Source organism: Plecotus auritus, assembly GCF_963455305.1.
Source record: "Plecotus auritus genome assembly, chromosome: 6".
NCBI classification, from domain to species: domain Eukaryota; kingdom Metazoa; phylum Chordata; class Mammalia; order Chiroptera; family Vespertilionidae; genus Plecotus; species Plecotus auritus.
In genome coordinates this window covers 21422386-21554755 of record NC_137773.1, presented here as the reverse complement: position 1 = coordinate 21554755, position 132370 = coordinate 21422386, and the positions used below count along the sequence as shown (strand labels likewise).

At 51.0% G+C, this 132370-nt stretch overlaps 3 protein-coding genes across 13 annotated transcripts; 1 reads left to right on the top strand and 2 right to left on the bottom strand.

The window, feature by feature from the left end:
• The first annotated feature begins 10725 nt into the window (after window positions 1-10725).
• Window positions 10726-18733, top strand: GPX3 (glutathione peroxidase 3). Its single transcript, XM_080671781.1, has 5 exons — window positions 10726-11003; window positions 15435-15588; window positions 16650-16767; window positions 17215-17314; window positions 17699-18733. The coding sequence occupies exons 1-5, from the start codon at window positions 10920-10922 to the stop codon at window positions 17918-17920; spliced, it is 678 nt and encodes a 225-aa protein (XP_080527907.1). The 5' UTR covers window positions 10726-10919; the 3' UTR covers window positions 17921-18733.
• A 472-nt stretch (window positions 18734-19205) lies between these two features.
• Window positions 19206-63051, bottom strand: TNIP1 (TNFAIP3 interacting protein 1). Of its 9 annotated transcripts, none has more exons than XM_080671772.1 (18): window positions 62890-63048; window positions 47932-48103; window positions 46646-46798; window positions 45308-45393; window positions 43593-43676; window positions 41341-41532; window positions 37614-37708; window positions 35704-35824; window positions 31598-31687; window positions 29707-29772; window positions 29436-29567; window positions 26918-27046; window positions 24825-24956; window positions 23438-23563; window positions 22868-22933; window positions 21905-22096; window positions 20585-20675; window positions 19206-20028 (listed from the first exon to the last, which is right to left on the bottom strand). In XM_080671772.1, the coding sequence occupies exons 2-18, from the start codon at window positions 48065-48067 to the stop codon at window positions 19994-19996; spliced, it is 1926 nt and encodes a 641-aa protein (XP_080527898.1). In that variant the 5' UTR covers window positions 48068-48103; window positions 62890-63048; the 3' UTR covers window positions 19206-19993. The 9 variants fall into 9 exon arrangements, with proteins under 9 accessions (XP_080527898.1, XP_080527899.1, XP_080527901.1 ...); XM_080671773.1 differs by having other exon boundaries at window positions 23480-23563; window positions 62890-63044; XM_080671775.1 differs by having other exon boundaries at window positions 46727-46798; window positions 62890-63032.
• A 17062-nt stretch (window positions 63052-80113) lies between these two features.
• Window positions 80114-130870, bottom strand: ANXA6 (annexin A6). 3 transcript variants are annotated; one of them, XM_080676869.1, is made up of 26 exons: window positions 130740-130870; window positions 117884-117927; window positions 112477-112567; window positions 111450-111544; window positions 110780-110893; window positions 109880-109970; window positions 108887-108966; window positions 107498-107554; window positions 106564-106657; window positions 106051-106146; window positions 104876-104934; window positions 103789-103911; window positions 102685-102743; window positions 101033-101111; window positions 99326-99407; window positions 98474-98568; window positions 97523-97636; window positions 93979-94069; window positions 93158-93237; window positions 92548-92601; window positions 87035-87052; window positions 86231-86327; window positions 85493-85588; window positions 84592-84650; window positions 82901-83023; window positions 80114-81782 (listed from the first exon to the last, which is right to left on the bottom strand). In XM_080676869.1, the coding sequence occupies exons 2-26, from the start codon at window positions 117899-117901 to the stop codon at window positions 81723-81725; spliced, it is 2025 nt and encodes a 674-aa protein (XP_080532995.1). In that variant the 5' UTR covers window positions 117902-117927; window positions 130740-130870; the 3' UTR covers window positions 80114-81722. The 3 variants fall into 3 exon arrangements, 2 of the variants coding, with proteins under 2 accessions (XP_080532995.1, XP_080532996.1); XM_080676870.1 differs by lacking the exon at window positions 87035-87052; XR_013961019.1 differs by lacking the exon at window positions 87035-87052 and having other exon boundaries at window positions 80124-81782; window positions 92514-92601.
• Window positions 130871-132370: the final 1500 nt, after the last annotated feature.

Here is a 132370-nt window from a genome sequence, read left to right as displayed (position 1 = left end):
TGGGGATATGCAGAGCACGGAGGGGTTTGAGGGGCAGTGGATGGCAGCATGCTGAGGGTTCTAGAATGCACTCACTCCACAGCTAAGATACTTGGGGCATCATTGAAATCGTTAGTGATAACCATGGAAGGGGGAAGGAATATATCCCAAGCACTGCACCAGATGTATTTACATGCATTACCTCAGTCCACACAAAACCCCTTTTACAGACGAGGCAAGAATCCTTGCCCAGGGTGAAACAACTCGAAAGAGGCAGAGCTGAGATTCAGATCCGGGGTTTTCGGATGCCAGAGCCAGAGTGCTCAGGTGACACACTTTTAGTGCTGCCCAGTGCCTCACTTGGGGCTTGAGGCCACACCCAGAAAAATAAGGACCTTTCCTTTTTGTCCAACTGACTGGCCAAGCAGATAATACCAATGGATGAGCCTGGGCTCCAGGTGATCTTCCCAGCCCTGTTCACCCTGACCCGCGAGCCACGGTGGGAGACCAGCCCGTGTGGGGTCCTCTCCTTCCGGGGCCCTGCCTTGATGCAATCTGCCCCCACTGTCAGGGGAGAAGCGGTGGCTAATTTTTGCCAGAGGCAGGGCAGGAGGGCTTAGAGCCTGGGGTGGATGAAGCTTATGGGCCTGACTTGCCCAAACTTCAGCCAGGGCCTTGACCGACTTGGACGGAAGATCAGGAACAAATGGAAAGCGAGGGGGAGATGAAGAAAGGGGGTAACCTGGAAAAGAAACTTCTTCCTCTCAAAAAAAAGTCAAGTTGCCATGAATTTTACTGTAGTGTTATTTTACTGTAGTGTGAGAAACATATGATTTACGTTATTAGCATACAGGCTGCCTTCCCACATGTGCGGAAACCCATCTGTTATTTTCACTGCAATATGCTCAGTGCCCAGCCCAGGACCTGACTATGGTCAGTGCCCAATAAACATATGAAAATACGGATGGAGAGAATGAAAGCTGGGTCAGAAAACCTGCATGAGCTCCATGGCTCACAATGACCCTTGGGCAAGTCACTCTCTGACTCCATAAGCCTCAGTATCTGTAACATAGATGCCATGGTAGTTCCTAATCCACGGGCTTTAAAATCATAGAGTTCAGGGTGGGTGACAGTGGCTTAAACGCTGAGTGTCAAGCTGACAATGGTATTCCTCCAGAGCACAACAGATGGCTGGGTGCAGCAATGCATTCAAAGAGCCTTGCCAAACCAGGGCAGGGCAAGGCCAGAGTGTGGCTCTAGGAATGGCAATTAAACATGAGAAAGACTGCAAAACCGCTTGGAGAAGTACCACCCAGGAGGGTACAATAAAGCAGGCCTGGGAAAGAGATTCTTTCTCCCCAAGTGGCCTTCAGCCTTGCCCGTTCAGGGGATCGGTTAACACCATCTGGGGCACAGATAGACTTAAATCTGAAGGGCTTATAGGTCATCTAGTCCACGTACCTCCCCCACCTTCTCCAGGTAAGAAGACAATAGCCTTGTGAGGGGGTTTCAGGGCTGAGTGACAAGGACCAGGTAGTCTAGTCTCAGCTCAATACTGTTCCCACTGTACCACGTCAAGAGGGAGGGAATGCAAGGGTGGGTTTTCAGAGAAACAGGTTAGGGCAGGGAAATAATGCTTCCACAAAGCAATTTAAAATGGGCTTACAAAGGGCTTAAAAAGAGGAGGAATCAGGGGGAGGGAAAGGTTGAAAATAATCTTACACCTGTGTGGATTGTGTTTCATGTGCGATAGCTTGTTAAATGTGTGGTTTTAAGGTGGAATGTTACTGATGGGGCATCAGAAAGGCCCTTTGCATCACCCAGCTCTGCCATGTACAAGCCCTGTGACCTTGGGCAAATCCTCTCTCAAATTTGAAAATTATCATTTGAAGTGTGAGGATAATAGTGCCTACCCTACAGAGCTGGTCCTCAGGGACCCATTGGGTAATGGATGGGAGGTTGCTAATAAAACATAACAGAGCCAGAACTAGATCCCAAATGTCCTGTTACACTAGGTGGGAAAAGCTAGAGCTGCAGGCAGGGCAGACAGCTTTGGGAACGTCTGTCAGTGGAGTCCTAGGACCACATTTTGTTTTGAGTAGCAAGGAACTAGGTCATCTCTAAGGACCCTTCTGGCCTGATAGTCTCCATGAGGTTGAGAGATCAAAGCCTGAGAAGTAGGACAAGAACTGATTCTGATCCTACCCTAAAAGAACATTGGAGTTCAGCATGAGGGCCAGGCTTTTATTTCCCATGGGCCACAGACCCCTTAAGAAGAAGGAACTTTATGTCCAGAGCTCAGGCAGGCTTTCCGGGTCAGCTTATCCGGATCCTCCTCACTGGCTCATTTCTTAGCCTAACCTGCACTTCACTGCCTGAAGGCAAGAGACAAAACTTTCCAAGCCACACCCCTCCCCTATGGAGGGTGGGAGGCAGAGGCTTGTCCCTAAATAAAGGCAAAGGACAAACCAGGAATAAGACACACCCTCAAATCTATGTGCCCCACTTCTTTTTCCCATTCATTCATTCATTCTTAAAAACACACACACAGCCCTAACTGGTTTGGCTCAGTGGATGGAGCATCGGCCTGCGGACTGAAGGGTCCCAGGTTCGATTCTGGTCAAGGGCATGTACCTTGGTTGCGGGCACATCCCCAGTAGGGGGTGTGCAGGAGGCAGCTGATCGATGTTTCTCTCTCATCAATGTTTCTAACTCTCTATCCCTCTCCTTTCCACTCTGTAAAAAATCAATAAAATATAAAAAAAAAAAACAAACAGAAAACAAAACAAAAACAAAACACACACACACACACACACACACACACACACACACACAAAACTATGTATTGAGTACTTTATGTGCCTGGTACTCTGCTAGGGGCTGGAGTTACAACAGAGAATAAAATAGACATGGTCTTAGACCTTATGTTGCTTACATTTCCATTGGGAGGAGAATGGGATAGACCATAAATAGGTAGATAAATGGATGCGATTATTTAAAATTGTGAAAAGTAATAAAAAAAATAACAAAACAAACAATGACAAAACAAAGTGATGGGGTTTTCTTCTGCCCACTGTCCTCACAATAAAGTACAAGGCCATCAAAGACCATTGCCATCTGTCCTGTTTAGTGCTCCAACCTTCTCATTTTTACCTTCAGCCTTTGATCGTGTGGTTCCTTCTACCCTACTCTTTCCCTTTTTCCCTACCACTTCCATGTCTCACCCAGCTGACGCCTTTTACTCCTTCCCAGCTTCCTGGATACTTCCACCGGAGGCCAGCCCTGCTATCACTGATCTGGGTCAGTTGTCTGTCTGTGCTGTCCTTTCCCCACAAGAGCATCCATCTCCCTGTGCAGCCAGTTGACTGTCATCAACTCACCAGGCTGTGAGCCCCTTGAGGCCAGGAATCATGTCTTGTTTGCTCTGAATGATCGAATCCTCAGCAGTTGGCATAGTGCCTTAATAAACCTGTTGAATTAATTAACACTTAGTAAGCTTAGGAACTCAGTAATATGAGGAAAAGTATTGACAAGATATGGTTTTGGAGACAAAGAATGAATTGGAAGGGAAAAAAACACACAATTCTTCAGTCCTTGTTGGAGTTCAGAGTCCAGCATCTTCCGGCCCCCACCCTCTATCAGAGCCTCCTTACCACCTTATTGAGTAGGCAGGGCAGAAATTATTGACCCCATGTAACAGCTGGGGAAGGTCACCCCTCAGATGGGAGATATCATCGGGCCTAACTTCTTCATCTTACAGGGCAGGTGGATGGGGTGGTAATATGTAGACTCTGAAATAAGTGTCTTCACTCACTTAAAATCAAATAACTATTCGAGGGTGATAATAACCACAAAGGATTTATCCATAGTCCACCCTCACCCTGTAACCCAACCCCGACTGGGCAGACACTCTAGGGCACCACTACATTTGTCCTCAGGAACTCCTCCCCTGGGGTCAGTTCATGAGAAACTATAATTATAGACTGACCAGCATGGACAAAACCTCAGAATTCTAATTTCCTCATTTCAGAATTGGAGGGAGTCCAAGGCTCAGAGAGAAGGGACGAGGCTAAGGCACATCCTGAGACAGGATCAGGACTCCAGATTTTCAGTCCAAAACTTTTTCACGTGTACCTCCCTTGACATGAACCTTCTGAGTTGAGGAAAGGGTAAGAATGATGTGGACCTGACTTGGCCATTTGTTAGCTGTGGTCCTGTTGGGAGAAGAGAGGCAGGAGGGGTGATAAGCTACTGACTCTAGAGTTTATTGGTTCCCTCTAGACCTCATTGTTGTTGTTTTAGGTTTTTAATATATATATATATTTTTATTGACTTGAGAGAGAGAAGATGGGAGAGGGAGAGAGAGAGAAACATCGATGTGAGAAAGGAACATCGACCAGCTGCCTCCTGCATGACTCCTACTGGAAATCAAGCCTACAACCCAAGCATATGCCCTATCTGTGCATAGGACAATGCTCAATTATAACTGAGCCACACTGGCCAGGGCTAGCCCTCACTGGTTTTGTGCATTGTTAGTTAACCCATAGAAGTAGAATGTGGGTTGTTCCCTGTTTGGTGACTGTTTATGAAGGTTGTTATTACTACTCCAGCACTGTTATCGGCCAGCTAACAATAACCTAGAGAGGATGGAGTGTGGGTGGAGTGAGGCTAGCAGAGGCATAGGTAGGGCTCCCTACTAAGAAATGGGGGAAAGGGTACATGTTTTGGGTTCCAGCAACATATAAGGACATCAAGAGAAGGGAAGCGACATTTTGACTGCAAGCTTGGAACTGTATCCAGCCTGGGTCTGACTTGTAGACACCTATTTCCTGTGGGACCTTGGACAAATCACTCAGCTTCTGTGAGCCTCAGCCGCTCAGATGAATGAGATAGTTTCTAGGGACTTTTCCCCTTTTTATAACTCTCCCTCCAACAATGCAGACTTTGGAGGGGGTGGGAGTCATTGAGTCCGTTTCAGCATGTGCCAAGGCCTACATTTGCCAGGCCAAGTCCTGTTGAAACTAAACCAGGAGACTGAGGAAAAGCGTTATCAAAGCAGGCCTGACACTGCTATCCTTAGAAAGATCTGCTTGCACAGCTCGTCCTTGGGTGGCATTCAGGAACTTTGATTTCAGGAGATTTCTATTGTCCCCGGAACTGATAATTGTGACACAACTGTTTGTACAAGCAATGTGGTTTGTGCTGAACTCCTGATTTCCTCCTGGGAGTCTGGAATTACATGCGCGACAGGGGATGCCTGCGTGGCTAGCCCCCAGTAGAAGCCCTGGGTATTGAGTCTCTAATGAGATTTCCTGGGACAACACTTTACACATGTCACCGTTTGTTGTAAGAGGAATTAAGCTCGTCTTGTGTAACTCAGCTGGGAGAGGACTCTCGGAAGCTTGTGCCTGGTTCCATCCAGACTTTGTCCCCTGCACCTTTTCCCTTTGCTGATTTTGCTTTGTATCCTTTCGCTGTGATCACATGCTGAGTTCTGTGAGTCCTCCTATGGTCACTGAACCTGGAGGTGGGCTTGAGGGACCTCAGACAGGAGATAAGCCTGGATTTCACAGAGGCATAATCCTACACCAATCTTTTATGAATAGGGTGTCCCAAAGACCATATACACACTTTAACAGCTCATAGCTCAAATTTGAAAACAAAATGTATTTTAATAAACACTGCCTTTAAAGTTATTCCAAAAAAATAGATACAGAGGCAAAGAAGTATTGAACAGACTGTCAAACTACAGCGGGAAGGCAGGGGAGGTTGCAGTGGAGGGGGGGGCGGGCTGTAAGAGATCAACCGAAGGACTTATACGCATGCATATAAGCATAACCAATGGATACAAGACACTTGGGGGGGCAGGTAAAGGCATGTACTGGGGGGTAGGGGAGGCCAGGGGGAGGCCAATGGGGGGAAAAAAAAGGAGACATATGTACTATTATTTGTAATACTTCAAACAATAAAAAAAAAATTGGGGGATAAAGTTATTCCAAGTGTGTGCCTGCTTTTTGGGACACCCTATGTAGCTTAAACCAGCACCGTCCAGTAGAAATGTAAGATCAGTTGCATATTTAATTTTAAATTTTCTAGTAGTCACATTTTAAAATTTAAAAGAAACAAGTAAATTAATTTCAAAAAAAATATTTTCTTTAACCCAATATATAAAATGTTAACATTTCAACATGTAATGATATAAAGATTTATTGAGATATATTTATGTTCCTTTTTTCATACTAAGTCTTCAAAATCCAGTGTGTATTTTACAGTGATAGCACATCTCAATGTAGACATTCCAAGTGCTCATTAGCCACACCCCTCTAGTGGCTGCTATGTTGATGGCACAGGCCTAGAGATTAATGACAAGGGCTCTGGAGACAGGGCATCCGGGTCAGGATCCTGGTTTTGCCACCTACCAACTGCATGACCTTAAGCAAATGTATTTAACTTCTCTATGTATTTCTTTCCTCATCTGTAAAATTGGGATAATAATGTTAACTACTTCATGAGGTTGCACAGACTTTTCAAAAGGTGAACAAATCTAAGGCAGCACCTGGTTCATATAGGATGTTGGGTGAATGCTGGCCATTACTCTTATTATACAAAAGCTTGGCTCTTGGCATCATCCTGTCCAGCTCTTCATTCCATAGATGAGGAAACGGACTGAGAGTTTGGAGGGCACTGGTTTCAAAAGCGAAGGCTCTAGCCACCTCTCCTCCTGACAGACTCCCTCTCTCCTGGCTGGCTCTGAGACAGGATCTGCCACTAATTCAGAAAAGCAGCATCTGGCCCTACCTGGGTTCTGCAATCCTGTTTGGACGGTCAAACAGGGCCACTATTTGAAGTTGGCACTGAAGAGATGGGGGCTGGGCCTCCTGGCTGCTGCCTCCATCCGGACCCATTAGTTGGGCTGGCTGACCCCATCACTGAGTTCAGTGCTTACTCAGCAATGGCAGGGCTGGCTTCCACTGTTGGCTTTTACAGCCTATTGTTTATTAACTCGTGTTCTATCTTCCTCGAAGACACAGAGCATCAGCACTGCTTTTTTAATCCTCACCCAAGGATATGTGTAAAGAGAGGAGAAAAGAGGGAGATAAATAGGGAGAGAGAGAGAAGGGGGAGAGACGGGGGGGGGGGGCGGGGCGGGGAGAGACAGAGAGGGAGAGAGAGATCCATATGTGAGAGAGAAACACCAATCAGTTGCCTTCTGTATGCACCCTGACAGGGGATTGAACCCACAACTTTTTGGTGCAGAGGATGACACTCCAACCGACTTAACCACTGGGCCAGGTCTATCAGCACTGTTTTTTAAAACTCGTTCTAAGTCATCTGCAGTCCCAATTCACCAGCAAGCAAAGATTCTGGGTAGGTAGTGATCTCCCTGTATATGTCTCAAAAAAAAAAAAAAAAAAAAAGAGGGTGAAGAGGTACTAGGTGCCCACATGTTGATGTAGCAGAGCACTTCCTCAGGTTGAAAGCAAAACTGCCTTATCTGTTTCCACCCTTCCTTTCCCGATATTCAATGCAAATCATCTATCCCCCTTTGACAAGCTCTGTCAGCACAACTCCCATGGCTCGAGTCTTGCTAGCAGCTGGAATCAGACCAGTTTTAAGGGCTCAAACTTGTTAGCAAGCGCTGAGCTAAAGATCTGCTTATTCTTTATGCCAAATAGTGTTTTATGTACTTAATAGATTTTTATTGAGCATCTACTATGTATTAACCCCTGTGCAAAGTGCTGGGAATAAAGCTTTTGCGGACCTTATGATTCAGTGCAGAAGACAGACAAACAAGAAATGATGATGAAGTACCACAAAGGGTTGATGTAGCAAGTGTCCAATGTTCTAGAAACTGTAAGGGGTACTGGACAAAACTCTTTTCTTAAGAAATAACATCGAAGTTGAAACGAAAAACGGTAGGAGAGAAGCAGTTAAAGAGAGACATGGAGTGCTCCAGGCAGAGGAACAGCATAGACAAAACATGGGGTGAGAGAGAACGGCGTGTGGGAAGAATCGACTAAAGTCCAGCACAACTGGGCTAGAGAGAACAGGAGTGTGGCAAAGATGAGGAGGTGGCTGGACTTGGAGGATATTGAAGCGCTACGGAATTTGGACTTTAACCTGAGGGTAAGAGCAAACAGCCTGGAGAATAACATCTTTCAAAACATGGGGTTTCTGGGAACAAGTCACCAAAGTGTGCTTCAAAAGCTGGTAGTTGAAGACTGAAAGTACTGTTTTCCTTTTCATCTTCACGCTCGTTGTACTAAGGCTCAGACCTCCACTGAAGGTATTCTGTAGCCTGAAGGCCTCCTCAGTGCCCGGCCATGCTCCCCGACCTCTCACCCCACTGCCCATGAAATCAGGACTCCTGAGTCTGGTGCAGCACAGGCCTTCCTTAAGCCCTTGGAACTGCAGGGCCTCTGAAGCCCTCTCATTCCCCCAAAAGAAAAGGAACAGCAGGGCTGGGACTAGGGTGAGGCAAGTCAGGCACAGAGGGTGCAGAATCTAGAGAGGTGCTCACTCTCAGGTGCCAGCTCTGCACTTCCATGACCCTAGGTGCTCAACCTGCCCCATCCTAGGTGCTCAACCTGCCCCATCCTAGGTGCTCAACCTGCCCCATCCTCGGTGCTCAACCTGCCCCATCCTAGGTGCTCAACCTGCCCCATCCTAGGTGCTCAACCTGCCCCATCCTAGGTGCTCAACCTGCCCCATCCTAGGTGCTCAATCTGCCCCATCCTAGGTGCTCAATCTGTCCCTTCCTAGGTGCTCAATCTGCCCCATCCTAGGTGCTCAACCTGCCCCTTCCTAGGTGCTCAACCTGCCCCATCCTAGGTGCCACTAGCCCCATCCTAGGTGCCACTAGCCCCATCCTAGGTGCCACTAGCCCCATCCTAGGTGCTCAACCTGCCCCATCCTAGGTGCCACTAGCCCCATCCTAGGTGCTCAACCTGCCCCATCCTAGGTGCCACTAACCCCATCCTAGGTGCCACTTGCATCATCATACTCCTCATTCTATTGGCTCACACTTTGAGGGCAGGGATTATAACTTTAAGAAAACTCTTTGACATCTCTCATGGTGTTGACATGATGCTAGACATACATTTTGAGGATCACTAGATGCCTACTGATGCTAATGAACAATGAATTTCTGACAAACTGATATGTGTACAGGTGTTTGTATGTTTGGGTGTATGCTATATGACCGACAAAAGACAACAGAACAAAGTGAAGAGAGCTTGAGATTGGAGCCTAGAACACTGGATTCTGGTCCCCTCTCCACCACCTATGTGCTATGGGAACTTGGGTAAATGGTTCCCCATCTCCAGGCTTCAATGAAATGAGGTGGTTTAATAAATCACATTTATTGAGCACATACTCTGTTTCAACCACTGTTCTCGGTGCTTTAACGCATTTCAAGACTTGCTGGCATTCAAGGTTCCCTTCGTTTCAACAGGCAGTGGTTGGAGATAAGGACGGCTTCACAGAGAATGTGGGACTTGAGACAGACCTTCCAAGTTCCCACGGGAACATAATATCTTAAATCATAGTAAAAACATGGTATCCAAGGTACTTCTCCATCAGAATACGGAGAATCACCTGCCTCAGAATCACCTTTGGAACCTGTCTGGTGTAGATTCTCAGCTTCTGCCCCTGAGATTCTAATGCAGTGATTTGGAAGTGGGGCCTGGGGTTCTGTAGTACAAGCTTCCCAGGTAGGCAGACAGGTTTGCAAAGCACTGATCTCAACGCATTCCCCTATCTGTGGACAGAATCATACCTAGACAGCCCAGACCTAGAGCTGCCTGACCTGAGCATCAGTATCTCCAAGCAGAAAAATGAATTCATTGATTGAGTAATGCAGCAAATATTAAGCACCTGTTGTGTTCTAGGCCCTGTGCCAGGTATTGATTATGGTCTCTACTCTGGAGGGACTCCTGATCTGTCACTTTAGAAGCAAGCCATCTAGCCAGAACCAGCAGGGCCTTAGATAGAGATCATCAACCAATCCCATTACACAGATGGGAAAACCGAGGCCCTGAGCGGAAGAGCAAGTTGTTCAAGACTACACAGGGAGCAAATGAATTTCCTGCTCTCAAAGCAGCTGAGGTATCCCAATGTTCCACCCAGGACAACCACAGTTTGCTTCTAAACATTAAACCTATACAGAATAAATGTTCCCTGCAGTCTAATTCCAGATCTTGTTGACATTTTAAATCCTCAACAACCGAATGAACAGGGAGGAAAGAGGGGAGGCCATGGGGTATTTTAAAGCCTAGGAGTAAGAAATGCTCTAGCCAAAACCGGTTTGGCTCAGTGGATAGAGCGTCGGCCTGCGGACTGGAGGGTCCTGGGTTCGATTCCGGTCAAGGGCATGTACCTTGGTTGCGGGCACATCCCCAGTGGGAGGTGTGCAGGAGGCAGCTGATCGATGTTTCTCTCTCATCGATGTTTCTAGCTCTCTATCCCTCTCCCTTCCTCTCTGTAAAAAAATCAATAAAATATATTTAAAAAAAAAAAAAAAAAAGAAATGCTCTAGACTAGGATTGAGCCTTCCCAACATTGAGCCTTCCATCAGTTCTTCCCGGCTATCTAAAGCCCTTTCCCTGGCTGTGCTGGCGGCATGGTGTCTGCCTCCTCCCGCACTTTAGAGCCAAAAGAAGGGGGGCGCCTCTCAGGGTCACAAGGACCTGGCTCCCACCTCTCGGTCCAGACTTGCTTATGTCACTGTCGCCCCGAGCCTGGGGAGGGGGAGAAGCGGGGAAATCGTGCCCGCCCCCGAAATGCCAGCCGGCCTGCGATTGGCTGCAAGGACTCGGGGCCGGTCGCGGATTGGTCATCGCTGAGGGCTTGAAAGGTGGCTGAGTGCACTGGCCACCTCAGACGGAAGGTGGCCCGGGATCAGCGTCTCAGGCCAGTCCGAGACGCACCCTCCGCGCGCCATGGCTCGGCTGCTCCGGGCATCCTGCCTTTTCTCCCTGCTCCTGGCCGGCCTCGTGCCGAGCCGGGGGCAGGAGAAGTCCAAGGTGAGTGAGCCTCCGGGGTGGGGGCCGGGGAACGCGCATAGCCCCCAGGTGTCCATCTCGCAGTGGCGAGGCACCCCTCTTCCCCGGGCTCCCCTCCAGAAGGGCGACACCTAGGGGAGAGGGACGCCTTTAACTCCGGTTGCTTCTCTCTTCTGCCTCGGGACCCCTACATCCAGACCCTCCGTCTCCTCTCCTCGCAGTTCTATCTGTTGAAAGCCTGGGTGCCCCGGGTGCGCAGTGAATAGGGGAGGAAAGTCCCTCTCCCCAAGTTCGCGAGTTCTCCGCCATGGCTACCTGGGGTCGCCTTGCTACATCCATGCCACCTCTGGCTCCTAGCTGCTCCCCTCCAGACAGGCCTGAAGGGGGTGCGCTCACAGAAAAGGCCTAGAGACTTGGCAACTGGTTGGCCGTGGAGGTTCCCAGGGAGACTGACAGGCCAGGAGGAAGGGGGGAGAATTGCAGCTGGGCAGTCCCGTTATGAAGAATTGCCTTGGGGCTCCTCTAGTCCAAGAATAAACGCAGGTAGAGATGCACGTGGATTTGGGCATTGGTAGAAGAGGCAGAGATCTGTGATAGAAGGAGCTCTGGACTGGCAGGGCACAACTCCCAGGTCCCTGACTAGGTCCCCACTCCTTAGGACCTGCTCCTCCATCTGCAGGAGGTGAGTGTGGGGTGAGGTGGGGTGGGGTGGGGTGGGAGGCAGCGGCAAAATGAAGCTGATGATTTCAGAAGGGATGATGCTTAGAGAAGCTGCAAAATCCACACGCTGTTCTCAGGAGGGTTTCCTGCTGTGGGGCAGCCTCCACTCCCCCCCCCCCCCCCCCCCGGCCACCCCACCACTGCCCATATTGGCCTGAGCACACCTGGTAGTTGGAGCAGGCTGGGCACTGCCAGCTCAGTGGGGGAGGCCGAAGTCTCCTGGGCCCCAGTGTATCCCCAGCAGGCCGTGTGACCTTTCGCTACAGTGGGGTTGCTGAGGCCAGGACGACCTAGCATGCCTATCTCCTTGGATTGCATGTGCCAAGGTGGGCCCTGGAGATTTCTCCTCTTCCCAGGGTAGGGAGGCAGAAGCCAGGAATAGAGAGAGATTCCCGTCTCCAACCTCCCAACACACACATACACCAGGCTTGTGCAAGCTCAAGAGAAGCTTTGAGCCTCTGTGTTCTTAAAATCTTCTGGGTCTTTATTCTAAGATCTTACGAGTCTATGATTCCGTTTCCAAAATTCTATCCACTGCTCAGGAAGCCCATTCCAAGCACAGGGTTCCTTCATCATAGCTGTGTGTTCTCCGTAGAACTCTGGGGAGGAATAGATGGACTTAGAGAGAACAGGATGGATATGGCCAAGAAAAGTCTTAGGGAGGTATGATCATATCAGATGCTACCAGCTAGGACTTGCTGGCTAATAACAGTTTGGGCATGGCCATCTTTCTTCCCTGGTCAGCAGATAGTTGCGATGTCATCACCCTGGTTCTAGGGCTCAAACTGTTTACATTACCCTCACCCCAGGGCCAAGAGGTCAGGCAGGGGCATGTGGAGAATGGGCTGGACCAAAGGTGACTGCCCCAGAGAGATGTTTCTCCTCCCACTCAAAGGGAGGGGCTAGAGAACAAAGGGAATGCTCCTTTCCTTGCTGTGTCCCCTCTCCAGTCCAGCTCAGGGCTGCTCAAAGGACTGTGTAGAAGCTGTAGAGAGTAACAGCTGCTGACGTGCACAGGATCCTAGTAACCGCTGGTTTCTAGGTGACTAAATCAGGCAGAGAGAATCATGGAACCACAGACAGATGGAGCTGAAGGGCCCTTATGACAGCCCTGAATCTGACCCCATCTCACAATAAGGAGCAGGAAGAGCAGTAGTTACAGAGTCAGAGGCACGGCCAGGCCCAGAGCTCAGGTCTCCTGCCCCCAGTCCAGTTCTCCCTTCACAGCATCCCATTGATGGGAGTGGTAAGATAGGAAAGGAGAAAGACGCAAGTGCAGCCAGCTGAGTCCCTATGCACCTCCCCCTCTCAAGCCATCAGAACTCTCCTGTCTTGTCCAACTGGGAGGACTGAGGCATGCTCACTGCCCTGCCCTCCATCTTCTCTGGCCTCCCCTGTTTAAGGTGAGGGCTCTGGGATTCCATAGGCCCAGAGGGGGTAAGGAGGCTTATGTAAGCACTGGCTGTAGTGCCCAGTGGTGAGTGCAAGCCATGGCTTCCCCGACCCTGGCCACGCTGAGCCGCATTGGTCTGAGCCCTGAGCACTGACCTCACTGGTCCCAGTAGAAAGTGAGGAAGCTCTGTCACTGGTCCTTCCTCCTGGAGACACCCTGCCAGTGCATCACCTTCACAGTGGCTGGGGAACATCAAAGGCCTCTTCACAATAATGTGGGAACAGCAGGGCCCTCTACCCTGGCTGCAGGCAGAATAATCACTACCCCTGGATGTGGGGGTTTCTTCCCAAGAGAGGCTTTTAAGACTTTTTGACCTGCCATCAGATTCTCACAGCCATTTGGGGACGCTCAGAGAGTGAGCCAGCAAAGACTGAAACCTGATGAGAGGAGGTTCCCCTCGCCCCACCCCCACCCTGAAACTGTGCCCGGAAGTGGATCCTCCTGTTGTTTACAGGCTTTCATTATTTGGACAACCTTTTGGCTTTTGTTCTCTCCATTCCCCAGAGTTTGTCTTTGGATCAGGGCAGAGTGGAGGGGGTGGAGAGGCGTGCTGGGAGGCCTTGCCTCCTGGCTGCTTGACCTCGTGCACCCTGGGGTGTGACTGCTGTGCCCTCAGTTGTTTGTATTTTGAGGTGGAACTGACCCCAGATGGGGCCATGAAGGCCCAGCGGCTGGAGAAATATTGAGCTTAGGTCTAAGGCCTGCCTTCAGCACCCACCAAGTCATGGGCATGGAATATTAGACTCATGTAAAGCAGGGAATTTGCACCGAAGCCAAGAGAGCTTGCGGCTGCCAGGGAATGGCGGGACCCAGCCTCACCTGCTCAGCAGACCTGTGGCCTCTTCAAGACAGAGGTGGCTTTCCTTCAGCCTCCTGGAGCCACGCCCTGCCAGCGCAGAGGGCTCCCTTCACACCCACTTGGGCCCAGGTACCTCACCTCAACAGCAAGTCTTCCAGGACTGATGGGAAGAGAAGGTGTGGACTTTCTTCTCTAACTCCATTCACCTGTGTCTGTCTGCCCGGGTCTGTAATGCTACTTTGCTTGTCTTTCCACTTCCCATTGGTAGTCAGGGCCAGAAAGCACCGTAGAGATGACCCGATACAATAGTGGCAAGCTCTTTTCTTTCCCACCACGACCAGAGCACCTGCTGGTTGTGTTATTGGTGCCATGACATTCTTTCAAGAACAGACCCAGATTTTTGTAATCTGGGCCAGAGCTGAGGGAGGGGCAGTGAAGTGAATGCAACCTCGTGCTTGTTAGCAGCATTCCCACTGACAGCATGCTGTCCAGCCATCGTGATTGAGAAGAGCTGATCCAGTTCAAGATTCTCATAAACGAGGAAGCTGAGGTCCAGAGAAGAGAAAGGGCCAGTCCAGGACCACACAGCGAATTAGGGGCAGAGCTAGACGTGGAATCCAGGTCCCCCGACTTGCAGTCCATTGCACCCTGTTCCTACTTGTCCTGGAGGTTGACTGTGGAGCAGAGGTTGGGCAGAGAGGAAGGCACAAGGCTCGTCGTCACAACGGCTCACTCATAGGGACATCTGATATATGCGAGGTGCTGCTCGTTACCCTTCATCCTCACGCGGCCTTTCCCCATGCCTGGCTCCTCCTCCTGGGTCCCTATTCTACAACCACAGCCTCAGCTGTCCAGTCCCCCAGGTCTGGAACCTCTGAATCACCTCTCTCCAGCCTGCCCCTTCCTTCTTCCTGCTCAGTTCTGCCTTTACAATGGTTTATCAGGGGTGGGCAAACTTTTTGACTCGAGGGCCACAATGGGTTCTTAAACTGGACCAGAGGGCCAGAACAAAAGCATGGATGGAGTGTTTGTGTGAACTAATATAAATTCAAAGTAAAGGAGCAGAGGGGAGAGCAAGAGAACCGGATAGAACAGCCGGATCCGGCCCGCGGGCCGTAGTTTGCCCAAGGCTGGTTCAGCCTCATCATCACTTGCCTGGATTCTTGCAACAGCCGCCCACCCAGTCTCCATTAGCCCATCCAGTAACGAAACCATAGTGTCCCTCAGGGCTGGTAAATCTTTATGAATCCACGTGTGCTGTGCAATACTGATGACAGTAAGTCACCTCCCGGTTTCCATGGCACTCACCAGCATACTAAGTGCTTCCACAATCATTTCCTTGTGCAAGGAAGTAGGAGGCCTCGGTGCTAGTCTAGTTCCAAAGCCTGGAGTGGTCTTGGGGTCTTTCATGGTCTTGAAAGTGGAGATGCCCAAGTTCCCTTCTAGCTCTAACCACTGCCTGACGCTGGTCTCGTTCCAGACGGACTGCCATGCTGGTGTGAGCGGCACCATCTTCGAGTATGGAGCCCTCACCCTCAACGGGGAGGAGTACATCCCCTTCAAGCAGTATGCTGGCAAATACGTCCTCTTTGTCAACGTGGCCAGCTACTGAGGCCTGACGGGCCAGTACATTGGTAAGAGCCCTCTGCTTTATTCGGGGCCGTTTCTGCCAGTTGGGAATATTTCGAACGGGGAGGGGGACAATGATCATGAGATTCCAAACCGTGCATCCCAGTTCTCTGTGCCATGGTCTTGTGAAGATGATTATCTAAATCTGAGATCTGCTTGCCTTGGACATGTTCTAGAAGACTCCTTGCAATCCTTCATCCCTCAGCACAACTGCCCTAAAAGCAGAGGGATGGAGGAGGTTGCGTTTGTGCCTAAAGTGTCCTTTCCCTGGACAGAGGAATGGTAGCGTTGTCTTGCTGAGATACTTCTCCTGGCCCCTATCTGGAAGGCCGGCAGTGACTCAAGGCGTTTCACCCACATTCTGGGAACTCTAGTGTCCCCACACATTTCCTTTAGCCAGGCAACCAGGCAGGCACAGGACTGACAGCGCCGGCAGGAAAATGCTCTGGGGCTGAGCACAGTTGGCTGCGAGGGGCTGGGAGGAAGCAGGGCAGTCTGAATGTACTGCCTGGCAATTATGGGAAATTCCTGCAAGTGCAGTGATGGCGGCTGGGCTGCAAAGTGGGCAGGGATGCTCTGTTTAGAATGCTTCTGTCAGGCCTCGGAATAGAGCCATGCGTTTGTGCAGGAGTAGGGTTGGGCATGGCCTAGTACAGGCCACGGGCAGAGGGATCTGGGCCAGGACCTCCCTTGGATCCCTGCTTCCCAGAGTATAGGAGGGTTGTGAGGGCCCCACTTCACCCCAGGGAAGTCCTCTGCCTTCCCCCAGGGATGGCTAGTTCTTGTTCCAGGAGACTCAGTCCTGAAGGAACTTGGCAGTGGGCCCGTGACTGAATACTGATTTGAGGAAGGGTGTTACTTGCTTTTCCCCAAAACCTGCAACCCATCCAGCTGCGTCAGGGGGGTGGGACTTGATGCCCAGCACTGACACATTCGCAGAGCGATCCTGGGCAAGCCCCGCTGTCAGGCCTCCGTGATTTGAGCTGCACCACGGCAAGCAAGTGGTGGTGTGATGAGGCAGGGCTCCTCACCAGGCTACCCGGCCTCTGCTCTCTCCCTGGCCCAGAACTGAATGCACTACAGGAAGAGCTGCAACCATTTGGTCTGGTCATTCTGGGCTTCCCCTGCAACCAATTTGGAAAACAGGAGCCAGGAGAGAACTCGGAGATCCTACCCACCCTCAAGTGAGTGCTCACTCAGCGTCCAGAAAGCTCCTCCCGCACAGCCAGCTGCGCCCCAGCCCGGGCGCCAGGCATCTCTTGCACTGGCTCCCACTCATGATGCACATTTATCAGCCCTCAAGTTCCTCTCCCTCTCCAGGAACCCCACTTAATGGAATGAGGGGAAGAAGGGATAGGGGAGGAACGGACAGGGAGGACTAGTTGTGAGTGCATGACGGGTGGGAGGGTGCATGTGGGGGGCAGGGGTTACTGAGAAGGTACTGAAATGGAAAGAGAAGACTGCAGACCCACATTATGCCTTTGCCCAGTCAATATTCATTGGCTCCCACTGCCCACTAGGGAATAAAACCCAGATTCCCAGCACCCCCTGCCCTGTCCCTCCCTCCCTCTCATTTCTGAGCCGTGTGCCTATTCATCACCTTGGGACCCACCTAAGAACATTTCTCATAGGCATGTGCGACCGGGTGGGGGCTTCGTCCCCAATTTCCAACTCTTTGAGAAAGGAGATGTGAATGGGGAGAAAGAGCAGAAGGTCTACACGTTCCTGAAGGTGAGTGCGCAGCCACCTTTGCGGAGCGGCTCTGCCCGGCAATGCTGGCTCTGGGCGCGGCTGCTCGGCTCCAGCCCCTACAGAGAAAGGCCGTGCTGCCCTGCCCTGCCCTGCCCTGCTCTGGGGGAATTTCTGGGCATCCAACTATCATTCCACTAGAAGGCTTTGCACACCCTAGATCTCATCAGCCCATTTTACAATAAGGCCCAGGCAGGGCCCCAGAAGGTACACGTTAAGGGTCTCACGATCTACTAGAGCCAACCATGATTCTGAGATCCAGTCTCCCAAACTGGTGCTCCTTCCTCAGCGACAGGCTGTTCTCGTGCCTCCCACCCCCAGGAGGTGGGCCCTGAGCAGGGTTAACATTATTCATCCCTGTTCCAGAACTCCTGCCCTCCCACCTCGGAGCTCCTGGGCTCGCCTAACCGCCTCTTCTGGGAACCCATGAAGGTCCATGACATCCGCTGGAACTTTGAGAAGTTCCTGGTGGGGCCAGACGGTAAACCCATCATGCGCTGGTACCACCGGACCCCGGTCAGCAACGTCAAGATGGACATCCTGGCCTACATGAGGGAGCAGGCAGCCCTGGGTGTCAGGGGGAAGTAACAGGCCTGCCCCACCCTACGTCCACCACACAGGGCCCGGGAGGGACTCTGTTCAGGAAGGAATCCATATCTCCAGCTACACCACTCCTACCAGACCCTTCCTACTATACAAGGCCCCAGTGTGCAAATATGTGTCTGTACTGCTGTGCACATGGGTGTTTGCAGGTGTGAGATCATGTGTGAATGCACATGAGTGTGCAGCCACATGTGTCTACCTGGACGAATACCCAGGAATGTGTACCAGTATGTGTCCACGGCTGTGTGCTGTGGAGAATGCTAGAAAATAACACCCTTTCTCTCCAGTTCTCTGCCCCAGTGATAACAATTCACTTTGAGCCAAGCCCAAAGAAGAAACCAGCTCTAGACACAATTATTCTGCTCTCCCTGGACCTCAGCTTTGGGGCCAGCATCTCCCCCTGCCTCCAAGTACCACCACGGCAGTGCCCAGAAGTTTCTGGGTCTACCACACTGTCCATCCTCCCTCCTCTCCTCTGTACGGTCTCTCTCCTTCCTGAAGGGCCCTCCCAAGCCCCTCACCCCACCCCATAGTGCTCCCTGAGCAGCCAAGGCAGACGTGAGAGTAAGGGCCACATTCCCCGTGTCAGGAGTGGCGTCTCTATGAAGGAGGGGCCCGAAGCCCTAGTGGGCGGACCTCCCCTGAGCCTGTCTGAAGGGCCAGCCTTTGTGCATTCAGGCTGAGACCCCCAGGCAGGGATGCCACCCCTGCTACTTCGGAGGATGTGCTCTCATCCCTCACCCTGGCCCATTGGCATAGACTCACCCCAATCTGCCCAGTAAAGGCCTTTCTGCAGCAGCTGAGCCTACTGTGGTGCTTCCTCTATGGGGCCGCTCCAGCGGACAAGGCGGGGGGCTGGGGGGGGGGGGGGTGGAGATATGAGAGAGAAGACATGGAGTGCTTTGGGCCCTTGCTTTTTGCTTTCTACCTAGGCCCATTCTGCTTCTCTCACTCAGCATTTGGAGTTTATGAACATCTATTCTCATTCCCTCCCATGATTCTCCAAGGGCTGAGGTGAGGTGTTCTATTTGATGAGTGAGGGAAATGAGGCTCACAGAAGCCCAGGCCTTGCCCAAGGTCTCCCAATGAGCGGTGCGGGACTGGAATGTAGACCAGGTCACCCGACTCCCAGCCCAGGCTCCTTCCACTGCTCCTGGATGCCCCGCTGTCACGGAGGCTCTGAGCAGGACCCCAGGGACATCAGCCAAGAGTAACAGTGACGCTCTCGGGAGACCGGGGTCGGGCGGTGGGGGGACACAGAGGACAGGGACCAGGAAAGCAGCATTCTGATTGACGGGGATGGAACATCAGCCGCGACATAAAAACACCAGTTACAGAAACTTCCACTTGGATTTATGTCCAAGATTCGTGCAAAGGGCTGCCCAGGGACGGACAGCCACCCCAGTCCGGGCCTCCAGCACTGCAGGCCTCCAGTGGCGGGGCCAAGGGCCTGGCGGCTTCAGGCTTGGGCCCTCAGCAGCATGGCCTTCACCCCGGCTGCAGTGGCGCTAACAAGGCTGCCTTGGGCGGAGGTGGAGGGCCCCGCAGCAGAACATCCCTCGTTCTCTTTGGCTCCCAGAGGCAAACGTACTCTTCCCGCAGCTCCCCACAGAGGGGAAGGGCTGGGCGTGGTCTAGGTCCTGCTACTACAGAGCTTGAAGCAAAATTAAACACACACATGAATTGAACGTGGTCCCCAGAGAAGCTGGAACCACTTCTGGGGGAGTTTTGAAAGAAAGGGGTCTCAGCTGCACCCCACTGTGACTGACATCCCCCGGCAGATTCCACAAGGATGGCAGGTCCTCTCCACACGGTGGCAGGACAGTGAGTTTTTTCCAGTCGTGCCAAAGGAAGGGCGCAGACGGAAGCCTTCTGGGTAGAGCCTCCCCAATCTGCAAACAGTTCAGGTTGGGGCCAGGCCACAGGCGGGTGGCCCCTCTCAGCTTCCTGTCTGGCTCAGACTCTGGCCACACAGAGCACGTGGCCTCTAGTTTTTCAGAAATCTGAGGTCAGCTGGCTCTGCAGGACGAAGGTGGAGCCAAGTGAAGTAATCTGGTCTCACTGAGGCCCCTTGCGGTCATTTTTTGCAGAGTCTAAATAAACAAAAATATTGAGGACTTAAAGATGAGGTGGTACAGTAGGTTTCAAAGTCCTGTGGAAACCAATACAGTAACAGTGAAAGCAACAGCTCGAGTTATTCAGTGTTACCGAGCGCCAGGCTCTGGGCAAAGTACCTTAGGTACATTCATCTTTCAATACATGCAGTTCAGTCCTATGAAGCAGGCAAATGGCTATCCCTTTATGGAGGAGGGAGCTGGGGCCCAAAGAGGTTTTAAAAACCTGCCCAAAGTCCCAGTTCTAGGAAGTGTTGGAGCCTAGTCAGTCTCGCTCGATCCCAGAAGTGGGGCAGTTCCAGAAGAGGGGACAGCCCTGCCCATGTGGCCGCCTCTGGGGAACATGAGAAAATGACTGAGCAGCCCAATCCCTCCTCCCAACCACTAGCTCCTCCAACCTCACTCCCTCCAAGCTGCCTACAGCCTTGGCTCGCACACCTTCGTGAAGAGGCCCACTACCTCCCGGCAGAGCCCCCCTGTTTCTGCACAGCTGAGACCCTCCCCAAGCCCCTCTGTACGAGGGGATCACGCTTACCTGGTTCTGCAGGCCTAGCTGCAGGCGAGTCCATCACTTGGGAGGTCTGATTGCGCATCCCTCCATAGGGTGGCCGCCAGGTGTATTCTGGCTGCAACAGAACTGGAGCTTAGTAATCAACAACCACACTTGACAATTACAATAGCAGCACTAAACAGTACTAAACACATAGTAATCAAGTATACAGTTCTCCCTCAGTATACTCAGGGGATTGGTTCCAGGATCACCCCCTATCCCAGGGATACCAAAATCCAAGGATACTCAAGTCACTTGTATGAAATGTTGTTGTATTCGTATATAACCTACACACATCCTCCCATATACTTTAAATCATCTCTGGATTACAGTACATAATATAACATGAATGTCAGGTAAATAGTTGTTATACTGTATTGTTAAGGGAATAATGATTTTAAAGAAGGTCTTGTTCAGTACAATCAACCATTGTCAGCCTAACTACATGGTACATGTCAGCAACAATGTAACATTTTTTCCGGATATTTTCAATCCACGATTGATTGAACCCATGGATGTGGAACAGGTGGATATGGAGAGTCGACTGTAATGGAATTCTTACAACAATCCAGGTTGCCATCCCCATTTTACAGATAGGGAAACTGAGGCTCAGAGGGGTTAAGTAACTTTCTAGAAAAGTGGCCAAACGTTTATTAGAACCCAGATCTCTATAACCCCAGAGTCAACCTCTTAAGCCCCACGTTACACTCCAGTAAAGAATGGTCACAGGGAGAGAGAATGGTCATAGGGAGAAAAGCTGAAAGAGAGGCCGGATAGGAGGCTGCTGTCCCTGTCCAGGTGAGAGTGGGGCTGCCTGAGGGGGCTGTGGCAGAGGGACTGGAGAGGATGGGACAGGTGACAGCAGCTCTTTGGAGAAACAATGATAAGCAAGGAAAAGAGAAGAAAGCAGAGAGAGAGAGAAGGAAACTGAAAAAAAGAGAAGGAGAAAAAGGGGAGGGTGAGAATGCATGGTGAGGATCTGTGGTGCCTGACCACATGTGGAAGTTAGAAGACAAAGTCAAACCCACACTCTGATACCCTGGCCTGGTTGGCTGGAGGGAGTCCTCCTTGCTACCCAGCCCTCTTTCTCAGCCTTTTCTGTCTTACATCAGTGGCTCTGGGCTGGAGTCCTGCCCCTGGGATAGCAGGCCAGAGCCGGGCCCTGGACATCCGCCCGCACAGCACAGTGCTGTTAGGAAGGAGCCAAGAGTGGAGTTTTTGACACCCCCACTTGACTTTGCCCTCTGGAAAGTGTCTGGGGTGGCCCTGTGTGGGTCCTGGGGTGAAGGAGGGACACAGACTCACCATATGATAGAGGCGCGAGTTGGGGAGTGGGGGTGGGTGCTCCATAGCCATGGGGGGTGGGGGGTAGCGGATCTGGGACCAATCCTCATAGCCGTGATGTGGCATCATAGCTGGCATGGGTGGATAGGCATAGGGGTAGGCCCCGCAGAGGTGCTCCGGGTGGGGCTCCACGTGGTAGCGCTCTGCCGAGGCCTGCAAGAAAGGCTGATGTCTGGCTCTGGCCTGTGAGAGGCTGCAGGGCCATCCCCAGTGACACCATCTCATCTCTCATCCTCTAGAACAGTGGTTCTCAACCTTCCTAATGCCGCGACCCTTTAATACAGTTCCTCATGTTGTGGTGACCCCCAACCATAAAATTATTTTCATTGCTACTTCATAACTGTAATTTTGCTACTGTTAATGAATCGTAATGTAAATATCTGTGTTTTCCGATGGTCTTAGGCTCTACAGCAGCAGTTCTCAACCTGTGGGTCGCCTGGCCCAGCCCTGGGGAAGGGCCCTGTGAGGCAGAGAACAGGCCGGTGACCCACAGGTTGAAAACCGCTAGTAGGGTCGCCTAAGATCATCGGAAAACACAGATATTTACATTACGATTCATAACAGTAGCAAAATTCCAGTTATGAAGTAGCAACGAAAATAATTTTATGGTTGGGGGTCACCACAACATGAGGAACTGTATTAAAGGGTCACGGCATTAGGAAGGTTGAGAACCACTGCTCTAGAATGTTAGTTCTCTGAAAGCTAGGACATGGGCACAGAAGGCTGGCACATGGCATGGAATAGCAACAATGATGACAGCTAATGTGACCTGAGTACTTACTCCGTCCCAAGTACTGTTCTAAATGCTTTACTGCATTACTCATTAGTTAGTTGGGCACCTGAGCAAACAATGCCTCTCCCATCAGACTGTAGCTCTCTGAAGGTCAGTGAAGTAAATGCTGCTTCCTCCTTGAGCCCCCTCACCTTTGCTTTCCTCTTCTGCTGTTTGAGGGCTTCTTTCGCCTTCTCTTCATCTTTGAATGCTTTTAGCTGAGAGAAGAAAGGAGGGAGAGAAGACTGTTGGCCCAGGTGCTTCGTGGCCAAGCCTGGACCTGGGCTTAAGCAGCCCCAGGGTTGATGGGCTGATGCAGCGTGGACTGTCCTGACTGGCCCAGCCCTGGGGAAGGGCCCTGTGAGGCAGAGCACAGCCCAGGCCGGTGGCTACAGGTAAGGCCTGCTCACTGTGGGAGGTCTGAACACCAGTCAGGAGGCTTCCATATTAACATTTTTAAGGTGCATTCTGTGAGACAATGGGGGGCTCTGGGCCAATCCCTGAATTTGCTCTTTAAAGGCATCAAAACTGACTATGGAAAGTCAGAGCTAGAGGTTAGGGGTGGGGTGGGCATGTCTCCCTGAAATCCACAGAAACTTATAGCAGAGCTGGAAGGAGAAGCAGTGAGTGTCCTGACATCCAGGCTCACAATCCATGCAATCCATGCCCCCGTCCCCACGAGGGCAGGCCAACGGCCCCTTCCTCGGGCCAGCTCTTCTCACCTGGGCGTTTGACAGGGTGACCTGGGCCTGCAGTTTCTCTACCTGCTTCTTCAGCTCTTCCTTCTCCTCATTCATGCGCTCCCGATCACTGCGCTCTCTCTGGAAGTCCTCCTCAAAGATCTTCACCTGCAGGGGTGAAGAGGGGAGAGAGGGAAGGGGTGAGGGAGGAGGTGCAGCTCTGAGTGGAGGCTCAGACCTGCTGAGGCCCAGAACCCTGGGCTGGCTGATGAGAGTCATCAGAGCTGGTGTCACCCCATCTCGACAGCCCCCATGGAGTGGGAATAGGCACACCTCCAGTGCCACCTCCATCTTCAAACAAAGTAGTTCTGGATCCCCCTAGTTTATTTATTTATTACATCTTAGATACATTGTATTTTAAATATGTTTTTATTGATTTTTAGAGAGAGAGGAAGAAGGATAGAGAACTAGAAACATCAATGAATGAGAAACATCATCTATCAGCTGCCTCTTGCATGCCCCTACTGGAGACTGAGCTCACAACCCGAGCATGTGCCCTGACCAGGAATCCAACCAGTGACCTCTTGCTTCATGGTTGACGCTCAACCACTGAGCCAGGTGTGGATCCCCCTATTTTATATTCTGGGCTTCAACACAGGGTCTCATTTAAACAAGGTATGTATGACTTTTTAAAAAAGGTTGACAGCCATCAGCCAGTCCAATCCTATCATTCTGCTTTGGCCCCGGAGGTGGAGGCTATGGGACCAGTGTGGATGGAAGACCTTCCGAGAGTAGAAGGCTTACAGAGCTCTCCCACGGCTTCCGGGAGCCTGGCAGGGAGGAGGCTGGGACCTGCATGGCATCACATGGAAACACATGAAACAGCGTGACCTTTCCAACCTCCTTTCAAGTCTCCTGTGTCCCTTGAGGAGAAAGTCTCAGTTTTATGCTAGTGTGTCTTTAACGCCTTTCTACTATGTGTTAGTTTCCCTTAAGTGAAGGGAATGAGGACTCAAGTTCAGAGTCTTCATCAGACAAGAGTATCCGGCTCAAGTTTAATAACACTGTTTTGCTTGCTTACGGTTACCTTTTTATTTATGGAAAAATAACAAACAGGTTTTTCTATTTATAGTAGTGATATAAAGCTCCTTTTTAATTACTTTATTGAAAGAAATTTATTTAAAATTTATTCTTAAAATACTAGGTAGATAATGGCACAGTTGGGGTAAGGATGGCTAAATCACAGAGCAATGACTAGTTAGGGATACAATGCTGGAAAGGATAAACCTATAACCAGGCCGGGATCCTGGCCAAAGGCAGAAAGTGGACGACCAATTACTGCTTCCATGTGATGCCAAGCCCATTCGGGGTGCTCAGGATGCTCCAGCTCCCACTACCACCTCCTACCTGGCCTCCCCGCAAGGCTCACCTGCTGTTTCAGCAATTCGTTCTGCGTGACCAGCTCCTGTTTTCTGAGGAGGCCCCCAGCTCCTTCTGAGTTCCCAAATGCTGTTGGTGGAGACGATGGGGAGGCCTGGATGCTCAGTGCTTCCTCTAGGGCCTGAGACCAGCAAGAGAGAAGATGGGTCCATCAGCAGAATCCCTGAAAGTCAGGTTCCACTGACAGGGTCATCCTTAGGGACGCCCTTCCTGACAATAATGATAATAACCACCACCACCAATACTATTTAATAAATGCTACCCTATTCATTAATACTATGCACACATCATTTCACTGAATCCTCTCCACAGTCCCAGGAAGAAAAGACTATCATCCCCATTTTACAGATGTGAAAACTGAGGTCCGAGACCTGAAGTGATTTGTCCAAAGCCACACAGCAAGTGGTAAAGTGGGGACTCAAATCCAGTGTGTGCTATTAACCAGCAGCCTAAACTTCATGAAGAAGGGAGAATTTCCCTTTTTCTGAGCAGGTGTGGCTCAAGCCCAGCACCCAGACCTAGAAAGAATATTAAGTCCTTCAGGAGAATCTTCAGTCTGGCCTGTCCTGAGATCCGTCAGCTTCTACAACCCATTCCCACTAAGCCAACCCTTCCATCCTCAACTCTCCGGGAGTTAGATTAGACTGGATTTTAATTTCAACTTGCTCACCTCTTAAAAGGTTTCTAGTAACTGGTTTTCTCCTTCAAACCTGTTAACTTGTTAGGTGAGAACTTTGGAACACCTCTCACGACTGGCCACCCTCATCCCCACCTCAACTTCAGCCCCTTGGACAGCAGGGCCTCTGCCCGCCATGTGGCAGCATTGCCCAAGGTGCCTTCCTGGATGGCACGGAGGTCAAGGAAACCTCCCCCAACTTGGACTGGGTCCACCACTTGGTCTGCTTGACTCCCCCAGAAACAAAGCTGAGTCAAGAGTCGACTCAGGATGCTGCAAGGGGAGGCTATGGCTCCCTTTCATTCTCCTACTCCCTCTGCCCCATTTTTTAGGTGCGAAGATGGAGGTCCAGAGGCAGGGAGGGCCTGGCATTCATCATCCACACCTGAGTCTCTGTCCCCAGCTATGCGAAGGAAACCTGGGGGGCATGATCCTACCTGGGCCATCCCTATGACCAGCATCATGTACAGTATTCTGCCTGGATTTTAACCCCAAGTCCCCCAGGTCGGGACACATCCTTCTTTTCTCTGAGATCAGGTCCCAAGGACCCAGACTCATCATAATCAATGCTTTTCAAATACCAAAGCCAACAGAAGGGAAAGGCCAGCCCATAGACTCAGCAACTCCATAAGGACACCTGGCGATAGAAGCTACGCTAACCCTGGAGCCTCTTCAACAGGAGTCCAGACCAGCTCCCGTTGGCAGTGCATCCCTCTAACCATGCACTGGAAGGTGGGCAGGGCCAGAATGAGTCCAGCGAGGGTTCGGATGGCAACGTGGAGGCCCAGAGAGGATAGAGACCTGGCCCGGCCACTGACACTCGCCTGACTCAGAGGAGAGGGTTTCTGCTTTCCCTAGCCCACCCCGGGCGCCCTGTCTCCCTGGGTCCCACTTCACAAGGGTGGGAACCCCCAGGGCCTGTGCTCACTCACTCCCGTCAGCGAGTATTCCCTGGGCATGTGCTTTGTGCCAGGCACTGGGGGTGTATGTCCCTGTGAAGACACACACCTCCCACCACTGCATGAGAAGACAGAATGTTAAATAAGTAATCGCAAGAAAATTCGAGAAGGGGCAGGAAAGTTGCTGGGGCTCTAGGTGCATAGAACAGGGCGACCTGAAGGAGATTTGTGGAAGGCCTCGCTGCACCTGAACAATGAGCAGGGTGGCATGAGTGAAGAAACAGCACGTCCAAGGGCACGGAGGGGAGCAAGCACAGGCTCGTCCCAGGGCTGGCCACTCTGTGTGCGGGGAGGAAAGGCAGAGGCGGGGACCTCGGGCGGCACCCAGGCCCTCAGCACCAGTGCCTTGACCCAGACTTGCCCCTCCTGAGCTGAGGGTTGGGCACTGGTGGGAGTTGGGCTTAGGGAAGCTCTGCTTGCTCGAAGGACCAGGACCAAGGTGCCCACCTTGTTGAGCCGCTGGATCTCCTTTTCCTGGTAATCCCGCTGCCGGGTCAGTGGGCTCAGCTGATCGTGCAGACACTTGACCTTCTGGCGCAGCTCCTTGGCCTCTGCTGACAGCTGCTCCTTGTCGGTCTGCAGGGAGCACAGGGTGGGTAAGCTGGAGCCTCTGCAGGAGACTGGGACTCCCTGCACTGCTGCCCCGCCTCTCCAGCACGCCTCCTCTCTTGCTCTCACTCCGCAGCCCTCACTGTGCTCACACAGGGCACCCAGGGTCAGAGCAGTAATGCCCAAAGGTCCTGACCTCAAAGAAGAGGCACTTTGGTTGAGTGAAAGGTGCTGGGTTCTGACACCAGCTCCTCCACCAGCTGAGACCTGGGGCACTGTCACAACCCTCTCTGGTCTAAGTTTACCGATCTACCATAGGTAAGGAGTTTCTTTTGTTTTTCTGTTAACCCTCATCTGAGGATATTTTTATTTCCATTGATTTTTAGAGACAGTGGAAAGGGAGGGAGGGGGAGAGAGAGAGCGAGAGCGAGGCGCGAGAGAGAGAGAGAGAGAGAGAGAGAGAGAGAGAAACATTGATGTGAGAAATTGGTTGCCTCCTGCATGTGCCCTGACTGAGAGCGAGAATCAAACCTGCAACCCAGGTACTCACCCTTGACCAGAAATCGAACCCAAGACCCTACGGTGCACAGGCTGATGCTCTAACCACTGAGTCACACTGGCCAGGGCAAGGAGTTCTTAGCATGAGTCACACATGGACCTCAGGAGGTCTGTGAGTCCCAAAACAGTGTAAAATTTTGTGCAATTTTCTAGGGAGAAAAGCCATAGTTTCTGCCAGATTTGCACAAGGTTCTTCTGTGACACAGAAAGTGAGAAACCACTAAGAATCTCAAAAAGACCTTTCTGCTTTTTAGTCTCTGAACCTAGAGGAGAGAAAACACTCAAAGAAATAAAAGTAGCATGAGGCAGAAAGTGTTCCTACACAGAGAAACAGTCCGTCCTGTAAGGTTAAAAGAGAGCGTGCAATAGCTGAGAAGAAATCAGGGAAGGCTTCCAGGTGGAAGCACTGCTCCCACACCCACTATGGAATGATCAGGGCTCCTTCACTGCAGGGCCACAGCTAGATTGGCCCTTAGAGAGCATCAAGTCCTCGCCCCTTTATATGATGGGAAATGACTGTGCAGAGAGGGGAGATGGTTTCTCCCAGGCTACACAGTGACACCTGGGGTTAGAGCCCGGGTATCTTAATTCCAGTGCTCTTTCTCACCTTGCAAGTCACAGAAAGTGTTTTAAATAGGGACAGGCAGCCAGAGATTGCCGAGGGCAGCCTCAGTCAGAACTGGTGGGAGCTGGTCTGGACTCCTGTTGAAGAGGCTCCAGGATTAGCACGGCTTCTATCGCCATGGGTCCTTATCTACAGGGCTGTGCTTTGTCTTGGAACATCCCACCTTCCCCCGCTGAGAGGGAGGTGCTGTCAGATCCAGGGACTTATCCACCTACGGATGTGAGCCAGGGGAAGGGACCAAAGAGCTAGGGGGTCACAGGCTGACAGTCACAAGATGTGACTGCACTCAAGAGAAAAGATAGACAGTGTCCTCCCTAATACTCATCTTCAAGGGCAGGGGTGGTCACGGAGGCAGGTGACAGCTCAGACAAGGCCCCTGGGTGTCCTATGCTGATGAGAGGGAACTCTGAAATGCAAGCTGTGTTGAAAATGTCTGTTTTGAAGCTAAACAATAATAGCCTGGGCCGTTCCCATGAAAGGGAAGGCATCACGACATAATAAAATCTCCCAGAAGTCTGCGGGGCAGACGGCCTTTCCTCTTTCAGCTGTAACAGGACCCCGAGGGCCTTGGCTGGGATCAGTCACACGGATGACAGATCAGATGCTGCTTCTTCAGGGGGCAGATTCCTGGCCCCCTGACTGAATCTGGTTCCTCTTCCTGCCCCCTCCCCGATCCCTGTCACTTGTCCTGTGTAGTACTTAACACACTTCAGCTTATCTGCTTCTGTAATCAGTTGTTTAGCGTCTCTTCCCCCTCAAAGCTGGGACTGGACTGTTCAGCACTGAGTCTCTCTGCCCAGCACAGTGCCAAGTGTATGGTCTGTCAAATAATGACTAGATGAATGAATAGAGAAACTTTGTCTCCAACCAAGAGCCATCACAACTCAAACACTCAACAGCACCCACCCCCATTGAGTGCCCCAGAGCCAGCCTGCTTCTCTCTCTTTTCTATTCTGTGCTTCCCTAGCTCATAGATGCTAACTGAACAAAAGGTTCTGTTAGAAAATAGGAAAATATAAAAAGCAATGGCTAATCCCGTCTTCTCAATGTTTAGATGGGAAACTGGGGCAAGGGGAAGGAAAGGGCTTTTGCCTATGGCCACAGTCCTCTGCACCAGAGCAGGAGCCGGAATCCCCAGGTCTCCTGACTCCTGCCCTGGCTTGTTTACTCCACTGGGGAGGGAGGAGCAGGCCTCCCGGAGCCAAACCCACAGGGCCCAGCAGTCACACTTGCCTCCTCCATTTCAATCTTGGACTTGGCCAGGAGAAGCTTGCGGTCAAAGTCACGCTGCTTCTGCTCCCGCTCAGCTTCCAGGTCAGTTACCTGCTTCTGCAGGTCCGCCAGCTTCTGGCGCAGCTCAGTGATCTGGGTTCAGAGGCAGAGGGAGGGGGTGCGTGAACGGGACCGCCCAAGGGACAAGAGTGCTGAGCAGGACGGCGGGGGATGCGCTGACAACAGCCGAGAACCTGGGCTCAGCCTGGACTTCCCGTAACTCCCACACTACCTTCTGCTCGTACTGCTGCTTCATGGACCGGAAATGCTGGTCCCACTGTTTGTTCACTTCAAGCAGCTGTGGGGAGAGAGTGGGGTTAGCAGGGGATAAGCAGAACACCACAGACAGCCAACTCCATGCACACCAGCTTCCCCAGGAGCGCACAGTGTGTGCGAACGCTGGCTACAGACACTGCCTCAACCTCTCGCTTCTCAATAAATCTCAGTGCTCCTCAAAGGGAGTCCCTCTATCAACCACCACATTTTATCCTTGCCAGGACAGCGAGACTAACACCAAGATACAAAAACAGTGCATCAGTTCGGTGTAGAATTATGAAACACACACCCATTTAGAGGGCAGTTTGGGACTACGTATAAAAACTCTAAATTCTTGTTCTCTCTAACCAAGTAATTCTACTCTAAAAATAGTAACCAAAAGAAGCATAAAAGTATATGTATATCATGATCATTTCAATGTTTGTATTACAAAACAATCTAGAGGCCAGCCTAGGCATAGAAGATGGGTGACAGAAATTACAGGGTAATCAGAAGTGAAGCGCCATGCAGTTCTTCATAAAACCTAATATGCTGCCTCAGTTCTAAGGTGACACTACTTATTTGCCATACTCTCGATATAACAATTCCTCTGGGACCAAAAACAATCCTACATCACAAATAAAATGATGGGAAAGGGTATCCCAATTTCAGAAACATAAAATAAAAAGTACTCAGAATGAAAGAAATATATATATTAAATATATACATACATATTAAAGGAATATATATACATATATACATATGTACATATCTATGGACATCCTTCAAGTTATAGGTAATTTTAAAGGAAAAAATAAATTTGTAATGCAATATTTACAATTTTTTCTGCTATTTTAAAAACCAGATTATACATTAGTGAGTACATAGATGAAAACAAGGAATATGTAATGAATTGTTACTAACCATTAATTGTTACTCTAGGAGGTGAGATTCTCAATCTTTTTATAATGAACTTTATATTACTTTACTAATCAGAAAAAATACCTTAGGGCTACACAAGCAGAAAACTAAAATTAATATGTACATAGGCAAAGGACTAATGGAGGCTGCCTTCCCAATGTGCTGGGGCCAGGGAAGCAGAAAGGCCCAGCACCAGGAGAAGGAGGGAGCTCCGCAGAGAGGAGGGGCTCAGAGAACAAAGGGGACTGGGCTCCACCTGGGGGAGGAGATGAAGGGGGAATAGACATGAGACAAGGAAATAGCCTCGATCTGGGGATTCTCAGCTGGTTAGAAGCAGTGCCACAAGGCGTAGGATCTCCCTCTATGACAGTCCCTCCCTAAACCAGTCGCAAGATGACCAATGAACCCCAGGCTCCCCATTCCTGAGGCTGAAACTCACCCACCTTATCACAACCTCTTTCCACCATTTAGGGTTTAGTCTTCCTAAATTACCCCTCCCCTGCTAACAATTTTAGGCTGTGCCCCAAATGCTACCTCCTCAGAGTGACCCTTGTGCGCAAGGGGATTGACCAAGAGACAAGATTCCAGGACAGCCCTGGCTGGGTGGCTCAGTTAGTTGGAGTGTCAACTCATACACCAAAAAGTTGCTGGTTCGATTCCTGGTCAGGGCACATGCCTCGGTTGCAGGTTTGATCCCCAGCTGGGGCACGTACAGGAGGCAAACCGTCCAATGTTTCTCTCTCACATTGATGTTTCTCTCTCTCCCTTCCTCTCTCTCTCAAAATCAATGAAAACATATCCTCAGGTGAAGATTTTAAAAAGTCCAGCAAGTCTATGGGCAGATGGTTCAGTGGTCACCATGGCAACTCACCACGGTGACCTAGGACTAGCCAGAGCCAGGGGACAAGGAAGGGCCTTTGTCCTGTGGGTCCCAGGAGGCCACCTACTTCTGTGCGCTGCTGCTCCAGCATCTTCACCTTCTTCTCAGCTGCACCCAAGGCTCCCGCCTCTGGGATCTTACTTGCTGTTGCACTAGCCTGGGGAGAAACAGAGAGGGGCCTTTAGCAAAGCCTCAAATAACAATACTCTCACCGATTTAAGGGTCCTCACCTAGCCGTGTGTCCCCACCTCTCTACCCTCCCATCCACCAGGACACTGCTACACATCCCAGCCATGACTAAACCCCCTCGGCAGTGGTCAGCAAACTCATTAGTCAACAGAGCCAAATATCAACAGTACAACGATTGAAATTTCTTTTGAGAGCCAAAATTTTTAAACTTAAACTTCTTCTAATGCCACTTCTTCAAAATAGACTCGCTCAGGCCGTGGTATTTTGTGGAAGAGCCACACTCAAGGGGCCAAAGAGCTGCATGTGGCTCGCGAGCCGCAGTTTGCTGACCACGGCCCCTCGGGAAGTCCACTGAGATCATTATTGCCCCTCCCTGACCCACAGGGGCTCCTAGGCCCTCCTCCCCTGTCCTCCTCCTACATCCATGTCTTTCCCTGCTCAAGCTTTATCTCTAAGGCACTGCCAGCTGCTCTCCCCCTCCTCCCTCCCCACATCAACCCCAAATCCTCTGGCCTGGAAGTAAGAGTTATATATTTTTAATGTTTTATAAAATAATTATTTTAAAATGTTTTTAGAAAGATACAAAAATAAAGATGTATATGTCATTAGTACACATACACATACTTCCTAGCTCTGTTCTCTGAGAGAGCCTACAGCAGTGACACTCCAGTAGCAATGAGCACACCTAAGGCCCAGATCTTGGTTCCTAAATACCATTCTCTAACAAAAAGGAACAGGACTCCTTGGACAAGGGATTAATTCTAGAGCTGGGGCAGGGAAAGGGTTTGGAGCACCTCATGGTGTCAGAAAGTAAAGAAGTGCCAAAAAAATAATACCAATAATACTACTACTAATAATAATAATCCTATCTAATAAAAGAGTAATATGCAAATTGACCATCACTCCAACACACAAGATGGCTGCCCCCATGTGGACACAAGATGGCCACCACAAGATGGCCAGCAGAGGAGGACAGTTGGGAGGGACCAGGCCTGCAAGGGAGGGCAGTTGTGGGCAATCAGGCCAGCAGGGAAGGGCAGTTGGGTGGGACCAGGCCTTCAGGGGAAGGCAGTTAGGGGTGACCAGGCCGGCAGGGGAGGGCAGTTAGGGGCAATCGGGCCAGCAGGGGAGTGGTTAGGGGTGATCAGGCTGGCAGGCAGAAGCGGTTAGGGGCAATCAGGAAGGCAGGCAGGCGAGCAGTTGGGAGCCAGCAGTCCTGGATTGTGAGAGGGATGTCCGACTGCCCGTTTAGGCCCAATCCTATTGGGATCAGGCCTAAATGGGCAGTCGGACATCCCTTGAGGGGTCCCAGATTGGAGAGGGTGCAGGCTGGGCTGAGGGACACCCCCCCCTGCCCCTGTGCACGAATTTCGTGCACCGGGCCTCTAGTAATAATAATAATAATGGCCTGTCAAATGGGCATAGGAAACAACTTGAAAGAGCTTCCCATAGCCAAGCTGGAACAATGTGAACCAGAAAATAAATTGTGATAACATTGGATTATAGTCCGAAGAATAAAATGAATATCCTTGAGTCCATAGTGGTAGGAAAATATAGCTGAATAATTAAATAAATGGGGAGGAGGAACAACTCTTGCTTACATAAGAATTCCAATTAGTGACCGTGGAAAGAAGGAGGGACGTGCAAAACTGTCATTATAATACTACGGCTATCCTAATCACTGCAGTGAGAGTCAGCAATGGATACCGAAGCTAGCAAAAGCGTAAGGAGAAACAGGGCATTTGCACGGCCTAGAGGTTCTCCTAGAAATAAGTGTTTAATAATTACAGAGAGAAAATTCGTTGCTTTATGTAGAGAAAGCTGACAGACACCCACTTTGCCACATGATCAAGGTTGACAGCAATAAGACACCTGACATGACGCAGTAAAGGAGGGTGGGACGTCATTCCTGTGATGTTCTTGCCCAAATCCATAACCCCAATCCAAGCATAGGCAAACATCCAATAAACCCAAATAGAGGGACATTCTACAAAAAAATGGCTAGTATAACCCCAAAGTGTCAAGATTATGAAAGACAAGACAAGGAACCCTGGGACCTGTCACAGATTGGAGGAGACTAAAGAGTCGTGACAACTAAATACAATGTGGGATCTGGAATCGATCACGGCACAGGAGGAGAACATGAATGAGAAACTGGTGGAATCTGAAGTCTGCAGTTTAGTTAACAGTACTGTGCCCAGTGCGTTTTCTAGTTTTGATCATTGAACCATCATTTTGTAGGACTTTAAGGCCTGGGGTGAGCCCTGAGAGCAAAACTTGGGAGGCTCAAGTGCCCCCTGCAGGCTAAAGTCTGTAAGCACACCATAGAACCGGGAGTAAAGGGAGCAAGCTGGGGGAGCCCTCCAGGGACCACCACTTCCTCTGAGAAAGATGAGATGGGCCTGACCCTAGAAGCCTGCTGCCTCCTGGAGGGAAGCTGTGCTTAGCATTACTGGGGAAGGAGGAAATGGGGGTGACAGGCTCCCAGAGGGTACATTCTAAACCTCCACACAGAAGAGAGGAGTCAGACTACCTGGCTGCTGGCACCCAATCTACCATTAAAAGCAACAGCTAATGTGCACTGCTGACCACGTGCCAAGCACTGCACCTACTCTACAGGCACATCTCCGAACCCTCCAACTACCCTCTGAGAGAGGTGTGAATATCTCCATTATGCAAGGAGGAAACTGAGGCCAGAGAGCGTATGTAACTTGTCCAAGGTGGCAGCAGCATTCAACCCACATGGGACTCCAGGGCACTGGCTTCACGGCTGTCCATAAGCCCACAGAGCCTTCCCCTGGGCAGGGTGGTAAGACCATCTGGCCTTCTGGGGAGTTGATATTAAAGAGCTTTGGAAAAGTGAAAAGGCCTGCCCACAGAACCCCAAGAACCCAGAGATCAGGAGAGTCCCCAAGTCACTTCCACAAGAGGACAAACAAGGCAGACCCTGACAGGAGGGGCAAATGGAAGCAGAGATGGCCACTTCCCAGTGTGGTTCCCGGCCCCCACCTCGTGTCTGCCTGACAGCGAGTGGTGCAGGAAGCTTGGTTAGTGATGCCACATGACCTCTGCAAGGTCATGCTTTCCAGCCTCCAGGCAAGGCTGGGCAATGGAGTAATAGTCCTGGCTCTGCCTACCTTACAAGGGGAAAAGAGATCTGAACAGGATGATGGATTGGATGTTCAAGTCTTGGGTAAACTCTATAGTAAGAAGTAATTAAGTTACTAGGACAATTACATAGGTGTGGGGCTTATTAAAGACAATTGAGTCCTGCTGTGCAGCCATTAAACCCCATTAAAGGGGAAAACGTGTTAGTAAGAAACTGGGACTCAGCCCTGCAGCCAGGGGAAAGGCACTGACAGGGCAAGGAGCCAGTTCCTGCCTGGGGACTGGATGTGAGCCAGGGATACAGCAGCGGTGGTGGGAAGGGGGCAAGTGGCCGGCCCGGTGGCACTACCTAGCCACGTCCCCCTCTCTCCATGTCAGAGGCTCCCGGGGGCAATCACAGGAGCTTAGCAAAGACCCCTGAGAAGCCTGCAGGGGACTAACACCCTGATTCTGCCAGGAATGTCCGAGATGTCATGCTCGGGAGCCACCCTGTAAATAGTGGGATGTGTTCAGGGAATGTGCTCACACTGAGCCAAGGACTCGACCACCGTCTTAGAGCAATGGAACGGGAGCTATTCAGCCTGGAGAAGAGAGGGCTGGGGGGGGCCACAGAGCCACGGTCCTGGCTGGCAGCCTGTGTGTGTGTTGCAAGGAATGGATGCTCCATCTGGCTGAAGGCAGAATAAGCATTGAGCGGAAGAAGCTCCAGTGAGGTGGACTGTCAGGCCAAGCTAAGGAAAAGCCATCTAATCACTAGAACCTTCGAACAATGGAACTGGCTGAGCAGAAGGCAGTGAGCTCACTGCCACTGGAGGTGGCAACGGAGGCTGGCAGCGGCAGGCAGGGATGCTGTGGAAGGAGTTTCTGACCACATACCTGCAGCTGTCCAGCTACCCCCTTCTTGCCTGCGCCTTCTGTCTTGGGTGAGCCTGGCCGCCCGCAGACACCGTCTTTGCCGCTGGTCATCAACAACTTCTTGAGCTCCATGTTTTCCTCCCTGGATCAGAGGCAAACACAGAAGTCACGTTGCTGGCTCATCTAAGTGGCAGCTGAGACCTGGGGTGTAAGGCAAGACCCTGAAACCTTTCATCTGGTGCCACCAAAGGGCATCCTTAAACTCCTGTGGCAATCTATGGGCTTCCCTAGGAGTCGCGAGTCATCACTGCAGGGTGTCCCCAACTGGGATGCCTGCAGACATGGGATCCTCAGGATGCAGCCAAACCTGCATGCATTAAATAACCCTGGATCACACTCCAGTGATCCTTCCCAATTATCTTTCAGCTTCCGGTGTGGAGCAGGGGAAAAGTCTCAGCCTGATGTCTTGAGCACCTTTTCTGTACTTGCCAGTCTCCCTTGTTAAAAGGGAGATAGCTGCCCAGTTGGTGTGGCTCAGTGGTTGAGCCTCAACCTATGAACCAGGAGGTCACGGTTTGATTCCCTGTCAGGGCACATGCCTGAGTTGTGAGCTCAATTCCCAGTAGGGGGCGTGCAGGAGGCAGCCAATTGATTCTCTCTCATCATTGATGTTTTTTATCTCTCTCTCTCTGAAATCAATAAAAATGATTTATTTAGAGAGAGAGAAAGAGAAAGAGAGAGAGAGAGGAAGAGAGAGAGAGCAGGCTTCAGGCTCAGAGCCTTCAGTGGGCAATGGTACTTTGCCAGAATCAAGAACATCCTCCGATTTTCACTACATTTATTGTTGGAATTACCTTTTACTTCTTAGAGGTAATGCTGTCTTCCATTTACTTTAGCGAAAGCTTTCTTTATAGTATTTTTTAAAGTCAAAACATGATTCAAATTAAAGTAAATTCTTAAGTAAATAACAAGATAGGTGATACAGGACATAATAAAAGTAGTGTGACTGAAATATGGGAAATATTTATGTTCTGTTTGCCCGCTGGATTTCCACGTAATAATAGAAAAACAGAGAAGTGGCTTTCCCAAGGTCACACAGCTTTGTACACCTGCTCTCTAGTCAGGAGTCTTTCCTGCAGCCTGGGTTTTTTAGTCCATGGATGGTCATTAGAGCTATAAAACTCCAACTGCTTGGAAGTAAATAAATATATGCAGATTCAAAGTGGCACGGTGGTTCAGTCATTACTATTACTCTATCTGGACCTCACATGCCTCTCTCTGGGCCTCAGTCTCCCTCTGCACAATGAGGTACAGGTTTAGCCCCTGTGACCTCACAGGGCCCTTCAAGTTCTGACAGTCAAGATCAATGTTTCTCAAGTGTGATCCTGGGCCAGCCGACATCATAATCCCAGCGGCCCTTTGGAACATGCAGGTGCCGAGGTCCTGCCTCAGACCCACGGTCTCAAAATCTTGGTAGAGGAGGGGGGTGTGGGAGTGTAAACTGGGGGCCCTGCCTGACCCTCAGTGATCCTGGTGCATAATTAAGTCCATGACCCACTAGCCCTGATGAGGGAGCCCCAGCTGTTCTCAGGAATACAGAGCAGAACAGAATGATGACCAGCAGGGGGCAGCACAGTCCTGAGCCCTCCTACAACCAGCCAGCAGCTGTTAGCAGGCTAAGCTTAGGCTTAAGTTGCCAAGGAAGAAGTGTAATTTGTACAGACCTTCTTCTGAAGTTCCCAAGGCACTTCATAAATACCCGCCAAGGTACCCAAGAACAAGAGCCAAAGACATCCAAAGCAGGGCTCTGGGCACAGGCCTCAGAGCTCCATAGGCCTCTGAGCCCTCAGCCCAGAAATCAGTGCCATGCACCCGCCCCCTCCTCCTGGCCATCCGACTCCTCATCCCTGCTCTGAGGAGCCTGGACTTACCGCAGCCTCTCAGCAGCCTGATCCCGTTGTTCCAGGCCCTTGTCCAGTTTGGCCTTCAGGGTCTCATTCTCCTTCCGAAGCTGCTCACACAGGGTCTGAAGGGCAGAGGGGTAGATGAGGGCAAGGGAAGGGGAGGGGTGCATTCCTAATCCACGCTGATGTTGGAGGACAGGACAGGGGCTACCAGGTCCTACACATTAGCCCCTTGGCATGGCCTGACTCAACCCCTCCCAGGACAGCTGAGAGCCAAGCCGCTAGGCCCACCCAAGCTCCTTTAAGCATCCTCATAAAGCCAGCCATGAGGATGCCCAAATAAGAATCAGCCAAGGCAGAGAGCTCCATCTCCCCTCCTTCACTGCAGTTCCCCCATCCTAGAACACTCTTCCCCACAGGCCTTCCCGATTTTTACTCCTGCTTCAAGTTAGCCTAAGCATCACCTCCTCAGAGAAGTCCTCCCTGATTTCTACATCTCAGTGAGTTAGGTCACCTCCATATCCTTGCTCACAGCCCCTAGCCCCCTGTTCTCGGTACTTGTGACAATGAGAGCTGAAGAGCCATTTTTGTCCTTATTTTCTTAATATCCAACTCTAACCCACCCTCTCTAGTCTGTGAGCAATCTAAAGCCTGGGACTCCTCCCCATTCTCTTGTCCACTACCAGATCCCAGCCCAGCTCAGGATCTGGCACAGGCTGATACTTAACTCTGTTGAAGGAACATACGACTGAATGACTGAATGGCCAAACGAATGAACGAACAAGTGAAGATCTGAGACCTAGAGCCCTACAAGCTTAGTTGATTTGGGGAAGCGGACGAGGCTTCCAGGGTAGTCAACTGGCACGTCAGAAGACAGGGTGTCTGGCCAACTCCTCGGGTGTGGCTCAGGCTTCCTTCGCCTCTGAGCCACAGTTCCCTCCCCTACACAATGTGGGCAACTGCACCTTCTCTGCCTCCTTCATAGGGTCCCTCAGAGGACAAATAAGACAGAGAGAGAGAGAGGGCAAGCACCTTGTGAACTGTCAGCCACCTGATAATACCTGACGACTTGTGTTCCAACAGAGCTGCGAGGTGAGGGCATATAAGATGGACAACCAGACTCAGGGCATTACAGATGGGAAAGGGAGGGAGGTGCAGAACAGCAATGGTGCTGTGCCGTGTCGTACTAAGTACTCAATCTTTAACTAATACTGAGTGAGCACCTAACTGCGCCAGGTGCGTGGCTGGGTGCTCTTCCACTCACTGCATCATCGGAGCCTCACAGTGTTCTCAAAGCGACATAATTCATGTCTATTTTTAAAGTAGGTTAAGGCAGGTGAAATCATTTGCATGAGGCTGCACAGCTGGTAAGAACCACCAGGGGGATTGAACTCCACCTGGCCCTAATCAGGTCTCTCCCCAAACTTCCCCCCTCCCCGCTTGCTGTGGTCATGTGACTATTTCTGGCCAAGGAAAGGTGAGTGGAAGTGATAAGGGTTCGTCCTGGGCTGGCCCATGCACAGTCTCTGGTCTCTCTTCCTGTGGCTGTGGCTGTGGCTGCCTCATAATCCAAAGGGCACAAGATGAAGGGGCTGATAAGGAACTGTGGAGCAGAAACAAGTCCGTGCCACAGGGAATGAGGGAAAACTTTTGTTATCCTGAGGGATTTCAGAGTTGTTGGTTTCCCAGGAGAGACTTGGGAAGGCATCAAAGCGTGGAACTGGGGGTGGTCAGACATGAGAGGTCCAAGGCAGAGAGAACAGAAAACTACTGTGATTGGTTCCAATGCCTAGCAGAAGCCTTGCGTCATAGCTGGCCTTGAAAATGTGATCGAGTAAACCAAGAAACAAATCAACAAATGAATGAAGAGGAACCGGATTAATTTGCCTCTACCCACAGGCGGGGCAAATACCCAGAATGCCACAGCCCTGGGTGGGGCCTCCAGGGAACAGAACGTCCTGTCCTGCTCCTGGACACTAAGGGAAGGCCGGACAGGGTGTGCTGTCCACCTTTCTAGGCTACAGAGCTGTTCCCTCCAAGCTTCTGGGAAAATGCCCTGCGCACAAAGCAGCTGGCGGAGAGAAGTCGTCACAAAGGTCACAGTCCACTGAAGGGGCTAACAGAGCTCACCTGTGAGTTCCTTCGTTCACTCACTCATTCATTCATTTGCTCACTAAATGTGCAGTAAGCACCTATTAAGTGCCAGGCACTGGGATACAATGATGAATATGACAGACACAGCACCTGCCCCTCCTATGAGGCTTATATTCCAGCAGGAAAAACAAGGAAAAAAAGCCACAAAGCAAATAAACCACCTAATGCAATAAAACTATTACAAACTATGTTAAGAGCTAAGAAGGAAATAAACAAGGGCCTGGTATAAAAAATAACAGAGGTTGACAGGACCCCCTTTGATGAGGCCCAGTATCACTCCACATTGCAAAACCAAAAAGTTGATTCTGAAAATTATGTCACCCGTGCGATGCACTGGGTTCGCCTCCCCGGAGCTCAGCTTTGACACCTCTAAGCCTTGCTGACATCTGAGAATCTCCCTCAGCCTGGCTCTCGGGCTCCAATCACTCCTCCAGTCTTGCCTCCCTTGTGCCCTCACTGGAGCTGGATTGGGAGTCCTGCACTCTCCTTGGGGTCCTCTGCTCCCCACATCTCTCCTCACACTGTCTCCAGCCGGGATGCCCTTCTGCTCTTGTCAACCTAGGTCCTTCTTGAGGTCACACATGATAGACTTCTCCCCCATTAACTGGGCATGTGAATGTTTGCTGCCACGAATGAGACCACTGACTGGAGGGGGGTCCGGGAGGGAGGCAGGGGACTTATAGTTATAGCCCTGTCATTGAGGGGACAGGTGCTCAGGTCCTGAGCAGGTTCCCTATGAGCCTCAGTTTTGCCATCTGTGAATCCTTCCCTACTCCCAAGCCCTCAAGGCTAAGACCCCCGGCCCATATAGAAGTCTGGTCATCATCAAATCCTAACAGTGACCACTTTTTGAGCACTTACATGTTCTAGACTGGACTTCATTTAATACTCACAGCAATCCCATGAGGCAGGCACTCCCAGCACCATGCGATAGGGACAGTGAAGGACAGAGAGGATAAGTGACTTGTCCAAGGTCATTCAGCAATAGAGTCCCTACTGGAACCAAGGACCATAGGGCTTCAAGGCCTGGGCTAACCTAGGCAGTCAATCTGGCTTCGTTCCCACGGCACAGGGAGGGTTATGAACGGAAGCCTCCTCTACTGGGGAGATAAGCTGGGATGGTGGTGGAGAGCATGGGCTTTGGAATATGACAGGCTGAGGTTCAAATCCCAAGTGCATCATCTACCAGCTGCAATCTTAGGCAAAAATAAATAAATAAATAAATAACCTCTTGAGGGCTGTGTCCCCAACTGTGAAGTGGCGATAATGATGGTCCTCTCGCCTTGGTCCCCTCCCTTTCCCCACCTGTCTGTCTGTGAAGAACAAGGCAGGGCTCTTCCCAGCCTGCCACATCCACAGCCCCCAACCATGAAATCTGCATTGCCCATCCCATATTTCCCAATTTCCTTCCTCTTCCTCACCCCTTCCCACAACTTCCTTACCCTGCTCACCACCTCAAACAAGAAGCCCAAAGTCAGCCCCCAATGGCAACGTCATTCTCAGAAGTCCCCAGAGTACCCTGGATTCCCAAGAAGAGCCAGAGGAGGAGGGAGGGGAAGCACACCTGCCCATCCCATTTGACCTCCCCCGCCGGCCTCACCTGCAGGATGGAGGTGCGCTGCTCATTCTTGTGCACCTTGGAGGCCAGCCGGTTGAACTCGAGGGCCATGCGGCCCAGGTGGGTGAAGAGCTGGCTGTGGTCCGGCTCCTCGGCGCACACGCTCAGGGTGGTCTCCAGGCGCTGCAGGTGCAGCATGAGGTTGCTGTCCTCGTGGGGCAGGGGACCCAGCTCCTGGCGAGGAGAAGGGGACCAGGGCCATTCTTTACCAGGGTCTGAGTAGGCGCTGCCAACATTCTCCTTCTGCTTCCCCATTCCTCATGACTCAGTTTCCCCCTCTGATCCCAGCTCAGCCCAGGGAAATTCTCCAGTTACGCAGGTTCCCTGTCTGGGGCTGACTCACAGGGCAGGACCGGGACTCCCAGGCCAGTGGCTGGCTTACCAACAGTGGAGCCACTTTTCTCCCACGCTCTGGGCCTCCCCAAGTGCCTGGGGGTGGATCGCTCATCTGCTGGGCTTCAGAATCCTCATCTACCAAGTGTGCACACACCCCTTCCCTCCCTCCTCGCTCACAGGGTGCTCAGGAGGGTGAACTGCCACGTGAAGGCAGCAAGCCCGGGAAAGGGGTCTCACTCCATGCACAGTACTGCTTCTTTGGCTTCGGGAGTCTTGCTAAGGGAGCCACGCAGAGACCAGAGCTGCCTGACTTTTATGTCGATTGTGTGTTTTCTGGGGAACAGCTGCAGCATTCATCAGCTTCTCAGAGGACCCAAGACTCAAAACAGGTTAAGAATCTTAACTCTAGATATTTCAAAGAATCCAATCCAGTAGAGTACATAAGAAAGGAAGCATACCGTGGCAAGAGAGCCCAATGTCAATAATCAATCAATCTTTCTCTCTCCATCTCTCCTGTGTCTAGAACAGCCGTGGGCAAACTACAGCCCGCGGGCCGGATCCGGCCCGTTCGGCTGTTCTATCCGGCCTGCAGAGCCGAAAGAGTGGAGGGTTCTCTTGCTCTCCCCTCCGCTCCTTTACTTTGAATTTATATTAGTTCACACAAACACTCCATCCATGCTTTTGTTCCGGCCCTCCGGTCCAGTTTAAGAACTCTTTGTGGCCCTCGAGTCAAAAAGTTTGCCCACCCCTGGTCTAGAACATTCCTTCCAAAGACAGTGCCTTAGTTATGCCAACACTGTGCCCGAGGATCCAGAGTGGCCCCTTACAGCTAACTGCTACCCTGCCAGGCATTGGAAACCCCACCTTCCCCTGGCTGAGCTCCCACACCTCTTATGGCTCCACTCCCAGTGTCCCCTTTGCTCATCCTTCCTGGCCTTGCCCACATTTCCACTTCTAGCAGGCCTCCCCTAAACATGGATGTTGCAGGACAGTAGAGCTATGGGGAGCCTCAGGGTTCAGGCTGGGAAACTAAGCTACAGGGAACAGGAACTTGCCCAAAGCCGCCCAGTGGCTCAGTGGCAGCGCCAGGACTGGAACTGAGGCTTCCTGATGCTCAGTAAATGCCTGTGCAATACTGTTAGCACTTTATTCTAACAGGAGATAACGTGGCTTCTTGGATTCTGCATTCATCCCCCACTGTCTCTCTTCACAAAGGATTCGAGGTGGCAAAAGCTGCTCTATTTAAGGTCCATGAATTGCTTCATCCACTGATCTCCCCAACTAGCCTACAAGCGCCCAGAGGGCAGGGAGGCCATCTTGTCTTGACTCAGCACAGACTAGGCACATGGTGGGGCTAAGGAGGAACTTATTAATGAGATAATGTGACTGGTCCAAGGTCACAGGGAAAATACTTTCGGAGCAGGGGGTTCTTGCTGCCTCCGCCAGCTTCTCAGAGCCCTCAGAGACAGAGCAGGGTAAGGGCACAGAAGTTCCCAGGAGACAAAACTCAGAACCTTTCTAACACCCAGCCTGCACGAAAGGGAAAACTATCTGCCTAAGCTGCTCTGGGTCTCCCTGACCCTTTCTACTCCACCCGGGTAGGAGCCCACTGGCCCAGAGGCTGAATCATAGTGTGTGGAGGTGCCCGGCATTCATGGAGACCAGCAGGGCTGGTGATATGCCCAGGCTTTCACAATGATCAGGCGCCTATGTGACCCAAGTAGGGGAAGTCACCAGCAAGGGATTTGCATGTTTGAGAAGCATCCTCTCCTCCGGCCCCCCATGGGTCCCCAATTGACTCCAGGGTGCCCAAGGGACCCTGTGCCTCTGACCCAGGGCCAGGTGACTGAAACAGAGAGGAGACATGGGATGTGCCCAGGGACCTGCCATCCACTCACCATCACGTTTCTGGTTTGGCCGCCGCTCTCTGGTGGAGAATTCTGCTCCTCGGTGGGAACCACTTCAAATTCAGAGGAAGTGCCCTGTGCAGAAAGGGAGTTACAGGCTGCCTGAGAATAAAAAACCCTCAACCCACAGCTGACAGCAGCAGGGAGGGACAGAGAATGGAAGGACAAAAATCTCTTCTCACATCCAGTTCATCCCGGCAGCCCCTCCATGCAGAGCTGAGATGAACCGGGATGAACCGGGCGGTTACACATCAGCTCATGTGCGACCATGAAGCAGGATCCCAACAAGTCTGTCCACAACCCACTCACTGTGAGGTCTGAGCTCACAGGCCCTCTGTGACCAGTTTCCTCATCCATAAAACAGGAATATTGGGCTAGCTGACCTTGAACCACCAGAACTTTAGGGTCTTTTCTTTTTTAAACTTGTACTTTTAAAATCCCTCACACCAGAGACTTAAAATGTTTTCATGAACTCCATTATGGTGAGAGCGTTATATCCCCTTTGGTCAGATGAGGAAACTGAAGGTACTTTGTTAGCTAATACAAAACGGAGGGGCTGAACCCAAGGCCTACAAAACCAATGTTCCTACTACGGCCTTGGAGCTGTCTCCCAGGTCCCGGTGTCCCCTAACTGTTCAACTGGAGAACAGACAGCAGTCAGTGTGGCCACACGGAGGTGGTCCTGTGCCAGCCTTACCAAACCAGCCCCAGAAAACCTGATTCTCTCTCTCTCTTCATCCCTCCCTCCCTTCCACTCTCTGTCTAAAAAAAAAAAAAGAAAAGAAAAATCAATGCGAAAAATATCCTTGGGTGAGGATTAACAACAAAAAAGACTCCCAGTTAAGAGTAGTGAAATCTGAGTCTGAACTTTGGTGCTTTATGAATGGGGTCAGGAATCTGTTACGTAATGTGAAAATTAAAATTTCAAAGACATTTCTATTAAAAAAAAAAATAGACTCACAGCCTTTTTCTCATCTCTCAGCCACTCCAAGTGGGATGTACTGGTTGTGCAACCAACAGATAGGCCAATGGTTCCCTGAACTAGCAACTGGCTCTGGGATTGCTATTACACCTGGTATACAACATCGACTGCAGCCTTCCCCCGGAAAGGGCAGATGGGTGGGAATGGACGGGAGGATCTCCACTCGCAGCTTCTGATCTCTGCTCTGAGCCCCATGGCCACCAGAAGCCAGCTCTGAATCTTGGCCCTGTCCTAAAAAACCTCATGTTCCCCTCTCTGTTTCCCCTGCTGTCTGCATGACCTTAGAAAATGCTTTTCTCACTTCGGACCTGATCTTCAGGATAAAGATGCTAAACGATACGATCACTTGAGTCTCTTCCAGTCCTAGGACACCAAGCAAAACGTCTCGAGGCGACTTCTCAGGCCCTCTGAGAATGAGCTCTATGTCACATCCACCCACTTTCCTAGCACTCTGCAGTCAATAGATACATGCTTTACATTATGCGACTTAGTATAAGGGAGGAACTCCTTGTGCATAGCAGGGTCTTCCTGGTTTTAATTGTGAGTTTCATTTAAAGATGGGGAAACCAAGACCCTGAGAGATTGAGATCAGCCTGCCCAACATCACCCAATGAGTCAGAACCTAGGCTTCTAGACGCCAACCCTCTCTCTTCATGTCCTTGTATCTGCCCAAGGGACCTCGAAGTCCAGGCAGCTTTCAGCCAGGACTCCAAACGCAACTTACACTGGATGGAGGTTTTTGGACTGGCTCTGGCTTGTCACTGGGGGGTGCAGGGTCTGCAGGGGGTGCTGGGACATTTGCATCCTTTCCTGGAGAATGGAGAAAACATAGATGAGCAGTAGGGAAAGGGGAAAGCCCAGATACTGCCCCCTCCAGGACAGTCCTGGCCAGAAGATGTCCCGAGTTCCCTCCATGAGTCTGGGAAAATGTGTTGTGGTCCCACCAGGCCCAGGGATCGGCACTGGGATGACGGGGACAGAACTTGGGCAGAGAGACCATTTTCCCTGGACTTGCTGGCCACTGCTTTTTGCTACCCTGGACCTGCCTCAGTAATGACAGGATGACAATTAACAAGTAACAAAGCATTTATTATCTCAGCCAATTCTCATGGCAGCTCCAAATTCCCATTTTAAAGGTAAGGAAACTGAGGCATGGAAAAGTCACGGAGCCAGTGACTGAAAAACCAGGACTCATACTTGGCTCCCCACCCCCCAATATTCTGGGGCTCCAGCATAGGGAGTCCCTTGAGGGTAGCTGCACATCTCAAACTGGGGATGGACCCGGCACCAATCTGGGACTCAGCAAACACTGCTGAAAGGACAAGTGGAGACTGGAAATACCCACTGATGGAGCACAGTGGACTCTGAGGTCATCACTTTCCTCCATGTGTCCATTCAACCAATGTAACCATCAGCCAAATGGAAGGCTGGCATGCTGGGCTGAGCTGGCGCTGTAGGTGGGGCTGCAGCAGGAGGCCTCTGAGCCCCACAGGTGGAGACCTTTCCCCCTGGACCCAGAGACATTCCAGAGGAATGCATGGTGACCACATGCAGGACTTTAACCTTTAGTCGCAGTCAGCACTTTCCAGCAATAGGTAACGTATGTAACCTTACATCTGAAATACACTGCAGCTGGCTAATAGGCAAGGCCAGGTTCTCCATGGGCCTCAGCTTCCCCAGCTTTAAAGTGGAAGGAGAGGGGCCAGACCAGAGAGCTACTGACTCATGTACCAACGTTGAGTGACCTGAAGTAGATGCCTGGCACGCTCGGCCTGGTACATAGTAGCTGCTCATTATTATTTGCTGAATAATATGCTGATCTGTATCTGATAAAGATCTCGAGGCCAAATCTCGGGTACAGTAGATTGCTGTGATCCGTAACTGATGTCTGCCAGGGCCTCGGGAGTGTGGAGTCCCATCCAAAACATGACCAGAAGGATGGCCTGTGGCCCAAGGGTAAGTGAAGGAGATGTGGACTTCTAAACAGGAAGGGGTCCACTGTTGAGGGTTTTGGGAGCTGAGAGTACAAGGAAAGGCAGAGGACAACCCGGTGCCCTTGGACCTGTGAGCTCAGGCAGGTGGTCGAAGGAAGTCAAAGTGGGAGACGGTGGTGAGAGCAGCTGCCTGTCCTTGACCAGCTCACCGTCCTGGACCAGCGCTTCTGCCTTCTGCCGCAGCCTGGATGCTTCCATCTGGGACTCTTCCAAAAGCTCCCCTGGAAAGAGTGGGGAAAGGAGGAGCAAAAGGAATTACTCAGCATTGTACGCGGGCTCTCCCCACCCTGTGCCCCTAAGCCTGCTTCGGCCTGGCTTTGGATGCTCCAGGCCCCGAACTTTACTGCTACCATTGCCTTGTGGGTTGAGTGGGACGAACATCATTCCAGCCCACAACCAGAAACAGGCCCTAAGGAAGAGGGCCCTGCAATCAGGGAAGAAGGAGAGGAATCTAGGACAAACTCCTGGCCCCATCCCGCCACAGTTGGCCGGGACTCCACAGAAAGCCAGGGCTCTCTTAAAGCTACCATCATGGCACCCAGGGGCCACCCACGGCCTGCATCCACAGTCAGGGGCAGTCTTAAGGGACGAGCCCTTTTATAATGCCAACCACCCTCTGGGCCTCAGCTTTCCTTCTCCCACAAATGGAGAAGGGGCAACTCTACTCCTCGTTCCCCAATTTGCCATTCCAAGCAGCAGTCTGTGAAGCAAGGAGAAAGCATTTGGAAAATTGGGGAACTGAGTTCGCCCCCAAAGACCAGGGAAGGTGGCAGTAAGGCAAAGGAACGGTTGTAGGAGTGTGGAGGAAAGAGAGACCCCTCTGCGGGGAAATCACTGGATGTCATGGAGGAGGAGGTGGCATCGAGCTGGGTGCTGATGGGTGGGGATGACAGTCATGCGAGGCAAGTGGAGCTCCTTGGCAGTGAGGACAGCTTGAGCAAAAGCCAGGAAAGGGAAATCAAGGGACCTACTCCCGCCCGCTTCAAGCCAAGCTTGGCTTCCTGCTCCAACACCTGGGGACCGTGCCCTGGTTGCCCAGATGATGCCAGCTCCCCCTTCGCTGGTGTTCTGGAAAACAAGGCCACTCTGTTCCACATCCAGAAAATGGGCCTTCTAGCTCCCTCTCCCTAGCCCCACACCTTTTTCTCAGCCCCTCAAGGTATTGAGTCCTGTCACCGTGGTTCTTGGGTGCTGGGGATTCAGGGCTATGGAAGTGCATAAAGACACAGCTGTGGGGCAGGAGCCAGTGCAGGGCCGGGAAGGGCAGAGGGATGACATGGGTGGAGGCATACGCCAGCTGGTACTGCAGGCTACAGGGAGACGGCTCGCAGGGAGAGTGCAACGTCTGCTTTACCTAACATCTTTATCCCTTGCATTTTTTCCTTTAGTCGGGAATTCTCCTCCACTAGGCGCTCAAAAGCTGTGGACGCCTCTCCCGGAGGGACGCTGCCCCCAGGGTCGTAGATCCGGTACGGTCCTCTCCCTTCCATGAGGGTGGCTCAGCCCCTGCTGGGGTGCCCGCCTGGCTGTAAGGACAACAGCAGGAAATCAGGGGGCTGGCCATGCCACTGAGATGCTCCAGAAGGCAGTCCCCATAACCCAGAAGAGAACACAGCACTTCAGACTGGTCTGGCCACAGCATAACAGAGCAAGACAGTCACCTCCTTTGATCTGGACGCTCTGCCTCTATTAATGCAACCTAAGAATGGCATCAGTTTCTTTCAGCGGCCTCCCTGCACTCACTGCTGGTTCCTCTGCAACAGCAATCAACTATGAAGTACAATGTGGATGAAGTATAAGAAAGCACTAGACTTGGAGTAAAAATACTTGAGTTCATGTCCTATTGGTGGGGTCCAGAAGGCCAGGGCCCCTGCATCGCAACATCCCTAGAACCCAGCACAGTATCCTATATAATAAAAGACTAATATGCAAATGGACCAAATGGCGGAACAACCGAACAACCGGTCGCTATGACATGCGCTGACCACGAGGGGGTGCGCGCGCGGAACATGGTGGGCATGGGCCATGTGGGATGGTGGAGCAGGTGAGCGGGGACGCCAGACCAAGGTGGGGCACCAGGTCACAGTCATCGGGGCGAGCCTCTGGTAATTAGTGAAAATTCTTTGCTCTCGTGTGCCATGGTCCCGCCCAGTGCTTGCACCCGCTGCCAGTGTCTGGCGCCTGCCCGATCACTTGGCGCCATCAATGGGTGCGAGCAGTGGGTGCCTTCCCTGATCACCCCTCAGGACTTCTCCACCTCCCCCTGCTCCTAAGGGGCAATCAGGGCAACAGCCGCTGCTCATACTCGCTGCTGGCGCCAGCCCCAATCACTCCACGCTGTCAGTGGGTGCAAGTGGGGCCGGTGCCATCAGCCCGTGGGAGCAGCGGTGGCAGGAGCAGGGCTGCCGGCACACAGGGGACTGGGGGCCACAGTGGGAGGGGCCGGGCTGGGGCTCAGCGGGTGGGACGAGACCTGCCCCTGTGCCCACCGCAGACTTGCGGCCTACAGTTCCTTTCAAGGTGCACAAATTCGTGCACTGGGCCCTTAGTTAGCTATAAAATGAGTGCCCAATAAACACTAAGTAAATAAGTGGTCTAACCATTAACTCACTATGAAATCATGGGCAGTCCCTTTCTCTCCCTGCAGAGGGGAAATGAAAGTTGTCCACTAAATTAGGACTTTATAGTGAAATGCTTATGCCCTAACAGATAAGCCAGTCAATCCAATCCCAAGTTCCATTTATATGTATGTCATCTTTTTTAAAAAGAAAGAAGAAAAACCCCGACTAATATTTAATATACTAGTTGACACTGTCACTCTCCTCCTTTAGTCTCATATCATGTATGGTCTGTCCCTTCCAGTTCTAATGAACAGATGAATTTCCCACCAAATCACTAACTACTTGCTCAACAAGTGTTTCACATTAATCTGTTCAATTTCATCTGCTTTCTTTCATTTGAAACCTCTCTGTGAAGTGATTTCAGAATCCTAGTTCTGTGACTTAGTAGAGAAACTTCATTCTTGCATTTGTTCATTCATTCAGCAATTATTTATTGAGCACCTAGTCCTTGCCAGGTACTAGTTTGGGAAATAATCAGCTAACAAAACAGACAAAAATCCCTTATGCAGCTTACATTCTAGTGGCGGATGTGATAGATAGACAGATAGACAGACAGATGATGGACAGACAGATACATAGACAGACAGACACAGTTTTAGGAGTGATGAAAATATCTACGGACAAAATTTAAACAGGAAGCACGAGGCAGGGACTTTAATTGTACATGGAACTGTCAGGAAAAGCCTCACAGAGAAGGAGTTATTTTAGCAAACACCTGGAGGAGGAGAGGGAACTAGCTATACAGACAGATATCTGGGGGGAGAATATTCCAGGCAGACAGAACAGTGGGTGCAAAGGCTCTGAGGCTGAAAAACTGATCCAGCCTCCAGCCCTACAAAGAGCTTCCCAACACAAAAGAGTTCCAAAGGCCTCCACTGGGACCTCAGAAGGACTTGGGGCCCTGAAACCTCCGTCCCAAGATCACCATCCCCACAGTGATCCCCGAAAGAAGAGTGAAAAAGGACTAATAATAACAGCCACCATCCATGAATCATCTATATGCCAAGCATTAAGCGCTTCAGGTGCACTCTCAGGTAAGCTGCAAATGACCCTAAGATGCATACTAAATTATCCTCATATTATAAGGGAGGCTCAGTGAGCCAGGATTACATGACCAGCAGGTGAAAGGGGAGATGAAAATCCAGCTCTGCCTAAGAAAGCCCTGTTACCCCCTGCTACACTTGAGCAACTCCCCAAAGGCTCTGGCCAGAGGAGTTCAAGCCAGACTGTAGGGTAACATGGGGCTCTTAGGTACCCTCTGGGCAGTGTCCCCCCGCATTGAAGCACAAGAAGTAACAAGGATTTTGGCCAGAGGGTCCACATTGCCATAGGTCATAACGAAAAATAAAGTTCTGGTGAGCAGAACCCCTCCCCCAAAGCCTGACAAATAGAGAAGGCGAATACACACTTCTCACAGGCACCCACGCCCTGCTGGGCCCCACAGAGGCAAAGGACAGCAGCCTGCCCACCCCACACAAAAGTCATTACTCAGCTTGGGGGGCGAAGGGGAGGCTTGTTTTCAAGTTGAAAGGTCAATACTACACAGAGAACAAGAAAGCCCTGAAATGTTCACTGAATTAAGAGACAGTGTGAGTAAAGCACTAACGCAATGACTGGCACAGAGCAAGGTACTCAAAAATGTTGGTAGATGTGTGAGGGAGGGAGGGGGGGACTTCCTTGATGCTCCCCTTTCTCTTCATGTGCTGCTGCTCCAGCAAAACGTACTGACCAGTGTGGAATGTATCTGAGTGCCATAAGCATTTGCGCGTTTGACGGAGAACTTCCTGTTTTTACAGGTCTGGCACTCGGAAGGTGAGCCATGACTGATAGCTGCATGAAGTTCACCAAGGGGGAGGCTGAGAGCTGGAAGGGACTTGTAGCCACCTTTGGTGATATGGGGCGGCAGGAGTCCTGGTTCCTGCTCACCACTCCGCACCCACCCAGAATGGAACTGACAGATGACATTACGTGATAATTTGGGTATGCTTTTTGCTTCACATCTGACTTGCCCAATAGTTTAGAAGCTCCAGGAGAGCCAGGGCCAAGTCCATCTTGTCCACCAGGGTATCTTCAGAGTGGTCCAGAAGAAAGCCTCAATAAATCTCTAATCAGAGCAGAAAGAGATAGGATGGGAGGAGCCCCTGCCCCTGCCTCCTGAGAGGCCACGTGCAAACATCCAAGAGCCTGACCGTGATCCACTGACCAGAAGCACTCTGAGCAACCACACACTTGTAGAACCAGGGCTGGCACAGCCGTGCTCCGTCAGAGATGCCCAGATGTAAGGCCAGGTGGCACACCAGGATGCAGGATAGAGGAACTGAAAGCCCATTTCCACATCCTGCAAACCACACAATGCTCAGGCTCTTCCTCAGCACTGGGGGTTGACAGGGAAGGGGGTTCAGGGGAAGCAAAAGAAGGGGTAGGCAGCGCCATTCTCCCCAACTCCAGCTTCAGCAGGGAGAACAGGCAGAGGGTGGATGAAGAAAGATGAAAGGGCCTACTGTGAGAAACCCTCTCTGGAGGTCAGAGGAGCCACCCAAGGGAGGGCCTGGACTTCTGGAGGAAAGACAGACAAAGAGGAAAATGGGGAATTTCCACGTCCTGCTGACCTCACGCCCAGATGGTCGTCAGCAATTCCAGGATCCTGCTGGACAGACAGGAACTCTCCTCCTGGCCAGGGTGGTTTTTATACCCTTTCCTGGAGAGAGGATCATTCCCAGGATGACGGAGCTGCACAGGAATCTCCAAGGGCAATGAGGCCAGGCTGAGGCCGAGACCATTCCCAGGCATCCAGGGACTTTCTGGATGAGGGGCGGCTTTACACTCTCCTGCCCGCCAGGCTGACAGCATGTGGGGTCACAGATCCCACCCCTCGCCTGGGGCAGTGCGGGAGCTCAGCGCCTAGGGTCCAGGGCTCTCCACTCTCCCTTGTGATATGAAGGCCACCAGTCAGGGCCAGAGCATGAAGACCAAAGTCACCGAAAGTCAGGACTGGGCTGGAACCAGAAGGTCTCTGCTCTCTCCAGCCTGCCCATTGTTCCCCCTCCCCCTTACCCCCTCCTTCATTACTGCTCCTGCACTGGGATCCACTGCAAAGGAGAGGCCCCACCCTATGTTCTTGCAGGGTCTGGCCCTGACCCCATATCCACCTGGGCCTTGTTCCGGCAGCTACAGATCAGCAGAGGGACACCAACCCGCTTTCCAAAAACAAAAACAGCCGGTGGTGAAGAGGCAGCCAGCTGGGATCTTCTTCCAAAACAAAACCTCAGCTGGGGCAGGGGATGGAGTGGGGAAGGATGGGGTGGGGGTGTTCCCACCCCCTGCCCCAAGGGGCCCAGGGGTGCCCACTGGAACCTGAGAGACCCAGTTTAGGGGCAGAAAGGGGCCTAGACAGATAGGCCAGGCAGGGACCACAGAGTGAAGATGTAAGTGATGCTATTGAAACAGAAGGAGCCACCAGCCAAAAAAAAAAAGAGGAGGTGGCAGGGTGACAGGCAGCAGCTAAGGAAGTGTGAGGGGGTGGGAGCATGGGTCCAAATCGCAGCCTCCACCCAAGAAGAAGAGATTCGGATTTAAATTTACATTCCAGCTTCTGCCCTGAAGTGCTTCAATCCATCTGAGATTGCCATGTGCTATCACCAGGAGGAGGGTTCCCGGGGGGGGGGCTCCCCAAACGATGGAAATTTGCATACCAGTAACATTTGCAAAATACCTAGTAGCTTCTCAAGCACTGTTTTCCCATCTGATTGCCACACAGTCTTGGGAGGAAGGCAGGGCTGATGCTTGACAGATGAGGAAACTGAGGCCCACTTGGGAATTTAATCAGCCTGATCTATTGCTGCTGAGGACTGGCTGCATCCTGGGGCCAGCTATACCCTACAGCGAGGGGGAGGAGGAGGAGAGGTCCTGAAGCTCTCCCTGTCCCCGTGGGAAAAGTTCAGGCAGATCTCAGGTATTCTGAGGTGGAAGGTCACAGTGGCCAACAGTCAACTACCAAGCAGCGGCAGGGGCTCCCAGGGATGCTGGTGGGTGGAGGTGACAGAGAGGTGAAGCAGAGGGGTCTCCAGGGAGGAAGGCACAGGACAGAAAGCCAGAGGGTCCTAGCATCTACTCAGCTACTACTGGCCATGGGCAAACCTGCCCACTCTCGGCACCTTAGTTTCCATTAGGCAGGGACACTGGCACAATACCATAGCCAGTGAAGATATAGGTAGAAGCAGCCATGGAGCACGGTACCACACTCATGCAAGACTGCGAATCATCTGAGCCTCATTCTCCTCAACTGTAAATGGAAATATCCTTCAATTCCCCCCAGGGATGAGAGGAACTGAGGAGTCCTGAAAGCATCTTGCCAAGTAAAGCAAAAATCTGTCCCTGCCCATTTCACGGTCAGGGAAACTGTGGTCCCAGGCCCATCCATCAAAGAGCTGGCTGTGCCCTCTTGATGACTGTCAGCAAAGACACAGCACCTACTTTCGATGGTGTGTACTCAGGGAGCCCACCCTGGCATCCTCGCCAGTGAGGAGCCAAGGACTTAATAAGTCTTTGCAACCAATTCAACAATCAAGAGGCTGCAGGCATCGGGTGCCATATGAGGAGCCAGGGCTCAGAAATCATGGGATGTAGTCAAGGGACACCAGGGCAAACATCTTCCCCTCACTGGGTGGGCCTCAGTTTGCAACAACAGCAATAACATCGTGGGGGGACTAGACAATCTTTAAGGCCCCTTCTAACTCTAACAGTCCAGAACTTGCAATTTATTATCACCCCTTTCTATAACCTTATGACCTTGAGAAGGCTACTCTTTGCAGCCCCAATTCCTCCTAACACCCAAGTGGATTTCCCTGACCCATGAGCCCTCCCACAAGTGCTATGGGGCGGGCGGGTGGGGGGGGGGGGCGGGGGCGGGTGGTGGTGGTGGTGGTGCTGTCACCTCCCCAAGAGCAGTCAGAAGCTCCCAGATAATGTCTGCAGCCCTTCACAAGGTCTTATCCTCCTGCTATGTCCTTCTTCCTTCCCTTCCCTCCTGTCCCCTCCTCTGACTCACCCACAGAGGGAACCTCCACTCAGCCTGCAAGACCTAGGCTCCACACCACCAGCCTGGAGTCAGGGGGGTAGATCAGGGCCATCAGCCAGCTGGAATCACTGTGAAAGAAGACTAAGGAGCACCTACCTAAAGCTGGGAGAGGGCCTGACAGTTGTGAAGTGCTCCCATATGCCAGGCCATTGGCTGTGCCATGATGCACATTGGCTCACTTTTCTCTCCCACGCAGAGATAAAAATTATTATCCCTGTTTCCAGCAAGGAAACCAATCCTCTCAGCTAGATAGCATTATCCCTATTGTTCAGATCAGAAAGCAGACTCAGATTGGTTAAGTAACTTGCCTAAGGACACACAGCTGGTTAGTGGCAGAACAAAGAATCCAGTCTCGATCTGTCAGGCTCCAATACCCGTGCCCTTCCCACTGGCCTGCACTGCCTGAGAGGCAAGTGACTAAACCTCAGGGGGAGGAAACCAGTCCTGCTGTTGGCTATCTGGAACATGGCCCCAGGTTCCCAGCGCTGCCTCTGTGTGGCTATAACCTTGTATGCAATCAGATCCCAGGCTGCCCTCAATCACCAGCAGTCACCAGGGCTTAGGACTTGGGCTGGAAGCTCAGGGGAAATTCAGTCCTGTGCTTGTCCAGTCCCTCGGGGAGTGGGCCGAGGGCCTGCAGTTGATCACCTTTAGTGACCCAGATTTCCTTCCCAAAGAGCCTCCCATCAGCAGCCAGCACTGGCTGCAGTTGGCTACTCCCAGTTCTGCTTCCACCAGCCCTTGCTCTGCCTCTGGGGTCCCTGGAATAAGGAACAAGATGCCTGCCTCTCTTCTCCATTTCAGCCCTGAAGAGAACTGGACCCTGATGCTTTCTCTTGAAGCTGATCAGCCCCTGTGCCCTCCATTGTTTCTCACAGGGACAGGCTTCCAGACCCCTCCCCACCCACTTCCCTCAACCCTCTACCTCCTGTACGCTACTTGTAGCTGGTCCTGAAACGGAACACAACGCTCCAGGTGTGGTTTGCCTGACCAAACAGATAAACTTTCACCTCCCCCCTTTTATATATTATGTTTCTACTGATCTCACCTAATAAATATTTGTTTTCCTTACAGCTGGGTCACCCACAGTAAATCATGCCCTTTCTCAATGAGGTCAACATTGAGATTGCTGTGTGCCTGACTCTGAGAACAAAGTTCTCTTGTAGAGGAGTATGCTTGAGGAGGTTTCAATTATCTAAAGGCCCAGAGGTAACTGACTGAGTAATCCCCTACCTAAGAATCTAGAAATCTTCGCATCCCTGTACACAGGGTGCTGGACAAAGATGTGCACTGTCATATGCTTTGTAATAGCAAAACTGTCCTGAATGTCCATCAAGGGGGGACTGGTTTAATTAACTACAGTGAACTTATTCAATGGAATACTACACAGCCATAAAAAGAATGGGGCAGACTGCTTTGCAATGACACAGAAAGGTGCCTATAAGATACTGTTAAGGAAAAAAGCAAAGTACAGATTTATATGTAAACAGGATTTAAAAAAACACACTGCATAACTATGTGTGTATGTGTGTGTGTATAAAATCTCAAATGTGTATAGGAAAAGTTCTTGAAAGATACACACCAAACTGCTACCAGTAGACAGCTTTAGAGGAGAATTGGGATAGAATCAAAAGAAGCTCTTATTATTACCTCCAGTTTTTTTTAGCTCTTTTAAAGGGAAATCTAGTTCTGTTCTTTTAAAAAAAAAAAAAATTCATTTTAAAATACAGAAGGGACAGGGCAGGGGAGAGGAAGAAGAGAGAAGACAACTTTACTTTTTACTTTATACCTTTGTATTGGTTGAGTTTGAGGGGTATTTTTTTCTCCAACGAGCACATGCTCTTTTGTAACTTCTTTTTCCCATTGATTTTTTAGAGGCAGTGGAAGGAAGGGAGGGAGGGAGCGAGAGGAAGGGAGGGAAGAAAGAGAGTAAGAGAGAGAACCATCGATGCGAGAGAACACATGGATTGGTTGCCTCCTGCATGCACCACAACCAGCGCCGGGGATGGAACCTGCAACCCAGGTATGTGCCCTTGCCAGGGAATCGAACCAAGACCCTTTGGTGCGTAGGCCAATGCTCTAACCATTGAGCAACACTGGCGAGGGCTACAGGGAGATTTTAAAATAATTTTTTTTTTTTAATTTAAGTATCTTGACAAGGTTGGGACACTAGGGAAAGCCTATTGTTCTGGCACCAAAGAAGGCTGGAGGGCTGTGGGAGGGTTGAGAGCCTCCTGACCATGCATTTGCTTCATGCAGACAGACAAGGCTATACGGAAGTGATCATAAATCAGGAAGTTAAGTCCAGGAGCAAGGTTTCTAGTCAAGGAATTCGGTAGATGGAGAGTTGGCACTACAGAGGAGAGTTTCAGCCTGGAACCTGCCAGAAAGGATCTGGCTTCAGGAAGGTCAGGGCTGGCCTTGAGGTGGCAACGGTGGGAAGAGAAGCTCCAGGCTTTGGATACCATCCTCAGCTGGGTACAGGTGCCAAGCTCCCTGCCCACTGCCCATGGGCCCTCACACTGCGCCTGACACCTGCTTTGCTGGAGGAAGCTGGGTTGAGACAGGTGCAGAGCTTGGCTCAAGGCCACACAGTTCCCAAGGGACAAAGCGGAACCATCACCAGTCCCCACCCTGTGCTCCCCACAGCCAACAGCCCCCTAAGGAGGGCTAAGAAGGCAGCACAAGCAACCCCAGCTCACTTTCCTTCTCCCCCATGCACACCTCCTCTCAGCTTCTGGGATCCACAGTGCGCACATTCCATGACTAGAAGCCCAGTTCCCTCTCAGCAGCTGGGAACTCACCCAACCCAGAAGGACCTCAACTATCAGCTATAGGGACAAAGGGCACTAGGCCCAACTGTGGGATAAAAGGGATGAGGAACTCAACTGTCCTCCTGTCTCCTAGTCCCCAATATACCCAGAGGTGGTTTCTCCAACTCTGTAATTCCCCTTTCTAAGAGAAAAGATGACAACTTTTGAGAATTCCTTTATAACAAATATGATGGAAGAGGGTTGAATGGGTTCAAATCCTAGCTCTGCTCTCTTACCAGGTGACAATGAGTGACCTCACTTTCCTTGTTTCTCCCTATGGAAATGCTGAGAGGACCAACTAGAAACCATATAGCTCTGTGTAGATTTTAAAGTGCTAGCCCCATGGTCAGCAAACTGCGGCTCGCGAGCCACATGCAGCTCTTTGGCCCTTGAGTGTGGCTCTTCCACAAAATACCACAGCCTGGGCAAGTCTACTTTGAAGAAGTGATGTTAGAAGAAGTTTAAGTTTAAAAAATTTGGCTCTCAAAAGAAATTTCAATCGTTGTACTATTGATATTTGGCTCTGCTGACTAATGAGTTTGCTGACCACTGTAGCCCAACAAGAGCCGTAATGGCTAGGAAAGGGACAGCTGGACAGGGGTACGGACACTCAGATAAAAGCCAAATATGTCTTGTTTTAACAGCAAAAGCTGGAAACTACCTAATGAAAAAGAAAATGAGTAAATATAATCTCATATTAGGGAATACTACAAAGCCATAAAAAATGAATGAACTTTTAGTGACCCAGACCTAGAGTTATCAACATGGATGAATCTCACAAATATATTAAGCAAAACAAGCAAGTTTCAGAATAATACAGACAGTATGATAGCATTTAAGTAACATTTTCAAACATACAAAACAATACTACATATTGCTTAGGGAGGCATACATTTATAATAAAACTATGGAGAAATGCAAGAGAATAAACTCTATTACCCTCTATGTCTGAAAGATTCCTTCATATTTTCTAAAAGTTCATGTTGCTGTCCTCAGAATCTCTTCCCCGGTGACAAACTTGTAAGGCACTTCGATCTCCAGCCTCCAGAATGGGAGGGGGTCACACTTGCGGAGGCAGAAGTGGGGTGTGGAGGGACCAGGGTTCCTGAGCTCTCTGACAAAGCTGGCCATGACAAAGGCAGAGGGCAATGACCAGCGCTGCCTGCCCTCTCCAGTGTGGGTGGAGACCAAACCAAAGGCCCCTGACTCATGGGCCACCCCCCACGCCTGCCCTAAAAATACCAGCTCTGGCCTCTGAGTATGACTCCTTGGTGACAAGACTCCCACAGCACCCCTTCCCTTGTCCTCCCCCCCCCACACACACACATCCATTTGCCTGAACCACCCAGTTTGTCCACCCCATAGGTACCCAAGGACACAGGGACCAGCCTCGGGGTAAGGTCCTCGGGAAGAGAAGAGCTCCACAGGAAGGCAGCCCCCCAGACAAAGAGCCAGCTGTTCCCCAAGCCAGTCATCCATTCCTCTAGAAAGAGTGACTGTCCTGGGCTGGTCATGGGGAAAAACATGGAGAACTTCCTGCAACTGGCCGTGGAGGCTGCCAAGATCTGTCTCTAGGGTTGGGGAGCTTCTCCCTGTTTCCCTGTGCCTTCTTTTGCTCAACTCTCCAGAGGACTCCAGACACCCTCCCTTCAAAGAAGGATAGGAAAGGAGGGCAGTGGCACAGTTCTAGAAGCATGAAGGGTGGGCGCAGAAAGACATGGCCCACCAGGAAAAGCTCAGAAACTGCTGGAGGCCCAATCGCTGGGCTACAGAATTTTTAGAGCTGGAAGAGGACACCCTGAGGCAGCAGCCAGTGCAATCCCTTCATTTTGCAGCTGGGATGCCAAAGTCAGCAAAGCAAAGAGACCTGCCTAAGGTTGCACGGGATGGCAGTGAGGCAGAGGGGAGGGGCCCGGGTCTCCCGGTGGCCAGCTGTGCCTCCTCTGCCACACCACCCTACTTCCCTGCCCCTTTCCTTCCCTCTCTCCCCCAAAGTGGTCCGGTGAGCAAGGAGGGAACAAAGAGGAGGTAAGAAAGGAAGGACCTGCATCAAGCCCCCTCCCACTGCTATAAAAGCAAGCCATCTATAACACTGGGAGGCAGAGTGCTCCCTGACCCTGGGGGTGGGGATCAAGTGGAGGCTGGATGATCACCTGCTGGGGTGCTGGGTGCTGTTGAGGGAACGTGGGCCAGCTGTCCTCTGTGCCCCTCACACAGGTAAGCTTCCACTATTCTAATCAGGAATGGAAAGAGGTCTGAGACAAAGCAAAGGATGACCCTGTCAGAGAGGGGGTCAAAGGTCCATAGGTGGCAGAGGGTCCTGAAGCACAGAAACACAGACCATCCTCATCTTCTATTAAAATCCCTTCAATACCCTTGTGATTATCACCATTAACAAGGTCAGCAGTGGGCGTTTACTGATGGCTCACCCCACATCAGCCCTGCGCTGAGTGCTTGCCACGCTCTGTCTCATTCATTCGCACCACTCCAGAAGGTAGCACGATGTCACAGAACCTTACAGGTGAGGAAGCAGAGGCAGTAGCCACCAAGGAGTGCCGAACTCTAAAGGAGGGGCTCCACACCAGGGGTTCTCAAAGAGCCACCCAGACCAGAAGCAGCATCTCCAACACCTATTGGATCAGACACCAGGGGCCACAGCCCAGCAATCTAACCAGATACCCAGGTGGTGCTGATGCCTGCTTAAGTTCGCCAACCAAATGGTCCTTCCCAATGCTGCCCACAGGGAAAAACCAACACGTCTCTGCCTGGTAGTCAAGACCTTAGGGTTTTTCCTAGCCCAGCTGGTCAGCTTCCCCAACCCAGCAGAACCTTACCCCAAATCTGCTGCTCAGCCTAACAAGTTCCAGAAGGGGCTCAGGCCCCGCTCTGCACCTCATCATCAGGCCTGGCCTTGGAGTCACCTCTTTCCAGAAGCCCCCTGCCCACCTGGCACCTGCAAACTGCTCCGTACTACAGTCAGACTTACTGCCCGGCACTTGCTGGCACACAAAGGCTCCAGACAGCACTCTGGGCACATTCCTCCCCATTCTACTACAAGTTCCTCAAGGGCAGAGCCAGTTCCTATGCACCTGAGCATAGAGCCATATTCACAACACCAGGCACGAGGGCCATCAGGAAACGTTTGCTGAATGTAGAGAGGGATAAAGGGGGATGGGAAAGATTAGATTAAATTAAATTTTTTAAAAATGAAAAAAAAAATGCCTCGGGAAGTAAGTTCTGGTTCTCATTCCAACTCTGCCACTACCCCTCAGGGACAAGTGCCTTCCCATCTCTAAGCCTGTTTCCTCACCTGGGAAATGCACCATTATTCTAGTTTCTTCTATTCTATTCTACTCATCCACTGAACAAAGCCAGCAGAGCCTTACCCTAGAGTCTAGGGCCTAGACCAGCCTTGGGCAAACTACGGCCCGCAGGCCGGATCCGGCTGTTCTATCCGGTTCTCTTGCTCTCCCCTCCGCTCCTTTACTTTGAATTTATATTAGTTCACACAAACACTCCATCCATGCTTTTGTTCCGGCCCTCCGGTCCAGTTTAAGAACCCATTGTGGCCCTCGAGTCAAAAAGTTTGCCCACCCCTGGCCTAGACCCTCTTATCTATTATCAGGGATGCACACATGAAACTAAAGAGGCCCTTGCTCTCACTCTTCTCTTCTAGGAAAAAGAGAAAGATGAAAAACAAGTAAACACTGAAATTACTATATGCCAGACACTGAGTTCTATACATATACTCTCTCATTCACAAATAAATGAGATTATTTCAGAGGATGACAACTGTATAAAAAAATACAATAGTTTTATGACAGAAAGTGAAAAAAGGGGCTACTTTGCATAGAAAGGTCAGGGAAGGCCCCTCTGAGGAGGTGACATTTGAGCTGAGACTTGACAAATAAGGAAGAACCAGCCGTAGAAAGAGCTGGAGAAAGGTGTTCCAAGCAGAAGGAACAGCAAATACAAAGGCCTCAAGGAAAGGCCAAGCTTAGCAGGGAAGAAAAGCAGGGCCCAAGGCTAAACCGCAGTGAGAGCAGAAGTAAGGCAGTACCCAGGGGTACTCAGAGAGGGAGGTAGACAAAACAGCCTCTTACAATTCTAAGGTGCTCAAATCAGGTCGGCCCGACCCAACCCAGGACATCCGGGCCCGAGTCACAAGCAGCACTGGGGGTAAGGGTATGAGTCAGACCCCACGGCTTCCTGGGGCCCCAAAGGACCTGGTGTGGGCATAGGGGCAAGCACCAATCCTTAGCATGAGTGCCATGCCATACCCACGGGACACCCATGGGTGGGGGAAAACAGGGTCACATAAGTATGAAGAACACAGGACTCTCACAGCTGCCGCTTTCAGAGGGACATGATCAAGTGCTTCCATGAAGTGCCAGTCCCTGATCACATTATTTTCCCAGGACACAGCAAGGACAAGAGCCTTGGTCAGTGGAAAAGAAACAGGATCCAGGGTTCAAAGCTTACTAATTTGGGGCAAGTCTTAACTTTTTGGGCCTCAGTTTCCTCACCTGAAAATTGAGGCTACTAACAGTAATGATCTCCTAGAATTGTTGAAAATTAAATGAGATACTGAATGTAAAGCACTATGCCTGGCACATGGTAAGTGTTCATAAATGTAAGCTGTTATTATTATCAGTACTGGTTGTTCACTGCCTCAGTTCTCTCTGCTGTAAAATAGGGATATTGATACAACATCATAGGATTGCTATAAGTCTGTACTAATAAATATTCCAGCTTTCTAATGCAATATCCATTGCCAGGAATTAAAAAAAAAAAAATGCTGAGAGTCCCCTTTCCTGACCGCTCATCAGATGCCGAATTCCCCTCTCTCATACCCCCCTGTTTGGAAAGTGAGTAAGTGCTGCTTAAATTCCATTTTGACTATACTGTGAAATAAAAATGATGCATTCAGAATCCTCAGCTTCCCCTGAGCTGTCATTCTGCAAGGGGGTGGGGATGGATGTTGCAGATTCTTCCGCATCATCCACAAAAGTCCCACCCTCCAAACCAAAACACAATCTGTTGCCCAGTCACATAATACTTCCATACACACGATTAATGAATGTATAATGCCATCGCTTCCATACACATCACTGTATGCACACAAATGTCCTACAGTGGAAAAGTCACCCATACGTAGAAACTCCACACCCAAAATCATTCCCAGAAATTCACTACAGATACCCCGCACATGCACACAGATGTAGTCTCCAACACTGCAAATATGGTCAACAGTAGAGCAGGGACTCGGAGACAAATGCCAGCTTTCAAATCCTGCAACCCCCTAGCTGTGTGACCCCCGTCTCCAAGTGCCTCGGTTGGAAGCAAACTGGGGATAATAACACTAATACTCATTTTGAAGAGGAATGTTATTTTCCTCTTCATTACCTAGGCACACTGCTTCTAAAACTGGTCTCCCACACTGTAAAGTTTACAGTGTAAACAGACTCAAGCTCACACGCTCTCTCCACCGGCTCGTGTACACCGCCTGCAAGCCCTGCTCTGGCCTACACACCGTTTCTAGACACGCTCGCCTACGCAGTGCGCACGCGCACCCACCACCCTCCGCGAGAGCAGGGATTCCCCACAAAGCAGAGCCGGACCCCCCAGGAGGCGCCCCGCAACCCGGCGCCTCAAGCGCCATTGCCCGGGAGCCGAGAATCCCAGGCCACCTGGCGGGGCCTGACCTCCCACTCCATGCCAGGCCACTGCTGAGGCGCTGAACGGCCGGTCTCAGACTCCCTTCCTCCCCCTTCATCCTTGCTCAGACCCGGCAGGCTTACCTGAGGGTGAGGGCCTTGAGGGACAGCGCCCTCTCTCCGCGTCAAGCACGGGCTCCAGGGACGCTCCAGGGACGGGGTGGCGGAGTAGGGGCCGGGGCGGCACACCTCCAGCTCCAGGGAAGGGGCTGGGACCAGGAAGTGCCAGGGGCCGGACTGCCCCACCCCTGGGAAAGTCCCCGGAGATTGACAGGCCTGACGTCCAATCGCGCCGTGTTCTACGGGCGGGCCCGCGGCTGCTGGGGTGGGGCCCGGCGAGGTAAACAGCCCAGAAGCTGCGGAGCAGACACTGGTACCCGTCCCTCAGGCAGGCGACTCCCTGGGTCTGGGCAGCTCCTGACGGCACTCCCGGCGCCGGAAGCCTCGGGCTCCGGAATGAGTCTGTGGCCACTTGAAAGCCCAAACTACTGAGCGGAGACGAGCCGCAGAGACCACCCCACAACTTCCTGGGGCCGAGGGGCACCAGGCCGGAGCGAGGAAGGAACTTGCCAAAAGGCACGTAGCATTTGGAGCTCAGCCGGAGCTGCAGCTCAGGGGCCCGGCGTTCGGTCCTGGGCGCTCCCGGACTTGTTAGCAGAGCTCATAGAAATTCCGAGCTGGAAGGACCCTTCAGGAATCTTACTGTTGCTGCTAACATGCACTGCTCCAGACACTGTAAGCACTTTGCACGCATTACTTTAATTTACTCGGCCACCCTAATGAGACGGGTTTTGTACACCACCACCCCGCCTTTTTTTTTTTTTAAACCATAAATATATGAAACAGAGAGGTTAGATTGCGTCAGTAAGTGGCTGAACCAAGATTCAAACCCAGGTGGACAAATCCAGAGCCGGCCCCCTGCCCTGCCTACCTAGTATTTCTTACGGTAGGTGGGACAGGCTGTGGGATTTCCCAGATCCATACGGAGCAGTCGTTTGGTTTAAGGTTGGGAACACTGGTCTTTTTAAGGTCATAATTTTATTCTAAAGAGGGTAAGTTTAATTTCAGAAAGGATTTGAGGAGCTGTTTCACACAGGCCCTCGTTTTACAAATAGAGGGATCTGTCAATCAACTGTGATTCTGTGCGAACACACACACAAGCATATGCCAAGCATTCTCCTTTCAGGCTCTGTGACAACCTGGGATGCCTTCAGTTACTTAAAAGGTGTTATCAAATTCTCAAAACAGCCCTGGCCGGCTCGGCTCAGGGTGCGTGCCAGAGGCAACCAATGATACATAGATGTATTTCTCTCTGCCTCTCTCCCTCCCATTCTCTCTTAAAAAAAAAAAAAAATCAATGAAAGAATATCATTGGTGAGGGTTAAAAAGAAATAATTCTAGTTCATTTTAATTATGAAAATAAATACACATATACCCAGATTTTGAAGAAAGGGAGGGAGCCAAGGAATGCAAACACCAAAGCACCATGGAGTGTCACTGAGAGGGAGGGTACAGGGAGATTAGGATTTATAAGGCAGCCCTCAGGCATCACCTCTACCCGTTGGGTTCCCCAGACCAGTCCTCTTCCTGTTCTTCATCTGTACACCCCAAATTGCCGCTTCCTAGAATGCTCTCTTCCTAAGCCCAACCTCTCTTCTCATGAACATTGAAATTTACTTAAAAGAGAGAGAGAGAGAAGGGTCTTCAACTATTTGCATTTTGTTTCCAAACTAGTTCCGCTGTTTCTATAAAACGTCCTACTGAACTTAGAGAGTTAGGGAAATAATTCCATTCCCCAAAATACCAGACGACTCCTTGGTGGGTTTTTTTGGACAGTGCTCTAGTATGACATAAAAAGGTCACACAGTCATCTTTTTGCCTGTATTCCTACTTTGGGATAATTTTTCTGAACAATTACAACATGTGAGAAAACATATCTTTTCAAAGTCATGACCGCATCCACCCCTTCCATTCTTTTTTAAGTCTTTGTTGGACTTCAGAACATCCCACCATGTTAGAGGCCATAGGGGCCACTGATCACAACCCCTTATTTGACGAGTAGGAAAACGGAGGCTTCAGTGTAGTGAAGGACTCGTTAAAGGCCACACATGTTGAATGATGCGACCAGTGTTGGAACTCAGGACTTGGGCTCCCCAGCATATGTACACTTTCCACTGCACCACGTTGCCTTACAGTGTCATGATGTTTCCTACTGTCTTACAGAACCTCAGCACTCATTATGAACGTAGGCTATGAATTTAACTAATAGGGTTCTAACCCCTACTCAACCACTTACGACCTGGGTGGCCTCTCTAAGCCTCAGTTCGTCTCTGAATGTAGAGATGTTAATTGTACCTACCCCTCACGTGATCCTGAGGATAAATGAGATAACGCAAGTAAAGCCCAAAGCTTGGCACAAAGAAGGCATTTGAGAAATGATAATAGCATGTAGACATGGGTTACATGCATTAGGTAGACCATCACAGTTAGACCCAGGAATACATAAACAGCACTTGGAATAGCACTGCTTTATACTATTCTCTCTATATTTGTCCATGTTTGAAAATTTCAATAATGAGACATTAAAACATTTTTAAAAAATAAAATAAATGGTGTTGGGAAATTGGACAGGTACATGCAAAAAAAAAAAAAAAAGGAACTGGACCACCAACTTACACCATACACAAGAATAAACTCAGAATGGATAAAAGACTTAAATGTAAGTTGCAAAACCATAAAGATTCTAAAGAAAACATAGGCAGTAAAATCTCAGACATCTCACATAGCAGTATTTTCACTGATACATCTCCTAGGGCTGTGGTTAGCAAACTGCGGCTCGCAAGCCACATGCGGCTCTTTGGCCCCTTGAGTGTGGCTCTTCCACAAAATACGACGGCCTGGGCGAGTCTATTTTGAAGAAGTTTTAAGTTTAAAAAATTTGGCTCTCAAAAGAAATTTCAATCGTTGTACTGTTGATATTTGGCTCTGTTGACTAATGAGTTTGCCGACCACTGTCCTAGGGCAAGAGAAACAAGGAAAAAATAATTAAATGGAACTACATCAAACTAAAAAGCTGCACAGCACAAGAAACCATCATCAAAATGAAAATAATCCATGTGTGGGGGAACATATTTGCCAATGATACATCTGATAAGGGGTTGATTTCCAAAATACATATAGAACTTAATGCCAGGAACACAAACAATCCAATTTTTAAAAATGGGCAAAGGACCTGAACAGATACTTCTCTAAAGAGGACATTCAGATGGCCAACAGACATATGAAAAAAATGCTCAACATCACTAATTACCAGAGAGATACAAATTAAAACTACAATGAGGTATCACCTCATACCTGCCAGACTGGCTACCATCAACAAATCAACAAATGACAAGTGCTGGTGAGGATGTGGAAAAAGGGAATCCTAGTACACTGCTGGTGGGAATGCAGGGTGGTACAGCTAATGTGGAAAACAGTATGGAGTTGCCTCAAAAAATTGAAAATGGAGTTGTCTTTTGACCCAGCAATCCCACTTCTGGGAATATATCCTAAGAATCACAAAACACCAACCAGAAAGATTATATGCATTCCTATGTTCATAGCAGCATTGTTTACAATAGCTAAGATCTGGAAACAGCCCAAGTGTCTATCCATAGATGAGAGGATAAAAACGAAGTGGGACATTTCCATCGTGGAATATTATGCGGCTGTAAATAAAAAGGATCTCTTACCCTTTGCAATAGCATGGATGGACCTGGAGATTATTATGCTAAGTGAAATAAGCCAGTCAGAGAAAGACAGATATCACATGATCTCACTTAAATGTGGAATCTAATGAACAAAATAGGTCCAGAGGCACGGAAACATGGAACAGACTGACAGATCTCAGAGGCGGGGGGGGGGGGGGGAGGAGGGGGGAAACAGAAAGAGATTAACCAAAGAACATATATGGGGCTCAAGTGGAAGGGGTAATGGGGGACATCTTTAATACTGTCAACAATAAAAAATTGAGTTTAAAAAATTCTTATACTTCTAACCAAAATACTCCCAAACCCTCCCATAATTGATTGAACTCTAAATCAAGTGCCTAAAGAAGAGTGAAGGCTGCATATTAAAAACATTAAAAGGTAACATTTGTGGAGTATTTGCTGTGTGCTAGGCCTGCACTTTTATATACTGTGTCTCCCAACCACACTCTGAGGTCAAGACCGTTATCATCCCCATTTCTCAGATGAAACTGGGGCTTGGGCTGTTAAATGACTTGGACAAGGTCATATAGAGCAACAGGTAACTGGAGCAGGAAGATCCAGGCTCTTAAACTCATAACATTCCTAAGCATTGTGTTATGGAGTCTTGCCAGCTAGCAAGACATAGAACTCAAAATGCCAGACCTTTTAAAGAGCAGTTAGAAAGGATCAAATCCAGCCTTTTACTTGTAGGGATGAAGCCACTGAGGACCAGAGAAGCAGGGATGTGCCGGAGATCTCACAAGTTTGTGATTAGTACTTGGGACTAGAACCCATCTCCTGCTTCCAGATCAGTGTTATTTCCACACGCCCTGCTGTTGAGAAATGGAGCTTTCAAAGCAAACAAGCTCGTGTATCATTCCATTATGTGAATTAGTGAGCCGGGGCCTTGGCTTGGGGGTCAGTGAAACTCAGGGCAAGCAGCTACGGACCAAAGAAAAGAGCAATCCTGGGTCTGGGTCCCTTCCTTAGATCCACGTGTCCATAGCCTGAGGCCACCCCGGGAATGTAAAACCCTCCTGTGGATTCTAGGTGCTTTCTGGTATTGGGTGTGTGTGTATACAAGAGAGATGTCAGTGATAATTAAATGAGAAATGGGCGTCACGCACGTTTCTGTTGACTGAAGTTGTACTAGGTAATCGTGTGTTTTGGTAAGAAGTAAATCAGTCTTTAATTCCGTCTACCTCCCAAATAGCTGAATGAGAGCACAGACACAACGGCAGCAAGACAGCTTTAACTTTGCACATTCTTTCGGCACCCTGATGTGAATTAAACCATACACCCGCCCTTGCCCTTCATCCCAGAAGCAGATCCTGAGAGGATTAGGGAGTCAAACAGACCTGGGCCTAGAGGACAGCCCTGCCACAGCGAGTCCTCCTCGTGATTGTTCTCTGCCTGTTTCCTCATCCGTAGCATGAAGGTTAGAACAGTGCCCAACACACAGGGTGGAGCAAGTGAAATGCCACAGGGCCTGGCATTGGTGAAAAGCAGCAACAATAATCATGGTCGTCAATCCTATAGGGACCCCATGGCCTAGAGCCCTGGAGGAACTTGCCCAGACCTCACAAAGTGTGTTCTTGGAATTGCCAGGCCGAGAAGGTCTCTCCTGTTTTCCTCTTTCTCCACCCCAACTATTTCCCCTAAGGCCCTGGAACTAGGGTTTCTAGGGCACCACTAGAGAGAGGAAAGGCAAACTGACACGGGGGGACATTCTGGGCCTACGTGGCCTCCCCAGGCCCCTCCACAGTTCCTAGGAGCTCAGGCCTCCCCTGTTCCAGCTCCTCTCCCTCTGGCCTCCCTGCCTCCAGGTCAGGGTGTCCATCGGATCTGGGTTTAGATACAGGCTTGCCCCTTGTCATCCTCCTGGAAGTGGGAAGCGGTTGGCCAGGCCCAGCCCAGCCCCTGTGGGAGGCAGACCCATGGGAACCAGAGTGATTTCTAATCCCGGGAAGCCCTGACAGGGCCCTGAGAGTAATCAATCCTCCTTCAGCCTCACCCCTGTCCTCCCAAGCTCGCTCTGCCCGGGCCCCTCCTGCTTCTCCCACCCAGAAGCCACCGCCAGTGACTGGGCCTCTACTCCTTGCTACTCCTAGCCAGGGACTTCCCTGGGCTGGGCTCTGACCAGCTTTGGAAAATCTGGACTGTTTGTGATCAAAGAGAAGGCCGCATCGCTGCCGTCTGTCAGCCCTTCACCCACTCCTGGTGCTTCGGGCTCTCTGTTAAAGGTTCACCCAGAAAGGCCCAGCCTCCCCGGGTGGGAAGCAGGTGGGGGAGTGCTCTATAGGGTCCCAGCCTTCCAGCGTGGTCCCTTCCCATCTAGCTTTAGATCACTAAAGTTCCCAACACACCCACACACTCCCGTCACACTGACACACACACACCTACACACCCCTCACACACACATACACACATACACACACACACACACATAATACCCAAACACTCACACACACACCTACACACCCCTCACACACACACACACACACATACACACACACATAATACCCAAACACTCACACACACACCTACACACCCCTCACACACAGACACACACACACACACCTACACACCCCTCACACACACACATACACACTCATAATACCCAAACACTCACACACACACCTACACACCCCTCACAGACAGACATACACACACACACTCACATAATACCAAAACACTGACACACACTCACACACACACACTTCCCTCACACACACAGACACACACATAATACCCAGACACAATCACACACACACATACACACCCCTCACACACACAGACACACATACATACTCACATAATATCCAGACACACTCACACATACCTACACACTGCCCTCACACACAGACATATACAAACACACTTTTGCTCACATGGTCATAAACATATACACCTCAGTAGATTGGACACACGCTCACCAATGAAGACACATGTACTCACACACACAAACATCTAAGTTCACACTAGTGAACCTACTCCCCTTTCTTGGGGGAAGAATAAGATAAAAATAGACCTTTCTTTTCCTTCTCTTTGGAAAAACTAGTAGCGACTAGAGAGAAAAGACTGGGTGAGGAAGCCGGGCAAGAAGAGGAGGGCAGGATAAGGAAATAAAAGGAGGGAGAGAAGCAAGAAGAGAGTGGCAGGGCCTGCCGGCAGGCCGGGCAGGGACATAGAGAGGCCCAGAGCCCAAGCCCTAAGTGGGGGAAGAGGGACCTGGGCCTGGAGCAGCGACCCCAGCAGGCAGGAAAGTGGGAGGCTGGTGGCTCTTGGCCCAGAGGTAGGAGGGCCCAGCACCCTGGTGCAGTGAGCCCTTTCCCCTGTCCTGCCGGGCTCACCGCCCCCAGGCTGGGTCACTCACCTGGAGAAGGGCAGGAGGAGACAAGGGTGTGTGTGGCGGGGGCTGCCGGCCCTGTGAAGGCTGCTCCGCTCACTGTGCTTCTGCAGGAAGGAGGGCTGGGCTGGGCTGACTTTTAGCAGGAGGGGAATTCCCCGAGATGGAGGAGCCAGGCAGCCACACAAGGCTCAGCTGAGGCCCCTTCCCACCCGCTGGCAGAGCACAAGGCCCTTCTCTATCAGTCCTCACCTGTCACTGCCCAGACTGGCTGTCGCTTGCTGTGAATTCCAGGGAGATGGCTCAAGGGAAGAGCTGAAGCCTGCGGATTCCAGATGGATTCCAGATGGATTCCAGATGGATTCCAGATTCCGTGGCTGGTCTGAGAACTGGCACAGGGCAGGGGCCACCTGGTCTGCCCACCCCACCTCGCCCCAGGGTTCTCCCAAGGACCTCTATTTCCTCCTTTGCCTAAGATGGGGGATTCCAGTGCTCAGGACCCTGAGGAAATCACCAGATGTCCAGCCCACATCCTCCTGCCCCCAATCCTAACCCATCTGTTTCCACTTAGTCTCGGTGGATTCTCCACAGGGCAGGAAGAGCTTACTCCCTTTTGTGCCAGATCTCATTCAGATGTCGAGTGGGGTCTTAGAGACCTGCCCACCCAGGAGCAGCCAGCTCTGCACGAACCGGCGTGGGTGCTCTGGAGCCTTGCTTCCCATGCTGAGTCTCAGTGATCCCTGCTGGAAAATGGGGACAATGAGTCCTGCTTTGCCTGCCTCCTGTGATGATAAGTAAAGTAAAATGATAGATTGCAGACATTCTTTGTAAACTATCGACTGCTTTATAAACATAAGGTCTCAGTTCATTATCTGCTGATGGGAGGGGGCCATGTGGATGAGCTGGCCTCTCTCGATCAGCCCCGGTTCCAGAGTTTCTTCATTTTTACAGTTTCTTCAAGACCACTCACAGTCTTACAGACCACTGAGGATACAGGGTGGACAAGCCAGACCTGTTTCCTGCCTGCTCAGAGCTCACAGACTTGGTGGCTGCCCTGTCCAGAACAGTAGCCGTTAGCCACACGTGGCTATTTGAATATAAACTAGTTAAAATCAGGAATTCAGTTCCTCAGTAGCACCAGCCACATTTCAAGTGCTCAGTAGCCACATGTGGCCATCACATTAGCCTGCACATGTACAGAACATTTCTATCATTGCCAAAAGTTCTATGGGACAGCGTTGCTATGGGGGCCGTAGGCTAATTAATAGGTAGTGACAGTAAAGAGTATTAGAGATGTGTTTGGGCAGAGAAATACAGGGAGCGACTTGAGCTTGGACAAGGGAGCATCTGGTCAAAATTTGGGGATCTGGGAAGTCCTCCTGGAGGAAGTGACGCCTTAGCTGAGATCTGAAAGTAACCAAGCAAGAGCATAAGGAAGAGTGTTCTCAGCAAAAGGAAGAGACTATGCAAAGAGAAGAGGACATTCGGGGAACTTAAAATTGTTCGTTCTGAGTGGAGCATGGAGTTTGAAGCAGGCAAGGGGAAGTAACATAGGTAGGGCCTAGGGAAATAGGCAGGCGGGTCACAGGGGCCACATTCAACCCTGGGGGTATGGCAGGGGGGTGAAGTGGGGGATAGGAGGGAGGAGGGGGAGAGTTCACGGAATCCAATCCTCAACTGCTTCTGTGCCCTTCAGACTGGGATTCCACAGCAATGCTAGAGACACCTCCTGGCTCAATGGCCTCCCTTTACAGATGAGGAAGTGAGGGGCAGACAAGGGAAGTGACTGTCCAAGTGAGTACATGGAGGGACTTCCTGGCTCCTAGTCCAGTGCTCGGTCCCACACCACACTGTCCCGCGGTGGCAGTGCCACTTTTAAAATGTGCAATAGCTGCCTGGCAGGTGTGGCTCAGTGGTTGAGCGTCAACAGTTCAATTCCCGGTCAGGGCAGATGCCTGAATTGCAAGCTCGCTCCCCAGTGGGGGGCATGCAGGATGTAGCCGATCAATGATTCTCTCTCATCATTGATGTTTCTATCTCTCTCTCCCTCTCCTTTCCTCTCTGAAGTCAATAAAAATATTTTTTAAAAAATAATAAAAATAAAATGTTCAGTAGCCACACAAGTGGCTACCGTACCAGAATGAGCAGACACTCCCATCATCATACAAAGTTTTTTAGGACTAAAGGCACCAGTCCTTGAGTTAGACCAGGCGCAAAGGATGGTTGCTATCCTTCTTTCCACATAGACCCTTTTCTCTGCTGGGGGTAAATACACCTTCCCACACCCATGCTGTCAGATGCTCTTCTCTCTGCAACCCCCACTCCCACCCCCCATACCAAACTGAAGGGCCTCCCTCACAGCTCAGAAGCAGGCATCTGGGCTGGTGGCAGGACTCAGCATCAGGGAGAGAGATCTCGTCCCCGGCTCCCTTTATGAAATCTCCTGGTGACCTGGATCAGGTCCCAGGTCAGCCAGAGCCTTCCGTGAAATTGACAAATGACCCTAACTGGAGGAAATAGAGTTTTAGATTCCTCGTCAGTAGAATGTATCATTCAGTCCTAATATTTCTGGATCACTACATTCCCTCCAAACGCGATGTTTTCTCTACCGGGGCCACAATAATCTGTGAGTCCTCTGTGAGTTCATGAAGCCCCACTTAGACAGGTTCCTGCTCATGAAGCCTTAAATGGCAGGGGAATCTGGAAGCACTAAGGCAGCTGAAGAAGCTGGACTGCCCCCCCTCCCTCACCCCCCCCACCCTCCCCACCCCCCCCCCCCACCCCCGGAGCTGGAATCTCCAGTCAGGAATACTTGGCTTGCACATTATAGGGGAAGATTAGCACTGGGTTTCTTTCCCTGCCAAGATGCTGAGGGCAATTAGCTTCTCACACCTTCTCTTTCACCTCTTCTTTCTTCCAGCTATGAATTCCCTGAAATTGCCTTTTCTGTTCAGGCCATGCGATAGACATCAAGGAAGAAGAGGCCCTTGGACTGAGTCTTGGTTCTGCTGTGTGGTCCAGGGCAAGTCCTTCCCCCTCTATGAATTTCCCCTTCTATGAGGTAAAGAAAGGAATCAGACTTCATACTCACTAAGGGACCTTCCATTCTGACTTGGTAAAGAAGTCCAAAAGTTCAGAAGAAGGAGAAATCAGGGAAGGCTAAGATGGTCAGGAAATAATAGGTAATATTTAAGATTAACATCTACCAGACAAGGCCCTATGTGCTCTTAAGTGAATGATTGCATGCATTCCTCATCAGAACCCTAGGAGACTGGTACTGCTATTTTACAGATGAGGAAACTGAGGCTCATGGTGGTTTAGGCCAACTGCTCATAAGTGGCACAGCTGGAGTTCAAACTCAGGTAATGTCTCCAGAGCTCACCTGGAGAGGAGTCCTCTGTGCTGGACCTCGAAGGATGGGTGAGATTTGGGTGTACATGGGAACCTCTGCCAGGCCCATGCCTCTAATGCTTAATTATTCAGCTCCATCTCTTCCACCTTGTTAATGTGTGGGGACACCACGGGGCCAGTATCATAATAGTCAGTCAATCAATATTTATTTAGTGAGTGAATGGATTTGAGCCCGTGAGTTTCCTGACTCACGAATTCTATTGAAAGCTCCCAAGGAATGGGACTCCTCATGCTCTTAGGACCTAGCCCAGGAGTCTGGGAAGATCCAGGTCCCACCGTAAACCTAAGAAATCAGACTCTCGGGTGGAGGGAGGACTGGAGGCAGCATTTTTAATAATCTCCCAGGGGTGACCTTAGTACTTAGTAGAGTTTGAGAAAGCCAAGTCCTTAAGCTGGGCCTTCCAACTCCAAAGTGAGAAGTATCTGCTTGTAGACAGGCAGCCAAGGAGACCTCGGTGTCATGAACCCTCAGGAGGTACCAAGTATGCTAGTACATCTCTGGGTCCCCCAAGCATCCAGTCCGTGACTTTTGCAAAAGCCCTTTGAGTCTCTGAGCATCCACTCAGTGTCAGGCCCACTGCCCTTCCTGAACTTACTGTGTGACTTCAGCAAGTAGTTTCCTCTCTCTGTCCCTCACTTTCCTCATCTGTGAAAGGGGGTCAGTTCTCTTTGCCCATTTATAACCCTGGGAATGTGCCCAGAAGGGTACCTGTTAGGATAATTTCACAAAGAATAACATAGGTCAGGGGTTCGTCAACTCTAGTGGTCCATCGGAATCATCTGATCTATCTGGTCTTGGGTGGGTCCTTACATCAGCAGTTCTCAGTCCTGGCTGCACATTAGAATCACCTGGTGAGCCCTGTGAACACACAGATGCCCAGCTCCCACCCCAGACTAATTACAGCAGAATCTCAGAGGGTGTGGCCTGGGATTGCTATTTTAAAAGCTTCCCAGTTGATTCAAAGTTGGGACTACCACTCTCGAAGAGGCCATTCCAACAGTTCTGATGCAGGTGTTCCCAGGACCTCACAGTTTCTTGGGGCTCTGTGATCTCACCCCACCTCTTCCCCTTTTTTTGTACCAGGGGAGCTGCCTTCTCAGTACCAGGGTCAGAGACCATGAGGACGACAGATTTTAGAACATTATACATGATGGATGTGAAAAGAAAAATTAAAACTCAGACCAAGTCACGAAGAGGAGAGCAGGTACATGTAACTCTGTCAGCATCTGAAAAATGGGATTCGGGATGCATTTTGCAAAATTGTGCTTTCCAAGGAAACAAATACAGGGCAGTGTGTTGCAAGATTTTTGTCAAAGGAAAATGATCCAAGGACAAATGTTGCAAAATTGTGCTGCTGAAGGAAGTGGCTTCTTGGCCCATCAAATCTGGAACAAAGCTTAGAGATTATCTTAAACCAACCCCCTGGCTGGATAGAAGAGGAAACTGAGGCCCAGGGATAGAAAGGCACATACCCAGGGTCAGGCAGGGAGTTGTGGATGAGCTAGCATCACAATCCAGGCTTCCCGACCACTTCCTGTCTGCTCCCTTTCCTCTATTCCTCAAGTATCCACCACTTCTGTTTTTGCTCCAGGTCCCCAACCCACCTCCTATACTCACATTCTCTTGGAGAGCACCCAAGGTCAAAGCCTGGGACTAAATCTGTGTCTGGATATACACCTGCCCAATAACTGGGGCCAGAGCCAGCGGGAGGCTGGGGAGTGCAAGAGAGGAAGGAGCTGTCTGATGATGTGGCCTGACCTCAGAAAGGAAGCCTGGTCACCAGGGGGAATTTCCCCGGGGCGAGGTCTCATGTCTATGCAAATATGGCACTCCAAGTAGCCTGGACCCCAGAATGGGAGAGGGGAGAGGCAGAAAGCAGGGAAGGAATGGGGTCTGCACCTCCCAAGGTACCCACATTATGCCAGGCTCCCTCTTTGTGATCTCATTTTGTCCCTGAGACACCCTGCTAAGGAGGAAAGTTGGCGGGGAGTCAGTGAGGGGAGGGTACATTTGCCCAAGAAAATGCAGTACATTCCAACCCCAAAGGGAAACCAGGAAGCGGCAACAACGATGATGGATTTGGTGCTGCCGCTGCTGCCGCTGCCGCCACTGCCAAGGGTGACAGTAATGATGCTTGAGTCCGAGAAATCTGACAAAGTTTCATTTTAGGTTTCCATCTCTCTCACTGGGGAGTTTTATCCTGGGGCCAGATCGCCTGGGGAGGTAATGACCCTGCCTCCCTTTGGGCAAATCTCAGAGCTCAGAACGTTAGTTAGCGGGTATGGCAGCTGGCACCATTAACCCTCTCACCACCAGCTCCCAGAACATTCCTAGATAAGGGAAGAGAATGGGAATGATGTTTCTGAAGGAAAATCTCTCTCCTGCCTCTTTACATGTCACTCACCTTGAGCCTTATCACCCCTTAAAGCCTTCCCCCAGGATCCTGCTCCCTTCCAAGGCTGACCCCATCACTGCCTGGCTCTCCAGGGAGCTGGCCTTGCCTCCCCAGAGCAGGGTGGCAATAGGACCAGAGTCTTGGCAGGACAGTTGGGCCCCACATCTGTTTATCTGCCCATGGCAGAACATATGTGGCCTGACCTCAGAAAGGAAGAACAGCGGGCTGCTGATTTCTGGAGCTGTGAGCTGCACACGAGGCTGTGTGCCAAGGAGAGTGAGTGTGTGAAAAGCAAGTGTGGGTACTTGTGTGAGCTGTTTCCTGTGTGGTAATACAAATATGGACCACATATCAGCCTTTCTGAGTGTTACCAGCAGTGTATTTGTGGACCTAATCATTTTGTTTTTCTCTATGTGGCCACCCATGTGTGCTTCTGATTCCGGGTGTACACAGTATGTGTCCCTGTGGATATGACTGGCAGTGATTTGGAATCCCGTGTGTCTGATAAGTAGTCATTACAGGCTTTGAGTGGGTACCAAATATATGGGAGAGTGGGAATGGGAATCGCTGGCCCAGCACTGGCTTAGGGTCTCTTTGTCCAGGCCCTCCCAGCCCTGCCCATGGCTATCTCCATCCAGGTCAAGGCCATCTCAATGGGGTAGCACTAGAGGGTTCTGACTGAAGCTGGTGGCACAATAGGCAGATGGCAGTAGCGGAGAGGAAGGGGTGAGACCCTCCCACAGAAGGAAATGTATGTTCTGGAAACCGCTACAACAGCTGGGCCTGGGGGGAGGGCTCATTCCTACATGGCTCTGATTTAGGGCTTCCTCCATCCTCACTTAGCTGAGAGGGCAGTGGGATGGCCTGCACCTGGGGCCTGGGCCTCACATCCTGCCTCTAAAAGCACTTCCTGCCTCTGGGTTCCCAGGTAATGACCCCTGGCTTCACCGCTGCTCCCTCTCTCATTCCCCAAAGCAGGTCGGGCAGTTCCCTTGGTTTCTTGCTGCCCCGTGTCTTTGTTTTCTCTTCTCTTCTCTTCTCTTCTCTTCTCTTCTCTTCTCTTCTCTTCTCTTCTCTTCTCTTCTCTTCTCTCTTTCCTCCATCTCTGCTTCCTCCACTCTGGCTCAGATCCTCCTGCCTCCACATCTGGGGAATGACTACAAGCCTGTCCAGTGGTCTCCCAGGCACTGGCCCATCTCCTCCACAGATACGTCTTTCTAAAGGACCTCTTTAATCAGATCAGTCTCGTCCCTAGCACCTTCCGGGCAAAGTCCACACTCTAGCCTGGACTCCGTGAGCTTCCAGATGGTGTTCTCACACTGGGTGTGGGGCCCAAGGCCCAGGGGCCTTTCCCATTGCCTTCACTTCTGTGCCCTTATTCCAGCTGTTGCCTCTCCCTCCCACCTTTAATATCTTTCAATGTTGGAAGCATATCTACACATCTTTCAAGATGCCTGGACATGCCTCTTTCCAGGGGGCTGCTCTCAGCTTCTCTGTGGTTAATTTGTGGCCTCTGCACTTGGTACCACTTGCTACCATGTGCTTGGCTGGATTTTTCTAAAAATATTTCTCCACTTAGCTGAGGGTTAGTGGCACAGTGTAGGGACTCAGTAGTCCTCAGAGACTGTTGGAAGAGACTCCCCCTTGTTCTCCTCCATGAACTAGAATCTAGTCCATTTATTAATAACGAAGAGCTGAGTCCTTACTATATCTTGAACAGTGTGGTTTAATCTTCACAACCCTATGAGTTAGAAACCTTTGTCATTCCCATTTTACAGATGAGGAAATCAACACATGGAAAGGTCAAGTGACTTATCTATGTCTAAGTGGTACGCTGGGATTTGAGGCCGCCTGCCTGCCTGCCTCTGTAGATCTAACCACTGAGCAGAGGGCTGTTATTCAACTAAAATTTCCCACTTGCCTAACTCCAACCATAAAGCGGGGAAGTCGGCCCTGGGAAACCTGAGGTCTGAGGGGAGTGGAGAGGCCTGCTGGAGCATCGATTTACCGCTTCTGGGTTCTGAAATTTGGGTTGGGCAACTTGACACTTCTCCCTCCTATTGTCTGACGGCTCAGTCTGGCTTCCGCATGAGGAGGAAGAGGAAGAGGATATGTCAGCAGAGAGAGCAGGGCAGCCATCAGGAGGCCCAGGTGCTGGCCCCAGATCTAGCCCTTACTCGGCCAGGGCCACAGTCCTGCTCTCTGGGCCGCAATTTCCAAACTTATGACATGGGAGGGCTGCTTTGGATGACCACTAAGGCCAGTTCCCGCTCAATCTTCAGGCAATTTGCTCCCCCACTTGGACCGTCAGTGTCCTTATTAAATGGGGTGAAACCCCCACCCCCCACCCCTGCTCACTACCGCAAAGGAATGGTTATGGAAAAGCTTCTCCCACCAGATGCCTCTGGCAGTGACTCTGGCACAGTGAATGGCGATGGAGGGAACGCGGGTTAAAGAGCCAGTATTTCCCACACTGCTCTCCAATGGCAGGAAATGCGACAGCGGCAATTCCCCAACAGCTGCTCTGTGCTCGGACTCAAAGGGCAACCCCTCCCAACCAGCCGCTTTCTTCAGACATTTCCTGTGGCCCAGAAGACCAAGGTTGGCACATCCCAGTCCAGAGCTTCCGAAAAGGGTTTGCCCTGAAGGGGAAATGCATGGTTCAAGGCAGGAGGGGAGCAGAGAGGAGCTCGAGAGGATGGGTCTGGCCCTAGCTGGTTTTGCTCAATGGTTAGAGCATTGGCCCGTGCATTGAAGGGTCCTCGGTGGCAGGCTAAACCCCCCACCCAGGCATGTGTCTCTCTCACATTGATGTTAAAAAAAAAAAGTTTTATTAAATAAATAAATAAATAGGATGGCTCTGGGTTAAAGCCCCCCCCTTGAAGGGGAAGAAGAAAGTGGGAGAACGAACGTTTAGGGAGTTTATAAAAGCACTGAACCTGGCCCGGGATTGCAGGTCCCAGTTCTGTCTGCTGCTAACTTGCTGTGACCTGGGCCCGTTGCTTCCTCTGTGGAAGTGACAGTTGTCTTTCTGTAACTGAGAGGGAGGTGAGAATTTCTGAGGCCCCTTCCACATTCAGAACATTCACCACCATCGTCGTCTTCTCCCACTTTGAGACAGTGCGGTTTGGGCTTCTGCTTTCTCTTTCCTTTTAGTTTTAATTTAGTCCCCACTTCTCTCCCTTGAACTCTGGCCACAGAAGCGATCTCCAGTCCATTATAAGTTGATACAGGTGTTCTGAAGGGAGGTGGGTGTGACACTCAAATGGAAGCGCTAAGGATGAGGACCAATTGGGTCTAACTTTTTACATCTTTAGCATCGAACACATAGCATGGTACATAGGAGGCGTTTGATGAATATACGCTGCATGAATGACTGACTGAGTGAGTGAGTGAGTGAGTGAGTGAGTGAATGAAGTACCTTGGATTCACAAGAGGGGCTACGCCCTCCTCTGCTACAGCTCCAAGAAAAAAATGTGGTTTGTTCTGCAGGCACCTGGGTCTTAGTGGGATTGTTGCAATAGATTCCCAACTGGACATGCTCCTTTCATGTTTCCTTTTTTTTAAAAATTAAAAAAAATTTATTTTTAGAGAGAAAGATTGATCAGTTGCCTCCTGCACACCCACCACAGGGGAATTCATTGTCTGCCTCCTGCACACCCCCGAGAATCGAGCAACCCAGGCATGTGCCCTGACCAGAAATAGAACCAGCAACCTCTTGGTGCCTGGGATGATGCTCTACCAATGGAGCCACATGGGCCAGGGCCCTTCGTGTTTTTCTTAAGTGCATGGCTAGATGCACACCTTCCCTTCCCAAGAAAGGCTCCCCCTGGGTTTTAAGATAAAATCTGGACGTACAGGTCCTCTATAATTGGATGTGAACTCCCATTTCTAATCTGGTCTACCTTACCCCACAAACCTTGAGGGTCTCCCTTCTACTACTGACCTGACTAGTCCTAGAATACAATCCATCCAACTGAAAGAAAATTAAATGGAAAATGCATGTTGGGAAATGAGAACAGTGTTTTGTCCAGCACGAGGGTCTCAGAGCTGTCCTCATTCCTGATTTCTAGGAATTCCACAAGTCCTAGTTTCTCCACTTTTGTGTTCCCTCAGCCTCATGGGGCATCCCACTTCTATTCCCTCAGGTCCCATTGCTCTCTCCTTTCCACTCCCAGCCTATTTTCCCACCAGAACATATTTTTAAGCAAATGTCATATTTAGCTTCGGATGTCTCTGTAATCTGCAGCTGACTTCTTGAGAACAAAGCTCAGAAAACATCTTGGGATCCACCTCTCAGTTCCTACAGTGGGGCCTGGCTCAGGACAGGTGGTGTCATAAGGCGACTCCAAGGCAGATAGGACCCCACTCTGCACTTCCACGCATCACCTCTCTCACCCCATGCCCCACACAGAGTACGAGATAAGCAGAATTGGGGGTCGTGTTTTATAAATAAGAAAACTGAGGCTCAGAGATGACATGCTCACAGTCAGTTAATGTTAAAGGTCTGACTCCACAGCTCTTAACCATTTGTTATCTTTTCGTAAGTTAAATTAAGTTGGGCAAATACCCCCAAAACTCAGCTGACTCTCATGGGGTTTGGGCTCACCATGGGGTGGAAGGCAGGAAGTGGAGAAGACACAAGGTAAATTGTCTTACTTTCAGACGCATTTTGTCAGAGATGAAGAGAGGGCTCTTCAAAACTGTTGGGTCCAAGCCCTCATTGTACAACTAGAGAAACGGAGGTCCAGTGAGGGCAGTGGCTAGTCCAAAGTCACACACTGAGGGAGGGACAAGACCAGACCCAGCCAGTCTCCCAGCACCTACGGTCCTTGCACAGCAAGCTACACAGTGAACTCCCAGGTCGGCCAGGACAGGGAGCAGGGCCCTCCAGCCAGCAGGCACTGTCATGCAATGTCATTGGACAACGTTAGATCCAAGTCTCAGGGTAGAAGCAGAGCTGGGGGAAGGGAGACAGAAAAACTGCAGTTGATTCTACTGCTTATCAGTGATCTTCACAAAGTGGAAACTTTCCACGGGCCTCCCCAGATCACGATCACATCTGGTGCCCTTGAAGAGTTCAAAAGAGGAAGTTTGGGTTTGGTTGTAATGGATGAAGAGCACCACAGACAAACATACGTCCAAGCAGCAGGAGGGGAGGGGGCCCAAGACCCAGAGCTCAGACTCTCCTTTGGGATCCCCAGGAGAGAGTATAAAGCTAGAGCTCACTCCTGGGCAGGCTCCAATGAGGACAATCTAGGCTGCAGGTTCAAGGTCAAATATACAGGTCCTCACTGGGAATGTATTTATGTGTGTCTTTTTATTTAAAAAAAAAAAAAAGAAGTATAAAGAGAATGAGCTGGAGGCACATCCGACTGTCAATGCTAGAAGAAAAGCCAAGATCTCTTTGCCCAACCCTCTCATTTTGTAGATGAGAAAACAGCGAATTGGGAAGGGAAAGAGATGAGCCCAAGGTCAGAAAGAAAGTACGTGGCTGATGCAAAATGGAACCCAGGTATCAGACTCCTGGTTCAGTGCTCTAGCACAACCACCTGGACGGAGTTGGGCGCCGAAGAGGTGGCAGGATTGTTGGCCAGAAGACATTTACTCCTCCCTCCCGCCCCGCCGCCAAGAACACTCAATTGACACCTGCCACCAGGCCCCGCCATTCAAAACACACACATCACTCATTTCATAGACAGAGGCTCAGTATGTTTTTGGATTTGACAACGCCCAAGCCAGGGCAGGGGCTGTGGCAGGGACAGAAGGGTGGAGGAGGAAGATGGGAAATAGAGGTGGACAGAATCTAGGGCTACCGTTCTTTAGCCAATCAGACGTGACCATGCTGGGCCTTCCGTGGCCCCTGGGAGTGGGAGCCTTTCCTAAACCCCAGTTGACGATAAGAGCCCACCTCTGCCCCCCTCCCCCCACCCTGCCCCTCCTGTAGTCTCTGAAGCTGGAGAATCAGGCTTGGTCACGGTGGCTGGTGCTGATGACCATGTCTTGGCTGAGGTGCCCGCCAAAGCCAGCGCCCTAGTCCTGGCCCCCACAGATAGCCAGCAAGGCCTTCATGAAGTCTCCGGAGGTGTCACCCTGGCAGAGGCAGAGGGAGAGCTGAGTAAGTGCAAACAATCCTGATGGTCTCAATGTCCCTCCTCCCAGCTGCCCACGTTCCAGGAATAGTCTGTGCATCTACCAATGTGTGTATATATAACATCCCTTTCCTACACAGAAAGGGATATGCAACAGCCACACTATTCTGAACCATACTTTTTTGAATTAAGAGAAGATCTCAAACCAACACATAGAGTCTCCTCATGCTTTTTCACGGCTATATCGTATTCTACCACAGGGATATACATCAGGTATTTAAGCAGTCCTGTATGGAGGGCTTCCACTCTTGCTACTATAAACAATACTGGCATAAACATTCCTTTAAGTGCCTTTGGGAATAGGTATGGCTATGTCTGTAAAACAAATTCCTACACACAAATACCAAGTCCAAGACATAAATGTCTTGAATTTTAAAATCTCCAAACTCCCCTTTGAAGACGTGCTACCAAGTTACCGTCTCACCAAGTCTGTGTGAAACTGCCTGTGAGATTTCCCACAGTCTTGTCAACCGAGTACAGTATCAAACTAAGATCCTGGTCATTCTCAAAGACAAGAAAATGGGCTCCATAGTGAAAAAAGTCGGACACAAAAGAACCACATATTACGTGATTCCATTGATAGGAAATACCCAGAAAAGGCAAGTCTACAAAGACAGGAAGTCACTTGATGGTTGCCCGGGGCTGGGGGTGGAAATAGGTAAACAGGTACAAGGACCGTAGTGGGGTGATGGAAATGTTTTAAACTGGATTGTGGCGATGCTTGCACAACTCATTACAGTTACTAATATTTTTAAAATTATACCCTCAAACAGGTGCATTTTATGGTATGTAAATTATACTAGTTCAGTAACAATTTTTAAAAAGCAAAAAAGAAAGGCCCTTGTTTTATCTGGCAATCTTTAATTATAAACCTTTGAACCATCTGGAATTTATTTTTGTATAAACAATGAGGCAGGTCTTTCATTTAGCAACATCCTGGATGTCCTCAGAGGTAAGTCATTGAGAAAAAGACCATGGGAATAAAAAGGACTTCGAATCTTATGTTCAGGGACCTGACTCTCACCCCCTTCCCCACTGACCTCTAGCCCCACTCCTCACCTCAATGACTTCGTTGAGAGACTTGTCATATTTCTCAATGAACTCCCGCCGGATGTTGAGTAGGTCGATCTCACTCCGGGAGACCATGATCCTGGTTAGGGTCTTCTCATCCGTGCCGGCACCCTGGTAGAGCCGGGCATGAGGAAGGCACAGGGCAGGAGAAGAAACAAGGCCAAGTCAGGCAAGGACTAGTGGGTGTCTATCTGCCTCTCTCCTTTTTCCTGCCAAAACCAGGGTGGGCTATTCTGCCTCTGTCTGCCACAAATAGTCCTGACCCAAACTCCCCTGGGCCTAGGGCTGACCAGACAGGCAAAAATGGCTTATATGAGTTAAAGAGTGTACACCCAAAATTCATGTCCACCTGAAACCTTACAATGAGACTAATTTGGAAATAGGGTCTTTGCACATGTAATTAGTTGAAGTCCTACTGGATTAGGGTGGCCCTAGATCCAATGACTGGTGTCCTTATAAGAAAAGGATGGCCCGGCTGGTGTGGCTCAGTGGTTGAGCACTGACCTATGAACCAGAAGATCATGGTTTGATTCCCTGTCTGGATACATGCCCAGGTTTCAAGCTCGATCCCCAGTAGGGGGCATACAGGAAGCAGCCAACCAATGATTCTCTCTCATCATTGATGTTTCTATCTCTCTCTCCCGCTCCCTTCCTCTCTAAAATCAATACAAATATATTTAAAAGAAAAAAAAAGAAGAGGATGTATGGACATGGACACAGCAGATAAAGATAAAGGCAGAGACTAGAGGGATTCATCCACAAGCCAAGAAACAGCAGGATTCCTGGCAACCACAGAAGCCAGAGAGAGACACCAGCGAGTTCCTCCCTCGAAGCCTCCAGAGGAACCAATCCTGCCAGTACCTTCACCTTGCCCTTCCGGCCTCTAGAACCACGAGAGAGTAAGTTCTTGTGGCCCCTCAATTTGTGGCCACTTGTTACAGCAGCTCTGGAAAACTAATACAGGGCTCAAGGAGCAGGCACAGCGCAGGGACTGTGTGGGCAGCTGGGGCCCACTTCGCCCCCAGAGAGCTCGCTTATGTTAGGAGTCAGAGCTGGCACATGCTAAGTTCCACATAAATGGTGTCATGTCTGGGGACTGCAGGCTGAGAGGGCTCTCAGCTCGTTCTCACCACGCAGCCTCCCCAGGCTCTGTCCACAGCTGAGACTCTACCTGCTGGGCTGAAAAGGGCCAGCATGGCCTGGGTTTTTGGGAAGCCAGGGCCAGACCCAGAGCTGAGCACTTGCTACCTTTTGTGATCATTTCATAGGAGGCTCTGTGTCACCTGCTGGAAGGTGAGCTCTGAGAGAGCAGACTGTGCCCCTCTCACTCAGCCCCGTGTCTCCAGAGCAAGTTTCTCAACCTTGGCCCCTGGGGCCGGATCATTCTTCGATATGGGATCTCTCCTGTGCATTGTAGGCTGTTGGCAACGCTTGTCCTCTACCCACCAGGTGCAAGCAGCTGTCACTCCCCAGGCTGTGACGCCCAAGATGTATCAGAACACTGCCAATGTTCCCGGGGGCAGGGCCACCCTCCCCCCATGGGCTGAGAACTACGATTCTAGAGCCAGACACAGGGCAGATGCTGCCAAAGATCCAATGGGGACCCAGCTGTCACGTGCTGCTCTGGGGGACGGCAGGCGTGCTGGAAACGGAAGGAACAGACGAGCACGTCGTCTTACCTTCATGGACTTGTAAAGTTTGTCGGCGAAGAAGAGAGGCTTGTTCTTCACACTTTGAACTGCAGGAAGAGAGGGATGCAGGGAACTTGGTCAGAGGAGCTGTGCCCAGACTCTGGGTGGGGCTTTCTTCTCCCACCTCCTCTCCCCCCAGTCATTGCCAACCCCAGGGTCATACTCAGGGCCTGGCACACTCACTCCCCTTCCTGATGCCACCTTCTCTGGCTCTCACTGGGTCCCAGATTGGAGAGGGTGCAGGCCGGGCTGAGGGACACTCCCCACCCCCATGCATGAATTTTGTGCACCGGGCCACTAGTATTGTAATAACTATGTATGGTGCCAGGTGGGTGCTGGAAATACCGGGGAGAACACTGTGTAAAGTATGTTACTGTTCTATGTTAAAGTATAAAACACTATGCTGTACACCTGAAACCAATACAAAATACTGAAAGTAAACTGTAATTGAAAAAAAATAAAATAAAAATTTAAAAAGGACTCAAATCATGCAAGAAGAGAGTAACCAAAGAGATCTAGGTACTTGGAGAAGAAAAAGGTGCACGTGTAGTATGAGTATGAGTGTGTGTGTGTGTGTGTGTGTGTGTGTATACACCCCAGTCCTTGGACACTGCACCCCTATCCAGCCTGCTATTGCCCGCCTGGTTTCTTTTGCAGGAGAGCTGTTTCCTCCTCCTGCCCTACAGCCTGGAACAAGTCCTCATGTTGCCCACTGATCCATCACACAGAGGCAGGACCCCGGGAGCTGGTAAGTGGCAGTGTTGATTTTCCGGAACTAGTTGCTTAGGCAGTTGCCACAGCCACGTGTTCAGGGAATCTGGCCATGTGCCCAGTGCCCCCAGTCCCCACCCTAGACCTCGAGCCCCTTTCCTTGGTCCCCGCCAGTTACCAATGGCCACAAACGCGTCCTTGACATCCCCAGACATCTCCTTCTTGATGATGTGCTCCACGTCATAGTTGGTCATCTTGATGAACTCCTGGAAGACTGGCCCCAAGAGAAGCCCCAGAGATGGGGGTGAGCTTCAGCTCAGAGGGAAGGGGAAGATGACCCCTCCCGCCCACCCAGCTCCGCCCACAGGCTGTGGAAAGGTATGACTGCAGGTATGGCTGTGCCTAGGTGCACCATCATTGAGGGAGGAAGTTCTGACCTCAGGCTGCCTTGGGCTCAGAGCCAAACCGTTTCCAGTCAGACACTGCCCCAGCGTCTTGGACAAGTTCTAGGAACTGGGCCAGGGCAGCAGATGAGCATGGCTCCCAGACACAGCTCTACCGTGAACTCACTGAATGACCTTGGAGGACCCCTCCCCATTTCTGGGCCTCCCTTCCGCCTGTATCAAGTTGGGACAGAGGTTACTCTAAGGAATCATAATGATAAAACCGAGGCAGTTACTATGTGCCAGGCATTGTGTTAAGTGCTTTTTGTGAATTACATTTTTTATATCCTCACAACATGCATGGTAGAGCTGAAATCCCAGTGCATAGCTAAGGGAATGAAGACACAGATACTAACTTGCCTAAGGCCCCAGGGCTAAGCGGGAGATTCAAATCAAGACGGTCCAGCCCAGCTGGTGTGGTCGACAAATTTGGGGTCTTCCTGCTGATTGGAAAGGGGAGGGGTGAGGCTCACCTCTCCGGAGGTGCGGATAGCTGCGTGTACACAGGATCGTCATGAAACGCGTCTCCAGGGAGGTCTTGTCTCCACTGCTGGACGTGTCTGCTATTTCCTGCAGGGACAGTGGGGGCAAGGGTTTGGAAGGAAGACATGGCCAGGCCTTGGTCATCCCTCACTTTCATGTCTTTGCCTAGGCCGACGGCAGCTAGAAGGTGGGCTAACCCAGCCACCCAAGGACACTGACATTGGCCCCTTCTTCCTTCCTCGGCCTCCTCAACCCCCACCAGTTCCCAGGAGCCCTGGGGACTGACACACAGGGGCTGAGCCTCAGGGCAGAGGACTGTGACCCAGGGGAGGGGCAAACAGGCACTGGGCATGGAGACGCGGGAAGCGTGTTGTGCACGCGGGCAGGGAAAAATGGCCTAGCCAGTGTTTCCCCAAGTGTCGGAATGCCACACAACTTTAACACACCACATCTATGTTTCCACAATGATCTAGCCAGCTACAGCTCTGTTTACACTGATTTTAAATTTCCCTTTAAAAACAACTGATTTCAGGTTTAAAAAAAGAGTCTATTTAAAGAAAATATTCATAGCTCATGGTATGCAGCACAAATCATGTGGGAAATGAGTGGGTAAAGTTAGGGAAACACTTGCCTGGCCCATATTTTACCCAGTGGGGTTCGTAGAGGAGAGAGAGAAGCTGCGAGGCAAACCCCAAATCACTGCCTGACCCTGCCCCCTCAGCCCCGCCCAGAGGCACAGGCACAATCAGACTTCACTCAGAGGCCTTAACCCACAGGGAGACCACGGCACTCACCAAGATCTCAGCAGCCACCTGAGAGCAGGGGGGAGAGAGAGGGGGAGGCAAGAGTCAGAGGAGGCCCAGAGAGGGTGGCTCTGGGGGCCCTGGGGTGCAGGGACAGGGGGCCTGGCTTAAGGTGGCAGAGGTCCCGAGAGGCCCCAAGGGGAGGCCCTGAGAGGCCCCAAGGGGACTCGGGACCACAATGGGAGCAGGGAGGAGAAAAAACATGGTTCCCTGACCTTTGGGCTGGAGATCAACATGGGGATAGGCCAGGGAATTAATTACAAAAATGTTCACCAAAGTGGGGAGGGGAGGACACAGAACAGGGCACTCTGCCCATCGTCGCTCCGGCCAACCTAGGCACCTCCAGACCTAGTGTGCTCCTCTGCAAAGCCACTGAGCAGTCAGACTGTGAGACCTGCTGCATTCCTCACACCCTGCCCCCCACTTGGTGGAGGGTCCTCAGGAGACCTGCCACTTCACTCCCTCAGTGACAGAGAGGAGAGACAGGAGAGCTGAGGCCTGGAGGCGAGGGGCTTTACAGGGCACACAGCCAAGCCGGGGGAAGTGCCAGCCGTTCAGGCATTTTAGAGGGGACAGTGTTCATCGCTGCCTAAGGCCGAGCACAAATTCTGTTGGGACACGATTTTGTTAGGCCAGAACTGCGACCTGGGATGCCTGGGGCGAAGTCTAGCCATCCCTGTGCACCCCAGGCTGAGTTTTGCCTTTGCCCATGTTCCCCAAACTGCCGACTCTTCATCTATCGGACAGACCAAAACCATCCTCTTCATAAACTTCCCAACAGCTCTCTGCTTTAGAAAGCTTCTTTTCATTCTAGAAGTTGGCAATGTCCATCAAAACTTAAAATGCACGTGCTGCTTGATCCAGCAACAGTGTGGCTGGGGATCTGCCTTACAGACAGACTGGCCAGGTCTGCCGAGATGGTGCAAGGCGCCGCTGCAGCAGTCTTTGTAACAAGGAACAACCGGACACCATTACTACTGGCTTGTTACTCAGGCTATGCATGGCTCGTCCAAAATGAGAAATGAAATCCACACAGCTATTTAAAAGAGAGTGGTCTGCAGTGTTGATAAGGAGTTTCCATTTAAAATAAGCAAAAAAGTGTAGCATCACAGTGCCTAATTGTGGCTAACAGTGTTCCTTGTATCTAGATAAGAAGAGATGAACACACACTCGCTCCTACCCACTTCCTGGGAAGTCATGTAGAGGGACGGTCAGGATGCTGCTGACAGTGGCTAGCTTTGAGGAGGACTGTGGGGGGAAGCTTTTGCATTTTATTTTATTTTTCCTGAAATTTTATGTTTACATTTTCTCCGCATGCAAGTATGTTTATTTTTTATTTTAATGTCAAATCGGAGTTATCAGGGCTACTAGGTTTACGGGATGCTTCTGGTTTTTACTTACACTTTTTTCTACATTAAAACTTGCCTGGCTTAGTAGTTGAGTGTCGAACCATGAACCAGGAGGATTCCTAGTCAGGGCACATGCCTGGGTTTTGGGCTCTATCCGCAGTGTGGGGGGCATGCAGGAGGCAGCTGATTGATGATTCTCTCTTCATTAATGTTTCTATCTCTCTCTCCCTCTGCCTTCCTCTCTCTGAAATCAATTTTTTAAAAGGTTAAAAAAAAACAACAATAAGAAACAAACAAAATGACCTTGCTGAACCTTAAGGACATCATGCCAAGTGAAATGAGCCAGTTACAAAAGGACAAACACTGTATGATGGTGACTATTTGACCTGGAGTAGTCAAATTCACAGGGGCAGGAAGTAGAACGGTGGTTGCCAGGGGCTGGGGAGAGGGAAACGGGCAGTTATTATTTCATGGGCACAGAGTTTCAGTTTTACAAGATGAAAAGAGTTCAGCGGATGGACAGTGGTGATGGTTGCACAACGATGTGAATGCACTTATTGTCACTGAATTGGACACTTACAGATGGTTAAGATGGTAAATTGTATGTTATGTGTATTTTTATTATGTGTCATGCACGTTTTACCACAATTTTTAAAAAAGTTATGCTAAAAATGCCTAGTATTTTATTTTAAAAGAGGGAGATGTTTTAAAAATTTTAAGAAAAAGGAATTAAGGTATCAAACATTCTTCATTTATATGGGTCAGAGAACCCCAAGCATATGTTTTTTCAAAGCAACTTTAAAATAATAATATTTGTAATATGAAAAATGCAGTGGGTTACTAAAACAATTTTCCAGATAGTCAACACAAAAACTTTTCCTCATTAGCCTAGCTACTTCATGTAAAAATTAATCTGGGCTGTTCCTCCTAAAGTTAGTTAGCCACTCCTAGAAATATACCCAAAAGAAACAAAACATATGTGCACACAAAGACTTATACACAAGTGCTTATAGCCAGCAGCATTATTTGTAATAGCCCTAAAGTAGAAACAACCCAAATGTCTATTAGCTGATAAATGGATTTTTAAAAAATGATATATTCATACAGTGAAATATTATTTGGAAATGGAAAGGAAAGAAAAAATGTATGTGGCATAATATGGATAAATTTTGAAAATAAAATATTATACTCAGTGAAAGAAACCAGTCACAGAAGACCACATATTACATGATTCCATGTATGTGAAATGCCCAGAATAGGCAAATCTTAGAGACAGAAAGTAGATCAGTGGTTGCCTAGGGCTGGGGGCTGTGAGGAAATGAGGAGTAATTGTAATATGTACAGAGTTTCTTTTGGGGATGATGAAATGTTCTAAAGTTGATTGTGGTGGTGGTTGCGCAAGGCTGTGAAGACACGAAAAACCACTGAAGTGTACATTTTAAACGGGTCATTGTATGGTGTATGAATTATATTTCAATAGTGCTGTCACATTAAAAAATACAATTTGGGCCCCAACCAGTTTGGCTCAGTGGACAGAACATCGGCCTGCGGACTGAAAGGTCCCAGGTTTGATTCCGGTCAGGGGCACGTACCTTGGTTGTGGGCACATCCCCAGTGGGAGGTGTGCAGGAGGCAGCTGATCAATGTTTCTCTCTCATCGATGTTTCTAACTCTCTATCCCTCTCCCTTCCTCTCTGTAAAAAATAAATAAAATATTAAAAAAAATACAATCCGGGGATTGAATTATCTAAAACTGGCCACAAATATTCATTTCACTCTTAGAGTATATCTAGAAAAGTTACAGGTATTCTTTTGTATGGCCACAATTCATTTCACAATTAGATTATCTATATTATTTATTGCTCCAACCGGAACACTGAGAATGAAAGGGAAGCTATTAGCAATGACTGGGGCAAGAGGTGAACACTGGACACGGGTCACCTGTTCATAACAGACCCAGATCCCTAAGAGCTTGTTCTGGATGCTAAGGTGAGAGTGTGGAAAGGAGGAGGCATAAAACAAGCAAACACTGCTAAGTACTAATGTGCATTATCTAGATTTTCAGGGGGCAACTTGGCTCTGCATACCAAATGCCTTCAATTTTTGGAGAGATTTTCCGCCAGCATTCCCATTTCACCTCTAGAAATCGAGTCAAGGGAAAAAGTCACGCGTGTGATAAAAGAGTTGGTTACTCGGACGAGGGCTGGTTATATAAAAGTGTGGCAGATCTTAAATGGGACAGTATATAGTCATTAAATGATGTCGATTTTTAAAAATAATATGCCACACTTTTAACAGGATATTATTTTTACATTTTTAACTATTATAAATCAGGAATGACAACTAGAATGATATGTTCTAAAATATTAACAATGGTTATTACTAGGGTCTGGATTTTTTATTTATTTTGCTTGCCTCTATTTTCTAAAGTTTCCAAAGAATGCGTGTCACTTTTCCAGTTACTGTAAGGCCCACACTAAGATCAGGGTCTAGCCTCTGTGAATCTGGAAAGGTAGCTGAGTGGGGCAGGGTTCTGGTTCCTTTGGTTGTTTCCACCCAGGTTCTCTCTCATCCCTTCTCTTCCCCGAAAGCTGCAAGCGAGGCTCACCACTGCCTCCTGCTGGTAGCAACTGGAAGCATATTCTCATAGGTAGACCAGGCACCAGATTTCCAGAAGCACGGGGACAATGGATTTTGGGTGAGCTTTCAGGAGTTAGCCAGGTCCAGAGACCCTCAGCAGCACAATTGGGCCACTCTATGAAATGAGTGAATGAAATCCAGCCTAGGGGGCTGGGTTCCGAGGTTAGTCCCTAAAACAGACTCATAATGCAGCTGGCATACCCTTGAATGGAATCCTGCAGCTCTGACAGCTGAATCCCAAACCAGGGGCTGGACAACTGGACAATTGGTTTGGAAGCTGTAGGGAAATAACTATATTGGGTCCTGGCGGATATCAGATGGTATTAAGTACAAGCTTTGGAGTCAGGCAGGCCTGGGTTTAAATCACACTACGGGCACACAGAAATTGTACCCATGGATTTGTAAGGAGCTTCATTTTCCTTCAATAAAAAAGTGGGGTGGGGGGGTGGGCACAAAAAAGTACAAAGTAGTCTTAGCATCATACTCAGTACTAAGGTGCCTCCGGCTCCGATGCTGCTGTAACATTCCACACCTCTCTTGGTGGAACTGGGAACTGAGCTGGTGCCCTGACTCCTAATCCATCTTCAACCCACAACTGTAAAAGAAGGGGGCTGGATCCGCAGGCTGTGGTGTCTATGCCAATCCCTGGACCTCGAGTTTTGGGGGGCTGAGAATGGTTCAGGAAAAAGAGACAGAGACCAGGACCTGGGCCAGGCCAGAAGCAGCTGGGATCAAGGCACAGGTGAGTGGGGACAGTGTGGATGGAGTCAGCAGGGACTGCCCAGCCATAGGGACACTTAGGGACAAAGAATTTGGGATTGTCCAGCCTCTGTGAGAAGCCACCTCCAGACTTCAAGCTCCCCAAGCCTTAGGAGCAAGGCAGAAGCAGAGAAACCACGAGACCCAAGGGAACCCCCTGCCCCCTTGTTCATTCAACAACAAGTATATATTGCGTTCTGATCACGTGCCATTTCAGTACACCAGTGAGCAAAACAGAAGATCCCAGACCTTGATAAACTCACTTTCTAGGTTCTCCCAGGATATGACCTTCAACCTTGGTCCAATTTCATAAATAATAAAGGAGGAGCTGTAGTGCTCAGGCCCCCGTCCCAGCAAACTCCCAGACCTGCTCCCTCTGGGTTAATTTCACCTGGGCTACTGATTTGCGGTGTGACTTTCAGGAGTCATTCGCCCTCTCTGGGCCTCTTTTCCCTCTTTAATACGAGGAGTTTGACCTGGATGATCTGTAAGTCCCTTCCAGCTCTTAAGGTCTTGGACTCTAAGCCTAACTCTTCACAAAAGACATACCAGTAAGACCAGCACCACATTCCCAAACATCACTGACAGCTCTGAGAGCCCTAAAAATCTCACTTCTAAGGGCGGAAAGGTGCAAGGGGCCCAGAGTCCAAGTGTCTGCCCATAAAACCACCCATGCCTTTGCCAGGAGCCTTCCCCACTCCCAGAGAGCTAGGGCCTGGCACGGACTGATGTCAGCTGAAGCAGCTGGGTTCTCACCTTGGCATCTTCCCGGGCCTTCTCCCGATCTTCTCCTCCCTCCTCACGGTTCCCCTGTAGCAGGACCAGTGAGAAAGGTCAGACCCCAAACATCCACCCTCTCTGTCCCTCAGCAGCCATAGGACTTGCTCAGCCACTCTGAACCCTTTTCCTCAGCTGGAACATGGGGACAATAATCCGGCCTTCATGGGGTTGGCTTCGTGAGCATTACATGTGAACGTCTGGAAGGCACTTGGCCCAAGGCCCGACTCAGACACAGTGAACTTGCATCAGGGCCTGGAACCTGGGCTGCGAGAACTTAAGAGATGGTGGTGGCAGCTCCTGGGTAACAACACAGGGAAATGTCACCCACATGGCTTCCTCTTGTCAGCTGAGTGCCCAGAAAGCCAGGCTGCGGGCCATCACGGGAGGGCTGCCTGAAGAAGGTGGCACCAAACCGGCTTTGAAAAGTGAACAGTGGAGAAGGCTTTACACGAGGAAGTAACTGCCTCAGCAGTGGGACTGAGTTGGCAAGCAGGGAAGATACCCTCTCTTCCTCAGGATTGGGCTCCTATCCCCTCCTCCCAGGGCCCCAGAGGGCCTAGCAGGCCTGGGGCCATCAATCACCCACCGTAGCCAGAGAGATGAGGATCCTTCTGAAGTGGCCGGATGTGTCTGAGCTCAGAGCATCCTCCAGGGACTTGTGATAGTCTGAGACAGAGAAAGGGGGTGTGGGCAGCTGCTGGCCAAGGACTGGTGGGGGGACCTAGAGGCCCAGACTTGGTGGGGGTGGTGGGGATGAAGGAGTTCGTAGTTGGTTCTTGGGAGTACTCAGACATCTACTGATCTGCCCACTGGTCCTTCACCGCCCTCTGCTCCTGTCCCGGGTGAGGTCTCGCCTCTCCCATGAAACAACCTCCCTGTCTTCATTCTCTTTTCTACCTTCCCTCCTGCATGACAGTTGCTGGCCCCACAAGCACAGCTCTGACCTCACAAATTCTACCATTTTAAAGCTGCTTTCAAGAGAAAAAGTTTAAACACTCTTGATGGTATTGAAGGTTCTTCAGAATAATATAGGGTCACTGGTGAAAAAATTAGTAAGAATTTCAAGATGGCAATGTAATCAAGCATGGGCCTTCTGAACGCAGGGCCCCGTGGGGCTGCCAGGCCGCCCACCAAGCTGCCCTTCCTCTCCAGTGGCCGGGATGCTCTCTCCCCTCTATCCCAGTCACTCTCTTCTACCCCCAGGCCTTTGTCTGGCTGAACCTCTATCTGGAGCACCCTTTCCCCAGACACAGGGCTGGTATCACCCAAGGCACTTATCACAGCCTCCTGGCCTGAGAAAAGGGAGACAGCAGAGCTGTGGACGATGTGGGAAGCTGGGGGATCTAGCTGTTTGCCCACCCGCCTCCCAGTAGTGCTGGGCCCCAGGCCTCCTTCCCACAGACTCACCTTCCTTGTAGGCCTCATTGATGGCCTGGATTTCAGCATTGGTCCGAGTAGCTAGGATTTCGATGAGAGTCTTTTCATCTGTGCCGGCTCCCTAGAATGTCAAGGTGAAGAGCATCGGAACCACAGCCCTGACCTGCGTGCAGAGGCGGGCATGCTCCGAGAAACCACCCAGGAGGTGAGCACTCAGGCCACGCCCTTCTGGATTTTCTCCCCATACCCAGACACAGCCCCCAGACCACAGACCTTGGCCCAATCAGGGGCGAACATGCCAGCTTGTCAAGATTTCCGGAACCTCCCATAAAAATTGCTGCTTTTCTTTTTAAATGCTTTTATGGATTTTTAGAGAGGGAGGAAGGGAGAGAGATAGAGAGACAGAAATATCAATTGGCTCCTACTGGGGATCGAGCCCACAACACGGGCATGTGTTCTGAGCGGGAATCAGACCGGTGACCCCTTGGTTCCTGGGTTGACAGTCAACCACTGAGCCACACTGGATGGGCAAAAATTGCTTTGGCTCAAAATTTAAAACGAAAATAATATGTGGTATATGGGTACTTGTACATAAAATGATATACCACGTGTACATATCGGAATATAAATATTTACACACGAGTATATAAAAGGGACAGAGGACACACATCACAGGATCCGTGACTGGTCTCTGGGTAGATGAGGGGTCACAGGTGATTTCTATTTTCTTCTCATTTGCTCTGTGTATATTTTCTCCAGTTTTCACAGTGAACATATATGATTTTGTCAGAAGAAAGAAGGTCTAGTGCTTGAAGGAAAAAAATATGCTCTATTTGTTTATATTTGGATGTGATGAGTGATACATGGACTGATCCATTAGATCTTCTGGACTGAGGCAGCTGGGGAACCCGCTACTCAAAGGTCCCCACTTTGAGGGAGGGGGACAAGACTGATGGACTAGTCAATTGGTAGATTCAAACACCGGCCATATGCCATTCACTGCGCAGGCTGCTGGGGCGACGACTATAAAAACAGGGAAGTTGCCTGCTGGGTGGCTCAGTTGGTTTGAGTGTCATCCCATACACCTAATGGTTTCGGGTTCGACTCCCAGTCAGGCACATGCCTAGGTTGCAGGTTCAATCCCTGGTCTGGGCGAGTACGGGAAGCAACGATTGATGTTTCTCTCTCACATCAATGTTTCTCTCTCTCTCTCTCTCAAATCAATAAAAAAACATCCTAGGGTGAGGATTACAAACAAACAGGGAAGTTGTGTTCTCTGTCCTGGGAGGTTACTGCCCAGTGGTCAACTGGTCCCTAAGTTCTCCACCCTGAAGCAGACTGAGGCTGCCTGAGATCTTTAACAGCCTCTTTATTAAAAGCTGCATTGGTGAGGATAGCCTGATCCTCAGAGTGTCCAGACACCCAGGGTCTAGTCTCATCCTTCTCTTAATTCTGTGTGGGGTTGTTGTTTTTTTTGGTGTTGTTTTTTTTGTCATTCACTTTTTTGTCTAGAAGTTTTAAAAGGACAATAATCTCAACTTGCTTTGCCAGGGAATGTTTGTTCTCTAAATCCTTCAGAGGCCAAAGCCCTAGTGATTTTGAGGCAGGATAGTAAGAAATTAGGAAAACTCCTGGCAACTGGGATGAGGGAAACTGAGACAAAAATAGTTGCACAGGCTGAGCTAATAAATCACAAGATCTTTATCTTCCCTCACCAAGGACACTTGGGAGCAGATGGTTTACACCTCTCTTCCCCAACCAGGGAGTGAGTAGCTTAAATCACCCTGGTCAGGAAGACAGATAACCGAGACCCAGCTGATGCCATCACTGCCAGCCAAACTCCAGAACAGATGAAATCAGGGGAATAAGTAACAAAAAGGCCCCACTAGAGCCAGACAAACCCAAGATAAAAGTAAAGCAGGGAAGTGGACCAGGGAAGCTGACTAGAGAATTATCCCAAACTCCTTTATAGGCTGACTTTGATGCATCAGCATGTTGAAGGACACACCTGGAAAGCTACTGAATATGCGGTTGAGACCCTGCCCTGAGACCTCCCCTAAAGCTCCCATCTTTAGAAAAGAGACATGAACCCGCAAGACCCCATGTGCACTCTCTCCCTTGAGCACACCCACACCTCCCCTTTCCTTGGGTGTATACTTTTGCTTTCCTTCTCCTAAACTCTAAGGGTCCCCATGAGACTTGCAACCAGGGGAGTAGCGGCAGCTTGTCCTGGGCTAACCCTCTGAAGCTGTCTAAGGATTCTCCTTTTACCTCTGGAACTTGTTTCCTGAGTCCACGCAGCCCAGCATGGCTCACTTATTTTGCCTCTGCAACTTCCTTTCCTGAGTCCACGCAGCCCAGCATGGCTCACTCCTGTTGCTGTGATCATGCCTCTTCTATCTTAAGCTTCCTTTGTTTCACTGTCCCCAGCTTTAATAAATGTACTCTCAAATTCACCTAGACCTATGTTGTGAAATCTTTTCCTGCGTGAAGTCAAGAACCCACACATTCCAGACCATGCAGGGCAGACCTGCCTTGGTCCCTGTCCCCTTCTGGTGAAAATTTCATGCAGTTGTCAAGTCAGGCTCTAGAGCCAGACAGATTTGATCCGAATCCCAGCTCTACTACTTCAGAGCGCTGTGACTTTGACCAAGCAACCTAACCTCTGAGCCTCAGTTTTCTCATCTGTAAAATGGGGACAAAAAAATAAAAGCCTTGCCTTGTGGGTTGATGGGACAAGTCACTAAGCTAAAATACTCAGCCCAAGTTGGGTTCTACTATATGCTCTTATTAAAGGATATCAGCTCCTGGCCCAATTTGAGCCTTGGGAAGCAAAGCAGCCTCCGCAACAGCTGGGCTGGTACCAAATGCCCTTTCTTGCTATTCGCAGGGCCAGGTCTTCAGTTAGCAGCGCCCTTCATACCCGTGACCGCACTTGACCCTCTGCCATGCTTAGAGGGCAGGAATGGCTGTTTCCATTTCACACCTGAAAGCACACAGGCTGTGACCCAACAGCACACAGTACGTATGTGGCAGGGCCAGACTAGAATACAGACTCCAACGGCTGCTGCTGTTCCTTCCGGATCCACCCTGCTTCCTCTAGCTGCTCCAGGAGCTCCCTCTGACCCCTCTGGTTACTGGGCACGTGGCACCACTTGAATCAACCACAGTAACAGCTGAGACTTAGGCAGAATTCCTGGGAGGAAGGAACTCTTTCCACTGGAGGTGCCCACTGCTAGGATAAGCACAAGCCATCATACCGCCATGGGGAGAAAGGCTGGCAGAGAGTCAGGAGCCGCAGAAGGGAGGTGAGTCAGGGTTGGGGAGAGACAAGAGTCCATCCATTTAACATTGTTTTTGTCCCTGGATTCAGCCATGTCCAAAACCAGACCAAGTCCTGTAATTTTCAATTATAGGCGCCAACATCCCCTTCTGTGTTCACGCCAGCTTGAACTGGGTGTGGGAGGGGCTCTACCAAGGAGTTACAGCCAACCCATCTAGGCTTTGAGGAGCCTCTGTGTCCCTCCAGCATCTGCACAGACTGGACCCCATCCACTTGCTGCCCACACTGTACCTCCATGGCCTTCTTTAACTGCTTGGCATCGTAATGGTCCGGTGGCAACATTAGCCCCAGAATCAGCCTCGCCAGGTCTCCAGAAAGCTCTGACTTTAAGTCAGCCATCAAGTCCTGCAAAAGGTAGAGCCGAGGTCACGCCAACAGCAGCACTTGCCCACATGTGACCAGGTCAGGGAGGATATATGGAGGAAATAGGGGCTCCCCATGGGTGCAAGGGTTCATGGGAGCCTGTGTCTGTTTTTTGCTGATGTTGGGTGTACTGTTTAGAGCAGGCATCCTCAAACTACGGCCCGCCGAGGACATTTATCCGGCCCGCCGGGTGCCGCTGCCTGTCCTGCTTAGCAGACGACTTGTCCCGGGCCCGCAGTGCGCATAGGAATTTGTTCATAGTTTTTTTTTAAAACTATAGTCCGGCCCTCCAACGGTCTGAGGGACAGTGAACTGGCCCCCTCTTTAAAAAGTCTGAGGACCCCTGGTTTAGAGGAACTCAAAAGAGGGTGGGGAAAATACAACCCGGAGGAAGACCTGCTCTCCTTGGAGGCAGCAGACAGGGAAGGAAAGGGGACAGTGCCACTTCAATCCCGGGGCAAACGCGCCAGCGCCAAGTAGGTGCCACTAAGGCACAATGGCGAGTGACACTCAGCCTTGAAGCCTCTCTGTGCAGAGGGAACTGTGGGACGCCCGAGACACTGCACGAAAACAACGTATACCCTCAATCCCGCCTGGAGCCGAGCCTTCAGCAACTCCAAGCCATTGACACGAGTGTTGCTGACCACAGGAACTGGGGGATGCAGATGTGTCTGCAGGCAGCCCATACCCAGCGATGGAGATGCTCTCAGGACGCATGACCACATGGGGTCCCCCTGCCATGAAGACCCAGGTGCCCCACGGTGCAGAGCTGGTTGCGACAGGCCAACGGAAGCCCAGATCCCAGGCTGAGCCCCTTACCCGGCCGAAGTGAGACTTGAAGGTCTGCCGCAGCTGCTGCCGCTGGGCGTTGCTGCGGTGTGTGATGATGTCAATGATGGTGTCCTCGTCGGTTCCTGAGTCAGAAAGCCACGTGGCTCAGAGGCAGGCCTGTGGCCCAGCTCCCCCCATACCCCCAATGATGGGCCCTGTCAGTCTCTGGCACAGAGCTCCATCTCGCAAAAGCATCTTTACACTGTTATCTTCGAGTCCTAGATACACTCAGCAGATACTGTCCTTCACAAGAGACAAAGGAAAAATGAGGCCCCGAGAGCAGGGGACTTTACCCCAGGTCCCAGGGAGGTGCCCGTGGGCAGAAGCGGGGGAAAGAGCAATGGAAGCCCCACCCTAGATGCGGTTCCCAGTGGCCTTTCTGAGGATGGGCCATCCATCCACCCACAGGGTAGTTCTCCCACTGGACAAAGGGAAGCCTGGAAGGGGTGGCCATCAGGGGGCGCTCCCATCTGAGCCTGGGGACTCGGGTTACAGGGTCCACACCCCTTATTTGACACATGGGGAAACTGAGACTTGGGAGGCTTGAGGGATTTGCCCAAAGTCACACAGTTAGTCGGTGGCAAAGCCAGGACAAGAACCCAGGCCTTTGGATCTTTCACCTGCACTAAGACATTGCTCCTGAGGGGCTCCTTGGTCTCTGGGAAGGGACTGTGCCAAGTCCCTCACCAACCCCTCCCGGCCATGCCCCCTACTCAGGGAGCCAGGAGCCCCCTCAGGAGGGTGGAGACTCAGGGAGCCAGCGTTGAGCCTCTGCTCTTGCTCCTGCCAGGCCCCCTGCCAAACTCCAGAGGCCACCCGGTCCCTTTCACGGCCCCTTACCGAGTCCCTTCATGGCTTTCCTTAGCGCTTTGGCATCTGCGTCAGGGTTGAAGTCGTTGGCTGGACGCACGGTTCCATTCAGCTGCAAGAAGCAGAAATAGACTGAGCAGGTGCCTGGAGGCCCCCCGGGGGGCCAGGCCAAGAGAGGAGCATGCGAGGGAGGGGAGGCTGTCCCCACGAGCCCCAAACCAAGCAGCTTGGGGGGAAGAGGCAGGCGTGAGGGCACAGCAGACAGACCCTTGCCCGAGAGCTGAGAGAGGGAGAGAGACAGACCTATGGCAAGTGCCAGGCAAGCAAAGTGTCCAGGCTCTTGCCCAGTCAGCTCTGTCCTGGCTCCACTGGGGCCGCCCCAGTCCCTCAGTCTCGTCCTGTCCCCAAGGCCCTCCTGCCTCTTAAAGAGACACTCCCCCCCCCCCCCCCCGAAAAGACAACAGGAATGCTCTGGAATACTAGAACAGTGTTTCCCAAATTTTAGTCACCCCTGAATGACCTTCACTTTGTTCTCCATATTTGTATACACCCTATGCTATTTCTCAATATTTTTACTGAATTCAATCTCTTTTCTGTTTTCCTTAAAGCATTCATTTTGAAATACATTTAAATACTGCTCAAGGGCAAGGCTTTCTGTCCAGTTTGTTCTTTGACGTATCTTCAACAGAGCCGGACACAGTAAGCGCTGAAAAAATATTTGTTAAATTGATGAATAAATAGCATAATTTATATCACTATCACAAGGAGGAAGTTGGTATCATGTTCTATAAATCCATGAAAATAAATGTAACACAAACAAAAAACCACACTGTCAAATACGTGTCACCACAGTTAAGCAGGTGCCGTTCTTGCCAAAAGCAAAGACTGGGAGCTTGGAGCTGGCTCGCTCAGCTCTCTCTCTCTGTGGAAAAGGAAAACCAGCAGGTGTGGCAGAGATGTGGCACCGACCAAGACCCTCTCTGTGACATGGTCAGAAAGAGTGAGGGAATGAAGAGGCGCTCTCTCGCCACGTGAGGCTCCGTGTTATTTCATGCTGTGGAGGCCCCCCCCCAGGCCACGTTCATTTCCCGTATAACTTCAGGTGATTGCAACGACAGCTCTTGCCTTATAATTTGGGAAACGCTGTTCTAGAACATCAGAGCTCAAGAGCCCTTCAAGGGCACCGAGACCACCACGTCCAACACCCTCACTTTAAAGGTGGAGACAGAGGCTCAGGAGAAATGGGGGCCTGCCTAAGGTGGCACAGCAGGTGAGTATCCAAGGTTCCAGATATTTCTATGTGGACCCCGTGCTCCCACTCCTGAAGTGGTTTGCTCCAAGCACTTCTGTGAACACTCTCATCCCCGTCCTTTGTGGAGTCTGGGTCTGAGGATGGTCAGGACAACCTTGAATCCTCCGGTGCACCCCTGGGTGCCCCTCTGTTCTCAGCTTTCATGCCTCCTCAGCCCAATGGTTGGACCCAGGATGGGACAGGCCCCTCCATGGAACCAGCCAGGTTAGCAGTTAGTGGGCCCGAACCTTCCCAGCGTGTTAGAAGTCAGTGCAGGAAGCAGATGTCCACACCAGAGTGCCCACACCAATTCATCACTCCAAGGAGAAAAGGAAGCTTCAGATGCGAGGACCCTGCGTTGGCCAGCAGGGGGCAGCTGGGTGCTAACCACAACAGCAGGAAGGTGCGAGCAGGAGAGTGGAAGCAGGAAGTGGGGAGGGTCTGACCTCTACTCGGCCCACTGCACTAAGCTCCCACATCTGATAGGCCACCTGCGCTGCCTCCGGGAAGAACTGGCCAGCAGCACTGGAATGGAGGGGGTGGGGAAGGACAGGAGGGAATGTCATCGTAGGCACCACACACACACACACACACACACACACACACACACACACACACACACACACACAGTAAATCCAGCTACCTTCTCCCCAGCCTATGCCTCATCCATTCACCAGACCCCTCCCTCCTTCCATCTCGGAGAGCCTTCTATCCTCTCTTAAGACCCCATGAAATGCTGGCTCTGCCCAACAGCCTTCCTGCCCTGGGTCCCAAGCAGGACAGAACTTCTCCAGTCCTTCAACTTCCCCTCTCTTCCTTGTAATTTGAGTGATTCCTATTCAAGTCTCCCCTCTCAGAAAAGGCCATGACCAGCTTATGGCCATGTCACCTCTACAGCTCCTCCTGCAACGCACCTGGCATGTCAGGTGCTCAGCAAACATCTGCTGAACTGAACCACCCACTATGGCACTTACCAAGGGGAACAAAGGTTCTTATAGCCCTTACTTAACTGGACCCTTCAAGCCAGGACTCGAGATGGAAGGAGGGAAGGGAAATCTCAGTACCCACAGTTCCCTTCCTAGCACACTGGTCAAGTCACGCTCCCACTTCATCTCTTCACTGGCCCACCACCCGGGGAGAGGCTCATGTCCCAGGAAGAGGCCCCCAGCCCTGCTCCCTCAAGGCCTCACCTTTGTTCCCCACACTCAACACAAGTGCGACCTCAGTTATAAAAATGAACCAGGCTGGCCCTGGCTGATTTGGCTCAGTAGTCAGAGTGTTGGCCTGTGGACCGAAGGGTCATGGGTTCGATTCCCAGCCAAGGGCATGTATCTTGGTTGCAGGTTTCTTACCCAGGTGGGGGCCCGTGTGGGAGGCAACAAATTGATGTGTCTCTCTCATGTTGATGTTTCTCTTTCTCTTTCTCCCCTTCCTCCCTTCCTTTCAACCTCTAGAAATCATTGGGGAAAATATCCTCAAGTTAGGATTCAAACAAACAAACAAACAAACAAACCAGGCTATACCCTCTCATCTCAGGGCCATTCCTCCATCCCAAACCCTCTCCTGCAGATGCTGACTTCACCCCCAACCCCCACCCGGGCCTCAGCCTCATTGTCTCCAGGAGCCTCTCCCAGCCTGGGTTATGCACCTCTACGTGCTTCCATAGGCTCATACCTTCCCCTCACAGGACTGTCCCGTATATATGCCCTGGTCTGTATGCCTTCCTAGGCTGCAGACCTCATCAGGTGCTTCCCACAAAGGCACTTTGTGAAATGTGTTGAATACGTGAGCAGGGAGAGCAGGCATCTGTATTTTGGCCATTTAACAGATGACGAAACTGAGGAGCAGCTATGAAGTAGGCCTGGGCCCCCATCTTCTGGTTCCTGGTCCACACCCCCAGACTGACGTTCCAAGTTCACAGGAGCAGATATCGCCATGTGCAAGACCACGTTCACGTTCACACACAGACACTTGGACTTTCACCCGCATGGTGCTCCTGGCTCGGGGAATCCCCAAGCTCATCCACTCCATCCATTAGTGTGAGGGACAGGACAGCTGCCCCCCAAGGCCACTGCCCCGGGGCCAAGAACCCACTTACTCATCATCTCCCCCACACAGCTTCAGCAGGGCCTTCTTGTATTCGCCAGAGGTGTCATTCTGGGGAGGAGGGAAGAGAGAAGGTTACCTCTCACCCAGCCCTAGGATCCTCAGACAAGGAGAGATGGTTCTGGAGAGCCCCAAAGAGGGGAGGCTAAACATCTCTTCAGTGTAGCCCTGACTTTCCTCCTGTCTGGAAGTGGCCGAGACACCAAACAGCGGTGTACCAGCAAGTATTTAACAACTGCTCTCAGGGGGAAAAAGCAAAAGAGCCCTGATTTGTAGCATTTGCCAATTCCTGTGGTATAAATACCTCCAACGGATAATTCCAAGCCATCAATATGATTTCATAGAATGTGAAATTAAGGAGAAACACTCACTGCTCTGCCTCCAGATAATCCCCAGACCAGCCCTCCCAAAGGGAAAGCAGGCCTCCATGCACAAAAACGTTGGGAAAGGCAAAACACAAGCAAACAAATATACTTTTAATAGATGTGGTCTATTCCCTCTTGGAGCTTCATAATGGACTTAATATGTTAAAAGCTGTGAGAAATTCTGAGATAAAGAAACTTGCTTATCTTCGCTTATTCTAGCTTTTTCCAAACATTTTCCCATGGAGCCCTTTTTCACGTCATGCCTATAAAATTCTGCTTTAGAAATACACTTTGGGGAGCACAGCTTGAACTCAGAAAGCTTCATCCCATTCACCCCCAAAAAAGGAGAAAAAACCCAACTCTACATCAGTCTCTTGACCAAGTCTCATGAGCTGGACACCCCAGAGTCAGCAACTGGCCCAAGGCCAAGGGGTCCCAAGTTAACTCTTCAGTGTACCCCTTCTTCCCGGAGACTGAACTCTCACCGCCCTGGGATGGAGTCCTCCTGGATTCAGCTTGCGTGCCCTTCAGGACACAGTCCTGTCTTCTCTAAAGAGGCGCCTCTCGGACTTCACGTCTCACAAGCACCACCCGACCTTAGCTCCCCTGAATGTGCCACAGGCAGGCCTCCTGGAGCTCCCGGGACTCCAGCTTTCCAGGACAGTGGCTCCCAGCCCTGTCTCAGCAGGAAGCACCCCCTCCCCCGTCCTCGTGCCCATCGCCCCGCTCACCTTGATCATGCTGTAAAGCGACTTCTCATACTTGGTCCGGAATATCTCCCGAATGTCAAGCATGTCCAGCTCACTGCGGGAGACCATGATGCGGATCAGGGTGTTGTCCCGAGTCCCCAGGCCCTGGAAGACAAGTGGGTTTTGGGGACGGAGTTGAGAGGAGGCCAGAGCACTGACGGCCCCCAGCTTAGTTGAAAATACACTTTTCCTAACAAAACGTTACGATCAAGAGAAAAAGAAGCAGAATCTGCCATTCCCTCCCTGTGTGTCCCTCCTGCTTTGATCTCCATCATTCCAATCCTCGTAAGTTTACCTAACTTTGTAGCTCTAAGCAATATATTGTTTAGGTTTGCACATTTGGGATCTTTGTAACTGTGCCACAGTGAATTTATTTTTCCTGCTACTCCTGATGGAGACTGGGTCGTTCCTAGTTTTTTCCTGACACGGACGATACTGAGATGACCATACGAATGTAGGCACACAGGCCACACCTCTCCAGGGCCCCACCCTGACACCGGGAGACACAGAGTAGGCTGCCCACCCCTGTGGGATGGCCACACAGTGGCCTGGGGCCTCTGGCTCTGGCAACACACGCCTGCGTTCATTTCCCTGTGTGCTATGGGCATGTCATCGGTTCTGTGTGTCCTGGGTGTAAAATACTGGGAAGCAGTGTTGTCAGACGCCCAGAGTGAAGCCGCTGGGTCGTGAGTGAGCATCGTGACTCGTAGCGGACAATGCAAAAGTGCTTTCTACTTACCTTGGTCTCCATATAAAGATTCTGAGTAATTTTTTTAAAGTGGGGGCTTCCACCCCATCTGGGTGGATTGATTGGGTGCAGGCTGTCACAGTGCCCTCTGCTCAGTCAGGAGGTCAGGGCAGGTACGGGATGGGAAGGTGTGTGACCAGGTAGCATCTCCAGCTCTGGAGCTCAGCTGGGACAAAATGCTCTCACTCTGACCTGTGGCCAATCCCCGAAGGCTCCCTTGGGCCAGTGGACCACAGGGACTTGCCCACGAGTCCCAAGAGTCCTGGCGGGGTGGGCAGAGACCCCTCCCCGAACCTCGTTCACGTCAAACCCATCACGCACCTTCATGGCCTTGAAGAGCCTCTCAGCAAAGTACTCCGGGGTGCTCCGGATACACTTCACTGAGAAGAAAGAAGAGGTGGTTTCAGGAGGAGGATGGGGTGACCTGCCCGTTTCCACTGCTTAGGGGGCCACCAATTCCAAACCTAGGAAGTACCTGGCTCCTGAACACCTGCAGCCCCAGAGCATCCCCGACCTGCCCACTTGGACCGCAGCCCCAGGGGGTAAAGAACTCAGGAAACGGGCCTCCTGTAATGCGGGTCATGCGTTACAAAGACCCACTTTCCAGTTCCCTTTGGGGTTTCACAGGGCACTGGGCCAGGTGAGTGGTAGCATCTGGGCGGAGCAGGGAAAGGAGTGTCTTTAGATTCGGCTGCACTGAAAGGTACTGGCTGCTGGGCCGCTGGATCCTGTGGGCAGAGCGGCCAGAACCTGACCACTGGGAATGGGGCTGCCAGGGGACAGCTCGGGTGGGAAGAGGAGGCCTGGGCTGTAGCCCTCTCCCAAGAAACACACACACAACCTAGGCTCAGACATGCGGGCTCTTGAAATGTCTGGATCGCAAGGGCCTCTGGGTCATGCAGTCCGTCCCCTGCCCCCATTCGTCAGATGAAGAAACTGAGGCCCAGCAAGGATAAGAGACTTGCTTTAAGTCAACAGCAGATTTGGGAGAAGCCCCAGGTTTGAATCTTGACTCCACATTAACCAGTCAGCTCCTGGCATCCCTCACACCAAAAGTTCATTACAAAATGACCCCTCGGCCAGTGACACAGCCTCTGTGCAACTCAGTTCTCTCATCCGTGAAATGGAGATAATGACAGTGCCCACTCCAGGGTCCTTTTTAAAGATTAAATCCTCAGCACAGTGCCTGGCACACAGTTCACGCTCCACGAAACCCACTCTCCTGGTCATTGTTTCCTGACCCCGGCCCAGTGCTCTTTCTCGTCCCACCACACACTGGAGGGTGAGCCGGGGGAGGGAGCTGGTACCTGAGGCTCGACCCCTGCCTCCCCGCCTCAGCGGTGCTGCTCTGGCCAAACTTTTGGAATTCATTGCCCAACTGCTCTCACCTTTCCATCTCCACACCACAGAATTTCTCCTTCCCACCCTCAGCCCCGTGCTCCTGGGCCAGCACCCCAGCCTCCCTCGCAGGCCCAGAAGGCAACATCAGGACGTACCCACAGCCAGCATCAGCTTCTCAAAGTCCCCGGACAGCTCTGCTCGGATGCTGGCTTCGATGGGCTTCCCCGTGTTCTTCAGATACTCATCGAACACTGAGGGGGACAGAGAGTTAGGAGTGTCAGGAATGTCCCCGTGGCATTGAGAACAAACAGGGACGTCAGAGGGGGAAGGCGCTGTGGCCAGGACGGAGTGCCAGCGGGACAGTAGGGCTGGTACTGGGGAGGTGGCAAGGAGGTCGTGCACACCGCCAGCCACCTGCTGCGAATGCTGTGAGTGCCTGGGTACACCTCAGGCTCCAACATGAAGACAGACGGGTACTTAGATGGAGGGGATAAGCATCCTCTTAACGACTTTGGTGAAGGACCATGCAAACCACGGCCCAATAAAATCGGGACTCGTGTCTGGGTTGCTGAGAAGTAGTTACCATGCTCCATTAGTAGGAAAGGAAAAGAGAGCAGAATTCTTGGCACAACTCCAAGGGGGCAGCTGTAGTCTTTTCTGGAGCTTACCCAACCGAAGATGCTGCTTGCTGCGATTTCCCAAAATGTAAACGAACTGGGCTTCATCTGTTCCCCATTTCAGTTCCCCCGCCTCGTACAGGTCCTGAAGGGGGAGAGGGGGCACTAACTGAAAGAGGAAACCTCAGGACACAGGGCTCACTGGCCAAGCCACTCAGAATTGATGCGGAATCCCTGAACAGACCAGTAACTGGCAGCCTCAGGACCTTTGCATATACCGCATGGCTTTCCCCCTTTCTTTCTGGGAAACCCCTAGTCAAGCTTCAAGTGCCAGATGAGACATCCCATTGGTTCTCAAAGCACTTCCTGATATCCCCGGGCAGACTTCTGTTTCCCTCCTTCCCTTTCTCTTCCAGTTTGTTTCTTTATAGCTATATCCTTCTGTTTCTTTATAACTGATCCACTGTATATTACAATGATTTCTTTATATGCCTGTCTCTCCACTATGACATGGACCCCTTCAGGACAGGGACAATATCTTAGTATTCTCTCTATCTGCCCCTCCAGAGTTACTGCATATAGTGGGGCTCAGCACACCTGGAATGTACGGTATATCCAAGTAGAAGGTGTTCGTGTGATTAACATAACCTCAGTACTGTCTGATTTTGTTTATTAGAGATCCCTCAATGCGTGGCAGAGTGCCTGGCACATAGTAGGTGTTCAACAAATATTAACTAACTGAATAAATGGAAAAATTGAGAAAGCTCCAAAATACATCTTACCCACTTTACACGTTGTGTACCTTAGAACGATAACATAAATCCTCTCTTTAACAAAGCACTATATACATAAATGATGCCTGTGAGTCAGTTATTTCTGGTATTTGCAAATTACTTCGCCTCCAGCCCTTCCCCGGGGCCCCAACCATTCCCCTCTCTCGGGGCTCCCTCGCTGTGCCTCAGGGACCTCCTCAGGGCTTGTTTACCTGGGCATCCTGCTGCACCAAGTCCTCGCTCACTACATCGTCCTCCTCCCTGGTTCCCTGGCAGAGAGACAAGGAACACGTGGTTCAGATACCAGGGCCAGGTAGGCTGGTGCCAGTGGTGGAGACAGAGAACACTGGGAAAACCCCGGTGGCCCCTGAGTGTCCAGGAGCAGTGACTTACAGCAGCCACTGAGTCGAGACCACATCATCTACTTTGTGGGAAATTATAGTCCCTCCACTGGCTTTTCCCTTCATCCTTGGAGCTGGGACCAGAAGGGGAGTCCCGAGAACAACCAAGGTCCTTCCAGGTGCCCCCCTCCCAGAGGAAGCCAGGCCTTGTACCGAGAACACCTCGGAGGGCAGGGCCCCTGACACAAGTCCTAGCATGGCCCACGATGCCCCCAAGATCACAAAAGTCTGCATGTGTGCATTCTGGTAGGGGCTCCCAAGAATTCACCAACCAGGATCTGAGGCCTGGGCCCTCAGATCTCAGCTCAGACGCTGTGAAGGCACCAAATCCCACTGGTGCTCCTTGCTCCCCGCAGGCCCTCGGCCCATCGGACACTTGTCGGAACAGGGGACAGCCAACGGAAACAAAGAGGTGGCTTAATTATAGATACAGCTTCCTAAAGGTTTGCTCCTCGGAGCTGGGCGTGCGCTATCTCAGTGTCTGTTCCCAGGGCCTGCGGCCACAGAGATGGCCACGCGGCTGGACAGGTACAGGTGAAACGGCATGAGACCTGCTCCCCAGCGCACTGCAGTCATGCAAAATGCAGGTCTGCTGCTGCCAGAACTTTCAATTATTCAAAAGAGTCCAGACGTCTGGGGTTTTCTAACAAAATCTCCCTGTTTGTAAATGTTAGCAACTAACTAAATAGGTGTTTTTTTTTAAACCCACTGTGTGGGGGAAATCCCTACTTGGCAGCCTTTCTGTGGTCTCTTTTTTATGGGCTCCTTTGTGGGGAGGGAGGAGCAGCTGGGCAGGCTGTGGGGGATGCAGTGCGGCAGCCCCAGGACCACCACAGCCCCGGCTGGAGAAGCAGTGGCAGAAGGGGGGCCCGGAGAGGAGGGGGAGTGCGTATGGAGAGAGGAAAGAGGTGACAGGAGAGGATATTTCTGGGCACAAGAGAGGAGGGTGCGTGCAAAGGAAAATGTGGGTCACCTGCCTGTGCAAACCAGGGTAACAGAGCAGACACCTGGACGCTCAAATTCTACACCCGGCGAGCCAGAGGGAAACCATCTCAAGTTCAAGGATAAATGGGCAGACGGGGAGGGAGTGGCCACAGTATGTGAGGAGCCACCAAGAAGCCCCTCAAGGCTACCCCGTCTGTGGGGACAGAGCGGTGCACTCTGGTAGAGAGCTCAGGGGAGGGCCCCACGTGGACCAACCTGGAGCAGGACCACGAGCATCTTCTGGAAGTGGCCAGAGGTGTCGCCAATGATGTCAGCCTCCAGGTCTCGCTCGTAGGCTGCAAGGTTAGAACACAAGCTCTAGTCCCATCCCCAGGACATCCCAGTGATCCAGGAGAAAGGTCCCTGCTACCCCCAAATGATCAGATATTGGTTACAAATCCCAAACCCCAGTCTCCATGGTAACCCTGGCAAGACCCAAGGTGTATTTTCATAGTTCCTTGTACTGACCCATGAAAAGATATGATGGCATCTCTATCCCCACCTGTGCCATCCTCCTCCGGGCACCATCATCGCTCAGTGGACAGCAGCTACAGCCTCCTGACTATTCCCTCTGCATCTGCTCTCACTCCCTCTCCAATCCACAGCAACAAGGGTGACCATGTCTTAAAGCCATGTCTGATCACGGACTCCTGCTTTCTACTGGACTTAGAATAAAACACCATCGCTTCCTCTTGGCCTACAATGTCCTGTGCCCCACCCTCCGTGCTCCAGCCTCACACTGGCTACCGGGCTCATTTCTGCTCCAGGGCCTGGGACTTGCTGTTCTCTCTGTCTGCCAGGATCTTCTCCCCACTCTCTCTAGTACTGGCTTCTTCTCATTCCACAGGCTTTCCCTGACCACCTGTCTGAAGCAGGTCGTCCCCAGTTAAGGTTTCATTCTTATCTCATTTGTTTCCTTCATAACATAACCACATCATCACCATGCTTAACTGTTTATTGTCTGTATCCCTCACCATCTCATTAGTCTATAAGCTCTCGGAGGCAGGGGCTACATCTGTCTTGCCTAGCATCATATCCTGAGAACCTAGCACACTGCCCAGCACAGAACACCTGTGGACAGGGGGACAGTCAGATGAGGGAAGGAGGAAAAAAGATGGATGAATAGGTTCTTAGGGTCCCCATCATTGCAATCACCCCCATTTCATGTCTAAAAACCACGAATGGCCCGGCCCCTCCCACCCATCTCACCATCTTTGTACGCTGCCACCAGCTGGTGGATCTGCTCATTGGTCCGGGAAGCCAAGATCTCAATGAGGCACTTCTCATCGGTGCCGATGCCCTGGGAGAAGAGAAGGGACACACGAGTCAAGGGCTGGGATGGGCCTTGGGCTGGGATCCTGGAATGGCCAGAGCTATAAAACCCTCAGCATTTAGGGTGCTCCTACTACAGCTCGTAAGCAGCGATTGGGAAATAATGCTCCGAGAACCAAAAGACATAGATTCTAGTCCCCCCTCTGCCTGTAGCTTGCTTTGTGACCTCTCATTAAGAAACTCTACCTTTCGGCCCTGGCCAGGCAGCTCGGTTGGTGAGAGGTTGTCCCAATATGCCTAGGTTGCAGGTTCGATCTCTGGTCTGGGCACATACAAGAAGCAACCAATGAATGCATAAATAAGTGGAACAACAAATCAATGTTTCTCTCTCTCTCTCTCTCCCTCTCTCTCTCTCTCTCTGTCTCTCTCTCATTCTCCCTTCCTCTCTCTTCAAAATCAATCAATAAAAATTTTTAAAAATAAACTTTATATTTCTGGGTCTCAGTTTTCTCATCTGTAAAATGGAGATGCTATTAGTTGTTCTACCATCTCACAGGGAGATGGAGAAGGTAATGATCTCTCTCATTGCTTCTTCAGGACTAGAAACTGCTGGTGTTGGGGTCTGGGCCAAGGGCCCCTTTCCACACTGACCTATGTCCCACATCTGTCCACCTGGAGGAGAACGTGGTTCCCTTCTGGGATAGGGTTTAGGCAAGCTGCCTCTTGAAGCAAGGCACACCCCATGCGTGGGTGAGGGCTCTGAAGACTTGCTGCAGGGCCAGAATCTTACCCTTAACCATGCCCACACCCCAACACACACAGACTCACACTTCTTACCGAGAGGGCGTCTTTAATTTCTTTGGCATCACAGTAGGCAAGTGGCCTCATCAGACCCACAATCAGTCGTTCAAACTTCCCCATCAGCTCAGACTTCAAGTCTGCAATGAGGTCCTAGCAGGTGGGGGTGGAGGTGAGAGGAGATAGGGAGGAAGGGGAAGAGCAGTTACACTGATAAGAATTACATTTAATGAGCATGTACTCTGGACAGGCACTGGGCTAAGAAGCTCATTTCATCGTCACTCTTGGAGGTGTGTGCTATCATCAACCCGAAGAGGCAGGCGTAGAGACTTCAGGCCACCTGCCCGAAGTCACACAGCTGCAACTGGTGCAGGGGTCAGGTCCACAGGTCCTGCCTGCTCCCCACCATTGTTTATTTACTTGTGTATTGTGTCTCCCTCCCACTATCAGTGCGTCCAAGGGGTTGGCACCTCCCTCCCTGGTCTCATCCATCTGTGTGGCCCAAACATCCAGCATAGGGCCCAGCACACAGCAGGTGCTCCAGGCAATCTGTGGCTGAACGGTCCCTGACTGAAGAGAAAAAGAGGCCAAAAGTGCCAGCACAGAGGCTGACCTGGAGAAAAATGCTTGGGAAAGACCCTGAAGGAACACGCAGGTGATGAAATCATTCCTCCAGCCCCACCCCCTGCCCTCCGGTCGCCATGGTTACCTTGCCATAGAGGGACTTGTAGCTCTGGGAGATCTCCTGCCTCTGCCTGTTGCTCCGGGAAGTGATCAGCTCCAGGATGGCCTCCTTGTCACTGCCTGGAGGAGGGGAGGACACCCGGCACCTTACCCAACCTGCCTCCAGGAAGCCCACCAGGGCTGCTCCCTGCAGTCCTCGGCATTAGCCTTCTACTCACAGGTGGTGGCATCACAGGGAGGACCTATGGGGCCCGTCAAACCCCCACTAAGAGGGCTCATAGCACACGCAGTATGTGAGCTCCGAGGGCCCATGATTCAGCTCCTCATCACACAAAAAAGAAAACTGAGGCTGGGGATGGGGTGCAAGGAGAGCCTGGCTTAGAAGAACTCAGGGGTCCTAACACCCAGGACAGGGTTCTTTCAACAAAGAAAAGAGAATACTGAGGCCCTGGCTGGTGTTGCTAAGTGGTTAGAGCGCTGGCCTGCACACTGAAGGGTCGCAGGCTTGATTCCTGATCAAGGGCCCATACCTGGGTTGCAGGTTCAATCCCCAGGCCCTGTTGGGGCATGTGCAGGAAGCAACCAATCAATGTCCCTTTCTCACATCAATGTTTCTCTCTCCCTCTGCTTTCCTCCCTTTCTACTCTCTCTAAAAATCAATGGAAAACATATCCTCAGGTGAGGATTAACAACAGAACGAAAAGAGAGAACGCTGAGAACCAAGTTCAGGGTAGTGGTTACCCCGAGAGGAGAGGAGTGGAGTGATCAGCAGGAGGACCCGCCAGGGAGGGTCTAACCACAGGAGGAAGCAAGTGCAGTTCTCAAGCGGGGTGGCAGGTCTGTGGGTGAAGCCTCTGTTTATTCTTTAGACCTTGTTGGTCTGGAGTATTTCATTGTAAAAATATGAAAAATAATAAAAAGAGGAAACAAAAGAGTGAGTGAGTGCATCTTCCATCTCACCCCCACCCCCAAAAGGGCTCAGGGATGTGCCCACAAGCCCCAGCGAATCCTGCCTCCTTCCCTGGGACCCCACTCCCGGGGCGGGCACCCACCGAAGCCCTTCATGGCGGTGTACAGAGCCTCGGCATCCTGGCTGGGATCGAAGTTTGGGAAGTCATGAATGGAGCCGCGGTACTTGGCACCCTGTGGAGAGGAAAGCAGAGGGTGAGCTGCTGACCCTGACCCTGACCGGGGCTCCCAGCCCCAACTCCAGGTCACATTCCCAACCCTGGCCACAGGCGAGTCCAGGCTGAGCCCTTTCTCCTAAAATTGAGCGTTGGCCACAGAAAGCCGGGCTGAGGGTTGACTCCCCTGGTATCTGCTGCCACAACCTGCCCCAAGGACGGTGCCAATTCCCGTGGGAGGGGGCCCAGCCAAGCCCACGGCCCTGCACCACTTCGCTAGGGCCCAGGGGAGATAAGAAGCCAGGCTTGGAAATGATCCCTACGGGAGTAACAAGAGCCCCTCATATTTGTAGGGCACTCTCTGATTTACAAAGCCCTTTCGCCTCTATTGCGATTCTTTTAGCAACTTGGAGAAGCACTTAAGACAGTCTCTATCACAGAAACCAAGAGCCCAGAGGAGGGAAGCCCTGTTGCCAGGGTCCCTGGAAGCCAGCTCTCTGCCTGCTCCCCTCTGCTCTCCAGCTCCAGAACCCTGAAGCTGCCAGCTCCTGGGGGTGGGTGTCTTGGCCCGGAGAGCCCAGAGCCACCCTCAGGATCAATGCCAGGACAAGGCACCGCCCCTCTGGGACCAGTAAACTGAGCTGTGCACTGGCATCTGAGGACAAGCTGGCTGGGTGCTCGGGGCAAAGGGGCGGAGACGCAGAGCCAGAGGATCTTAGACATGGAACCTGAATGCACAATAGGCTGCTTCACAGAGAAGTCAGGGGTGGGTCAGCTATGCGGCTGGAGAAGCATGAGGTCCAGGAGAGCGGAGAGCGGCAGAGAGCTGAGAGCCGAAGGTGACGGGGCCCCAGGCACTGAGCACACAGCTCCGGGGACAGGGCACTCAACCTGGGCCAGGCCTGACATTGCAAGCTCTAGATTCAGGGAAAGAGAAGACCCCATCCCGTCTTTCACAAGCTTATGACCCAGTGGAGACAAGAGACAAACATAAAGCTTGCAGTAAATACCCGAAGACAGAGGCAAAGTAAACTGGGGAAATGGCAGAGGTGGAAGCCAGCCTGGGGGAGGGAACCAGGAAAGGCCTGGTTGGGGGCGGGGGTGGCCCACATAAACTGTGCCTTAAAGGAGGAGGTAGACCGGCCTCCGGTCACCTCCCGCGTCTCCCAGGGACCTGGCCAGGCATTTGGGTGCTCTTTGGTTTACGTCTGCAGTTGCTGGCTTCTCCGAGGTATGCACGCGTGGGCGCCGCGTGGGCACAGGGTTGCTATTTAAAGTTCGGACAGGGCGGATGGCCAGAAAGGAACACTGTCCTCTTCCCGCCATCAGTGAATCCCTTGCAACCTGATCACAGGCCTGGACAGAGAAGGAATGAGGAAGGAACACGTGCCCAATACCGCGACCAGAAAAGAGACAGTCCCTCTAGAAAGCTCTGTGTCTGTCCTGCTCGCTGTCTGTCCTGCCAAGCACAGGGCTTGGCACAGCAGCACTCACTAGAGACCTGTTTCCTAGATGAATGGGTGCGTGAATGGGTGATGACCGAGTGTGTTCTGAGCAGAAGGAAGGTGGAATCCAAGCTGTGCCCTAAAGGATGCGTAACAGCTGGTCCCACGGGGGCTGGGCAGGGAGAGAGCTTTATACAGAGCAAAGGCTTGGAGGCAAGACCAAGCAACATTGAGGGAAGCCAGCCCAAGGCTTCAGCGCTCAGTGCAGACGCCCAAAGTCGCCAAGATCACGGGAGTGTAAACTGCCAGGAGGGAGCGAGAAGATAGAAACGTGCCCCAGGATGAAGGGCAGAGGTGTCAGCAATGGCCCGTGAGCTGAGAACCCTCTCCTGTCGCTGCCCCCCCCCCACCTCCACCTTCTCCCTCCTCACACACTGCGGTGGTTGAGACAGTGTTTGGGGAAGGAGCTGCAGCTGAAAGATGAGGCAATGCCATCCTGGGGGAAGGGAATTCTAATGACAGGCATAAGGCTTGATCAGAATGACCCCTGAGAGCCAGGCCGGTGTGGCTCAGTGGTGGAGCATCAACCTATGAACCAGGTTTGATTCCCAGTCAGGGCACATGCCCAGATTGTGGGCACAATCCCCATTAGGGGACGTGCTGGAGGCAGCCGGTCAATGTTGATGTTTCTTTCTCATGGATGTTTCTAGCTCATTCTCCCCCTCCCTTCCTCTCTCTGAAATCAATAAAAACATATTTAAACAAAAACAAAAACTATCCCTTAGAGACTGGCCTAGCAAGCAGCAGGGCCCGTCTCCCACATGGGTCTTTGTACAAGGGTAATAAAATCTTCTGGGGGACCACCAGCCAGATTAGTTATCCCTGGACCCGGCAGGATCACAGCCGCCAGAAGCGGGGGTGCAGGGCGCCTCAGCACTGGTCACACAGAGACAGAGACAGTCCTTCAAATCACCCAGGCTCAAGGGTCCCACCATCAGTTATTCTCACACCAAGCTGGTGAATTTTTCGTCCCCAAGTGCCACCTGTGCAGGTGTCCCTACTTCTTCTGGCAGACAGGTTCCAGGCCTCAGGTGCCCATGATCAAGGGGGGAGGGAGAGCAGAGACGAAGGGACTTTCCACCCTGAAATATTCAGCAGGTCCCGATGCCAGCTGGTGAGCAGCCTGAACCCTGGGGCTCTGAGGTCTTGGGCCCCATCCAGGCTGTGGCTAGAGTTGGAGTGCCCAGGCCTCTCGGGAGCAGAGGTGACACCACCCAGAGAGAAGGCTGCGGCCAGGGCTCCCCCAGAGAGCTGCCTTGATCAGACCTGACCCAGGCCTCATCTCTGCACCTGCTGGAATTCCAGCACCTGCCCTCTTGTCCTGTCCTCAAAGTGTTCTTACACCTGTGATCACATTCCAACTCAGACACCCCTGTGCAACTGAGGCCACAGAGCCATGCCACCACACTATTTCCTCAGTCTTTGGGCCTCAAGTTCTCTTCTTCTGAACAGAAAGAGAGGGAGAATAGCGCAATCACAGAAGTAACTGGGAGTGATTTGGGCCAAAGAATAGCTTTTCTGTCCATGCATGCATGTGTGTATGTGCATGTGTGTGTACGTGTGTGCGTGTGTGTATTTGCATGTGTGTGGTGAACGTGGGCACATTAGAAGCCGAACTAAGGTGCTAATCATTGGGAGCAATAGACACAAACTTGGAAGACCTTTGTCACACTTCTCTAGTATTGTCTTCTGCAGCCTCCTCCCCTCCCTAACCCTTTGCACTCCGAGCATGCCTGTTACAGCTTCTGCCCTGAGCGCACTGCATCCTCTCCCTCCCTCTGCTCCAGCAGCCCCTCTACCTAGACCTCTTAGTCCCTTGCTCTTTCCAAGTAGCCCCCCCAGGCAGCTGCCCCATTCCCCCCATCTGTGTGCCCCCAGAACATCAGCACCATGCATGGAGATTCAACTCACCCCATAGGACCAGGGACCCCTAAGGTTCTGCCACCCCAGGACTCTTGCTTGCAGGAAGTCTACTGGTCCTTGGCCCAGGGCAACATGGGTCAGCCAGGCAGACAGCATGGTCTGGGAGCATTAGACCAGGAGTCCAAGATCTGAGCTCTAGGTCCTGGCCCTTCTGATCTCCCAGGGCCTGATGTGTCTACTTCAGTCACCTAGAATCTTGCAATTTGAACGCCTCTCAGGAAGTACTCGGGGATGACTGCCCATGGAGAATGAGGAACAGCAAAAGTTCTGCCTTGGGTCTTTGCCCATAACCAGGAATACCCTCTCCTCCTGGTCAAAGAGGCCACTTGTACAAAGTGTACTCCACAGAAGCTCACAGGGGACCAGAGCTAGGGCTCTTTTGCGTGTACTGATCCTATATCACATGATACTGTGCTCTTCGAAAACTGTGACTAGACATCCTTAAGGCTCTTGTTCATTGGGTGGTGGGCCATGACGACAGGGACGAATGTTCATTGGGTGGTGGGCCATGACGACAGGGACGAATGTTCATTGGGTGGTGGGCCATGAAGACAGGGACGAAGTTTAGTTTTCACTGAGCTCAACCACCTCACAATGGAAACTGAGACCCAGAGAGGGTGAAGAATACACCAAAGATCACACAGCTTCTGTATTATGTCCATGGCCAGAGGCTCTGCGATTGAAGTGAGGTACAAATGGGGACAAGTCAAGAGTCTCTTAGTTTTATTTTATTCTCCCTTTTCGATCCCATTGTTGCAGGGACCATGTCTCTTTCTCTAAAGCCAGCAAACAGGGATCTCTCTCAGGCAAACCCAGGCACAGAATGACCCTAGCTCTTGCCAAGGGCAGAACCCAATCCTGGCCACACACAGGAGTAAAAGCTCTGACACACCTCAAATTCTACTCCCAGCAAGGTGTCCCACAACATGAAAGACTGGGGTCTCACCCAGGTGGCGTGGCTCAGTGGTTGAGCGCCTACTTAGGAACCAGGAGGTCACGGTTCAATTCCCAGTCAGGGCACATGCCCGGGTTGCGGGCTCGATCCCCAGTAAGGGACGTGCAGGAGGCAGCCGATCAATGATTCTCTCTCATCATTGATGTTTCTATCCCTCTCTCCCTTTCCCTTCCTCTCTGAAATCAATAAAAATATATTTAAAAAGAAAGAAAGAAAGAAAGAAAGAAAGAAAGAAAGAAAGAAAGAAAGAAAGAAAGAAAAAGGAAGGAAGGAAGGAAGGAAGGAAGGAAGGAAAACTGGGGTCTCCTAAGCCAGGGGCACTTAATTCCAGATGCGTGTGACAGCACACTGCCACCGCCAGAGCGTAGAGGACCCTCCGGTGCTCCTGCCTGTCCAATATCCATTTCCCTTCCTAGGGGAACCCCTCTTGGGCCATGAAGTTCAGGTGGGACCAGGTCTACTTTCTGGATCCAAGTTACCCAGGCCCAGCCAACGAGAATCTAACGTAGGACTTGCCCTAGAATCACGGGGAATAAATGATGTTGTTTCCTCCAGGCTTCTCAGGAAGCAGACGGAAAGCCCGGAGCTATTGGTGACTAGTGTGCCAACTCAGGGAAGGAGCTGCCCAGGAATGAAGCCGCCCACAGGAATCCCACTCCAGAGGCAGAATCTAACACTAGCATTTGGACCCCTGGATCCAGCCAGACCTGAAGGCCTGGGCTTCTCAGTCATGTGCACCAATACGTATCCTTCCTGCTTAGGATGCTGTGGGAGCCGTGAGTCACATGCCTGGAAGAGCGGTGGCGTGGAACAGGAACAAGCAATGCCGGGGAACCTCTCCTGCTCCGTTCAGGCTGAAGGTACCAGGGATCTGTGCAGCACGCCCAGTGACTCTAGGAGCCCAGGCCCGGGGAAGGCAGAGCACAGCCTCCGGAGGGGAGAGGCTCCTTACCTGTGCTGGATTGGCCATCGTCTCAGGTTCTGCAGCAGAATACACTGTGGAGAAGAAAGAGACCCCATGAGACTCCCTGGCACTCTGCTCCCCTCCATTCTCTCCCCCAATTTTGCTCACCCTTCCTTCTTCCCAAGGGAGCGTATGTTCTCCCTGCTCTTTTCCAGCTGCCTCCAGCCCTTCAGGTTCAATGACACCCCAAAACCTGGCTCGGGGCCAGATGAGCTTTCCAGAGGACAGTGGATAGACTAGCCAGTGTCCAGGCACTCCCACCAGGATGGGAAAAGGACTTGGAACCCAGAGGGAGAGAAGTCACAATCACTGACTGCACGGACTCCTCCAGTCCGGGCAGGGTACTTTCCTAGATACAGTCCCACTTAACCCTCATAGCAATCCTTCCCAGCAGCAATTCACCTTTCTTACAGAGGAGAAAACTGAGGATGACGGGAGTGGGGGTCAGGGAGTTAAATAGTTCTCCTAAGATCACACAGCTTAAGACTGAATTCAGTCAAGTCCAGATTACAGAGTCCACGCCATCTGCACCCTGCGTGCCCTCTTTCCAAGTCACCAAGATCTGTCCCCAAACCCAGACAGCTTAGCGATCTGCACATGAGAAGACTCAGGGCTCCTGGGCCCCTGCTGCAAATACCTGAATGGCCACGGTCCCTGTGTAAGTCAAGAAATACGTCCTTAGCGTCTACTCTGACAAGGCACTGCTCTCGGTGCTGAGTTTAAAACAGCCGTGGGCAAACTACGGCCCGCGGGCCGGATCCGGCTGTTCTATCCGGTTCTCTTGCTCTCCCCTCCACTCCTTTACTTTGAATTTATATTAGTTCACACAAACACTCCATCCATGCTTTTGTTCTGGCCCTCCGATCCAGTTTAAGAATCCATTGTGGCCCTCGAGTCAAAAAGTTTGCCCACCCCTGGTTTAAAACCTGCTTTTCTGGAGCTTACTCTAATGGGGAATACAAATGCATGTGATAAAAACCAGGGAGAAAAGCCCCGGCTGGGTGGCCCAGTGGGTTGGAGTGTCGTCTTGTAAACCAAAAGGTTATGGGTTCGATCCCCAGTCGAAGTACGTATGGAAGGCAACCGATCGATGTCTCTTCCTCACATTCATGTATCTCCCTCTCTCTCTCCCTATTCCTCTCTCAAAAATCAAGGAACATTTCCTCCGGTGAGGATAAAAAAAAAAAAAAAACTAGGGAGAAAAGATAAAGCTTGGTCAGGAGAGAGCGACAGTGGTCAGGGGGTCTCACGGACCAGGCGGATGGATCCCTGGGTGCTCAGTGTGGCTGGTATGGCAGCAGGGACACTTGGAGGATGTGGAGTCAGGGGCCCAGTGCTTGAGGCCACTGTGGAGACTTTGAAATTTTCTTTGATGGAACAGAAAGTCATGGGTTGAGGGGTGACTGAACAAACAGGACACACGAACTCATTGAAGGGAATGCCAGGACACAGGTTCTACACTAAAGGACTAAGAAACGAAGGTAGTAAGTCACTAATATTGTGGTAAGGATGCACGGTGCCAGGTGGGTACCTGAAATATGGGGGACCACTTTGTAAGCTACATGACTGTCTCACCACCATGCTGTACACCTGAAAGTAATACAAAACCATATTGAATGTCAACTGTAACTGAAAAATAAAAGTAAAAAAGACACCAAGGTATCTTACCTAAAAACAGATGAAAAAGGGGATGTGATTGGTTTGGAAAGGGGAAGAGAAGGGGGAGGGGCCAGATAATGAGCTCCCTCAGCAGGAAGGCAAAGATGGAAGTGAGCAATCTCCTCAGAATGAGAGGAGAAAGGAGGACCAGTACTTTCCATTTTATGGAAACTAGAACTTTCTGAAGCATGTCTATGGATCGCTTTTTAAAAGTAAAAATCACAACTCTGTGAGACATACTCAGTAAGATCTATGAGGGGCTGAGCTAGGAGAGAGGGCAGACACCAAGGCGACTGTAGCTCAGTGCTTTCCAGTTCTGCACATCAACTCTCCCCCAAAAACCCCAACAAAAACGCTTAAGGGAAAGCAGCCCTGACCTCACGGTGGGGTCACTGGGGACAGTGTGACACAGTGGGGGAACACAGGTTTTGGAATCAGACAGACAGACCTGAATTCAAATCCAGTTTGTCACTTATTAGCTATGTGACCTTGGGCATATGACTCATCTCTGAGCTCAAGGTTACCTCAAGGGCAAAACTGGGGCTTGCCCTTTCCTGCCTTGTAGGGTGGTTGGAGGATGAGACACAGCTCTGGTTGGGAGCAGAGCACTCGAGGCCAGGCAGAGACCTGTTCTCAGTAAGTGGCGGCATTTGCTGCACTAGCGGGAAGCTCTGAGGACGGGTCCCCACTGCCTGATTATGAGCCCCCCAAAGGGCAGTCAGCAGGCAGACATGAGATGGGGTAGGAAGTGAAGTGAAGAGCAGACGGCAGCGTTCTGTCTGCAAACACCCTGCTGTTTCCCTGACAACCAGGGGCGCCTTGGTACAAATGTGCAGCTCTCACCAGGAAATGGAAACTCCCTTGGCCCCCATCCCCCCACATCTACCCCAGGGTCTGGCCAGGAGCCAGCCCTGGGTTTCCCTGTGGGGCCTGGGGGAAAGAGTGGGTGAAAGGGCGCCAAGGCCAGCAGAGAAACAGGGACTTCCGAGGAGGCCGGGGAAGTCAGCTGAGGCAGGGAGGGAGGGCTGAGGCCTGTCACCTGCACCTCCAGCCTCGAAGCATTTTCTTTTGGCTTTGTAGATGGAAACTCAGCTGCTGGCGGCAGCCCAGGCCCATCTGGACAAGAGCCCCTTTCCAAGGAAAGCGGCTCAGAGGGGCCTCGAAGTCCTTGGGAAAATGCTCTCAGCTCTGAGAGCTGCTTTTGAGTGCCTGCCTTGTGTGTACGTGGAAAGCAAGCTTCTTCCAGAATTAAATGTTCAGACTGCAGCTCGAGGGCGGGGGGGGGGGGGGGGGGGGGCGGATCTCCAACAGCCCCTCTTCCGAGGGCTCAGGGACACTCTGGAGCGAATCACAGAGGTGCCGTCTACACTGCTTTACCCTGGCTTTACAAGGGGCTCTGCGTCTTCCCAGAGCAACCCAGCCCACACTTACCAATTGGCTGACTAAATGTTTCTTATCCCATGTTTCAGAAACCCAGAGGGCCCCTTAACGATCCCCTGCTCTAATCTCTCATTTTCTAGACGGGGTAAAGGTGCCTGAGGGAGACAAGTGACTTGCCCAGACCAAGACCACAGTCACAGCTCTGCCTCCCAGCCTGTCACAACAAGCCCTGAGCCCTGGCTGCAATGGCACCTTAGGAAGAGGCCCAGGGAGACACCCAGGTTCTTGTTCCCAATTTGTCTGTAACTTCAGATAAGCCAGGTCCCTTTTGGACCTCAGTTTCTTCAGTAAAATGGGGACATTATCACTCCCTCTTTGGGAAAATCCAGGGTGGATGTGAGAGGCTTTTATAGATTTCAACCAGGAATCTTCACAGCAAAATCTCAGAATATTAATCCTACTAGGATTCTCCCCCAGACCCCACAGGATTCCTCTCCAGCACCCCACCCCACCTTAATATGCACGTCTCATCATCTTGGTTGAAACAGTTTCTCAAAACTAGCAGGTATGGCCACTCTAGACCTGAGCCTCCTCTCTCCTCCTATAAACCCTGAATCTCTTCTGATCTGGCTGCTCACGAAGGCTCATCATGGCTGATCATTCCAGAAACCCATTCAAGGGCAGAGTAGCCTCGTGGCTGCTGTGGCCACCCCCAGCCTTAGCCCTGCAGCCTGCAAGCAACCCTGTTTCCTCCTCCCTCTTTGGGAGCTCAGGACTGACTCTAGGAAGAATGCTTTGGGGTCGAGAACATACCAGAGCCGGCAGAACCCGTGGCTCACTGCCACAGAGCTGGGGAAACTGACAGCTGGACAGGGGAAGGTCATGTCCAAGTCATGCAAAAGGCATGGGCTTTGGGATCAGATGTGACTGTGAGTCACAGCTCTGCTCCTGCAACCAATCTGTGACTTAAGTAAGTTACCTAAACTAAATCTCAATTTCCACATCTGCAAAATGCATTTACCCTAGTTAAATGTTACCTCCATGTACTGAGAAATAAAGGAAACAATGAATGTACAGCTCTTAGCACGGTGCCGGGCACATAGCAAAAACAGAATAAATGGCAGCTTTTATAGTGACGAGCCCAAATACAAGGGAGGCAGCGTGGCATCCTAAGAAAGAATGCAGGTTTTGCTGTCATGACCCAAGTTCAAATCCTGACACGGCAAATTCCTAGTTCATGACCGTGGGTGAGTTATGCCATTTCTCTGACTCGGTTTCTTCATCTCTGAAATGACAATCCCATAAAGTTTTGGTAAAAATTCAATGAAGTAAGGCAGGTAAAATACTCAGCATGGGCAGATACAGATGCAATGTTTAATAATTGGTGGCTTCTGTTACTGGGGTCATCCTCTTAGAGCAGTGTCTCCAGTTTTGATGGTCCATTGTGATGTTTGTCATACACATAGACAGTTAAAGATATACACAGAAGTTCACAATCAGGAGTGTGGACTCGCCCTAGCCGGTTTGGCTCAGTGGATAGAGCATCGGACTGCAGACTAAAGGATCCCGGGTTCGATTCCAGTGAAGGGCACGTGCCCGGGTTGCAGGCTTGATCCCCAGTAGGGGGTGTGCAGGAGGCAGCCAATCAATGATTCTCTCTCATCATTGATGTTTCTATTTCTCTCTCCCTCTCCCTTCCTCTCTAAAAACAATCCTATTTAATAAAAGAGTAATATGCAAATTAACCATCACTCCGCTACACCCACAAGCCATGCCCACCAGCCAATCAGGAGCGGGTATGCAAATTAACCCAACCAAGATGGCTGCGGCCACAGAGCAAGCAGGAGGCTTGGGTTTCCCCAGCAATGGAGGAAGCCAAGCTTTCTGCACACACTGGCCGGCCCAGGCCTCCACTCAAGGCTACAAAGTTTCAATTATAGAAGATAAATAAATCCCAGATACCAGGGCCGCCGCTTGGGTTGCTGGGGGGCATGGCCAGCCTGCAAACCACCACAGGCCCTTCGCCCAGGCTGCCCCACACCCCAAGGGAACCCCCACCCTGATCCGGGACACCCTTCAGGGCAAACCAGATGGCCCCCACCCATGCACCAGGCCTTCTATCATATCTAATAAAAGAGTAATATGCAGATTGACCATCACTCCAACACACAAGATGGCTGCCCCCATGTGGACACAAGATGGCCGCCACAAGATGGCCAGCAGGGGAGGGCAGTTGGGAGGGACCAGGCCTGCAAGGGAGGGCAATTGGGGGCGATCAAGCCTGCAGGGGAGGGCAGTTAGGGGTGACCAGGCCAGCTGAGGAGGGAAGTTGGGGGCGACCAGGCCTGCAGGGAAGGGCAGTTGGGGGTGACTGGGTTGGCAGGGGAGGACAGTTAGGGGTGACCAGCCCAGCAGGGGAGGGCAGTTAGTGGCAATCAGGCCAGTAGGGGAGCAGTTAGGTGTCGATCAGGCTGGCAGGGGAGTGGTTAGGGGGTGATCAGGCTGGCAGGCAGAAGCGGTTAGGGGCAATCAGGCAGGCAGGCCTGCATGTGCCCTGACTGGGAATCGAACCAGCAAGAACCAGCAACCTTCTGGTGCATGGGACAATGCCCAACGAACTGCGCTACGCTGGCTAGGGCTACACTGTGATTTTTCAAGGGGGTCATTAAAGACAGCATTAAAGCTACTCAGTGCATTTTATCCAACAATCCTTATGAGCCACACACTGTGGTTCATGGCAAAGACACATATACAATCATTTTCAAGAAAGAATAGAATCATGGCTCACCCAGCTATAAAAATGACCATGTGCTAAAGATTTTATTGTACTCATTAATTAATGACCCGACCAGGCAGGCGTTATACCAGCTCCAGAGAGAATCAGTAGACATCTTTATATTGAAAGGAATGTACAAATGGAGGCGAGCGGTTGGGAACCAGCTGTCCTGGATTGTGAGAGGGATGTCCGACTGCCCGTTTAGGCCGGATCCCACTGGAATCCAGCCTAAACAGGCAGTCGGACATCCCTCAAGGGGTCCCATATTGGAGAAGGTGCAGGCTGGGCTGAGGGACACACTCCCCCGTGCACAAATTTCATGCACCGGGCCTCTAGTAAAAATATATTTAAAAAAAAAAAAAGTGTGTGGACTCAATGCAGCGAAGCTGAGGGAGGAGGAAAAAAGGGGGAGAGGCCAAGCAATACAAAAACACCAGCATAAGAAAAGCATTTCTGTCCTCCAAAGGTTGCCCTGGCCTGTGTGGCATGGTGGGTTGGAGCTGCGTACCAAAGGATTGTGGTTCCATTCCCGGTCAGGGCACAAATGCAGGTTACAGGTTCAATCCCTGGTTGGGACTTGCAAGTAACCAATGTTTCTCTCTCTCCCCATCCCTCTCTAAAATTAGCAAAATAAAATTTATTTTAAAAAGGTGGCTTGTGGGCTTTGGAGGAATAGAGTGCACTTTTAGGGAGGGAGGATATGTTGCGTGTAAGGGGGTGAAACCAGGTGTGTGGGGTGGACAATTTGAGGAAAATCAAGAAATAACCTGGCCCTGGATGGTGTCCTCAGTGGTTAGAGCATCAGCCGGCAAACTGAAGGATCTTGGGTTCGATTTCTGGTCAAGGGCACGCCTATCTGGGTTGCAGGTTTGATCCCACGTGCAGAAGGCAGCCAATCAATGTTCCTCTCTCACATTGATGTCTCTCTCTCTCTTTCTCTCTTCCCCCCCTCTTTCTCTCTCTCCCCCTCCCTCCCTCCTTTCCACTCTCTCTAAAAACATAAATGGGAAAAATATCCTTGGGTGAGAATTTTAAAAGAAGAAGGAAGGAAGGAAGGAAGGAAGGAAGGAAGGAAGGAAGGAAGGAAGGAAGGAAGGAAGGAAGGGAGGGAGGGAGGACCTGGAAGGTGGTATATGTGCCCCAGGAATCCCCAAGGGACTTACACTTGAGTTGTGTCACTGCCCTCAATACGGCACTTCCCTCTCCCTCCCCCGCCCCCCGCCCCCCCCACAACTCAGCATTCAAGGACCTAGACATCCTTCCTGATTTAACTGTCCTCTCCTCCCTCCACCCACCACCACACCCTCCCCTGCACCCTCAAACCCAGAATCTCTGTCTACCAGCATTTTCGATCCAGCTTTCTAGCATCAACACCAGTGCCTTTAAATTCTGGCTTCATTAATAGCCACTGGGGGATGGGGCGTGCAGGTCAAACCATACAGAAGGCCAACCCCCAGAGATTCTGATTCTACAGTTCTGAGGTGGGGTCTGGGCTTTGGTAATTTTTTTTCAGCTTTCCTAAATGATTCTGCCAACTCTTCCAGGAAGCCAGGAGAGATTTCTCCAGCCTTTGACCCCCCTCCCCCCCCCCCCAGCTTTCTGAAACCACCTACACTTAGTGGCTTGGGGCAACCACTGTGCATTTAGTATTCTCCTATTAGATGGAGGCTGCTTGCCTCCAAGGTATTGTGGGGGGAAATCTGTACTTCAAATTCTCTAGGGTGTCTGGTTTCAGTCTTTGTTTTTGAGCTATTTTACAGCTCAGTAAGTGGTAGATAACTGACGGTAATGCAAAGTAATTCTTATGACATGCTCATCCTGTCCTACCTGGTAAAGGTCTATTTCTCTCCTCCTCTGATGGAAAAAACAGTTTGCCTCCATTTGTACATTCCTTTCAATATAAAGATGTCTACTGATTCTCTCTGGAGCTGGTATGACGCCTGCCTGGTCGGGTCATTAATTAATGAGTACAATAAAATCTTTAGCACATGGTCATTTTTATAGCTGGGTGAGCCATGATTCTATTCTTTCTTGAAAATGATTGTATATGTGTCTTTGCCATGAACCACAGTGTGTGGCTCATAAGGATTGTTGGAGATAAAATGCACTGAGTAGCTTTAATGCTGTCTTTAATGACGCCCTTGAAAAATCACAGTGTAGCCCTAGCCGGTGTAGCTCAGTTCGTTGGGCATCGTCCCATGCACTAAAAGGTTGCTGGTTCTTGCTGGTTCAATTCCCAGTCAAGGCACATGCTGGATTGCAGGCTCGATCCCTGGTAGGGTGAGTGCAAGAGGCAGCCGATTGATCTTTTGCTCTCACATCGATGTTTCTCTCTCTCTCCCTCTCCCTTCTCTCTCTAAAAAAATCTATTAAAAATACTTTTTAAAATCACAGTGTAGGGGAGGAAAATAATTTTCCTTTTACTAGACCTTCTAGGTTCTTCTGTCTTGTTTAATAATGGAATCAACATGAGACAATTTAACAAGAGAAAATAACCAAATTTATCACGTATGTACATACAGGAGCTCCATAAGAATATGGGACTCAAGGGCAAATCGCCAGTTGAGGCTTATGAACTACTCCTAAAGAGAAAGGAGTAGTGGCTTGGACTTCAAAGAGGAGGCAGGCAATTCACAGGTAGGTGAGCAGGAGCAAACATCTGGGCCACCCAGCAATAATGCGACCCTTAGGGGAGTCTAACAACCAGACTTTATCAGGTTCCTCTCCATCTGCCACATCTAGTTCATTATTATGCTAAGGTGAATATGTTAAGGTGAATATGCTAAGGTGAATATGCTAGTGTGATCTCCCTTCCTGGGGCAGATTTTTCTATATAAATTATTTTAGGCAAGTAAGGGGGATGTAAAAGACTCTTCTTGAGTCTTTTGTTTCTAAAAAAAAAACAACAAAAAACACACAGCTGAAAATTATCACTATTCCCCCAAAATGGGCATATTTGGAGGTGGTAAACTCTGCTCCCCCTCAACAGAATACAAGGAACCATCCAGCCTGGTGCTTTTATTCCTAGTTAGATAGCTAAGAGAGGAAATACCCTGAGTGGTGAAGTAACTTGCCCAACTCATAAAGAAAATTCGTACTTAAGCAGGGGCTCATTTTTCAAAAAGTATTTACTGCGCACCTCTTGGGTGTCTACTGATAGGAACTGGGGGTAGAATAAAAAATGAAACAGCCCTAGCTGGTTTGGCTCAGTGGAAAGAGCGTCAGCCTGCGGACTGAAGGGTCCCGGGTTCGAGTACGGTCAAGGGCATGTACCTTGGTTGCGGGCACATCCCCAGTGGGGGCTGTGCATGAGGCAGCTGGTCGATGTTTCTCTCTCAACGATGTTTCTGACTCTCTATCTCTCTCCCTTCCTCTCTGTAAAAAATCAATAAAATATATTAAAAAAAAAAAAGAAACAGACGAGTCTCCCCTGCCACCAAGCTGGCAATTTAGTGCAGTAACCTGCATTTTATTGTGTATTCATCATGATGAACAAAAATATACTTTTTATGCATGAGATCAAATGCATATAATAGGAAGTCAAAAAGTTTCTACCTGTACCTTTCTGATGAAAGAAAGTCATCTTTAGTGCCTGCCGGGGTGTGTGCACCCCACTTAGAGGTCTCTGGCCTATAAAATCTAGATCCTTCCCTTTCCTCTTTCCTGATGGCTCCTCCCCCAGCCCGAAGAAAGACGCTCAGGACCGCCCCAGGACTGCCCCAGTCCTCCGGGAGCCTCCCGGGTAAATGCCATTCCTGGCCCAGAGCATGGGCACACCCCCCAGCTCATGCACTCGGGTTTCTTAGAGAGCAGTGTCTTTCCCTCTCCTGACCCAGAATCATTGATCCTAGGGCTGGACAAAGCCGCAGGAGATCACTGGGCTGCCCCCAGTTGGAACTGGACTGACCTGGTTTGAATCCCAGCTCGTCACTTTCATGGGAGGCAGCAAGGTGTAGTGTCTCACAGTACAGAGGCTAGAGCTCCAAGGCCTGTGCCTAAGGCTGAACCAGCTAGGCAGGAGCCTTGAGCAAGCACTTAACCTCCTAAGTAAGATGAGAGATAAAAACAGTGCCTACCACAGAGGAGTTAGGGTGAGGATGAAAAGAATTAAAATGGGGGACATCTGTGATAGTGTCAACAACAACAAGTTAAAAAAGCCCTAGCCAGTTTGGCTCAGTGGATAGAGCATCGGCCCTCAGACTGAAGGGTCCCGGTTCGATTCTGGTCAAGGGTCTGTACTTTGGTTGCAGGTTCCCGGCCCTGGTTGGGGCACGGGCAGGAGGCAACCAATCAATGTGTCTCTCTCACACTGATGCTTCTCTCTGTCTCTCCCCCTCCCTTCCACTCTCTCTAAAAATAAATGGAAAACATCCTCGGGTGAGGATTAACAAAAAATAAAATAAAATAAAAAGTTAAAAAAGAAGAAAACATGGTTAGTGCTTAGAAGAGGCCCTGGCGCATAGGACACATTATGTGAGAATATTATTTCTCCCCTAAACTTTTGAAGGCTCAGTTTCCACATCTGCAAAATGGGCATGGTCACAGCATCTCACATATCAAGGGCTCAGCCAGGGCCTGCCAAGTTGGAAGGGTTCAATACATCATAGAAGCTGCTATTTTATTATTACTTAAAGAGCACCAGGACACCCGTTTTGCAGATGAGGAACTTGAGGCTCGGGTCACCTGCCATCTAGAGCACCACACTCTTCTGAGATTACAACAGTAGCACTTGCTTCTCTGTGCACAGCACTCTACAGTTTACAAGACTTTCACATCTGCAATTTGGTAATCTCAAGAGGGTAAACTCATCCTCATTTTACAGGTAGGGGATCTGAAGCTCAGAAAACCCAAGGACAGTCATTCCTCCTTAGCCAGTCTCGGTGGGGGCTTTTCAACCCCAGGAAGAAAGAAAATGGAATGTGGCTGATTCCCAGCCAAGAAGTTTATAAGCATAAAGGCTTCCCCACTACACAAGCACAGACTTCCGCTCCTCTACGGGGATGGGGGGGTTTGGGGGGATAGAGACGTGCATACTCAGAAATCTGGGTAAAGACCACATCCTGTGCTTTGTCTCCACCCAGGAAGTATCTTGGAGAGGCTGGGTGGGGTGAGGTTGGCTACACCCCTGGGCCTCCCCAGAAAATCCTAGAATGATACAACAAGAAGACCCATGCAGCCCCCACCCACTTTACCAGCTGGGTACCCTGGGCACATCTCTTATCCCTCTAGAGAGGAAGGAACTAAGGGCCAGGGGGTAGGAGGTGTGTACCCAGGGCTCCCTCTAATGCTGCAGTGCAGAGGTTCCAGACCCTGGCTGCTACCCATCACTGCAGAGCTCCCCCGCCTCTCCCAGGAATCAGCCCCAAGAGGTCAGGTCCCCGACTTCCCAGGGGCAGCCTGGAAAACTCATGCAAACACATTCTGCCCCAGCAACAGCTGTAGCCCTTACCCAGAAACCACAACTATTTTCTGTATCCCAGCAGCCGCCTTGGGAACAGGGGTGGAAGGCAAAGGAAGATGGGTGAGTGACTGTCACAGCTGCAGAGGGGGAATGGAGGCCTCAGCCTCCCCGCCCAGCCCCACCCAACTCCCAGAATTCTAAATCTTAGGACCCTGAATCTTAGAAAACCAGCACTAGCTCTGGAAGAGAAAGCCGATTCAGCAGACTTTGCTACCAGTGGGGGTAACTAAGGCCCAGAGAGGGAAGGGCTTGCCCAAGGACCCCCAGCACCTGGAACTATAGCCCAGCTTTCCACTGACCCCAGGCCATTGCCCTCTGCATGGTGCAGAGCGTGATGGGCAGAAGGGCAGGGTCCGTGGGAGCTGAAGCAGGGCAGGTCATTCACCCCGAAGGGGAGGGACTAACAGGTCAGGATTCCCCTCTGGGTCAGTGGGGCCAGCGATTTAAGGTGTGCTCTGGGCAGGGGAAAGAAGGGGAAGTGAGGTAAAGGGCGGACTCAGGGAAACCAGAGGCCTTTCACAAGCCCTGGAGCCATATGTCCAAATTTGGAATAGTCCTGGGAGACCCACCAGGGTTTAGAGAAAAGGAGGGGGAGGGAGGAAGCAAAGGCTGCCTCCATCCTCCCAAAGGACCCCCTTCCCCTTCCCTTTGCAGGGCTGGGGGCGGGGGACCGGGGCGGGGGGCAGGCTTCACAAGCCTGTATCAAGACTTCCCAAACCTTTTCACAGCCACTGTTTCATCAGAGAGGGGCTGGCTCTATCAACTTGTCCTTGGAGATGGAAACTGAGGCTGCGAGGGAAAGCTACCGATTCAAGGTTACACTGCAAGTTATTGGTGGAGCTGGGCTTCGATTCAAGAATTTCACTTCCGTGCAGGTGTTACCTGAAGCCCCCAAGTTTGGGGAAGGCCTACACTGGGCTTGGGGAGAGCAGGGAGAAGGGTGGGGCCTTTGCTGGAAGCCTCTGCAAGCAGGGTCCCCGGGGCCTTGCGGTGAGGACAGCCGGTCCACACCCAGACAACCCTCCCCCCAACTGCATACTCCAGCCTCTTCCTAAGGCTGAAAGTCTGACCCTTCGCGGCCACTGCCTGCGACCTCAGCCACACCCGTCCTACGGGTCGGGTCCTTGGATCCCCCTTTCCGAGTCCCGGGCTTTCCGAGTCCCGGGCCTTCCGAGTCTCTCCAGCCCTCCCGCGCCCAAAGCAGGGCCGTCATCGCCGCGGCCTCAGCCAGGTGCCCCGGGCCCCTGGACCACACCCTCCGCAGAGTCGGCCCTCCACGTCCCTCCGGCCCCCGGTCGTCCCCCAGCCAGGGCGCCCTCCGCCCCCGCTTCCCCGCCTGCAGCACTAGGTTTGCTCCCCCCTGCTCTCCCGGAGACGCACCCAGCCTGCGACCCTCTCGGGTTACCGCGCCCTTGGGCTCCAGTTCCCAGCGGCCCTCCCCGCTCCCGGGCGCCCCCTCCCCATATCCGGGCGGAGTGACTGGGCATTTATTAATCGCTCCCGCATCTTCGCAGACCCTGCCCGGGGAGTCCCCTAGAACGAGACCCTCTCGGCCTCAACGCACTCACCGCGCGGCGGAGGCCTCTTGTCGCCGACCGGCGGACGGGCAGACGGGAGGAGGGACGGGCGGACGCGGAGCTCGCTGGGTGGAAGCCCGTTAGCGGAGCAGCAGCCGCAGCGCGGGGGCGGACCGGGCGGAGAGCCGTGGGCCCAGGATGGACACGTGGCGCGCGGGGGCCAATCCGGCTCGCCCCGCCTCCCCGCCTCCAATCCCACCCCCCTTCCTTTGCTTAGGTTCCATTCCTCAATAGCCCACCAGATCTTTGACGTCACTTACCTGCTTTCCAGGAGAGAAGGGCCCTGAGAAGCCCGGATCTTTGGCCAGTGTCACACAGCCAGTAGGTTGTGGAGTCAGGATAGGAACCTGAGCCAGGTGAGTCCAGAGAGCTGCTACCTCCTGCTTGGTTCTGGATAGTGCATTGTCCAGACGCAGGGGTCCTCAAACTTTTTAAACAGGGGGCCAGTTCACTGTCCCTCAGACCGTTGGAGGGCCGGACTATAGTTTAAAAAAAAAACTATGAACAAATTCATATGCGCACTGCGGGCTGGGACGAGTCCGCTGCTAAGCAGGACAGGCAGCGGCACCCGGCGGGCTGGATAAATGTCCTCAGCGGGCCGCATGTGGCCCGCGGGCCGTAGTTTGAGGACCCCTGGCAGAGGAAAGGGAGACAAAAAGACCAGCAGTTATGATCCAGGGCTGTGGGGAAAGCAACACACATTTCCTGAAAGCATGAACTCTTTGGCAATACAGAGAAAGCTGAGTATGATTGTTCCCTCGGGGATTTGTGAAGACTTCCTGGAGGAGGCGATGTTGCAGGGAAACTCAGTAGAACCTCCCATCCTTCCGCCTCCTTAGAAATTCTGCTTAAGTGAAAAGACAGAAAGATGGCAATTCCGAGATGTCATTCAGCTGCAGAGACTCCCTGGGCAAGACTCTGATGATCAATTTGCTCATCTGAAAGATAAGGATAGCCAACATTTTTACAAGGATTGTCCTCAACCTTTTTCTATTTCAGAGACCTCTAAGCCTCCCACAAGGAGACCTGGTTGGAAAGTCCTTTCATCTCTTCATTTCCCAACAACATTGAACACCGTTCCTGAGCGGGGAGGCCGAAGTACGCAAATGGGAAGTGGAGCCCTGCCCTACCCTCATGGAGGGCAGGTGCCTCGGTCATGGTTATAATGCAGTTCAGCCAGCTGTAATCTGGAAATGATAAAGGGCTGTGATGGCCCACAGCGGATGGACGCAGCCTAACCTGGGCTTCAGCATGAGAATGCTGCTACGCTGTGACCGGAAAGATGAGTGTAATCTAGTAAGAGACTAGGAAGAAATTAAAATAATTACCTTAAGATGAGGAGGGACCAGATTGTGGGGGCAGAGGGTGGAGGCTTGTGAGCCCTGTGAGACTTTGCCTTTTACTGTGAGGCATTTGGGGAGCTGTTGCAGAGTGTTGAGCAGATGAGGGACATGACATTTTTCCTTCTTTCTTTCTTTTCTTTTTCTTTCTTTCTTTCTTTCTTTCTTTCTTTCTTTTCTTTCTTTCTTTCTTTAAAATCCACATAACAAATTAAGCATTTTACAGTGAACAGTTTGGTGGCATATACTACATTCATATTGTGCCGCCACCACCTCTCTCTA

What these genes read in the sequence shown, in the direction of transcription:
- TNIP1 (XM_080671772.1), bottom strand. Translation starts at nt 48,067, where the DNA reads ATGGAAGGGAGAGGACCGTACCGGATCTACGACCCTGGGGGCAGCGTC. An exon ending in AGATCCAGCGGCTCAACAAG is followed by an intron (nt 24,957 to 26,917) that starts GTGGGCACCTTG and finishes TGCTGGTCTCAG; the next exon opens with GCCCTAGAGGAAGCACTGAG. An exon ending in ACGAATTGCTGAAACAGCAG is followed by an intron (nt 23,564 to 24,824) that starts GTGAGCCTTGCG and finishes TCACCCCTGCAG; the next exon opens with GTGAAGATCTTTGAGGAGGA.
- ANXA6 (XM_080676869.1), bottom strand. An exon ending in GAAAGCCATGAAGGGACTCG is followed by an intron (nt 98,569 to 99,325) that starts GTAAGGGGCCGT and finishes TTTCTGACTCAG; the next exon opens with GAACCGACGAGGACACCATC. An exon ending in TCCTCATCTCTCTGGCTACG is followed by an intron (nt 92,602 to 93,157) that starts GTGGGTGATTGA and finishes GTCCTGCTACAG; the next exon opens with GGGAACCGTGAGGAGGGAGG.